Genomic DNA, 134,019 nt, shown 5'->3' on the forward strand with positions numbered 1-134,019 from the left:
CGGCTATGATCTAGAGACAGACACCCTTTACTTGACAGTTTCTAGACTGGGGGTGGGGGCCAGAGGCAATGTTTCATCTGTGGTGCTTGCCCTCTGTCCCAGCCACCAGCCCCATTAGCCAAGGGACAGAGCAGATACGCCAAAGGACAGTGGGGGTTTAGCCCTTTCCTCTCTCCCCTTACATAAAGTTGCTGGGACCCAGTGGGTCCTGAGTTCCGGTGCAGCATTCTGCTTCTCCTGCTTATTAGTTTCACATCTGACAGTCACAAGACAGCTGTGTGATGGCACCGGAGGTCTGCAAGAAACGCCCAAAGGAAGCCCTGGGCTCTGCCTTCCTGGATCAGCTGGCATTCCTGTTGGGCATCTTGTTTAGTAAATATTGGTAGGGACAGACATGAATTGCTGCAGAGTGTTCTGGCAGAAATATCTTTACCTCTGTTTGAGCCCTTTCCATACTAGGGGGAGGGGGGCTCATTTGTTAAAGTTAACAGATAACCCTAGCTTTAGCAGAAAAGAGGAATTTACTACAATGATAAAGGGATGTCTGCAAGAATGTAAATGCCACTGGGCCCTGGAAAAGTCTTAAGCTGGGAGCCGCAAAACCATCAGAATCTCTGTGACTCTCTACTCTTCCTCTCATTTTATCATTATTTTTCCATTCACTGGCTTTCTCTTCTTCTCCAGTCCATCTCACAGAATCTGGCCACCCCAACTCCTAGTTCAGTCAGTCGGTCTCAGAGACTGACCCCAGCACTTAGTACAGTCAAAATAACAAATCAGGAACTCACCATGTCTCATGATTGGTCTGACCTCTGTCCTGTGTTTACCATAGAGCCCACTGGCCACGTTGGGGGGAAGGTGACCGCCAGAGACCCACTCTCTGGGCTGGTCAGGCAATTACTAGAAAAGTAGAATTAGGCAGCTGCTGCTACGAATCCAGCAATTATTCTTTATCATAGGGGTATTTCCTTTTGGAAAATCCAGCACATAACTCACAAACAAATACAGTTCCTCATGGTACTGAAACACCATGAGCAGGTCAATGTTTCTATTGATTGCAAGGACTATTCCTCACTTGGTTTTGATCCTCTCACAATGCGTGGCCGAGATAGATGGCTTCTTCTGTATTTATTAAAGTTTGCTTTAAAAGTAACAAACTCTCCCAGTACAATGAAAATCTTTGTATGTCAACACTTATTTTAAAGGTAGATGGAGAAAGAAACAGGCATTAAGGAGGAATTGAAGAGACAGAGGAATATGGAATGCCCAAATATCAGGGTGTGTGCCAACTGGATATTAACCAGAAACTTGAATATAACGACTTAATATAAACCACTTAAATGTCCATCTTCATAGCATGGAATAAATTAGATCCATATATATCACAATAAATAAAAAGTGTAATATTGGAGTAGAAAAGCAAGTTGCAGAATAATATTGGTACAATGTAGTAAGGATTATGTAAATAAAAAGCAAGATCACACTATATATTTTTAATGGATTTTTAAAATGATCACATTCACACTTTTAATGAAAAGCATATACATAAGAACTGGAAGTAAAATGCCACGATATTATGTAGTGGGAATATGGATGATTTTTTTTTGCATTTTTTCTATATTTTAAAATATCTACATATATATCAATATGGATAGATACTAGAAAAAAATAGGTGAAAAAAGTCAGTTGCAATAAATACTCAGTTCAGTTCAGTTCAGTTCAGTCGCTCAGTCGTGTCCGATTCTTTGCGACCCCATGAATCGCAGCACGCCAGGCCTCCCTGTCCATCACCATCTCCCAGAGTTCACTCAGATCACGTCCATCGAGTCAGTGATGCCATCCAGCCATCTCATCCTCGTCCCCCCTTCTCCTCCTGCCCCCAATCCCTCCCAGCATCAGAGTCTTTTCCAATGAGTCAACTCTTCGCATGAGGTGGCGGAAGTACTGGAGTTTCAGCCTCAGCATCATTCCCTCCAAAGAAAGCCCAGGGCTGATCTCCTCCCGAATGGACTGGTTGGATCTCCTTGCAGTCCAAGGGACTCTCAAGAGTCTTCTCCAACACCACAGTTCAAAAGCAATAAATACTACTAGTATGATTAATATTTATATTTATGTAAAATCCATAACAATAAAAACAAACTACCTATTTCTATGGATATATCTATCCACGTGAATATATCCATATATATTCACATAAATTCACAATAGAAGGTCCAGAAGGAAACGCAGTGTACTAAGCTGTATAACGGTTACCTCTGAGGAAGGGACTTAGAGACCGAAGGTAAAAGAACATTAGTACCTTATCTACAAAGTTTTCATATTTTGCAATAATTCACATATTATCTGTGTAACTAAAAATTAAAACACATAATTTTAGAGAAAACTGCCTACACCAGTCCACGGGTTTGGCTTTCGGAAGCCCTGGTGCGGGTTACTGCCGAAATCCATCGTTTATTCCCGTGTGGGTTAACCTGCTTAACGTGTTAAACGTCCTACTCAGAAAACAGATTCTTAAACTGTTCTAAGATCTGTTCGGAAGAAGTGTGGGTCTAATTACTGGAGAAAATATTTTATTTTTAGTAGCCAATACTTTCTAAAATAGTTCTATAGGGATGAAGTAAAACATATAGCAAACAATCAGAAATTAAGTGTACTTGCATGTAAATGCATTAAATAGCTTTCTGGAAGGCCCCACTCACAACTGGGTAGCGTGGCCGAGCGGTCTAAGGCGCTGGATTAAGGCTCCAGTCTCTTCGGGGGCGTGGGTTCGAATCCCACCGCTGCCAGAGTGAGCTTTTTGCCCCTTGCTACCTCCTCACCAGCTGTTTTGCTACTGCGTCAGCGCCCCCTGCTGCCAGGCCAGGGCTGGCCGCCCGTATGAATGGAGCGGCGGAGGGGGCGGGTCCGCGCGCGCCGGGGCGGGGCATTGTGGGTAAAAGGAAGCGCTAGGGCCCGCCCCTCTCGCTCCCCCCACGTGTCCGCCCGAGTTTCTCCACCGGCAACATGGCCGCTGCCTGAGAGGAGAGTCTGGCCACTGCCGCTTCTGCAGCCCGCGGGTACCTGGGCCGTTGCTGCGCCCGCGTGCGGGCCCCGCGGAGAGGTGAGTGCCGTCTTGGCAGTACCCACCCGTGCTGGAGCCGGGCCGTACTCACGAGGTGGGCTTGGGCGGGGCTGCTGAGTAGGCCGGGAGGCCCGCGCCGCGCGGTGCCCAGGGGCCGGGGGCCTCTTAGGACTCCCGCGGGAAGGACGGGCAGCCTGCCCCAGGAGACCCGGGCCGGCCACAGGCTCCGACCTCGCCTCGCCGTGGCAGTCGGTGACGCCAAGGCCGAGGCTACCGGCGGTGACTCAGGGTCCCGCCGCTTTGCCCCACCCGGCTCAGGCCGGCCTCCTGTGGGAGCACCTGTCCGAAGGCAGCCGGTGTCCTGCCGGCGTGGCGGCTCGTGGCAGTGGCTGTGTGGTGGGCGTGAGAAGGGGGCCTGACCACCCGCGAGGGAGGCGAAACCCATTGGACAGTGTGGCGCGGGGCAGGCGGCCCGCCCCGATGGGCAGGGGGAGGGTGTCCGGGGCCCCCTCCTCGCCGCCGAACCGGATCAGCTCGAGTCCGGCTAGGCCTGGAATTCTCCATTCATTTATTCCAGCCACCCTTCAGTGCTAATTGGGAGCCAGCGACGTGCGGCCGATGGGGCCGGCCCTGAAGATTTGATCAGACGAGGTGTCAGTAAGCACGTCAAGTAAACCAGTAAATAAAAAAAGTCATTTTGTTGTGTTAGCTTTAGAATCATTGGAGGGCAGAAAAAGGAGAGCTTAAAGCAGTTGTCACGGTTTTCTTCATCTGTGAATTGGGGGTAAGAGGATTCCCCCGCCTCCTAGGGCTGTGATGAGAGCTAAATATAGGGTAAGACGGGAGAAGCGCCAGGTTGTAGTGTTTGTTTCGTGGCTCTGTCTCCTGCCCTTTTATATTGGAAGAAAACATTGTGCCGAGTAAGTAACAAACCTTCCCAGGGATTACGTTTCTACTTTACTTAATCTTCACAGTTTTCTGAGGTTGGTACTTTTGTTAATACCCATTTTTGGGGTGAAAATAGTGAAGATCAAACGATGCTAGACGGGGTAGAGGTACCAGAGGGCAGACCTGGGATTTGAACCTGTGCAGTTTCACTCTAGAGTCTAGGCTTTTACCCACTACACCATCCTGCCTTCCACTAAGGGAGCTCGCAGCATAGTCGTTAAGAATGAGAATAAGGCTATTTGACATCAGCTAGACCCAGGTTTGTGGCTTAGCTCTGCCTTTCTCTGGCACTGTGACCTTGGGTAAGTTACTCTCTGAACTTGAGTTTCCTCTTCTGTTAATTGGGGATGGTATCAATACATCCTTACTTAGAGAGCTATTGGACAGATTACATGAGGATGAATATATTAAGTCCTTAGAGAAGGGAGGGTCTTATGAGTTAAGAATTAATTCTTTTTGCCTCTAGGCCACCTCTCTCCTTGCATTGAGGTGGAAACTGAAGTGACTCAAAAAGGGGAGATGCCTTGTCGAAGGGGCACACAGCCAATAAGAATCCAGACTTTGAGACTGTTTACCCTGGGCCCCTTACCCCTTAATTCAGTTTTGTGTTGTCTCTCTCCTTCCAGTAGCTGGAGACTGTTTTTCCGTTGGCCTCTGTTTTTCTGATTGGCCTACAGGTTAGACTCCTGGGTGACCCAGCTGTGGCCTTCAGGCATCTTCTCTGCTCTGGACCCTCCCTTAGATTTACCTTGTCCCCTTTCCTTTGTTGAACAGTCCCCTGGTGGGGATGTTTTCTGTGCCCAGTGCTTGGAGCCGCTGCCATAGAGTATCTTTGTGGTCACAGGAAACCCTCTTGAGGTCAAGGTGGTCACTGCTGCCTTGAGGTGGTGGCCTGGAAGTGCAGACCACACCCCTGTCCTCAAGTGTCCAGGAGGCCCGAACTGTAAGGCCACCAGTCTCTGGATGGGGCTGAATTAGGATCACTGGGTAAAGGGTCTGTCACTGCCTGATCTCATGCACTGATTTACTCAGTCTTTGTACTATATTAAGTGTTTACTTCACTGTTCTAGATATTGGGAGAACAGCATGAATTTTTAAAAAGATAATAATGCCCGTATCAACTCCACAAAGTAAATTAAATCATCTCTGTTTTATGGTTGAAGCACAGAGGGTGCTCATGGAGCATACATTCTAGTGCAGAAGACAGACAACACATAAGCAAATAGACCAACTAGGTAATTCCAAGTTATAATAAGAACCATGAAAGAAATAAAACAGGGATTTGGTAGTGACTGGAACGGGTGAGGGGTGGGGGCCTTTAAGGTGACTGGTCAGGGAAACTTGTCTGTTCCTGGAGGAAGTGGGATGGGTGATATCTAGTGAAAAGGAGCCAGCCTTTTTTGAAAAGACCTGAGGAAAATAGATGATGTGCAAAGTTCCTGAGACTGGCTGGGGCTTAGCTTGTTGGAGGCCCAGCAAGATCATATGGGACCTTGGGGCCATGGAAAGGAATTTGGATTTTATCCTATGTGACAGTTGAAGAGTTTTGAATGGGGGAATGATAACTTTCCTTCCAAGGAGCAAGGGTCTTTGAATTTCATGGCTGCAGTCACCATTTGTGGTGATTTTGGAGCCCAAGAAAAGAAAATCTCACTGCTTCCACTTTTTCACCTTGTATTTGCCAGGAAGTGTTGGGACAAGATGCCGTGATCTGTTTTTGAATATTGAGTTTTAAGCCAACTTTTTCGCTCTTTCACCCTCATAAAGAAAGAAGGTCGTTAGTTCCTTTTCACTTTCTGCCATTAGAGTGGTATCATCTGCATATCTGAAGCTGAACTATTTCTGCCTGCAGTCTTGATTCCAACTTGTGATTCATCCAGCCTGGCATTTTGTATGATGTACTCTGCATAGAAGTTAAATAAACAGAGTGACAATATACAGCCTTGACGTACTCCTTTCCCAGTTTTGAACGAGTCAGTTGTTCCTTTTGAGGTTCTAACTGTTGCATCTTGTTCTGCATACAGGCTTTTCAGGAGACAGGTAAGGTGGTCTGGTATTTCCGTCACTAAGAATTTTCCACAGTTTGTTGCGATCCACACAATCAAAGGCTTTAACATAGTTAATAAACCAGTAGTAGATGTTTTTCTGGAATTCCCTTGCTTTCTCTATTATCCAATGAATGTTGGCAATTTGACCTCTCATTGCTGTCCTGGGGGTACCACAAGGGACACACTAGATGAAAATCTCTGCCTTCGACTGGTTTACCACTGAGTGGCAGTAGGGGTGGATGGTAAACACGAAGCTGTAAACTGTCGCGTCGTGATACGTGCTGTGAAGAAGGAACTGGCTGGGGGGGTATTGTGGTTTTAACTGGGTGGGTAGGGAAAGCCTCGGCCATGAGGCAGAGTCTAAGCAAAAACTTGAAAGAGGTGAAGGAGGGCACTGTGGGGTTATGGGGGCCAGGGGAGCAGTGACAGAGACCCAGAGGGGGGTTGGGGAAGAGGGGGAGGCCTGTGGAAGATGAGGTCTGAAAGGAAGAGGGTCAGGGAGGGGTTGTTTAGGGCCTCGCACGGGATGGAAACAGCGTTGGCTTTTATTTCTGGCGATATGGGGAGACTGTTAAGGGGGAGGAGTGATGTGATCGCTAGCTGTGGGTTCAAGGTGGAAGGAGGGAGGCCAGTTAGGAGGCTGCTGCTCTAAGGTGGGCAGGAGCTGGAGGTGGCAGCGGGAGTGCCCAGATGCTTGGCATACTGTGAAGGTGGAGCTTACAGGATTTGCTGGTGTGGGATGAGAGGAGGAGGAACATCGAGGATGATGCCAGTGCTTCGGCCTGAGCCTTGTTAGTGTCTGGAATGTGTATCTGGAATAAACATGACTTTGCATGGTGGCTGGGACAGGGCCTAGATGCCATTGAAACCCGTGGTGAGAGTATGTATGCTCTTTCAAATATTAAACCATTCTAGTGTTAAGTAAATTAGACAGAAATTGAGCTGGTTTGATCCCTGGGTTGGGAAGATCCTCTGGAGAAGGAAATGACAACCCACTCCAGTACTATTGCCTGGAAAAATCCCATGGACAGAGGAGCCTGGTAGGCTGCAGTCCATGGGGTCGCAAAGAGTTGGACACGACTGAGCGACTTCACTTTTACCAAAAGAAAGAGGTCTGGGAAAGGCTGAGATCAGAGGCTGCCCAGGTGCCTTATTTATTTATTTTGGTCTACCGTAGGTCTTTGTTGCTGCCTGCGGGCTTTGTCTAGTTGTGGCTACTAGAAGCTGCTTTCTGATTGCAGGGCCCAGGCGAGGCCTCTCTTGCAGAGCACCAGCTCTAGGGTATGTCGGCTTCGGTGTCGGGCTCAGTAGGTGTGGTGCGTGGGCTCAGTTGCCTCTTGGCACGTGGGACCTTAGTACCCAGAACAGGGATGGAACCCGTGTCCCCTGCCTTAGCAGGCAGTTTCCTAACCAGTGGACCACCAGGAAAGTCCGCCTAGATGCCTTTTAAAACCGAGCATATCCTTCCTTTAGGAATATGAAGGTGAATTATAGTCAGACCTCCATGTTCCTGGATTCAGCTAACCTCAGAAACTACATTTGCCTTGCCCCTGGCAACTATTTACATAATATTTGCACTGTGTTTATGACTTTTTACATAACATTTACATTGAATTAGGTATTATAAGTAACCTAGAGGTGATTTAGAGCTTCCCTGGTGGCTCAGCTGATAAAGAATGCACTGGCCAGGCAGGAGACCTGAGTTCAGTCCCTGGATTGGGAAGATCCCCTGGAGGAGGGCACGGCAACCCACTCCTATATTCCTGCCTGGAGAATCCCCATAGACAGAGGAGCCTGATGGGCTACAGTCCATGGGGTCTCAGAGTCGGACACGACTGAGAGAGTAAGCACAGAGATGATTTAAACTTAAGATATGCTTAGGTTATATCCAAGTGCTATGCCGTCTTCTGTAAGATATTCCCCTGTATTCCCCCCACCCTAGCCCCCACCCTTTCCCCAGCCGATACTGAGGGACACTGCACTCACCCTCCACCATGGAGACCTGGGTTCTCTCCTCCAGGTACTTGAAGTGCTTCCTGTTGCCTGGAGTCCCCTTTCCCCTCTGCTCTCCTGGCTTGTCCAAATCCTTCTGTCCTTCAAGACCCAGCTCAAACTCCCCTTCCCTCCCCCGAACTCCCCAAACTATAACTGAGACCTGAAGTTGGGTGGTGTTGATGTCTTCTTGGTCCTCTTGCTTCCTGTGTGGCTTTGGTAAAACACAAAATAGTGTCTGAGTTCCACTCTCTTTGTGATTAAACGGGGACAGGTGAGAGAAGAGTATGTATGTGAAGAGGGTCAATTTTAGACATACACACGCACCCACAGAAAATCACAGAAAGGAGGTCATCTCACTTGGGGTTGGGTTTAAAGTCAGCTTGAAAACCAGCTATCAGAGATGGAGTCACCCTGGGATCCAGGCCTTGGGACTGTCTGCTCTTCCTGCTGCACATCAGGCTCTCCTCTAAAGGTTTCCCACGGCACCCGATTACTTTCCAAGTGTTTTCTTGGTGGCTGTGGACCAGCCAGCCACCATCCTCCTGCCTGGTGGTGAATTCTTCTTTGTCAGTGGTCAGAAAACCCCTGAGGCTAGTCATTTACCCTTTCCTGTGGGTGTAACTCACATGTGATGTCTCGGGTCCACCTGTTTGTACTCACTGCTTCGTGGTTTCTGCCTGCTTTTTTTTTGGTTGTTGTTGTTGTTACTTTTTATTGTTTTGATTGATGGGGTATATAATCAAAAATGATGTGGGCTGTCCACTTTGGACTCCATGAGAGATATAGGAATAAGATCTGTTTCTGATTGCCTCAGGCGTCTTCCTCCCGGAGCAGGACTGGTTACAGAATGGGTGTCCAGGTGTGTTGGTTGAATGACTGACAGGCCTTTTGCTCTCCTTGCAGATCAAGTCCAAGGACCACGTGGCTGGCTCCCCCCTAGTATGGCCAATGAAGAGGATGACCCAGTCGTACAGGAGGTAACTGCCAGGGCGGGGTCCCTTGCATCCATCCTCAGGCCAGCCAAGGACCTGTTGGCTTCTTCTCTACCTGGGGCCCTCTTCCACGTACCTGCCTGGCTGACCTCCTCACTTCCTTTAGGTGTCTGATCCAGCATCACCTTGTCAGAGAGGATTCCCTGACCAGCCTGCTTCACGTGACGTTCCCGTGCACGCCCTCCCTAGCCCTTTACTTTGGCCATGCCTTGCCTTTGGGCACAGCACCTCTCAGCCCCTACACATAAGTCTTCTTCTGCTAGAGTGTAAGCCTCTTCAGGGCAGGGATTTTGTTCTGTTTACCACTGTGTCTGCAAAGCCAAGTTCAGTGCCTGGCAACTAATACTCAGCGACTGTTGAATGCATGGGCTTACCCAGATTCGGTCCTTTAGCAGATGTTTGCTGAATCCATTATGTGCTGGGGGCTATGACAGCAGTGAGCCAGGCAGTGCTCCCTCCCGTGGGAAGCTTAGGGTCTATAAGACTGGTAAGGAAGGGGTGGTTCCAGAGTCGGCCCAGACTGAGACACATCCTAGAGCCACTGGGCCTTTGCACATGCTGTTTCCTCCACATGTGCGTCCCCGTGCCTGATGAGCCTTCTCTCATCCTTAAGGCCTGGAGGTGGGAGAGGCCATGGTTCATAGGAAGAGCTAGGAAGCAGGAAGGGAAACTAGGTGCGGCAGGGGCAGTGAGGGTTGAAAAGAAAGTAGGGCTAGCCAGACCACCATAATACAGGCCCACCCAGGACAGGAGGTGGAGGGCACAGGGAGGAGGCCCTCCCCTGCCCCTTCCTCATCAGAAGAGCATTTCATTGGTCCCTCTAGCATGCATCTGATCTGGGCACCCTCAGGGAATACATTCTTATTGGGGTATAGTGACCTGGGTGGAGGACATACCCAGGTTGGAGATGTGGTTCCCTTTGTTTTTAGCATCAGTTGAGCTATTTCTTCTTCCCCCAGACTGCCTCAGGTCCACTAGCCCTGAAATCTGAGGAGCAAGCATGTGCCCGGGCAGGTTGGGCATTGAGTTCTGCCTCCCGGTTAAGTCTTCTTCTCTTGTTCCCAGATCGACGTGTACTTGGCCAAAAGTCTGGCAGAGAAGCTCTATCTGTTTCAGGTAATTATGAAACATAAAGGTAAGAGGGGAGACACAGTAAGTGACAGACAAGGAACAATGTGAAACCTCCAGTTGCTTAGAATTCTTGGCACAGAGGGTGTGCTAAGACAGTTTCTTTGGTTTCATGGATGGGCCAGCAGTAGTCTCTAATTTCAAAGATGGGAAAACCAAGACAGCCCTAGGAGAACAGTGTATTGGATGAAGCTTGGGCCCTGGGGACAGCCTGCTCGGTTGTGAGTCCTTGGGCAAGTTCCTTAAAAAAAATGTCTGTGCCTCAGTTTCTTCAATTGTATGGTGGTGATAAATAATGCCTGCCTGATAGGGTCCTCATGGGAATCAAGTGTGTCCTTATTAAAGTGCTTAGACTGCTGCCTGGTACACCATTCGCACCACGAATGATGGCTGCCGCTGTAGTTGAGACTCCAGGGCCGCATCAGCCAACCCCTCCCCTCTTTACTGGGCTGGTAGTTTTTTATTTGCTTGTGCCAGGTCTTAGTTGGGGAATGGGGATCTAGTTCCCAGACCAGGAATCGAACCCTGGGCCCCCTGTACTGGAAATGTAGAGTCTTAACCACTGGACCACCAGGGAAGTCCCTGGGCCAATAGTTTAATCCTGGTCACTCCTCCTTGTAACCCTAGACTGTCTGCAGGAATCATTCAGGGCACTTGACATATGTTAACTCATCTCATCCCACAGTAGCCTGTAGTGGTTATTATTACTGTAATTTAATAACAGCTTTCCTGAGATCTGATTCACACCCATGCAATTCCCCCATTTGAGTGTAAATGCAGTGAATTTTAGTCTGTTCACAGAGTTGTACCACCACACCAGTCTATTTTAGGAAGTGTTTGTTGTCCCATCCTCCCAGTCCTAGGCAACCATTAACCTATTTTCTGTCTATAGATTTGCCTTTTCTGGACATTTCATATAGATGGAGTCATGTAATATGTGGCCTTTGTGCCTGGCTCCTTTGTTTAGCAAGATATTTTCAAGATTCTCTCTTGTTATAATGTGTATGAGTACCTCATTTCTTTTTATGGATGAACATCCTCCATTGTATGGACATGTATACCACATTTTATCTCTCCATGCATCAGCTGATGAGTATCTGGGTTGTCGTGTTTTGGCTATCATGCATAATGCTGCTATGAACATTCCTGTCCCAGGTGTTTGTATAGAGAGGTTTTCATTTGTCTTGAAATTGCTGGGACCTGTGGAAGCTATGTTTAATATTTTGAGGAAATTTATATTCCCAGCAATAAGATTATTAAGTATTGGGTTGGTCAAAAAATTCATTTGGGTTTTCCCCATTAGGTCTATGAAAAAACCCAAACGAACTTTTTGGCCAACCCAGTATTTTCATCCGCGTGTTGCATGTAAGAAAAAGGCGCAGGGAGGCTAGGAACTCGCACAGGGGGCCTGGGACAGGGCGGCAGCTCCCCCCTGGCACGTGCCGGTGTGCTGGGAAGAGACCTGGGGTTGGGCCCATGGGGCTGGAGGCTGTTATTCGGGGCCTTCTGTTCTTGCTTCCTCGACTGAGTGCAGAGCGATGGACCCAGTGGTAACAGTTCATGGTGCGCCAGCCCCGTGCTGGGCCTTGGCTTCATTTGCCTCATTCCCTGTTCCTAGCGGTCCTGGGAGGCACGGAGCTTGCCTGAGCACACGAGGAGCAAGTGGCAGACTGAGGAGTCTGATTCCGGATCCGCTCCCTTCCCCACCACCCTTCCCAGCAGTCAGGAGGTCACAGGGCTGCCCTGGATTTTCACAGACCATGGGCCCTCCCGGGCTGTCTTGGGCGAGTCTGTCCCAGCTCCAGGCCCAGTCCAGACCAGTTGTGCTGCGGGCTGCTCCTGGACCTGAGCTCCAGCCCAGGAAGCAGGGAGGAGTCACTCTATTGCTGTTTAAGAGAGCTTTTAGGGAACAGCCATCTCCCTGGGCTAGAATATAACTAACTGATCTCAGATGGCCTCCGAAGGAGCGTTTACTTTACGCAGTGCCACGCCTCTGCCAGGCTCCTTCTGGAGGCTGTTGTGCTTCTCACAGTGTTGGCCACAGTCTTTTGAGAGTGAGTCCAAACCGTGACTCATCCATCCCCCGAGTGGTGTACGTATAGCACGGGAGGAAGAAAGGAAAGGTGGGTCTGTGAGGAAGGAGTTACCACGGCCTTCTTTGTTCAGGGCAAAAGAAGCGATTTGAGAGCAGTACACTCGTGTGATGCAAAATAACTTCCTGTGTGCTGACACGGGGGCCCAGAGAGGCCTCTCTGAGCAGGTCAGTTGGCAGACCAGCTCCCTTCCAACTTTATGGAAAAGCCCACACATCAGCCTGCAGCCTGTAAAGAATCTGCCTGCAACACAGGAGACCCGGGTTCGATTCCAGAGTTAGGAAGATCCCCTGGTGAAGGAAATGGCAACCTGCTCCAGTATTCTTGCCTGGAGATCCCATGACAGGAGCCTAGCAGGCTACTGTCCACGGGGTCGTTGGACATGAGTTAGCGACTAACTCACCACCGCCGCCGCCCATCAGCAGAAGGAGAGAGAATGGGATAGTGATTCCTGTAGATCTGTTGACTGGGAGAAAAGCACAATCTAACAGTTGAATGAGAATTATATTTGGTTCAGCAGATGTACTGAAGAGGAAAGCCCAGAGATAGCCTCTCAGCCCTGCAGGACTATTTTGAAGAGATAAGGGAGGAGAGGGTAGATAGGAGTTTTTGCAAATGAACAGCTTCTCTGTGTGGGGGAAGTGGGAACAGCCTGCGCTCTTTGAGATCGCTCCTTTGTTATGCGCCTTAACTGTCAGGTCCCCTGTTTTTTCCTTCCTGAATGCCCTTAGGGTGCCCTGTAGGTGGAGTGGCTGCAGGGGCAGAGGGTTTGAAGGCCACAGCATCCTTTGTGGCAGTTGCTTCTGCAGCGAGCAGTTTTTGTTTTCCCTTTTTGCTTCCTGTGGTCTCATTTTACTTGACCTTCTCCACCTGGGTGGCCTGTAAATGAGCAGTTAAGACTGTGGACCCTTTCTCTTGACTCCCATGGCATTATGCTGGGTTCCTAGGGGCCATAGGCCATGCGTGCTGGGGCCTGTTGGGGTTCCTAATGCCTGGGCGTGTCCCTCGGATGTGTGAAAGTGGCTCTTTGGAAGGAGGCTAGCTGGAGCCAGTGAGACGGGATTCAGGAGACCAGCGGGGGCCTCCAATCTGGGGCGGGAGTGGAGAGTAGCTATTGATTCTTGGCCAGCGCCTCTAGAGCCCAGCTCTGGGCAGGGTAGACTGACGGCTCCGTTCCCTTCCCCAGTACCCAGTGCGTCCAGCCTCGATGACGTATGATGACATTCCGCACCTCTCAGCCAAGATCAAGCCCAAGCAGCAGAAGGTGGGATTGGCCTCCTGGGCGGAGGTGGAGGGACGGGAGAGGTGATAGAGTGGGAGCTGAAAGAAGCCCAGAGGAGTGATTGGAGAGTAAAGAAGAAAACCAGCAACTTGCAGGGCCTTGAGAGCTGCAGAAGGAAACTTCCAGAAAGAAAGGAGGTGGGCAGCTCCAGAGAGGCCAGGCAGGAGGAAGGCCTGAGTTGAATTAGAACACGGGATGGGGTGGACTCAAGGTCACAGGACAGGGCCAGTGTGAAGAGGGCCCGGTATGGGGAATCTCAAGACTCTCAGCGCTGGGGTGACAGGGGCCAGGAGACCGGCCTGTCCTCAGGCAGCTACAGCTCTAAGCCTTGTTGTCATGTAAAAAGCTACACCAGCATTGCCAATTCTGCTGACATTTGAAAGGAAGTTGGAAATAAGAAAAAGAGAAAAGCTCTTGATTTTTAAATGTGGGTACCTAATGTAGACTTTGGGGAGTGGAATGTGGCGGCAAGCAAAACTACATGAACCCCTTCCAAAAAAAGCACTCAGGCCCTTCTCTTGGAATTTGGGTCTGTAGCCTTTGTGTGGACTGAAGTCCAGGGGCCTTCGAGGAGGGATGGTGTCAGTCCTGCTTCTGGCAGAGACTGAGGTTAGGAGATGGTTGTGGTGGGGTTGGGGGATCCCCTGAGCGCTGTGCCTCGGGGTCCCCATAGCTGGTGGGGGTGCTTGGTGCCTCCAGGTGGAGCTTGAGATGGCCATCGACACGCTGAATCCCAACTATTGCCGCAGCAAAGGGGAGCAGATTGCGCTGAATGTGGATGGGGCCTGCGCTGACGAGACCAACACGTATTCCTCGTGAGTGCCCTGGGCCCTAAGGGTGCCAAGCTTCGCTTTCTTCAAATATGAGCCTTCCACGGCCCTCAGCGACACCGAGGCCCTGTGCCCCACAGCTGGGCTCCCCACCAGCGGCTCATCTCTACATGACTGGGCCTGGCACGGGCTCGTCCCCAGGGAAATAGTCTTCCCTCCTGAGATGGCTCCTCTGACCAAGTTCTAACTGGGCCGAGAGGAAAGCTGGCCCCTTGATGGGAGAGGGAGCTCCCATCCACTGTGTGTCTCTTGGGCCACAGTTGAGTTTCCTCATCCCAGCGCCCCTCCTGCGGCACGTGCGGCCTTGGTCTCTGGCTGTTGGAGTTCAGGTGTCGGGGTGGAGGGGGCTGTGCCTCCAGGCCCGGGCCTGAGCTTCCTTCCGCTTGACCCTCGTTCTCCCTGTGCTTCCAGGAAGCTGATGGACAAGCAGACGTTCTGCTCTTCCCAGACCACCAGTAACACGTCCCGTTATGCTGCTGCGCTCTACAGGCAAGGTACCCACTCTGGGCTGCCGCGAGGGCTGAGAGGGTGGGAGGGAAGCAGGATGAGGGCTGGGGCCAGGAGAGGACACCCTGAAGGCTTCATCAGAAGGGTTGTTGCTGAGCCGTGAAAGACGCCGGGATTCTTGGCCTCTGGAGGAGAGGAATTCAATCCGGGGTCAGTGACAGGCTTGACTGCTCAGAGCTTTTGTGTAAAAAAATTTTATTAAAGTATAAAAGGGAGAGAAAGCTTCTGACATAGACATCAGAAGGGGGCAGAAAGAGTGTACCCCTGCTAGTCTTTGGCTGGATGGTATATAGCTGCAAAGCTGCTGCTAAGTCGCTTCAGTCATGTCCGACTCTGTGCGACCCCATAGACGGCAGCTCACCAGGCTCTCCCGTCCCTGAGATTCTCCAGGCAAGAACACTGGAGTGGGTTGCCATTGCCTTCTCTTATATAGCTACAGGCTGCTAGTTAGAGAAAGGGAATGTCTCAAAACTCAGAGACTGGCACCAAGCCCCTCACCCACAACATGCATTTTGAGATAACATGGGCACAAGGTAAGTCATCCCGGGCCATAAAACATTGACATGAATCTTGAAGAAAGATAGGTTTCCAAGTAAATACGTAGGTTCGTTAACATAGATTGGCAGAACAATGTATGAGTAACCCTTACCCGTTCTGAGCCTTAATGTGGACCATCTTGAATAAAGACAGAATCTAGGGTAAATACATAGTTCATTAACATGGCTTAAGAAAAACATTTCCTTAAGAAAAACGCGTTGGTTAGCTCAAGGTTTGAGAAGAGTTCAGGTGAAACCAGGTGTCATTATGGCAACACAGAATTTTAAGAGAAACCTCCTTTTAAATCTGTATAGAGAAGGGAAAAAACCCTTACACTTGAAGTTTATTTCCTCCTGCCGCTTAAGAGAGAGAGAAAAAACATCCGACGCTTGCAGCCTGTTTCCTCCGTCTGGAGACCCCTGGCCTTCCTGCCTATTGCCCTCTCACCCACGGAGGCCAGGCTGTCAAGGGACTGGGGTTTCCCACCTCCAAGGACTTTTACAGATACTGCCAAACCTGAAGGGGTGGGGCTCTGAGGTCATCATCCTCCTGGGACACAGACATACACACAGCATGACCTTTGAGGCGGGAGTAGAGTTTTGTCTTAAATATAAGGTATTTATGACCCAACAGTTCCATTCCTAGAAAACATCTATGCAAGAGAAATGAAACATCACCACACAAAAACTTGTACATAGGTGTTCACAGAAGCATTATCCATGATAGAGAAAAGTGGAAATGATCCACATGTCCATCAGCTGATGCATGGATTACAAAATATGGTATAGCCATACATGTGAATATTATTTAACCATAATAAGGAAAGAAGTACTGCTATGTGCGCCAACATGCGTGAGCCTTGAAAACATTAAGCTAAATGAAAGAAGCCAGGCACAAAGGACCACAGGTTACATGATTCCATGGCGTATGAAATGTTCAGGACAGGCAAACCCATGGAGACAGAAAGTGTCGGTAGATTATTGGTTCCCAGGGGCTGGGAGGAGAGTGGAATGGGAACATGGTTTCTTTTTGGGGTGATGAAATGGTCTAAAATTGATTGTGGTATTGGATGCATTGCTTTGTGAATATGTTAAAATACATTGAATTGTATGCTTGAAATGGGTGAATTATATGTTATGTGAATCATCTCAGTAAAGCTGTTAAAAAGTACAGGCTTACTATAAGTATTTAGTTTATAAAGCAATAAAGAAATTTGAACACTTAGGTGATAAAGTGGGGTAGAATAAAAGTAATATCAAATAGCTATACTCTTCTGATTTGAACTCATATCTCAAGGATATAATTCTTTAAAGCCACATTCCTTTTTTTTTTTTTTTTTAATTTATTTGGCTGTGCTGGGTCTTAGTTGTATGCAGCATGTGGGAGCTAGTTCCCCTACTAGGGATCGAACCCAGCACCTCCGCCTTGGGAACATGGAGTCTTAACCACTGGGATGCCAGGGAAGTCTTTAAAGCCACGTTCCTTCCTCTCCCTAGTCACGTGTTTACTCCTCATCTCGAGTACTCTGCTCCCTCTGGGGTTGCAGAGAACCTCCATAGAGCCTCGTGTCTGTCTGATTTCATTCAAGCCTACATTGACTTGATTGAAACTGATTATCTTTGCACTGCCTCCCAGTGCACAGGTCTGAGGCCCAAGGAAAAGTTAGGATCTGTGTCAGAGGCATGTAGGCACTCTTCTACCCGGCTCCGCCAGGCCTCTCTCCAGCCCGCTTGTAGGAGCCAGTTGTTTTTTTTCCTTTTGTTTTTTATTTGTGAGCTGCGCTGGGTCTTTGTTGCTGCTCGGGCTTTTCCCTACTTGTAGCACACGGCCTTCTCATTACAGTAGCTTCTTTAGAGCTCGGGCTCTAAAGCGCAGACTCAGTAGTCGTGTCTCATGGGCTTAGCTGCTCCGCGGCATGTGGGATCTTCCCAGACCAGGGAGCAAACCTGTTACCTCCGCATTGGCAGGTGGAACTTGATCGACTATGCCACCAGAGTCCCTGCACTAACCAGCTTCTTAATAGGATGGGTGGGACTTGACAGGGAGATAGATTGGAGGATGTGGGGTTAGGGAGGCAGTGAGGTTGCTGTGGCAGAGGCCTGGGTGGGGGCCAGGGAGAGTGGGGCGTGTTTGCTGAGTCACCACTGGGGCCAGAACAAGCAGTTTGCAGGGAGGGGAGTGGGGGCCGGGGTCGAGAGGCCCTTGAATGTTGGTGGAGGAGGGTTTGCAGGTAAGCCTTAAGAAAGCAACTTTGAGCAAGAGTCTGGGTTCATGTCTTGATCTGGTTTATGTGCTTGTTGTGTCCAGCACAGCCAGATTGGGTTGCGAATGGCTGTCAGCTTGATGATCCCAAGGCTAGACTGGGGGCTAGAGCAGAGGCGGGAGGCAGTTGGGCAGTGAGCTGAGGCCTTTCAGGGAATCTGGGGCCCCTGGTGACTCCCGTGAGCCAAGCTGGGTGGGTCAGCCTCAGCTCCTAGCGTCAGGTCCAAGCCCTTCTTCCTCTGCCAGGTGAGCTCCACCTGACACCTTTACATGGCATCCTGCAGCTGCGGCCCAGCTTCTCCTACCTGGATAAGGCAGACGCCAAGCACCGTGAGAGGGAGGCAGCCAATGAGGGTGAGCTCGGGAGCCCCAGCCCTGAATCTCTGTACATGTTGGCGGGCGAGGTCGATTGTGGGAAAAGTACTAAAGGGCTGGATTACAGGATCCTTAGCAGCATCCCCGGCCTCTACCCTCTGATGCCGGTAGCACCCGCCCCCACGATTTTGACCACCAGAAATGTCTCTGAATTTCCAAGAGTCTCCTGGGGAAATTGAAAACCACTGACTTAGGCAGCTACCTCTGTCTAGGAGGAGAATTCAGACACTACTGCTTGAGACCTGCCTGGTGGGTGGGGTGGAGAGCCTCTGCAGAAGCTGCGAGCAGGGCCTTTTCTTTTACAGCGGGAGACTCTTCCCAGGACGAGGCAGAGGAAGATGTGAAGCAGATCACGGTGAGCCCAGGCCCCGAGAACGCACCGGGAGGCCGCAGAGCCAGCTTTGTACTCAGCTGTCTGGAGGCAGCAAGGGTGGGCGGGTCTGCGTAGAGCATGGGCTCTGGGGGTGAAACAGAAAGAGTCCATGTCTTAGAACCTTCTTGCTGGACTACCTGGAGGGCTAATCTGCCGGGCGTGAGGTGTCTGGGAGTGGGAAATGCCCCAGATGCTAGGTTCTCTGGCCTCCGGGTGGGCCCTAGACGACAGCCTGGAAAGGCCCCAGGCCTGAGGTCCTGGCCCCCACCCCAGGTGCGGTTCTCCCGGCCTGAGTCGGAGCAGGCCCGCCAGCGCCGCGTGCAGTCCTACGAGTTCCTGCAGAAGAAGCATGCCGAGGAGCCCTGGGTCCACCTGCACTACTATGGCCTGAGGGTGAGCTGGGGTCCCTGGGCGGCGCGGACACTGGCCTCGGTGGGCTCCTGGGAGAGAAGCCCCAGTGCCCGGAAGTGTCACCTGTGGCCTCGTCGTCTCACATCCCCTTTCTTTCAGATTGAGTTTTAGCTACTTGGTAGTGCTACAAGGAGAGAGATTAGGTTCTGGGGGCAATTTGTCCTGTGTTCCTGCTTTCCTGCCTGTGTGCGCCCCCCCGGGGAGTGAGTTGACCGTGTCACTGGCGGCGGTGGTGGCCCCTGGGCTCTTGCTGAGTGTGAGCATCTTGTTGGGCTCAGTGAGGCTGGTGTTTGGTTACGTACTTTTATGCATCGTGGGCCCTGAATGAAGGCCAGACGCCCCATCAGGTGCTCCGTGGAGAAGCAGCCATCTGTCCCATGGCTGAGTTCGCTGTGCACCTCACCCGCCAAGGGTGATTTTTACTGTACTTGACTTAGAGCCCAGTCTTTGGAACTATATTGAGTAATGGAAGCAATCGAATATTAGCTCACAAAGACACCATAGGCTCCGTCTCCCCAACATTTTTGTAGAGGTGGAGCAACTTATGATTATTCTGGAACCTTCCTGAAAGAGATTTTTGTGTTGACAGAGCCTTAGACTTGGGGTCAGTCAGACTTCCAAAAGCTCTCCTGTTTCCTAGTGTATAACCCTCTGCAAGTTACTTAATCTCTGAGCCTCAGTTTCCTTATCTATAAAATGGGAATAATAATAACGGTACCTAACTTCACGTTATTTTGGGGATGGGATGAGTTGGGGTATGTGTGCAGCCATAGAACAGAGCCTGGCGCGTGCATAGTAGGTGCTCAGTGAACGCTAGCTGTTGTTACCATTGCTGTCTGTGTTTCTCTGTCAGCACATAGAGGCACAGATGCGCTGGGACTGTGCAGTCATAAAGGCAGGAAGGGATGTGGTTGAGGCCACATGCAGAGGCCTTGAGTGCTCTGCTCAGGAAGTTGGGGTGATCCTGTGGCCAGCCTTGGAGCTGGACAGTGGGTGACTGGAGCAGAAGGTGATACAAGGCTGAGAACCAGATTGCAGGGGGAGGCCTGGAATGTTGGCTGAGGTTCCTCTGACTTCCTGTTCCTCCCCCACAGGACAGTCGCTCTGAGCACGAACGCCAGTACCTGCTGTGCCAGGGCTTCAGCGGGGTTGAGAACACGGAGCTGGTCAAGTCCCCCAGGTGAGATGAGCCAGGCTGGGGCCGTGGAGGGCTGCTGAGCCTGACACTGGCCCTGGGAGCATCCCTCTCTCATGGGTCCTGCCTTGAGACTGTGGCCCCTTCTGTAACACGGTGGGGAGATGTGGAGGGGTCCATCATCCTCTGGAGAGGGCCAGAAGTGGGTGCTGGGCTTTGGGGCGGGGAGCGGCTTGGATACAACTGGTTGGTGGCCGGGGTGGGGCAAGGATAGAGCCCTGCAAGCTGCTGACCCATTCTCTCCCCCGACAGTGAGTACCTCATGATGCTGATGCCCCCCAGCCAGGAGGAGGAGAAGTGAGTAGAGGGGCCGAACGCCTTTCCGCACTGCCCCTTCCCACCCGCTAACCTGCCCCTGGCCTCCTAACCCTTGGTGTTGGTTTTCAATAGAGACAAACCCGTGGCCCCCAGCAATGTCCTGTCCATGGCCCAACTGCGCACCCTGCCCCTGGCTGATCAGATCAAGATCCTGATGAAAAACGGTGAGTGGGCAGCCCTGCCCTGGGGGTCCCCAGCCTTGCCACCTCCTGGGGAAGTGGAGTTGGGACAGACTTAAGGAGCGAGGCCCAAGGTCTTTGGAAAGTGCACTGAAGCTGGTGACAGGCCATGTTAGAGGGGCTGTAGGTCCCTGTGAGCCTGGGCAGGCCACTGGCCTTCCTGGGATGTGTTGTTTGTTTATGAAAAGGAACTAAGGTAGCTACGGGGCTGAGGTGAAGATTCAGAGGTGAGGCTTGTTAAAGGATTGTGCAGAGCCTCGCGTGTGAGCACGAGCGGTGTTCCTTTTCACAGTGAAGTGTGTCCCTTGCACCACTTTGTGGTCCCTCCCCAGGCTCCCCACAGTGACGACTCTGAGGCCAGAACCGTCAGAGTGGACATGAGCCTCGAACCTCAGAGCTGAGTCCCAGGCCCGAGGCTGCGGGGCTGGAGTGGAGAGGGGAGCTCCCTGGGGTCCAGAGGCTGCTGGCCTTGCTCCAGAACACATGGGCCTCCCCTGGCCCTGCCACTGCTCACCAGGGCTGGGGGCTCAGTTGGGGGTGGGGAGGTGGGGTGAGCAAAGCACAGTGACCAAGTGCATGAATTTTGGAGCCAAACAGCCTGGGTTCAAGTCCTGGCTCTGCCACTTACTAGCCAAGTGATCATGGGTGAATTTTGAAGCTTCTTGGGCTGGGTCTTCTCATGAGGCACTCCTCCAGGGCTCAGTGAGAGGCGGGGGCCTGCCCCGAGTGAGAAACAGTGACTGCAGCCGTTACGTTACTACTGTCCTGCTGGACTTGCTGCATGAGCCCAGGGCCCTCTTGGCTTGTCTGATGTCTCCTGTGTCCTCCTCAGTGAAGGTCATGCCTTTTGCCAACTTGATGAGCCTCCTGGGCCCCTCTGTCGACTCTGTGGCTGTTCTGCGTGGCATCCAGAAGGTGGCGATGTTGGTCCAAGGAAACTGGGTGGTGAAGAGGTAAGTTCTAGTCCCTTAGTTGGGAGCGATTAACCCAGTTAAATTGAATGTAAGTACTAATTGACCGACTGACAAAAACTCAGTTTAAGTTTTGGGCTTAAATCTACCTTAGTGCTTTCTGTTTGTCCTGTTGGCATGTTATATTCATTTTTCCCTTCTTTTCTTGTTACTGTTTTCACCAGTAACTGGGAAGTTACCTTTCTCGACTCTTTCAGAGATTACCCTACAGATTTCTCAGTTTAATATTAGTTGCTACTTTTTCGGAGAAGGCAGTGGCACCCCACTCCAGTACTCTTGCCTGGAAAATCCCATGGATGGAGGAGCCTGGAAGGCTGCAGTCCATGGGGTCGCTAAGAGTCGGGCACGACTGAGCGACTTCACTTTAACTTTTCACTTTCATGCATTGGAGAAGGAAATGGCAACCCACTCCAGTGTTCTTGCCTGGAGAATCCCAGGGACAGAGGAGCCTGGTGGGCTGCTGTCTGTGGGGTCGCACAGAGTCGGGCACGACTAAAGCGACTTAGCAGCAGTAGCAGCTACTTTTTACCCTCATCCATGATGATTCAACAACCTTTAGGTTTTGGTCTTCCTCTCAACTCATTTGTCATTGTATTTGTATATTTTAATTCTCTATTTTAAACCTTGTAAGATGTTATCCAGTTAATATTCTTTTTTTTAAATTAATTTATTTATTTTGCTCATCATTTCTTTCTGTATCTCTGAGTTCCTAAACATGATGATTTCCTTCTGTGAAACTGAGCATCTGCAGGTCATAAATTTGTTTCCTCTTTGTCTGGAAATGTCTATTTCACCTTTGTTCTTAAAGCTTATTTTGGTTTTTAATTTTATTCAAGTAGGGCTGATTTACAATGTTAGGGATATTTTTTATTGAGTATAGAATTTTAATTTGGTGATTTTCCTTCCACACTCTGATAGAATTTCATTGTATTCTGATCTCTATTGATTTTATTGTTAATCCACTGTATGTTCCGCTGTCTATGTTTCTTCGTTTCTCTCTGGCTGCGTTCAGATTTTTTTCTTGTTTTGGTTTTGGTTTTGCACAGCTCGTCAAGATGGGCCTCAGTGGGAATTTCTTATGTGTCCTGTCGGGCTGCGTAGGTCCTGGATTTGTGGCTTGCTGCCTTTTAGTAGTTTCTCTTCCGTGATTGCTTCTCCAGACTCTGCCTCCTCCCTAGACTGTCAGTTTCTAGGCGGCAGGGACTGTCTTGACTCCCTTTTCCCCTGGTACCGGGTATAATGCCTGGTACGTGGCCCACCCTTGGTAAACCTGACTACATTTAATGCACACTTGAATTATGTTATTTCTAAATTGTGTAAGGTAGAACACATTGAATACTCATGGTTTAGGGATGTGATACAAAGTGAGCTATCTGTCAAAGTGTAAATTGTTATAGATTTTTTTAAAAGTTGTTCATTGCGAAAAGTCCATCATTTCCCAGTTGGTTGGCCAAGAAGACTGCAAAGTATATTCATGTTAGAACCGCATGGTGACAGCCTTGCCCTGGAAAACGGACGGTGCCCGGTGTGCTTTGTGGGGCCTTGCAGCTGCTGTCTGTGTGACACAAGCGTCTAATTATGAGGGCCTCTGGGACGGCACTTCACCTGTTATTGGGACCATGTATGTGTGTGTGTGTGCCAGGGCCCTGTCCTGTAGGGCTTTCATGGGAAAGTGGGCCCAGCTCAGCCTTGAAGGAAAGTAGTAGATGGGTGCCAGGTGGGCTTGAGGGGGCAGGGAGAACAAAGGAGTGTGTGTCCCTGGGCAGCAGGGTCTGCATCTGGGTGTGGGGTCAGGGTTACGCTGTGGAAATGCTTTTAAGCTTTGGCGCCTGTCATTTGCCCTTGAAGGTCCCTGAGCCTTGAGTGCTGGTCCCATTCTCCCCAAGGGCTTCAACCTCACCCATGCTTGGGGTCTGTCCAATCCCAACCCCTGACCCCTCCTGCCTCAGCTCACACTGCCTACTCCTTCCATTTGGGCCAGGGGTAAGGCCTTGGGTGCTGCTTCATTGCTGGCCTCTCTTAGTGTTTCACCTGCTTTATGTGTGGGACTCGCTAGACTCCAGAGTCCTGGGCTCAGCTGGTCTGTCTCTGAGCCCCTGACCCTCTGACCACGCAGGGACCTTGGGGCTGGGCCCCTGTGAGGGAGACGTTGGGAACGGGGTAGGAGAGGAACTCGGGTCTGTAGGGGAGGCTGCTGCTTTCCTCCACACGGGTTCAGGGAGCCAGGCTCCCGGGGAGAACGGCGGGTGATGCGAGCCCTTGGGGCCCATGTGGGAAAGAGGCCTGGGCTTCTGCTTGGAGCTTGAGGGAGTGGGAGGCAGGAGGGCTGAGGACAGGGCCTGACCAGCCGCCCCGTCCCCTTGGCAGTGACATCCTGTACCCCAAGGATTCCTCCAGCCCTCACAGCGGCGTGCCGGCTGAGGTGCTCTGCAGGGGCCGAGACTTTGTGGTAAGTGCCCAGCTCTCTGGCCTCCTGGCGGAGCATGGGGGGTGGATGGGGGCTGCACAGAGTCCCAGACCTTCGCCCGGGCAGTGGGCAAAGGGCAGGAGCGTGGGGCCCAGTGGGGCAGTGGGGAGTAGAGGGCTCTGGACTCTGCCTTGCTCCTCCCTCCTCTCAGACCCTGGAGTCTTCAGTTTCATAACCTTTGAGTTCTTAGCCTGGAAGCCATAGGTAGATTCTGACCTGGAAGCCATTTGACCAGAGTGGTATTTTTAAAATGCTGACTCACTGTCTGTTTTTACAAAAAGCAATCAGACTCACGCTAGATTTCTACCTTGTCATAAATAATTGGACAGTCTGGTATCACTAACCCCCAAACAGCAGCCACTTTGAACGCACCTGACACTCCCCATTCACCAGTCCCTGGCATGCTGTTCCCTGCACTGTGGCTCTGGGCTTTAGCAACTCCTGAGCTGGCTCATCCCTCACCCCATCACCCTGTCCTGCTCCCCACCCCACCCCCGCATTTATCCAGAGCTGAAGTCCCAGCCAAGGCATCCCTCCTCAGGGCTTGGCCTCTGAGCTCCCGCAGCCTGCGCTGCCTCCGTTGACCTTGGCAGCGGACTTTGAGTTTGCAGCAGTGTCGCCTTGGAGCTGTCTGTGGTGACCTTGGTGAGCTCATGCACAGGTCTGATTACACCAGGCAGCCCTAATCCGTTTAGGAGAGTGTCTCCATTTTCTCTTTTCTCACCGAGGTGTCCCAGCTCCTTGGGGTACTGAGCATCTAGATGCCTGTGGTTTATTTTCATCTCGGGGATCAGGGTGTGGTGGCGTCGATTCCCACGCTCACTCATGGCACACGTGCGCTGCTCACCCTTAGCTGCCTGTCAGCTCTTCTCTGTTCATGCAGACACTGTTCACGTGGGTTGTCTGGGAGAGGGTCTTGTTGGATCTGAGGTGTTGTTGGTGACATATGGGCAAGGCATCCCCACCCCAGGAAGCTTCTGTGGCGTGGAGTGGGTCCAGCTGCCCTCCTGGAGGTGGTGGCCCTGGAGCTTCTTCACAAAGGAGGAGACAGAGGCTCAGAGTGGAAGTGACTGCCCACAGCCAGAGTCCAGACCCAGTCTGCCTGACACCCCTGCCTGGCTAGGAGCCTCTGCTCTGCGCCCTCATCCCAGGCTCCCAGGACAACAGCAGGGGCTCGGGGGACAGTCGTAGGAGTCCTGGAGACACACCTCTTTTTCTCTCTCAGATGTGGAAGTTCACACAGAGCCGCTGGGTGGTAAGGAAAGAGGTGGCAGCGGTGACTAAGGTAAGTGATGTCCTGCTTGACCTGAGGTCTGGCCCTGCTACTGCAGGGACGGGGGCTGAGTGGGGCTTTTGGGCTGGGCGTGCCTCACCTGGCTCCATCCCCGCAGCTCTGCACGGAAGACGTGAAGGACTTTCTGGAGCACATGGCCGTAGTGAGGATCAACAAGGGTTGGGAGTTCATTCTGCCTTATGACGGGGAGTTCATCAAGAAGCATCCAGACGTGGTGCAGCGGCAGAACATGCTGTGGATAGGCATCCAGGCCAAGTAAGAGCCTGTCGGGCAGGCGAGGGGAAAGGGCTATCACGTCGTCCCCAGCCACCTGCTGCCAGCGGGGAGCACAGCCTGGCTGCAGCTGGGATGATGAATGCCAGTTGGAGCTGTGCACACCCCTCCTTCACTCAGGTGGACTTCGCTGCGTGATCCCAGAACCCCCCTGGCAGAGGGCTGCCACTGCCCATTCTGCTAATCCAACCTGACCGGCCTCTATTCTGAGGGGTCGGGGAGGAAGGGGAAAGCACTCAGGAGCAACGTCCCAGGCTTATGTGGCCCAAGGCAGGCTGGCGGGAGGCTGGCTGAGGAAAGGAAGGTGGGCTGCCACTGCCCACCCCCACCATTCGGCTCCAAGCTGCAAGCAGGGACCACCACAGCTCTATACGTGTGGTGTCTTGTGGGGACGTTTCTCTTGGGAGGCAGACGACTGGGGACATGATTTAGTTACGAGGGTTTTTTCTTCTTTTCAGATTAGAAAAAGTTTATAATCTTGTGAAGGAAGCCATGCCAAAGAAGCCGGATGGACAATCAGGTGTGGAGGGCATTGGCTGGGCGGGCCCTCACCCTAATACTGGCTGCTAAGGGCTGCTTTTCTAGGGCTTGTCGGGGCTCTGCCTAGAGGGGGTGTGGGGCTTATTGGTGGCTGCCCTTCTGTGCCTCTTCCCCTTGCCCACAGATCTCAGCTGAAGGCTTGTCTAGTGGCAAAGCCTTGCCTCAGGGACTGAGGCTTCTGGACTCCAGGGCGGTGTCTGGGTTCCAGGCCTGGAGATTTCTCACCCTCGGGTTGGCAGGGTGGCTGCTGGCAGGGACTCAGCCGTAACTTACTGGGTCTCTGAATGTGGAAATCTGATTTTTCCGGTTCTGTTTTTTCCCTCATGGCTGGGGTAGCCAAATTCCTTCTGGGTAGGGTGGTGGTGAAAGGCCAGACTGGGCCACTTGCTTCTGCACCAGCTGGTTTGCATTTTTCCTGTCCCCTTCCTGTGCTCAGCAGAGTGTCCCCATCAGGATAGAAGGGAGTGTCCATGGGGCAGAGGGGCCATGGGCCTTCTCCCCAGGTCCTTCCCTGCACCGTCCCTACTGTCCTGAGCAGCCCTGTGTCTTCTCCCAGGGCCTGTGGGGCTGGTCTCTGGGGACCAGAGAGTCCAAGTCGCCAAAAGACAGGCCCAGCAGAACCACGCGCTGCTGGAGCGGGAGCTGCAGCAGAGGAAGGAGCAGCTGCAGGCGTCCGCGGTCCTGCCCGGCGTGCGGATCAAGGAGGAGCCCATGAGTGAGGAGGGGGAGGACGAAGAGGAGCCCATGGACACCTCGCCCGGTGGCGGCCTCCACGGTGGGCTGGCCAACGGGCTGCCTGCCGTGCGGGCGGCAGGCGGGGACAGCTTCAATGGGCACCCACCCTCCGGCTCTGCTGGCACCCTCGTAGCCCGGGAACTCAGGGCCTTTGTGCAGGCCACCTTTCAGAAACAGTTTGTGCTCACCCTGAGCGAACTCAAGCGCCTCTTCAACCTGCACTTGGCCAGCCTGCCCCCCGGCCACATGCTGTTCAGCGGCATCTCGGACCGCATGCTGCAGGACACGGTGCTGGCCGCCGGCTGCAAGCAGATACTGGTGCCTGTAAGTAGCACCCCCGGCGGCAGACGAGGCCCCGTGGAGGGCTCCTGGGCACGCAGGCCTGTCCAGGAGGAAGTGGCTATGGGAGAGAGGCTGGCAACCAGACTGGCCTGAGCTCTGCTGGCTTTGGGGAAACAGCTGTTGGTAGGGTGCCTGGGGCAGGGGCACTTGGGAGACCGTTGGCCTCAGTGTAAATGTAGGATCCCACGTGGTTGCTGTGTACGGTATTGGGCTGGTCAGCCTCCCAGCCCTGCACCCTCATCTGAAGTGGGCAAATGTTAGTTTTGTGTCACAGGCTTTGTTGAAGGCTGAGTGGGTGCCTATAGGCCATCACCTGTTGCCTGGCACACAGGAGGGCTTTGGCCATGCCAGCTCCCCATCCCCGGGTCTAGCCCCTTCCTGTGCCAGCACCCCACCCATTCCTGCCAGCTTTGCCATTTTTTACGATGATTTCACTTCTAGTGCCATTTGATCTTGTAACCGCAGATGAAGAAACTGAGTTTCAAAGAAATAAAACGCACTTGCCCAGGAAGTGATAGAGCCGGACATTGAACCTCAGTACAGTGGCTGCAAGTCTTAAATCCTTTCTGCTGCAGCTGAGAGGAGCTGACCTCTCACCAGAGCCCTCAGCTGCACCTGGGTCCCGGCGGGCCTCCCTGTCCTAGAGCTGGCTGGCCAGCTCTGTGGCTTTTCAGTGAGCATTTCTGGTGCAGGCCTGCAGGTGCAGGGTGGGCCACCCCCACCCCGGGCTCCTTGTCTTGTCCCGTCATTGGAAGGGGTCCTAGAGGGGTGGAAATACAGGAGCAGAGGAATCTTTGGAGACCACTTCCCTGAGCTGAGGGTACAAGGGTGCCCGGCTGGGTGCTCTCTTCATTCTCCTCCCAGACCTGTCAGCGAGTCGGGTGAAGTGGGCTGTGTATGCCTCTTAACAAGGGAGCACTGCTGTCCTCAGCGTAAGATCAGAAGCATGTGCAGCCTCGGGTGACCTGAGGCAAAGGCCCGTCCCTGTGTATGTGAGGAGCAGAAACTAGGGCAAGAGGCCCTGGGTCCCAGGCTGGCTGGCGCTTCCCAGGGGATCTGGCGCTCGTGGCACGGGGCCCTCGGTGAGGTCTCTATAGAAGGTAGCGGGCTTGGGCACCCTGCCCTATTTGGACCCTCCATTGTCCACCCAGTGATAGGTTCAGTTACCTGCAGACTCACCTTTCTCTGACGGAGCCAGGCAGGGCAGGGGCACCTGCCTGATGTTAGCCAGGCCATCTCGGGCTGTTGGAGGGGATAGACGACAAGGGGCATGAGTGGCCACCCCCAGGACCCGCTCGTCCTACACTTCTCAGTAGGGTCGGCCTCTCGACTCAGGAGACCCTGGCCTTCTCTTCCAGCTCCCTTGCTAACTCTCCTCTGTATCTTAGTCACGTCCAAGGCAGAAGATTCCTCAGACCTATCCAGCCTCATTTTTTTTGTTTTAACACAAAGGAGCTGAGGCTCAGGGAGAGCAAGTATATGCGCCAAGACTTAGCTCCTAGCGCTGCTGCTTATTAGTGGCGTGGCCGTGAACACTGAGTAAACCTCGCTGCATGGGACCTCCCTCTTGGAGAGCGGCTCCCTCTCTGGTAGCAAATGAGATTTAAAGCCCACCTGGGACTTTACGTGGTAGGAATTGTTACTGTTACTTGGGTTGTGGTACCAAGACCAGAATCCACTCTGCCAGGTGCCCTTTCCACCGTCCCCTTCTCCGGGCACCAGGAGCCTGGGCTGCCCTCTCCGTGGTCCGTCTTCAGACTCTGCTGAGCCACGTGGCATGGGCTGCTCAGGGTGGATCAGGGCCTCTAACCCATGTTGACATGGCTTTGGAGGAGGAGGGAGTGAAAGGGATCCCATGATATTCCTAAGGATTTAGGGGGGTGGGAGTGCTTAGACACATCTGAGGGTTGGTTGAGGGTGGGAGGACACAGGATGTTAAAGCAGAAGGGAGAGCTAGCGGCAGGCTGATGGGAAACACAGACGCCGCCTCCCCGCCTTCCCGAGCACGTCTGGCTTGGGCTGGGTTTGTCTGTGTCTCATGGAAGCGGTCTCCGCGTGTGGCTCAGGAGGAGGGAGAAGCCGCAGTAGGTTTGCAGCCGCCCACAGCTAGCGAGAGGCAGAGGCTAGGACTGGAACTCCGTTCCCAGAGCTGGGCGGGTGCAGGCCGACAGGACCAAGGCGGGTGGATTCATGTGTTAGAGCCAAATGGCCAACTCACGCCTGGGCCTCGGTCAGTTTCCCCCACAGACGGCTGCTTCCCCGGATGAGCAGAAGGTGTTCGCCCTCTGGGAATCTGGAGACATTAGTGACCAGGTGAGGTGACCTTCCAGTCTCCCCAGAAGGGGGAGGGCGGTGTTCTGCAGGGGGGGACCTTTGGGGAGACCCAAAGTATAGTCATATCCATTTCAAATTTTCCAGCCGCTCCCGGTTTTAAATATTCTGTCTCTCCATATATTTCAAAACATACTGGATGTGCCAGTGGTGTGAGCCAAAAGCAGTGGTTCCCAAATGTCAGGACTGGCTGCATCAGAAACACCTTTTAAAAAGTACACAGATTCTGTTTCGTTCTGTAGGAATGGGGTAGGGTCCTAGGTATTTAAGTTTCTACAAAGCCTTCTAGATGATTCTACTGCCCAGAGATTCAGTTTAGTTCTATAGGAATGCGGTAGGGTCCTAGATATTTAAGTTTCTACAAAGCCTTCTAGATGATTCTACTGCCCAGCCAGGCTTGTGAACCGGTGATGGACCACATTTCTCAGATGACTGATGGTGGCAGGAATCAAAAGGATTTCTTATCAATCTCAGGTATCAGATCAGAAGTCAGAGAAATCAGTCCTTTTGCCTCTAGTCACACCTGGACAGGAATGAACAGAATATTAATTCAACCAGCAGGATCTGAGGTCCAGAAGTTTTCCTTAAATCATGAGCTTGCCTGAATTTCAAAGATTAAGATTTAATTGCTAGACTCCAGTAGATCTGTCCTTTTCCAGGTGTTGTCCTTAGGAACTGGGAGAGGGAGTGAGCAAAAGCCCCCACTAAGATCTGTGTCCCCTTTTGCCTCTTAGAAGGAGACTGACAGGCAGGCTGAGAACACCAGAGGGGCAGGGCCTTCTGTGATGGAGAGCCATCTGGAACAGATCTCTGTGCTTTTGGCCAGAGTGGGTGGCATCTGGGTTTCCTACTCTTGAACTACTCCAGTAATTAAAAGGAAAAAAAGGTAGTAAGTGCGTATTCTTCAAAACAAATAAGACTGAAAGCTGTATGGGAAGCTGGTCTCCTGCTTTGCCTGACCTGATTCCCACTCCTCAGAGGCGATGGCTTTTTAATTACAAGGTGTCATTTTATATATATACACACACAGATATACACAGATTGTGCTGCTCCTATTTGATGTCTCACCTTGTTATTTTCAGTGGGCTTCTGGTTGCACTGGTTGAGGATTTCGTTTTCAGCTATGTTGGGAGAATGGATGTGTGGGATGTATTTTTTTAGTTACATCACATATCAATGCTAGACGAGAAATGTGTTCATTGTGGAGACATATATCAGTATTTTACCATATCCATTTTTTTGAATACTGCTTTTCTTGTTTTCACTTGCATGGTTTTCTGAACACATAGACACCATCAGGAGTACTGTTCTTGTGTCCCAGACCCCTCTCCAAGTGGGACCTGCTCCATGTCTCTTGCTGGCTTGCAATCTTGTGTCTTCCTTGTTGCTTAATCTTAGCTTCTAAGGGGACCAGAGGGGTTGTGTGCATTCTCATGTCTTAAAATGGCTTTCTTTTGTCCTCAGGTATTATTTGTCTGGGACTAGGGTTTGGACGGAGAAGGCAATGGCATCCCACTCCAGTACTCTTGCCTGGAAAATCCCATGGATGGAGGAGCCTGGTAGGCTGCAGTCCATGGGGTTGCTAAGAGTTGGACACGACTGAGCGCCTTCCCTTTCACTTTTTACTTTCATGCATTGGAAAAGGAAATGGCAACCCGCTCCAGTGTTCTTGCCTGGAGAATCCTAGGGATGGTGGAGCCTGATGGGCTGCCATCTATGGGGTCACACAGAGTTGGACATGACTGAAGCAACTTAGCAGCAGCAGCAGCAGCAGCAGCAGCAGGGTTTTGGAGGGCAAAGCATTTTCCTCCTGAATACTGTTCCATCGTATTCAGGCTTTCAGAGTTGTCGTCGAGTTCCTTGGTCCTCTCTTTCTCGGTCTTTTGTTTGATCCACATCCTTCCCTTAAGCCATAGTAAGGTTTTATTCTTACTCTGCATATAGCGCATCAGTGCGTCTCCAGAAGTGCCCTTTTGTGGGTTATTACTGTGCTGGATGGTTGAGTCATCCTTACGAAGTTCCGAAATCTCTTTACCTGTGTTTTCTCTATCCTTTTGGAATTCTTAGGTCACATGTTATACATAGTGGATCAAATCTTTTCTCTCTCATTTAACACCTTTTGTTCCGATGGGGGGATTTTGACAGTCTTCTCTCCTTCCTATTTTTCTTTGGGACATAATGCTTTTCATGGCATCCTGTCTTATTTATGCATCAGGACTTTAAGCCACTCACTCCTCATCCTGTCCACGCAGTTAAGGTGTGGCTTCCCTGCCTGCTCAGTTATCCTGTTTTTCTGTCACACAAAGTATGTCTAAAAACTACTCCTCTGCTAATGGCTTCACTGGCATTTTTGTTCTGTGTGCACATATCTTTATTTCTTCATTTTATTAAGGCTTATCTCGGGAGATGACAAACTGGCCACACGTGTTTGTTTTTAACAGAAGTCCTAAGCAAGGACTTTGATCGCAGACTACAATGTGGAGTTGGGTCCCTAGCTTTAGATTTCTTATTTATTAATGTTTCTGTTTTAGATAATTCCCGTAATAACATGTTTTTGCTACCAAAGCATCGACAGGTTTTGCTTGAAATTTTTTCCAAAAATTACCGGGTGCGCCGGAACATGATCCAGGCTCGGCTGACTCAAGAGTGTGGAGAAGATCTGAGTAAACAGGAGGTGGATAAAGTGCTAAAGGTACATCCATTTTTGGTATAATAATATGCAGAGGTTCTGAGCTTCTATTCTGACCTTGAGCCTACTAAGAACCACGACGCCCACAGCTGGCTCCTCCCTGTCTTAGGCGGAGACTGACTGTGGAAACGGATCTCGTCTGGTACCCTTCCTGTGGCTGCGCTTATTAATCAGGCTTCCTCTGCACCCTTCCCCAGCCTGCTGGGTCTTCAGCAACAGATAATTGGCATTGGTTTGGTGGGTTTATGCAAAAGGACTAAATTGAGTAAGATGTAAACTCCATTAATAGTCTAGCGGGTCATCATCCTTTACAGTGACAGGGCCTAGACTGGAATCTGTACCCTGACTCCTCCTTTGAATCGTGTACCACTTTTTTTTTACGCTGTAACCCCATACTAAGTCTTGTGCTCCTTGCTTTAGTAGAACAATTTTAAAATCAAATTTAAAAAGAAGTAAAAATACTTAATCCCTGTTAGGCCTTGGCTTCCCTGTGGCTCAGATGGTAAAGGATGTGCGTGCAGTGCGGGAGACCTGGGTGATCCCTGTGTCAGGAAGATCCCCTGGAGCAGGGAATGGCTGCCCGCTGCAGTGCTCCTGCCTGGAGAATTCCACGGACAGAGGAGCCTTGTGGGCTACCGTCCCTGGGGTTGTGAAGAGTCAGACACAACTGAGTGACTTAACACTTTTTTCATAATGTCTTTATGAGTTGACTGTGTGGCACAAATACCATACTCGCAGAAGCATTTAGTTTTATCATTTAGCATTAGTTTTACTGAAAACTGATGACAGATTCCCTATATTCTAGTATTCTTATATTCCAGGTCCATAGATGCTGATGCAATTTGTGAAGCACCTTTTTTCTGGTTAGCTTATTCATATTATCTTCTGTATCTTGTGTTTATAAAGCACATTCGTTTATAGTCCCTCACTCTTAAGACACCCCTGGGGAAAGAAGGGGTCAAGACCCACGCATGGAGGAGACTGGGCAGTGACGATCATGGTGTCAGGCAGGTCTTGATCTCCTGTTTGTGTTCTCTCCATGAATCGTAAATCAAGTTTTGATATTCTGCACAGAATGTGCTCCTTTTCCTGCTAATGTCTGCTCTCAACATGTTTCTTTATTCATAGGACTGCTGTGTAAGCTATGGTGGCATGTGGTACCTTAAAGGGACAGTACAGTCTTGACAACAGTTGCAAATCACTAACCCAGTGAATCCAAGCCCAAGGACGGACGGCAGAGCCAGCAGAGGTGGAAGTAGAGTTTCGGTTGCTTCGGAAGACTCGGAGCAAGAGGAACTGACCATCTCTCGGCCTGGGGCCTCGCACTGTCCAGTGGACAGAGGGGATCATACTCAGCCAGTGGCAGGGTCACCTTAAGGTAGATGGCTCCCAGAAGAGACCAGCTGGGACCTTCTTTGCAGTACAGTTTGAAATTCGTGATGTATTTTGCTTGTTATTTGGTTTCATTCTCATAATAAAGAGAGTGTACACTGTCACCGGCAGGATGATGAAAATCATGGTCTAATATTTTACTTTCAAACCTAATGCCAACAAGATCTGAATTATGTTTACAAGATGAAGAAAACCTCGAGGTTTTTAATATTTAAAATGCCTGGAAGCCAATATTAAGTCTTCAGTTACCTATCTGCTAAGACTTCTGCCAACTTCATTAAACAAACCAAACCAATCGTTTCACTGTTGGTTTCCTGTGGCCATTTTACCTTTTAAAACAACCTACTTTAAAAGTCACAGTCTCAACTGTTTACATGAACCATAGCAAAAAATCAGAATCAAATACATTTATTCTCAGTGTTTGCATATGGATGCAAATGAAACGAGGTAAGTATGGAACAATGTATAAGTGAGGTCATCACACTTTGATGTAAAAAATTTATATTTTGTGTATTTTTAAAATAAATGCTAACACTAACCTGGCATCATGGTGCTGCTGTCTTCAAATGGTTGCAAGAAGGCAGTGCTGTCTGCTCTCAGAGCCTTGTATGTACATCAGGGGGATGGCAGCCAGCAGCACTGCCGGGTGGAACTGTACAGTCGCATATGTAATTGTAAAATTTTCTAGTACACATATTAAAGATAGTACAAAGAAACTTGTTAAATTTTTATGTATTTTACGTAGCCTAATATAGCTAAAATATCAACATGTAATAAAAATATTAAAGTTTTTTGGTACCAAGTTTTTAGTATCTGGTATCTTATACACTGTGTAGTCCATGGGGTCGCAAAGAGTCGGACACGGCTGAGCGACTTTCACTTCTCATCTTACCACACTCGCAGTTTGGAGTAGCTACAGTTTTAGTGCTCAGTTGCCACATGTGGCTAGCCCATCGTGACTGCTGGACAGTCAGCCCTTGGAGGACTGTGAAAAATTAAAGAATTAAGCTAGATGAGGCGAGACAGGGAATTTCACTAAAATAAGACTTTTGCTGTGGTCTGTTGGGCAGTAGAGCCACTACTCTGTGAAGATTTAGATGATGGTGTCTGTGTATGTACTTCTCCCCCACACCCCCCAGAAAAAAGAGATACAATACTTGGTAATGAAAGTTTAACAGGTTGATTGTATATTATGTTCTTGGTTCTAATTGTCAACATACATGAGGCCGAAGAGTAAAAACCTTCTCAAGTGTTTCTGGAGTGTGTCCAGCTATCATATAGCTCTACTCAAGGGGAGGCCCCTTGTGTCACAGCAGAGACTGAGCAGACTGGAACTGGTGGGGCTTGGAGGAGTCAGAGCCTTAAACACCAATAAAGAGAAGTGAGTTAAACACCGAATTCAAATAGCTAGGGAAATAAGAACAGAGAAGGAAATACTTAAAAATTAACGAGGTAAAAATGTAAATTAAAATATACCAATAGCTATCAATGAAGGAAAATGGCACAAGCTTGTATAGACAATGAGATGGGAAAAGTTTAGAGGAATTAGATGATTTATAACTAAAACATAAATTACTAAAAGTGGTTGGAAAGAAATTGCAACAGAGCAATTACTAGAGAAGAAAAGGGCCAGGGATTATCACAGTTGAATTATATAAAACCTTTATGATGTAACAGCGTGTGATGGTCCCCCAGATGCTTATCAAAGCATTGATCTTACAGTCTGACAAAGACAGCATAGTAATAAAAAGGATAAGTAGTAGTACCATGTAAAGAATTAAGTCAGCCGTGCCTGTGCGAGGGCTTCCTTAATGGCCCAGTTGGTAAAGGATCTGCCTGCAACGCAGGAGACTCTGGTTTGATTCCTGGGTTGGGAAGATCCCTTGGAGAAGAGATAGGCTACTCACTCCAGTATTCTTGGGCTTCCCTTGTGGCTCAGCTGGTAAAGAATGCCCCGCAGTGCAGGAGACCTGGGTTCGATCCCTGGGTTGGGAAGATCCCCTGGAGAAGGGAAAGGCTACCCACTCCAGTATTCTGGCCTGGAGAATTCCATGGACTATATCACAAAGAGTTGGACACGACAGTGACTTTCAGCTTTTCATGTCTATGCAAGGGTGATGGCAGGGCATTTCCTCTGAGATCAGGAACAAGGTAAGGATGCCTACCATAATTACTTCTGTTTAGCATAGTGTTGGAAGTACTAGCTAGAGCAATCAGGCAAGAAAAAAACTGGAAAGGAAGTAATATGTTTGCAGATGATATGATCTTATATGTAGAAAATGAAACATTTCACAAAGTTTGGATGAGTTAAGCAAAGTAGCAGAATACAAAGTCACAAAAATCAGTTGCATTTCTACATACTAACAATAAAAAGGAAATAAAAACAATTCCATTTACTAAGGCATCAAAAAAAAAAAAATCGTAGTGATTGACCAAGGAAGTGGAAGGTTTTTATAATGAAAACCATAAAACATTGCCAGATGAAATTAAGACAAATGGAAACACATCTTTTGTTCAGGGATTGGAAGAGTCAATATTACCCAAAGTGATCTACAGATTCAATGCAATTACTATCAAAATCCCAATGATGTTTTTTGCAGAAATAGAAAAACCCATCCTAAAATTAATAAGGAATCTCAAAGGACACCAACCAAACAGTCAAAACAATCCTGAAAACAAAACACTTGGAGGACTCAAAATTGATTTCAAAACTTAACTACCAAAGATACAGTGATTTTAAAGACAAATAGACCAATGGAACAGAGCCCTGAAATAAACACTCATATATTGTCAAATAGAAAAGGACAGTCTTCAATAAATGGAGCTGGGAAAACAAGATAGTCTTATGCTAAACAACAAATTTGGACCCTAAAGTAGCACCAGAAAAAATGGAGCAAGACCTAAAAAAAAAACCCAACTTTTAGAACTAGTGTTACTTGGAGAAGGAAATGGCAACCCATTGCACTATTCTTGCCTGAAAAATTCCATGGACAGAGGAGCCTGGTAGCTTATAGTCCAAAGGGTCACAAAGAGTTGGACACAACTGTGTCTATGCATATGGTATTACTACATTGGACTTGGCAATCATTTCTTGGTACATCAGGGAAGGCACAGGTAACGGGGAAATAGACAAATTGGACTTGGTGAAAATTTAAACATTTCATGCATCATAAGACACTCAACAGAGTAAAAAGACATCCCACAGGAGAAAATACTTATCTTATCATCTAATGTGGGATTAATATCCAGATTGTATAGAGAACTAAAACTCAAAATAACCCAGTTCAAAAATGGGCAAGGAACTGGAACAGACATTTATTCAAAGCATCAAGTGCTGGAGTGGTGCAGGACAGGGGTCTCTTATGGTGGTCCCAGCAGGCAGGCCAGAGCCCCAGGTGGTCTTCAATCTGCAGCCTCCACACTGTACTGGAAGCAAGCAAGTCTGTGCCATTCAGGAGCAGAGTACTGGTTACTTACAGCCCTCTAGTAAGACGCAACCATTTTCAAATCCCCTAATGGGGCTTATCTTGGTGTTGGGCCCCAGGGCTGGGGTGTCTAATATGTGGCTTGAACCCTTTACTGCCCAGGGTGGACCCCTGGCTTGCCCTGTGACACCCCCTCTTCTGGGTCACCCACTGGGGTTGCAGGTTCAGACCGTATCACTTTTCTCTTCTCATAAGACTATATGGTTCTTTTTTACTGCCTGGTTCTGGGAGAGCCACACTGCTAGTCTTCAGATCATTCTCAGAACTATATGGAGTTGCAGGCTTGTTGTTTTAAAGAGTTTTATTTATATTTATTTATGGCTATGCTGGGTCTTTGTTGTTGCCGGGGCTTCTCTCTAGTTGTGGTGCACAGGCCTCTCTTGTCATGCAGCACAGATTTTAGGGTGCCTGGGCTTCAGTAAGGCACTTGGGCTCAGCAGTTGGCACACAGGCTTAGTTGCTCCTTGGCACATGGGATCTTCCTGGATCAGGGATCGAAACTGTGTCTCCTGCATTGGTAAGCTGATTCTTTACCACTCAGTCACCAGGGAAGCCCATGTAGTTGTAGTTGTGAGTTTGTTGGGGGAGGTGAGCCCAGGGTCCTACAGCACCATTTTGATCCTGCCTCCCAGAGTTACTGTATAATGGGTAGAGTTTCACTCTTGTTCTTTTTTTCAATGGCTGTGCTGGGTCTTTATTGCTGCACATGGGCTTTCCCTAGTTACAGCAAGCAGGGGCACTCTCTAGCTGTGGTACACGGGCTCCCTATTGTGGTGGCTTCTCCTGTTGTGGAACACGGGCTCTAGGCACACGGGCCCAGCAGTTGTGGCATGTGGGCTCGAGGGCGCAGGTTTCAGTAGCTGTGACACTGGCTTAGCTGCCCGAGGCATGTGGGATCTCCCTGGACATGGATTGAACCCATATCACCTGCAGTGGCAGATGGATTCTTAACCCCTGGACCACCGGGGAAGTCTGAGTTTCAGTTTTAAAGAGTTAAGATTATGGGGCGGAATGGCGGTTGATGGTTGCACAGCAATGTGAATGTATTTAACACGTTTGAACTGTACACTTACAAGTGGTTCAGATATTAATTATGTGTATTTTTACCACAATAAAAAACCCAGAAAACTTGAAGTTCAGATAGTTCAAACTGTCAAGCACAAAAGGAAATTAAGTGTTTAAAGATTAATGTAACTACATGAAAATCTTATTTCGCAAAATTCCAGTAACAAGGTAAAAAGATAAATAGCATGTAATATCTAATTGCAAAAGTGAATTTCCTAAATACTAGAGCTCTTTAATAGGCAAAAGGCAATGCAAAAATGGCTTTGAACAGATTATAAGCTATTCAACCTTATTAATAAATGCAAAACTAAACAATAAGGAAAATACCATTTCTCCTCTATTAGTTTGGCAAAAGGGTCATAAAGTTTATTGGTATGGCAACAAGCACATGAAAAGAGGCTCAACATGGTAATTATTAGAGAAATGCAAATCAGAACTACAATAAGCTATCACCTCACACGGGTCAGAATGGCCATCATTAAAAAGCCTACAAATAAATGCTAGAGAGGGTGTGGAGAAAAGGGAACCTTCCTATATTGTTGGTGGGAATGTAAATTGGTGCGGTCACTATGGAGGTTCCACCAAAAACTAAAAAGAGCTGCCATATGATCCAGCAATCGCACTCCTGGGCATGTATCTGGAGAAGACGCTAACTTGTAAAGATCTGTGTACCCCTAGGTTCACTGCAACACTATTCATGATAGCCAACACATAAATGCCTATCAACAGATGAGTGGGTAAAGAAGGTGTGGTGCATATATATAAACAAAAGAATACTAGTCAGCCATGAGAGGCAAAAAGCAAAGGAGAAAAGGAAAGACATAAGCATCTGAATGCAGAGTTCCAAAGAATAGCAAGAAGAGATAAGAAAGCCTTCTTCAGCGATCAATGCAAAGAAATAGAGGAAAACAACAGAATGGGAAAGACTAGAGATCTCTTCAAGACAATTAGAGATACCAAGGGAACATTTCATGCAAAGATGGACTCAATAAAGGACAGAAATGGTCTGGACCTAACAGATGCAGAAGATATTAAGAAGAGTTGGCAAGAATACACGGAAGAACTGTACAAAAAAGATCTTCATGACCCAGATAATCATGATGATGTGATCACTATTCTAGACCCAGACATCTTGGAATGTGAAGTCAAGTGGGCCTTAGAAAGCATCACTACGAACAAAGCTAGTGGAGGTGATGGAATTCCAGTTGAGCTGTTTCAAATCCTGAAAGATGATGCTGTGAAAGTGCTGCACTCAACATGCCAGCAAATTTGGAAACCTCAGCAGTGGCCACAGGACTGGAAAAGGTCAGTTTTCATTCCAATTCCAAAGAAAGGCAATGCTAAAGAATGCTTAAACTACCGCACAATTGCACTCAGCTCAGTTCAGTTCAGTTCAGTCACTCAGTCATGTTCGACTCTTTGCAACCCCATGAATCGCAGCACGCCAGGCCTCCCTGTCCATCACCATCTCCTGGAGTTCACTCAGACTCACGTCCATCGAGTCCGTGATGCCATCCAGCCATCTCATCCTCGGTCATCCCCTTCTCCTCCTGCCCCCAATCCCTCCCAGCATCAGAGTCTTCTCCAATGACGTCAAGGCTGTATATTGTCACCCTGCTTATTTAACTTATATGTAGAGTACATCATGAGAAACGCTGGGTTGGAAGAAGCACAAGCTGGAATCAAGATTGCTGGGAGAAATATCAATAACCTCAGATATGCAGATGACACCACTGTTATGGCAGAAAGTGAAGAGGAGCTAAAAAGCCTCTTGATGAAAGTGAAAGAGGAGAGTGAAAAAGTTGGCTTAAAGCTCAACATTCAGAAAATGAAGATCATGGCATCCAGTCCCATCACTTCATGGGAAATAGATGGGGAAACAGTGGAAACAGTGACAGACTTTATTTTGGGGGGGCTTCAAAATCACTGCAGATGGTGACTGCAGCCATGAAATTAACAGACGCTTACTCCTGGGAAGAAAAGTTATGACCAACCTAGATAGTATATTCAAAACCAGAGACATTACTTTGCCGACTAAAGTCCGTCTAGTCAAGGCTATGGTTTTTCCTGTGGTCATGTATGGATGTGAGTTGGACAGTGAAGAAGGCTAAGCGCCGAAGAATTGATGCCTTTGAACTGTGGTGTTGGAGAAGACTCTTGAGAGTCCCTTGGACTGCAAGGAGATCCAAACAGTCCATTCTGAAGATCAACCCTGGGATTTCTTTGGAAGGAATGATGCTAAAGGTGAAGCTCCAGTACTCTGGCCACCTCACGCGAAGAGTTGACTCATTGGAAAAGACTCTGATGCTGGGAGGGATTGGGGGCAGGAGAAGGGGACGACCAAGGATGAGATGGCTGGATGGCATCACGGACTCAATGGATGTGAGTCTGAGCGAACTCCGGGAGTTGGTGATGGACAGGGAGGCCTGGCGTGCTGCGATTCATGGGGTTGCAAAGAGTCGGACACGACTGAGGGACTGAACTGATAAAATGAATGAAATAATGCTATTTGCAGCAACCTGGATGAATCCAGACCATGCTAAATGAACTAAGTCACAAAGAGAAAGACATGATATCACCATAATCTAAATCTAAAATATGACCCAAATGAACTTTCCTACGAAAAGATCCACAGACGCAGAGAACAGACTTGTGGTCGCCAAGGAGGCGGGGGTGGGGGAGGGAGGGCTTGATTAGGAGTTTGGTAGCAGATGTAAGCTATTATCTACAGAGTGCAGAGAGAGCAGGTCCTACTGTATAGCACAGGGAACCATGTTTAATATCCTGTAATAAACCATAATGGAAAAGAATATAAAAATATGTATGTGTATAACTGAATCACTTTGCTATACATGAGAAGCTAACACAACATTGTAAATCAACTACGCTTCAATAAATTAAAAAAAATACACGCTTTAAAGATGCATGGTTCAGTAAAAATGCAAGATACACTCACTTTAAACTATGGGGTGATATAAGCACATTCATGTACAGAATAGTTTGGAATGACATACCAATAAACTGGTAACTGGACAGGACAAGGATTGGGAGGTCAGAGGGTCAGGGAAGATGAGACAACTCACTTTATAAACTCCTTATACTGTTTGAAGAAAATCCAGCTTTGCCATTATGCAAAATTAGATTCAATGCTCATTTTAATGTGAACATTCTAAACTGTCTTTCCTATAACTGAATTATCAAATGTTTTAAGAGTCAACTAGCCAAATGCTATTAATTTAGAACCAAGTCTGACAATTCTAAAATAGTGAAAATCATAAAGCATACACATTTTTAAATCATACAGTAATTTTAATGAACATCAATATGAGCAGAATTTGTGCTACTACACAATCCCAAAGAACGGGAAGAATGGAAATGGAAAAAAAATCACTATCAATTCTTCCCAGATAGATTCTGTTGGAAGAAGAAAAGTAAGCAGTTGGTAATAACAGTGAAATGGCAAGATTGAAATAACAAGCAATTGATCCATTTGTTCATTTTCATAGGTAATTTTATTTGGTTTTTAGAAAAATATATACAATAAATGGAACCTCAGTTTTCTTAAATAGTTTTAAATTAAAAGTATGCAAGTGAGAGGACAAGTGTATTTCCACAGTCAGGACATCAACACTGTTTAATACAAAGTGGCAGATAGGCATTCTGCAGCAAGTCACAAACGTGTACAGGAATGGTAGGAAGTGAGTAGGAGCAGCTTGAGACCAGTGGGCTAGCCAGCTCAGACAACACAGTGGGGGTGAAAGTTCTATCTTGCCCCTTTAGTGTGAATTTAAGAAAAGAATGATTTGCCTATCCTAGCCACTACAGCTTCTGAGTACAAACGTTTGAATGCGGGGAGAAGGCCCTCCAGGGCTCTGCTAACAAGCTAACTGGGCCAGCCAGAGCCTGCCCTTTCCATTTGGTATTCAGCTGGACTGAGATGTATTAGGATTACCCGTCAGTCACAGTGCCACTGGTAGCAGATGTAATGAACTCAAAGGCTTGGAGTATTTGTAATGCCATTTGCTTTGGATGGGACCCCTGCTTTCTCCTGAACATTCTTCACGAATTCACAGTATCCAAGTGTTTGTGAAAGACCTTTTCATGTGGCAGCCGTCTGACTTCTACATAGTTTTGAGAAGTTAAGCAAGAAGGCAGCAGGAATTGCATTAGCTTCGTTTCAGCTCTGCCATTTCCCCTATATAATATACACTAGATTATATATACTATATACTACAGTTACTCCAGGCCTACTTCTCTAGGGGCACAGATCTTCCCTCCACTGGTTCTGGGGCTTTTCAAGGAACTGCAACCTAATCATCGTGCTAGCCAGAGGCCAGTCTGTCATGGGATTTCCAGAGGAGCTTAAACGAACTGGATTATACAACTGCCACCAGGAACCACCTTCCTTCCTCACTCCATGCATTTGCTAATACATAAGCAAAGCAATGAGGCCAACATCAGGAGCAACATCAGGCTTTGGGGTCGACACACACTTGTGTAAGTGGTAGAGAGAGGTAACAGGAAACAGGCCAGTTAGCCGTGGAGCTGGTGGTTCACTTAGGAATGAGAGGAAAGAGATCGGTATTTGGTTCTCTGTTCATCTATTTCCTGTTTCGTTTTCTTGATGCAACTAAAGATCTCCTTAAAAAGCGCTTTGTATTCTGGTGGCGTCGAGGTGGTGGGGGAGCTGATGGGCTCTGGGGTGACAGAGGCTGGGTCCCAGCTGAGGGTGCTGGGCTTGGGCTGGGCGCGCAGGGCAGCCAGGTCCTTGGCCGGAGCCCGGGAGGTCTGCACAGCCTTGTGGGACAGGCTGTCCTCCTCCTGCTGGCACTTCTTCAGCAGCTCCTCGTACTTCGCCTTCAGGGCGCTGTACTGTGTGTCCACCTCGTGCAGAAGGGAGATGCCCCTCTGCTTCACCGCCTGGGCCCGGCGGATGCAGGTCTCCTCGTGGCCCCTCACGATGTCGCTGCCCGCCAGGCTGCTCAGCACCGTCTCGCTGCTGCTGCGCTTGAGGGGCTTCCTGTGCGCTTCGGGCACGGTCAGGAGCATCTCGTCCAGCAGGCTCTGGCCGGGCTCTTTGAAAGGGACAAACAGAGAGTCCGGCACCAGCTTCTCCACCCCATCCACAAAAGGGTGCTCCGCCTGCAGCATCTGCCGCATCTCGGCCACCTCTGCCTCCAGCTCCAGCGCGCGGGCCCGGTAGGCGTCCGTGGCCCCCAGCTGCTGCTCCAGCTCGCTGTTTTCCTTCAGCACCAGCCCGTATTCCTCCTCCATGGTCACCCGCTTCTGCCGCTCCAGGCTCAGCTGGGCCTGCAGCATTGTCACTGTTTTCTTCAAATGCTCATTTTCTTCCTCATCGGGGCTTTGCTGACTTGGTAAGGAAGTGATCTTCTCGGCAAACACATGATCGTACACGAAGTGCCTGGGGGAAATATTGAAAGACTCTTACACAGGCCGACTGAGAAGGCAAAGAGGGAGGCTGATGATTTTTTTCCAACTACATATTTTTGAGGAGCTGTGATATGACTGATTTTTTGCCTATTCCACCCTAGAGCAGCGGCTAAAACGAATGTGTGAGGCTGACAACACATGGAGGAACACACATCTTGTGTAATTAATTTTTTTTTAAAACATTAAAAATGCTATAGAACATCCATTCCCAAAGACCAGTAGTATGACTGAGACTGTTCAAGGAGATCAGAACAGCCAGTGGTGCTCAATCTTGGCTGCAGATTAGAATCACCTGGGCAGTCCTAAAACATACTGACGCCTGGGTCCCACCCCCACAGATGCTGACCTAGCTGGTCTGCCACATGAACTAGAGGGTGTGTATTTTTTAAAGCTCTTCCTATGATTCATAATATGCAGCTAAGACTGAGAACCATTGCTGCGGTGATTTTAAACCAAGAACAGACAGACATCAGAATCACCTGAATAGCCTTTCACTCATACCTAGAGATTCTGATTAGGCCTGATGGCGATCTGAACAGTCAAGTTGAGGCCCACCAAATGCACGAGCTGGTCTCTCTCCTGGTCAGAGTCCTGGGCAACTTGTAACTGTACTTATTTGCTACCTGCCTCTTCCTGAGACTGAAAGCTCCATGAGGGCAGAAACTGTGTCTGTTTTGCTCACCACTCCTCACATCTGGCATAGCACCTGCCTTACCACAGGTGTTCAAGAAATAGTTCTTAAATGAAGATTCAATCTCCAAAGTCTAAATTGTAAAAGGCTTTTCTTCAGGAAAAAAAAAAAAAAAAAAAAAGCCTTCTGTTTGCCTGGATTTTGTTTTACTGAAATTTCAATTGGACTAAACAACAACAACAACAACAAAAACTATCACATGTATGTTTAAGTGGTTTTGTTCAAACCACTGGTGGTCTAATAGCCAAGCGGCATTTCCTAAAAGGGTACTTTTAATCTACTGGGATCCAGAATGTGCCAATGACACGAGATGTTCTCCTGCTTGCAAATGGAAGGTGGGCTCTTACTGGCGGAGGTCATACAGCTCTTTCAAAGACGAGAAGCTGGGGGCCGATTTCTCCTGGTCATGCCTCCCCTGGCTCCTTCTCCTTTGGCTGGATGATTTCAGCTCCTCCACTTGGCTCTGGAGGTGATCAATGTTCATTTGCAGGCATTCAATCGTTTCAGTCAGACTGTGAGGAACAGACAGAAGCCAATTGCAGCTTGTCATATTAAATTAAAGGCATAAGCAGTGAGGAGAGCTTAGTTGGCAACCACTCAAACTGGGCTTTTGTAATTGGAAAAGACTTCTATTTAATCTCTATTCTCCATAGAGAATTAAATTAAAGCTTACCCCACACTGACCTGAACCCACTACAGCCATGTTCTATTCTAGTTTATACTAAATGACTTCCCCTAGGGCTTCTTCAACAGATTCTAAAGAATTTACCTCAGAATCTTTTGCTGTGAGGCCTTGCTGTCAGCAACGAGCTTTTGATTTGTTTCTTCCAGTTCCCTCGCTGTGACGTCTAATTGCTCATAAACCTTTGCATGCTGTTCATTCATCTGCCGCAGAAGCTCCACCTGCTTGGTCAGATACTGGAAGAGATAATTGTGACCAGGTTACACATTAAACATGTGGGATACCTGCAGTATTCCAGGTATAATACAGAATGCATCCTGCAATTCACTTCAATTCTGACACCACCTGGAGTGATAAGGGCTCAGTTCCACAAAACTGCCCCCAATTCAGGTACCAGAGGTAAGTCCTAGGGACCACCCGTCCTTTCAACCAAACAACTATAAATTAGGGAATTCCCATGACCTCCTCTCACATTCAATAATCTGCTAAAACAACACACAGAGCTTGGGAAAGGGATTTACTTACAGTTTTATTCTCAGATGCACCACCCTCCCTGGAAACCTCTTGGTCTCCTTTTAGAGTTTTACTGAAGCTTCATGGCACAGGCATGATTAATTAAATCATGGGCCACTGGTGAACAAACTTGATTCCAGTCCCTGACCCCTCTGCAGAGGCTGGCAACGGGGCTGAAAGTTCTAACCCTCTAATCATGTGGTCGGCTCCTCTGGTGAGCAGTCTCATTCTATCATTCAGGAAATTCCGAGGGATTCAGGACATGGGGACAAAGGTCGAATATATAGTTTTCATTATACCACAATACCACAAGTTTATTTTACGAAATGAAGAACTTCAAATCTCAGTTAAACTACTTTTCTTAAAAGGAGCTGAGTACAGGCCGTCCTTTATATGTTTAGTTCCCCTAAAGCTCACCAATACAGTTTAGGCTGGTCTACTTTTATAAAGCACAAAACACACATAAAATTAATATTTGACAGGAAAATCTAGGCAAGATATGATAATCCCACAAGAGAAAACGCTTGGAACACATCATCAAAGTTTAAGCAAAAATATATTTTACAGAAATAAGGGAAGCCTAAGAGGGAGGATTTTAGATGATTTTTGCTGGAAAAATATTTGATTTCTTTCTTCTAGGTGAGATATTCTGGACAAAGAATAGGGAAAAAAATATTGACTTAACCAGAAAAAGATACTTTAACTTAATATTATTCAACAATATTTTTAATTCTGTGAGAATGTTGTCACCATAATCCTCCTTATTTGTGAGAAATCTGCCAGATTATTTATTTTGCTAAGGGTGCTTTCCAATTGGCTGAGGATAAAGGGGAATAATCACAATTTTAAAGCCTCACTGTCACGTTACCTTGATTCCCTACCCCCGCATCTCCCCGACTCCCCCCTGCCACTCGACTCCACTTGAAGACCATGAAACACTGTATCTATTCCATATGAAACAGTCATAATATTTCTCTGGGGGCACAACCAGAAAGAGGCAAAAGGTAAGTCTGAAGCATTACCAATGGCCAAATGGTAACAGACCAAAGACACAACTTCGAGCATCTTCAGACACATCTGTTAAGTATTTGCAAAGCTAATGGACTTCTTTCAAAGAACAGGCTACATGACTTTCAACGGGCTCTTTAGATGGCAGTGTGGCAGAGCTGAAAAAAGTATATGAGGTCTTATTTCAAATCTAGTTACACAGTTCAGTAGCAATGTGTTGAGAAAACACTTCATTCTCATACCTTTTCATACCCCTGAAACTCTTGGCTGAGAATGCTTGAGAAAATTCTTTGAATTTTAGGAAGACAACACACACTTTATACCATCCTCAGTGAGGGCTGGGCAAAACCCTGTAATCAAGATTTAATACTCTCATCAGAGAGTATGAGTCAAGATTACAGAAAGCCTCATGCAAGTTCAGGTGAAGGTTTGCTGTCAAATGAATTTGCTGCACTTGGGCCAAAAAAGCCCTTGTTTTTATAGAGCTTTTTGGGTTCAGAATTTAAAATGAATTGTGGATCAGTTAGTATCTACCTTGTAGGACTGAAGGGGCTTCCCTCATAGCTCAGCTGGTAAAGAATCCACCTGCAATGCCGGAGACCCTGGTTGATCCCTGGGTTGGGAAGATCCCCTGAAGAAGGGAAAGGCTACCCACTCCAGTATTCTGGCCTAGAGAATTCCATAGACTGTATAGTCCATGGAGTCTCAAAGAATCGACACAGCTGAGCGACTTTCACTTTGTAGGACTGAAAGTGTTAAGTGAGGGAATGAGCACAAGGCATAGCACCTGTGAAAGCCTGTTTACTCCACTCCCTCAATCCCCACCAGCCTCTCCTAGAGGTGTGCCCTTAATCCTTCCCTCTGGCTGGCAATGTCCTGGTGGGTTCCTGTCACTGACGGGAATGTGTTCAATCTCTTCAGAACACTGGAGTGGAAAAAAGAATATAGAAATGTGTTTAACAGCTGCAGACATTCTGCAGGCTATTTATATCAATTATAAGGTCTCAAGTAGAGCTTCCCATGTGGCTCAGCAATAAAAAGTTTGCCTGCAATGCATGAGATGTGGGAGACTTGGGTTTGATCCCTGGGTTGGGAAGATCCCCTGCAGAAGGAAATAGCAACCCACTCCAGTATCCTTGCCAAGAAAATTCCATGGAAAGAGGAGCCTGGCAGGTTATAGTCCATGAGGTCACAAAGAGTTGGACATGACTGAGAAAGGAAACTATGACAAACCTAGATAGCATATTAAAAAGCAGAGACATCACTTTGCCAACAAAGATCTGTATAGTCAATCTATGGTTTTTGTCCAGTAGTCCTGTACAGATGAAAGAGTTGGATCATAAAGAAAGCTGAGTGCCAAAGAATTGATGCTTTTGAATTGTGCTGGAAAAGACTCTTGAGAATCCCTTGGACTGCAAGGACATCAAACCAGTCAATCCCAAAGAAAATCAACCCTGAATATTCATTGGAAGGACTGATGCTAAAGCTGAAGGATAGTTTGGCCACCTGATGCGAACAGCAGACTTATTGGAAAAGACCCTGATGCTGGGAGAGGTTGAAGGCAAAAGCAGAAGAGAGCAGCAGAGCATGAGCTCATTAGGATAGCATCACCAACTCAACAGACACGAACTTGAGCAAACTCCGCGTGACAGAGGAGGACAGAGGAGCCTGGTGTGCTGAGTCCATGGGGTCACGAAGAGTCAGACACGACTTAGTGACTCAACAACAAACGTCTCAAGTATTCTTTGGGACAATTCACAACAATCTAAAAGTCTAATACATAGCGTGTGTGTGTTTAGTCACTAAGTCATGTCTGACTCTTTTGCGACCCAATGCACTGTAGCCTGCCAGGCTCCTCCGTCCATGGGATCTCCCAGGCAAGAATACTGGAGTGGGTTGCCATTTCCTTCTCCAGGGGATCTTCCTGACCCAGGGATTGAACCTGCAACTCCTGCACTGGAGGCAGCATAGACAAGACACTAATTATTAATTCAAGAGAGATTCCTGCCCAGTAACTGGATTATTCACATCCTCCTTAGGATCTGCCCCTAAAGAGCAGATGGGAGGCCAGTGCCCGTGGGAGTCTTGGTGGACAGAGGACCAGAGGAGAGAGACGGCCTGACGGGAGGCAGCAGTAGAGTAGCTAAGAGCACAGGCTGTGGGGCTGGAACTGGGTTTGGAGTCCCACTTTGCCGTATCTAACTGGATGACTCCTATAAGCAACTCAGTTTTTCTAAGGTGCAATTTCTTCATCACCTAGGGAAGGGTTCAGCATGCTATCTTGCAAATAGTAAAACTGCTCAATAAAAGCAGCTATTTTATCTTATTTACAGTTAAGTTTTCAAACTTTTAATGTGCTAAAATTCATCTAGGGGATTCATAAAAGTATAAGAACCTGGGCCCCTTTCCCCTAAAACTGAGTCCATGAGACTGGGATTGAATCAGGATTCTGCATTTTTAGTAAAAACCCCAGATGATATTAGTATAAGTGGTCCGTGGATCACACTTATTGGAAAAATGTTGATCTCAGAAATGGAAAATCCTGGAAGCCTCCCCTCCTCCAAACCAATGTCTCTTTCTCATGGGTCTAGGAGACATAAACATTCACTTGGATCAACAATGAACAGCTTGCAGTTATTCAATAAAATTAGACTATATTTTAACTGTATCACAACAGCACTCTTTATCATGTTATACTGTGACATGTTCTTACAGTCATAATTCCCTGAAATCAACTCTTTTCGACCCCATGGACTGTTGCCTGTCAGGCTCCTCTGTCCGTGGAATTCTCCAGGCAAGAATGCTGAAGTGGGATGCCATTCCCTTCTCCAGGAGGATCTTCCCAACCCAGGGATCGAACTTGGGTCTTCTGCATTGCAGGTGGATGCTTTACCGTCTGAGCCACCAGGAAAGCCCTCATATACTAAATTGTGAGCGCTCCTTCCTAAATTTTCAGTCCACCCAAATACTCTCTACAGATGGCTTATCTACTGTATTTTAAAACACTTTAAATGGATAACTTCAAACATACATAAATGCAGAAAAAATGGTCTAACAAACCCTCATCACATCATCCAATTTCAACAACTGTCAATACACAATCTTGTTTCATCTCTTCTATTCTCCCAAGCCTCAATCAATTTAAAGCAAATCCAAGACAGCTTAAATATACATATTTATATATCTCTAAGTGATAAGACTTCATTTTAACCACAATTCAAATCATACCTTTAAAAACCCCAACAATGCCTTAATATCATCTGTTATGTTTTAGTATTAGCATTTTCCTGTCTTAATGTTTTTTCCAGTTTCATTTGTAGTCCTTATTTCCCACTCAGGGGGTAATTTTATCTTGAAATTGTGGAGCTGTCTCACGCTAAGGCAAGCTCCCTCTTCCTTTAGGGCCTTTGTTATCCTCCTCTCCCCTCTCCCAGGGCCTCACTTTTCCTGGCTGGCTCCATCTAATCCAGCAGTTCTTGACCTGAGGTCCCTGGGCAGAATTGAGAGGATCCAAGAACTTGGTTGGAAGAAAAGTTATACCTTTATTTTCACTAACTTCTAACTGAAATTTAGCATTTTCTTCAATTAGGAATGGAAGCAACAAACCACCAGTAGTATGAGGAATCCTTAGGAGTTCATCACCACCAGAAACCACAGTTATCATATGATAGTGGTTGCAGAAATCCTGATTTATTTCATCACTATTTGAAATTACAATTTTTAGATTACCATTTGATTTTGATATTTAATGTATTAATAAACACATGTTAATATATCAGAAATTTATTTTTTCAGTATTTTAATAGTCATTTCAATACAACCAATTCCCTTTGTAATTCTGTGTATTTTATGTATTTTAAGAGGGTCATCAAAGAGTCACTAGAAAGCCAAAGGGATCCATAGCATAAAGATGGCTAAAACATTCAAGATTATCCTTTAGGCCTCCATCCAAAGGATGGAGGATTCAGAAGCCTTTCTAGGCCACCCCGTTTAAAGCAGCACCACTCCCTAGGGACGCTGTTGTTGGGTTGGCCAAAAAGTTTGCTTGGGTTTTTCCATAAGACATTATGGAATAATTTCTCTCAAAACACTTTGCACTTAATAAACAACCAAATTGCTTACTTAACGTCATAGTCTTTCTAATGCTCCTTGAAGAAGGGAAGTGTCTTATATATCTAGTCCATTGAGCACAATTCTTGATCCACAATAGGGACTAAAAAAATATTGGTAACTGACAATTTCTAGACCTCTCTTCACAACAGCTTATCACGCCCAGTACCACAACTCAGACTGCTGGAATGTTGAGAGGATCATTCAGAGAGGCTGAGAAGAGCTTTGGCTATAGCCCTTTTGGGAAAAGGCCCTGTTAGTCCCTAATTCTCCCCCCCCGGCTCCATTTACAGATAATTTCTCTGTGTTTATTCCCCATGGCACAGCTATGCCCCAGCAATCTGAAACAGACTTTTTTTTAAACAAGTCTCTCTTACATGGGCCCCAAGATATGGAACCTTTTGTGGCCAGTATAAAGGAAACAAGTCAGTATGTAAATAAGTACAAAGAGGCTGTTTAGAAAACTACAGTAGGTCCCCCTTATTTGATATATAAAAACCTGTGGGGGGTGGGAAAATATAATGAAACTGATTAGGAAGAACTTGTGATATTTTGGTCTTAGATGACTTGGCTTAGGACAACCTGAAGACTGGCAGGGAGCTTGTTTTCATGTAGTAGGAGTTTAATCTTATTATTATTATTAAATCAAAGCTAATCAGAAAAGCCCTTCACTTCTCCAAGACTCTGTGATAGGTTACCTAACAAAGGAGTCTGACTAAACTGGTCAGCAACTTCTAAGAAAAATGTTGAGCCCTCTCAGCAAGCAGTGAGTGATATGAGACCAGAGAATCAGAATCCATGTAGTCAGACATTGCTTTAAGGTTGGCCTCTAAAACTTCAAATTAGTATTTAATCAAATTTTTCCAATTCTACAAGGAAATGGGTTAGCTTATTTTCTACCCTTTAAAGGCACGGCTATGCTTCCTATGTTCTGGTTTTTTCAATTCAGAATCTTTGATCACAGCCTCAAATGAATCTGCCTGGACTGCAGAGATCCTAAAATTCAAGTGTCAAAAAGAGCTTGAGTACACAAGTATTTGCCATATTAAACAGGGGAGAGTGACGAGGGGATATTTAAGCAAAACAGTGGCAGAAGGGGAACATGGGGGTAGCAAAATCATAGGCAAAAATGTCAACTTATAGCCAAGAGTATCAAAGTTTCAGTTCCGTGGGTTGTCTCCCAAATGCCTTAGAATATGTACGGAATGTCACCTCAGAGGAGCATACGCCTTTAGGAGTATAAGGTCCAGGTTATACGAAAAAAGCTATAAGTAGGCTGCCTTTACAATTGAGGCAAACCTTTGAAAAAGGCCACAAGGATTATATTAACACCTATTTGCAACTGTAGAACCCTGACCTGGAATGCTGAAAAGACAGACACAGCCAAACACTCATACGGAATGGAATGGAAATTTGGCTTTTATGTAGTGTTGGGATTATCCTTATATTAAAGATTACAGCCCAACTCCTCTGAACTTAGTATCAAAATGACCTTCTACAACACTGAAGAAATGTTTCCCACTACCTTTGAAAAACCTCTCTCCCCTGATTAAAATTTCCCTTGGAGGAAATTTAGGAAAAAGTTAAAAAGTATGAAATATGAAAATAAAAACACTTATAATCTCATTATTAAAAGCTTTGCTTGTTTTAATTTAGATCTACTTTCCAGTAATTGAAAAGGATTTATTTTTTTCAGAATTAAGATTCTTTCATTACTAAAATTCTTGAAACACGGATCAGCAGTGCAACAATTCATACTGTCCAAAATATATACACTTACATATATATAAGTGTATATATCATTTCATCGCCTCAGAACAGCCCTGCGCTAATGTCATGCAAGCATTCTTATCACCATTATACGGCAGAGCAAACAGGATCTGAGAGGTAATTCACTGGCCTAAAATCTAGCCAAAGAATGCTCAAACTACTGCACAATTGCACTCATCTCACATGCTAGCAAAGTAATATTCAAACTTCCCTAAGCCAGGCTTCAATAGTATGTGAACTGTGAACTTCCAGATGTTCAAGCTGGATTTAGAAAAGGCAGAGGAACCAGACACCAAATTGCCAACATCCATTGGAACATCAAAAAAGCAAGAGTTTCAGAAAAACATCTACTTCTGCTTTATTGACTACGCCAAAGCCTTTAACTGTGTGGATCACAACAAACTGGAAAATTCATCAAGAGATGGGAATACCAGACCACCTGACCTACCTCTTGAGAAATCTGTATGCAGGTCAAGAAGCAACAGTTAGAACTGGACATAGAGTAACAAACGAGTCTGACTGGAACCAGAACAGACTGGTTCCAAACCGGGAAAGGAGTATGTCAAGGCTGTATATTGTCACCTTGCTTATTTACTTATATGCAGAGTACATCATGAGAAACACTGGACTGGATGAAGCACAAGCTGGAATCAAGACTGCCGGGAGAAATATCAATAACCTCACATATGCAGATGACACCACCCTTATGGCAGAAAGCAAGGAAGAACTAAAGAGCCTCTTGATGAAAGTGAAAGAGGAGAGTGAAAAAATTGGCTTAAAACTTAGCATTCAGAAAACTAAGATCATGGCATCTGGTCCCATCACTTCATGGCAAATAGATGGAGAAACAGTGGAAACAGTGACAGACTTTATTTTTTAGCCTCCAAAATCACTGCAGATGGTGATTGCAGCCATGAAATTAAAAGACGCTTACTCCTTGGAAGAAAAGTTAGGACCAACCCAGACAGCTTATTAAAAAGCAGAGACATTACTTTGTCAACAAAGGTCCATCTAGTCAAAGCTATGGTTTTTTCAGTAGTCATGTATGCATGTGAAAGTTCAACTATAAAGAAACCTGAGTGCCAAAGAATTGATGCTTTTGAACTGTGGTGTTGGAGAAGACTCTTGAGAGTCCCTTGGACTGCAAGGAGATCCAACCAGTCCATTCTGAAGGAGATCAGCCCTGAATATTCACTGGAAGGACTAATGCTGAAGCTGAACGTCCAACACTTTGGCCACCTAATGCAAAGAGCTGACTCATTTGAAAAGACCCTGATGCTGGGAAAGATTGAAGGCGGGAGGAGAAGGGGACAACAAAGGATGAGATGGTTGGATGGCATCACCAACACGATGGACATGAGTTTGAGCCAGCTTTGGGAGTTGGTGATGGACAGGGAAGTCTGGCGTGCTGCAGTCCATGGGGTCACAAACAGTCGGACATGACTGAGCGACTGGACTGAACTGAACTGAACTGAAAGTCTAGCTATTTGGTATGGAATTGAGAGTTTAGGTCTGAATCTTCTAACACTGAGGTCAGAGCTTCTTCCACTTCCTTTCAAAATCTCCAGAGGTGGAAACATTTAGGAATTATTGGAAGTGCTTTGTAAACTGCTTATCTGTCCTCTGTTAAGATATTGATTTGAACAAGTACTCACTGATTATCTACTATGTTTGAAAGACCATGAATAAACACAGCAACAGCCTTCAAAGTTGCAGTGGAAAATGGGAAGGTAAGGCGGGGTGGGGAGAGAAGGAGAATAAAACAAATCAAGAAATAAGTATAATATACAGTAGAATATTGATAAATGTAGTAGGGGAAGCACAGAATGCTTTAAAATTTTCAAGGAAGACATGAGCTCTTGAAATAAGGGGCCCTAAGGCCAGACTCCTTTGACTCCTGTGGGGATAACGCAGGTTTCCAGGCAGAGAAGCAACAAAAACTCAAGGCTGTAGGCTGCTCACACAACTGTCAGAAACTTTAAGAGAATCCAATCATGTTTGATGGTGTCAGATCTCATTATTCTCCAAAGCTTCTCTCCTTCTCTTCAGCCAAGAAAAAAACACTTGCTCTGGAATCTTGAAAAATCAGATGCTGAGTAAAAGCCACACAGGCTATATAGGCATCTCTGGAGCCAATCATTACTTTCAAAGCTTATTTAATCTTTTTTTAAAAAAAAAACATAATGCCTAACAAAATACTGATCAATTTTTATGAGGACTGTTTGAAACCCACAGTTTTTGAAAGCATACTTGTAGTTCTACTGAGAAAATATCCTTTGACAGTTTCCTAGTTGTCTATTTCCATAATGAGTCACAGTTTGGGGGATTTTATCCTAGTATTTTCACCAGTTCCCCATCATTCTTCATCCACTCTTGAGTAGTTTGTTCCAGGACTATTTTCTGGCTGATTTAAAATTTCTCTGGGTTGGTAGAGAGGTTCCTTTTTGGTTTTCAATATATTTTCTAAATTTAAGAAATGATCCATGTATTACTTTTCAAATCAGGAAAATTTCCAATGGACATTCTAAAATGTTAGTTTAAAACTTGTACAAGTCACTTGTACAAGTGACTCCATTTATGTAAAGTTCAAAGATAGGCTAAACTGATATATAAGGGTATTAGAGTGCTGCTTAGTGGGGGTGGTGACTGGAAGAGCTGATAATGTTATTTCTTTTTTTTCTAATTTTTTTATTTTTAAAATTTTTGGCTGTACTGGGTCTTCATTGCCGCACAGGCTTTTCTCTAGTTGCAGAGAGCAGTAATGCATGGGTTTCTCATTGTGGTGGCTTCTCTTGCTGCAGAGCACAAGAAGCTCTAGGCGAGTGGGCTTCAGTAGTTGCGGCATCTGGGCTCTAGAGCGCAGGCTCAATAGCTGCGGCACGGGGCTTGACTACTCCACGGTATGTGGGATCTTCCCGGACTGGCACGCAGACTCTTTACCACTGAGCCACCAAGGAAGCCCACTTTCTCATTTCTCATCTGGCTGTTGGCTGCAAGGGTATTTTTATGAAAATTATCTGACCTAGCATTTGTGTTTTTTTCTGTATATATTTTTTAAAGTTTACTTAAAAGAGAAAAAAAGACATCAGGTTTGAATTAAAGGAAGGGTCCTTATAAAGTTTAGGGGGCTCTCCACGGGTATAATGATAAGAGACACTATACATACTGCATGGGTCATCATTTAGTAGAGAATTAGGTTCTTCAGCTGCCTGGTTACTTTTATGAGAGTGTTCAAGCCATCCTTGGTATAGACTATTGGACAGAGATCTTGGAAGTCTATCGTGATCTGCAAGTCTGCCTGGGCACAGGTATAAATCGAGCAGGCAGTAAGTAGGAGGAGGCAGTAGTCTGTAGGAGGCCCCTGGCTGGTAAGTGGGTTTAGACAGAATTGCCATTTCATCCCACCCCTTACTGACTTTCAGGAAGTGATTTATAAAGAGAAAGAAAAAAGTCAACCATAATGGCAGAGAAGAAGTCTAAGATTTCTAAAGAGAAGAAATCTTTGTTCTTACTCAAAAAATAGCTTTTGATAAAGAGTGAAATGGTGAACACTACAATACTTGGTCTATGAACCACTGGATTACAGAAACAAGAGATCTATGGAAATGTTTCTGGAAGTACTCCAGGCTAAAGTTACTCAATTAGCTTTATATTAATACATATAGTTGATTGTATATTTACTCAATCATTAAGGTCTGACCTGGATACTTCATTTCTATTATCCTTTTCAATATCTTATAAGAGTCAGGGGGTGGGGAGAGGTGACTGCTGGGGCCATGGTACCACCTCTGTGTGAAAGCCTGAATACAAACAATTTTTAAGGAAAAAAAATCTTACAGAAGACATTAGATAGTGGAGTGTTATTTATAGATTTGGATAATCTCAAAGATCTTTGGATTTTTTTCAGAATGTCAATGATCTCTTTTAATTGTTTAATCATTTTCAATACCACGGAAAACAAAAGTAGAAAGACAGGTAACTTAGATCATAAAGCAATTGTGTTTGTAATCCTTACAGTAACAAATAGGCATCATTCTCTAATTATACAAATACTTGGACTTTTTAAATCTGTATTTGGCAGATGTGCTAAAATAAGTATTCACTACAGTATTCAGTTATGGTGATTTGTAGGTGCTTTCATGGAAAACACCAATACAAGGTATGAAGACTATTCAAATAAACGTACCACACAGTACATGATAATCTTCAGGTATATGCCCTGGGATCACGCTATGAAACCTTCCAATCAGTTGAAAAACAAAGCCCACAAAACAAAACAGGAATGAGTTTCTTGATCATGTAAGACACTTGGATATCACAGTTTTAAAATGCCTGGTTTTCCTGCATTTTTAGGTTTCTGCCCAATTCTATGAGTGATAAACTCAACTTTAGGTATGGGAAGTTCTATGCTCTTCTGATATAGAATATACTTAAAATGATAGCTGACGACTTCAATATCATTACAAGGCACACCTTTCTAGAATTATAAAAGCATTTTTTGTCACATCACTGGCTAAATCCATAAACCCTGAGATGGGGGAGGGGAATCTACTGTATGCGTCTTAATTATGATCACTATGTAAAAGTAAGAATACAGAAATGATAAATTTGTCTTAGTTTTAATGACAGGTTTATTTGTATTCAAAAACGGAAATCTGTAATTTCGACTGAAGTCAAGGACTATGTCATCTACTCTGCCTTTCTAGCACCTGGTTCAGTGTGCAATCAGAGCCTAGTAAGTTCTGACCATGATGAATGGGTTCTGCGTTCTAAGGTCTTCTACGTTTTCCTGCACAGAGACTTATAAGAGTCCTGGTTCTACTGTATCAATTTGAGAGGAAGGAGCTACAATTTAAGTGCAAGACTTTTTTAAGGTGGGAGGGTAGTCTGGGGCATGAAATGTTCTGATGGACAATTGTTTGGTTAATATCCATAACTATCATCTTTACAGTCACCTGGCCTACACATAGTTGGGCTACATTAATGGGACCATTTACAAGACAGCACTTCCATTTTAAAGCCTTGAGCTTACATCTTTCATATCAGGTACTACAATTTTAAAATTTTTCATCAAATTTAGGATGGTGTTTGGTTAAGGGGAGGGGATGCAGCCAAGCAGGGTTTACAGAGGGAGTCTCAACAGACAGTTTTCTTTCTCAGTCTGGTTGGTGGGTACAAGGCTACCCACTATATTTTTCTCTTGTACCTCTTTGCAAATCTTAAATATTACATAATTCATTTTTAAAAGAAAAAAAAAAACTAAATGTAATATTCACAGCTTTACTTTGCTTCACATATTGGTAAATACTGGACCATTTACTTCTAAGTAGACTTCACCAAGGGGGTAGAGAGAAATGTCTTTCATCATAGCAGATTTATGTACTGAGAAAGCTTAAAGACAGTAAAAATCAACCTCTATACACTTTCCATGGTTCTTTATACTTAAAAAGTCTATGTTATAAACATTACTTTTAATTGCAAGCGTTACTTAAGTAGAATACAATTGGTATAAGAGCAGAGACAGCCAATACCGCAAAAGTAACTCTCCCGTTGAGTAAATTACCTCGATTTCCTGTAACTGCTCCTGATTGGTTGTGTACATCTGCTGAAGAGAATCCTCCAACTCTGTGTTTCGATCCAGCAATGTCTTCCCAAGCTCAGCTGCAAGTTGGAGGTCTAGCACAACAAGAAATCCTATTAGGGGAGTGCAAACGATCTCATCTCAACATTTTACATAAGCCAGGGCTTAGAGTAGGAACGGACTGAAACCCAACCCATGTACAAAGTTTACCTTAGATCCCAGTGGAAGATGGAATGGCTCAGAAGGAAACCCAGATTCTACTTAAAGTTCAGTGACAATGGGGCCTTTTACCAGGTACTGTACTCTTGAGGTACCCTTACTGACAAGATGTCAAGAATAGTGATGTACTTTATGGAGGTGTATGCATTTGTTTAGGAATGATCATTCAGCATTGTGACAGAATCTAAGTTCATAATTAGTTGTCAAAGTGCAGGCAAACCTGAAGTCCCACGAGTTTGGCTGCCATGAATACAACTGTCAAAGCAAGTGTGTTACAGACCCTGGCCTTCTCAGCGTACTAAAACTTAAGCCAAAAAAAGGAAAATGACATCAGTGATAAGAACACTACCGCAGGCCTCTCTCATTTTTTCTATTTATTTTCATGCCTTCTTCAAGATGAGCAAACCAGATAAGCAAAGCAGCAGAACAGTTTGTGTGGTAACTCACTCATAGCTCAGACTTTCATTTAACACAGAACCATATTTCCATTTTAAACCTCGCTTTTCAACACTCTCTCTTCTTAGGCGTATGTGCATATATGACAGCATTAGTTTTGTTACACACAATCCCAGAAACAAAAATTCACTGATACAAAAAAGGACAACAGTTGTAACATAGGTGCCTGAAACACTTTTCTGCATAGTAAGTTGGAGAGGTCCTTTGATAACAGTGGAAAATGCACTGAACTGAGTAGGAAAATTTGGAGTTCAGTTCTGGCTGCCGTTTACCAAGTGAACGCTTTAAACAGTGACTTTAAACATCCCTACATGTAGTATTCTTGTGTAGAGAGATGACTGTCCTGTCAATACGATCGTGAAAATCAAATGAAATAATACACAAGGAAGTACTTTACAAACTATGCAACAGTACACAGGCAAAGTTATTAGTCTTCATTGATTCACAAGTGAATGACCTTGTTGCTGACTGCCATAGCACAACGAAAGTGTGAGCTATGACTGAGTTACCACACAAACTATACTGCTGCTTTGTTGCTAGACACCATGCTAAGATTTGGCTAGAATGCTGAATAAATGGATGAAGTTCCTGCTTTCCTGACACTGCCAGGTTTACAGGGGAAGTCAGACAGCAAATAAGTAAATAAACTTGAAAACTGTGATAATCACTATTCATACATGTATGCATATATTCAATAATACCAAACATCATTCTGGGGATATACAAGTGAACTCAGCTAACGCCCTGACCTCATGGAGCTTATACTCTCATGGGAGAAACAGCATGAGAAAATAGACACTAGATAGCAAAAAAATGTTGTTTTTTTTTTTTTTAAAAAAAAGGAAGGAAGAGGGAAGGAGGAGTATGGACGTGGGAGGCTGAAATTTAAGAACAGGCAACAAGGGTGATATTAGACTCCAGATGTGAAGGACTGAATAAGTGCCTCACGTAGGTCTACTGAGGGGACCAGCATTGGAGGCCGAGGGAAAAGAAGAGCAAAGACCCTGGGAGGAAGCATGACTGGCGATAATAAGGACTGCAGCCAATGAGGCTTGAGCACATCGCGTGCGTCTGCGTGCATTTTGTGGCTGGGGCAGGAGGAGACAAAGAGGGCTTCCAGGCCAGCTTGTTAAAGCCAAACTACAGAGATCAAGATGCTGGTTTTCACTGAGTGAAAGGGAAGGCTTTTGATCAGCTCCACTCTGGCCGTTGGGTAAGTCGGCCAAAGAGACTAAGGTGGCGGCAGGATGACAGGGATACTGCAGTCACCTGGGTGAGAGATCATGGTGGCTTAGACTAGAGCGGCAGAGTTGGAGATGAGCAGAAGTGGCAAATACCGGCTGTGTTTTGAAAGTAGAGCTAAAAGGATTTGTTAATCAATTGGATGTGCTATGTGATAGAGAAGAAAAAAAAAACCTCCAGGTTTTGTGATAAGGAACAAAGGATTTTCTACTTTAGAAAAGGAGGTCATGATGGAAGTCTCTCTTAGAAGACGTTTTAGCTAAAGCTTGAGGGAGGAGGATTTTACCACATAAACGGCAGGAAGAAGCCCTAACACAGGAAAGAAACTGGCACACTGTATGGCCCAACATGGCTCATAGTTTCATGTCTGAAATGCAGTACTTGGTTGCAATCTCAAAAACGACAGAATGATCTCTGTTCATTTCCAAGGCAAGCCATTCAATACCACAGTAATCCAAGTCTATGCCCCAACCACTAATGCCAAAAAAGCTGAAGTTGAATAGTTCTATGAAGACCTACAAGACCGTCTAGAATGAACACCCAAAAAAGATGTCCTTTTCATCATAGGGGACTGGAATGCAAAAGTAGGAAGTCAGGAAATACCTGGAGTAACAGGCAAGTTTGGTCATGGAGTACAAAATGAAGCAGGGGGAAAGGCTAACAGAGCTGTGTCAAGAGAACACACTGGTCATAGCAAACACTGTCTTAAAACAATACAAGAGATGACTTTACACATGGACATCACTAGATGGTCAATACCGAAATCAGACTAATTATATTCTTTGCAGCTGAAGATGGAGAAGCTCTATGTAGTCAGCAAAAACAAGACCAAGAGCTGACAGTGGCTCAGATCATGAACAATTATTGCCAAATTCAGACTTAAATTGAAGCAGGCAAAACCACTAGGCCATGCAGGTAAGACCTAAATCAAATCCCTTACAGTTATACAATGGAAGTGACAAATAGATTCAAGGGATTAGATCTGACAGACTGAGTGCCTGAAGAACTACGGATGAAGGCTCGTAACACTGTACCGGAGGCAGTGATCAAAACCATCAAGAAAAAGAAATGCCAAAAGGCAAAACGGTTGTCTGAGGGGGCCTTACAAATAACTGAGAAAAGAAGAGAAGCAAAAGGCAAAGGAGAAAATGAAAGATAAACACATCTGAATGGAGAGTTCTAAAGAATAGCAAGGAGAGATAAGAAAGCCTTCCTTGGTGGTCAACGGAAAGAAACAGGAAAACAAGAGAATTGGAACAACAGAGTGGATAAAACGTGGTCCACCGGAGAAGGGAATGGCAAAAACACTTCAGTATTCTTGCCTTGAGAACTCCATGAACATTATGCAAAGGCAAAAAGAGAGGACACTGAAAGATGAACCCCCCAAGTCGGCAGGTGCCCAATATGCTACTGGAGAACAGTGGAGAAATAACTCCAGAAAGAATGAAGAGATGGAGCCAAAGCAAAAACAACACCTAATTGTGGATGTGACCGGTGATGGGAGTAAAGTCTGATGCTGTAAAGAGCAATATTGTATAGGAACATGGAATGTTAGGACTATGAATTAAATTGGACATGGTCAAACAGGAGATGGCAATTTAGGAATTAGACATTTTAGGAATCAGTGAAATACAATGGACTGCAATGGGTGAATTTAGCTCAGGTTACCATTATATCTACTACTGTGGGCAAGAATCCCTTACAAGAAATGGAGTAGCCCTCACAGTCAACAAGAGTCTGAAATGCAGTACTTAGATGCAGTCTCAAAAATGACAGAATGATCTCTGCTTGCTTGCACGGCAAACCATTCAATATCACAGTAATCCAAATCCATGCCCCGACCAGTAATGCTGAAGAAGCTGAAGTTGAATGGTTCTATGAAGACCTACAAGAGCTTCTAGCACTAACACCAAAAAAAGATGTCCTTTTTATTACAGGGGACTGGAATGCAAAAGTCAAGAAACACCTGGAGTAACAGGCAAATTCGGCTTTGGAGTACAGAATGAAGCAGGGCAAAGGCTAATAGAGTTTTGTCAAGAGAATGCACTGGTCATAGCAAACACCATCTTCCAACAACACAAGAGAAGATTCTACCCATGGACATCACCAGATAGTCAATACCGAAATCAGACTGATTATATTATTTGCAGCCAAAGATGGAGAAGCTCTATACAGTCAGCAAAAATAAGACCAGGAGCTGACTGTGACTCAGATCATGAACTCCTTATTGCTAGATTCAGACTTAAACTGAAGAAAGTAGAGAAAACCACTAGATCATTCAGGTATGACCTAAATCAAATCCCTTATGATTATACAGTGGAAGTGACAAATAGATCTAAGGGATTAGATCTGATAGAGTACCTGAAGAACTATGGATGGAGGTTCGTGACATGGTACAGGAGGCAGTGATCAAAACCATCCCCAAGAAAAAGAAATGCAAAAAGGCAAAATGGTGGTCTGAGGAGGCCTTACAAATACCTGAGAAAAGAAGCGAAAGGCAAAGGAGAAAAGGAAAGATATATCCATTTGAAGGCAGAGTTCTAAAGAATAGCAAGGAGAGAAGAAAGGCTTCCTCAATGATCAATGCAAAGAAATAGAGGAGAACAATAGAATGGGAAAGACTAGATATCTCTTCAAGAAAATTAGACATACCAAGGGAATATTTCATGCAAAGATGGGCATAATAAAGGATAGAAACAATATGGACCTAAAAGAAGCAGAAGATATTAAGAAGAGGTGGCCAGAATACACAGAGGACTATACAAAAAAGATCTTCATGATCCAGATAACCGTAATGGTGTGATCACTCACCTAGAGCCAGACATCTTGGAGTGCAAAGTCAAGTGGGTCTTAGGAAGCATCACTATGAACAAAGCTGGTGGAGGTGATGGAATTCCAGTGGAGCTATTTCAAATCCTAAAAGATGATGCTGTGAAAGTGCTGCACTCAATATAGCAGCAAATTTGGAAAACTCAGCAGTGGCCACAGGCCTAGAGAAGGTCAGTTTTCATTTCAATCCAAAAGGAAAGCAATGCCAAACAATATTCAAACTACCGCACGATTGAACTCATCTCACACACTAGCAAAGTAATGCTCAAAATTCTCCAAGCCAGGCTTCAACAGTACGTGAACCGTGAAATTCCGGATGTTCAAGCTGGATTTAGAAAGGCAGAGGAACCAGGATCATGTTGCCAACATATGCTGGATCATTGAAAAAGCAAGAGAGTTCCAGAAAAACATCTACTTCTGCTTTATTGACTATGCCAAAGCCTTTGACTGTGTGGATCACAACAAACTGTGGAAAATTCTTCAAGAGATGGGAATACCACCTGACCTGCCTCTTGAGAAATCTGTACACAGATCAAGAAGCAACAGTAGACTGGTTCCAAACTGGAAAAGGAGTACGTCAAGACTATATATTGCCACCCTGCTTATTTAACTTATATGCAGAGTACACCATGAGAAATGCTGGACTGGATAAAGCACAAGCTGGAATCAAGATTGCCGGGAGAAACATCAATAACCTCAGATATGCAGACACCACCCTTATGGCAGAAAGCAAGGAAGAACTAAAGAGCGTCTTGATGAAAGTGAAAGAGGAGAGTGAAAAAGTTGACTTAAAGCTCAACATTCAGAAAACTAAGATCAGGGCATCCAGTCCCATCACTTCATGGCAAATAGATGGGGAAACAGTGACAGACTATTTTTTTTTAGGTTTAAAATCACTGCAGATGGTGACTGCAGCCATGAAATTAAAAGATGCTTAGTCCTTGGAAGAAAAGTTATGACCAACCCAGACAGCTTACTAAAAAGCAGAGACATTACTTTGCCAACAAAGGTCTGTCTAGTCAAAGCTATGGTTTTTCCAGTAGTCATGTATGCATGTGAAAGTTGGACTATAAAGAAAGCTGAGTGCCAAAGAATTGATGCTTTTGAACTATGGTGTTTGAGAAGACTCTTGAGGGTCCCTTGGTCTGCAAGGAGATCCAACCAGTCCATCCTAAAGGAAATTAGTCCTGAATATTCAATAGAATGACTGATGCTGAAGCTGAAACTCCAATACTTCGGCCACCTGATGCGAAGAACTGACTCATTTGAAAAGACCCTAATGCTGGGAAAGATTGAAGGTGCAAGGAGAAGAGGACGACAGAGGATGTGATGGTTGGATGGCATCACTGACTTGATGGACATGAATTTGAGCAAGCTCGGGAGTTGGTGATGGACAGGGAAGCCTGGCGGACCGCTGTCCATGGGGTGGCAAAGAGACGGACCCGACTAAGTCACTGAACAACAGCAGCCCAACATAAAGCCAGCGCGACAGAAGCTCACTGGGGAGCGTGGAGTGGGAGCTGGAGGAGCAGGTACGGTTCACATTACACAAAGTGTTATCTGCCATGGTAAGGAAAGTTCAGATTTTATTCTAAGCACGTAGGAAAGTCATTTCACCCAGTGTCGAAAAACACACTTATTACACTTAAAGAGGGAACCTTACCACATATGATTTTAAAACAATTTTTAGAGGTTGACAAACAAGATTTAACATTTAATTCATTAAACCAATATTAGAACTTAACCAAGAATAAGTGGTAACTGGAAAGCAACTTGTGTTACCTGGTACTGGCCATTTGAAGGCATAATTAAATTGTGGTTGGTTAGTTTTCCCTCACAAGGCAAAAACAAAGCAGCAAAACCCATGAAACACCCCTCCAGCTCATTTTAAAACATTTTACACCCATTTAAAATAAAACAGTGTACTGTTGTTAGATCAGTGTTAAAATACATTTTCTGGTGATTTAAATATTAACAATGTATATTAATGTACTTAAGACTTCATATACCAAGTCTATGAAATAATATCTTGTATTCACAAGACATCGAAACCCTTTACAAACTGTTCAACATTGCAAACATCTGACATTATTTTTTAATATCTTTTCAAGGTAGTTAATCCAGATTTTCAAGTGAGAAGCACAAAGATGCTAAGAAGTGATCTGACCAATTCCACGTGGTAAGTCATAATAAGCAAAAGAGAAACCACTGTCAACAGATTCTAACTTTCACCCTCATCACGATTCTCTATTATCCACATCCACACACTTTCAAGTTTGTTGACAGGGATGTCCACATCTTTGTTTAAGGTACAGAGTACCTCAGTCTTTTTACTTGTTTTCCTAGATGACAATGAGAAACTAGAGTTGAGCTCTTTGGCTTTCACTGCCTGTGCTGCCACGGAAAGCATACACAACCCCAGGCAAGTTGCTATCTTGTTTTCACTAAATGAAAAAGGAACTACGTACAGCTGAGATTTCCAGAAATAATTATTTTACACTCATAGAGTGTGTAATGTGTATTCACAGCCCCACAAAATAACCACCATGCTGAATTATTAAGGACAAAGCAAACATTACCTAGACATTACTTAAGTCTCTCCTGGCCTGCTATAAAGTGGTGAGTAACCACTTTCCTCACTGGGAAAGACCAGAGACTCACCAAAGATATTCTTATCCGGCAACCAAAACTGAGCCAAAACCTCTTCCAGAAGCAAGACTAATTTGAGACCATCTACAGCTATTTCCTTCAGTTAGGACACTACCCATGTTACTAAATGTCAGCTGGGAGCGCCTTTCCCGTTTCTGCTACCGCAGAAGAGACGCCCAGTATAGCACTCTTGCAGTAAACATCAAACAGAGAGGAATTTGAGACTTGTCCTTATCGCAATCCTTATTTTGACTTAAACAAAACCCAAGCCTGGCTCAGTAACCTGAAGTCTCAGTCTTCTAAATATTTCATTGGATGTGTAGGATAGAATTCTGGCAAAACAAGTCTCAACTACAAGAAAGCGTCTGTGAAGTCACACTGTATAATAGGATATTACTTCATCTGTTAGTTTAAAGACAAATGTCTTTTTTGGTCTTTAAAAAAAAAGTTTATTTCCTGTTGTGTAGCATCTGGCTTCCATTACCAAAAGGAGCCAAAAGCTGGCAGTAAGCCCAAGAAGGTTTTCTAAATAATTTGGGGAGGGAATGGGAGAATATTCAATGTCCTTTATTCTTACTTAACCCACAAAAGAAAAGGAAACAATATAGTTTTGAAGCCTTATACACCTGTTCATCTCACTTTACAAAAAGGATTTTCGTTAAGAGGTTGTCTTTTCTAAATCCTATTGAACTGGCGTAGGCAACCACTAAAAATACCACAGATTTACTGCAGGCTTGAGAACTGCAACTTTCAATACCTTCATGTTTCATATTCTTCCACTAATCAGTCTTTGCAAGTGATAATAATCTATTTTAACAATATAAACTATTAGCTTTAAACAGATAGTCTACTCAGCCCTATGCCCTAGGTAAAAAATTAACTCTAGTAGTCAGGTGATTTTTAAAAAAGATCTTCCTTCCAGAATTCTGAAATCTTTAAATTTCACTGCTCTTACATTTTTCTTCAGTTTTTTTTTTCTTTAAAGAGGATGGCATATTCCCATGTTAGATGTAGTCTCTAGCATTCATTCAATAACGTTAAGGCTGAAAGTTTTTCCTACTACAAAACCAAATGCGTCATCTGGTGATGCTTCTGTGTAACTCCTGTTGCCGATGTTACTATAATTGGGAAAGCAAAAAATCTGAATATAAACATCAAGAAAAATGACGGTGTCAGTTTTAATGACCCTCCAAACAGTGATTCAGCAAATTCATTGCTCATATGAAAAAGGTACTCATCTTATAAAGTAGAAATCTTAATTTAAACTAAGATTTCATTTGCTGATCTATACAGTAGAAACCTGAATCCTTACTCTAAGCTTGCACAGCTCGCCAAACGACAATTACAACGGCAGCTGGTCTAAAAGAAAACCCAGTCTCTGAAGTCTTTCCACCTTGTTCTCAGGGGCACATTTCAAAGCAAGCACCATCATTACCTACAGAGAAGGCTCCTGCTGTCCCAGAAAGGATCTTACTCACAGAGATCACAGTCAGTATTCTTACTTTGTCAACTCAGCCCTCTGACAAAAGACACTCTCTTGAAAGTGTTTTATAAAAGCAACGGGTTTTCTTCTTCTGCCTGCACAGTTTCACGTTTCTAACAAGGTATGAATGGTAGACCACAGCCTTCTGAGGTTAGAAACTTTCAACAATTTTAATTTTTACAAAGAATGCCCCAAGCAAACTTTGGTAAAGAGATTCAATCTACTTAAGTAATGCTTCTATTGCTAAAGAAAAAAAAATTGTAGTTCTATGACTGAGCACAGGATCTCAGAAAACTGTTTTAGCAACTCTCTTCAAGTAAGGCTCTCAGTGAAATTAATAGTGAGGATGTTAAAAAATGAACAGACATGTGTCTGCACCTGATAAAATCCCACTAGATCTGCTTATCAGCCCAAGAGGACAGACTTGCTCCCAAACCTTACACAGCAGCAAAATTATCTAGGGAGGGCGAGGGCCCACCCACTGCCAAGCACTGTAGTGGGCACACCAGAAGGCAGCACCTCCAGTCAACAGATTCCTAGTAAATGAGTAGGATCCTGTCTGTCCTGTGGACAGGCACTGTAGTCCTAATGCCTCAATGAACACCTGGCACAGAATAAATACAATTTTTGAAAAATTAACAAACGATCCATTAGAAGTTTAGGAGTTAACATATAATGTAATGAGAGTGGGACAAAGAGACCCTTCTATTCACACTGAAGCCTTCATTCTTTCACAGGCCAAATTCACAGTTGTGACTGTTGGAATTTCACATCTATTCCTACCCCACACACTTGGTTATGACACACAGGGTTATGTCAAAGTCCATGGTGATAACAAATGTAAAAGTCCTCTGAAAAGAACAGACCAAATTCCAAACGGAAACTGGCACAGGAAGTTTGGACCTGTGCGCTTCAAGATTTCATTACATCTGCACACCTGATGACTGATTTCAATCAGAGGTTAGAGAGTTCCACGTCTAACCTCTATATGTTGCATTTGCTCCTCAGTAAGTTGAAATATTACAAGTGGTTGTTCCTAACAACCTCCCACAGGGGAAACTGCAGCGTAGACTAACGTGCCTGGTGGAAGAGAGACATGAAAACAATAATCCTGTGTGAGTGCCTCAGTTCAGGTCAACAAATGGTAAAATTGAGTTTCTATTATGTGCTAAGTATTGTGCTAGATAGATTAAAAAAAAAAAACTGTACAGAGCTACACTTTCTAAAAACAATAAAGAAAACTATTTAGTTATGATTATAGGGCAAACTGCTTCATTTCTTTATAGGGAAAGGTTGCAATTGCAAAATGGTTGCCTCATAAATTCTGGAGAAAGTATCAAACTAGGCCATCAATCCCTCTGAGGCATTCTGAAAACAGGTTAAAACATAAGACAAATTTGCCTTGTGTATGCTGTGAATATGATGGCAAATACTGCAGTACAGCCACTGAATAGGTTAGACTATGTAAGCATAAACTTTGACTTATATAAAGGCTATATAAACTTTGATTTAAGCTACCAGCCACAATATATTGATTTAAGAAATCACCTTCCCCCAAAAGAGTTCCTTATGTTTCTTTTCTGAGTCTTTCGAGCCTACATTCTTCCCCTCCGGCTAAGTTCAATGGTTAGCATGAACAAACACCATGGTCATTTAATGTTCAACTAAATGAGATGGTAACTTTTTATGCCAGTTGAGAGATGAAAAAGTTGATTTACGCAGAATTGCTGGAACAGAAGATGCCTGAAAAACATTTCTCAGGAGACAAGAAATCCAGGACAGGCCAAGATAGGAATGCCTCTTGTGAAAAAGCTAGGGAGCAAAGTGAAGGAAGCAGGTGAGGCACAAGTGCCCTCAAGTCATTCACTTACTTGGCATCTGGTAAACTACGCCTATGTAGCCCCCCTCTCAGCCCGTCTGACACCAACTGTAAGAGCTGTAAGCCAGGTGGCGAAGAAGAGATAGGGGTTTGAGCAGCGACTAGGACGACTCCTCATTCTGAGTGTGCGGATTCAAAAATACTTTGCCCTATGGCAGAAACTAACACAGTATTGTAAATCAACTAAATTCCAACAAAATCAGTCAAAAAAAAAAAAAAAAAAAAAGACTTGCTTCCACATTTGAGGGAAGTCACTTGGCCGCTTTAGCATCCGCGTTACCCATTTGGAAAAGGGGAATAATATGAGTTACTCTCTCAACGGAGTTACTGTGCGGATCAAATATGTGCGCGATTCCTGCCACACGGCACTGCCACCCCGGGTCCACCACCTGCAGCAGCTCACTCGCCGGCTATGAGCACCGGCTGTGGTTCCTCCCCGACGCGGACAGCCCGGTAAGGGGCCACCCCTCTCCGCTCCGAGGAACACCTTGGGGATTAAATGAGTTAATCCCCAGAGAGAGCTCCAAACGCTGCCTGGCGCCCGGTCAGCTCCTGACACGCAGTAGTGGCGGGGACGATGGGGGATGCTGATTACCGTGCAGGAGCCCGGGCCCGCGCAGCGGAGTCCTCCCGCGCAGGACCAGCAGACGCGACAGTCCCAACGCCAGGTGAGCGCCAGATCTTCCCCGATCCTGGCGTCGGTGGGCCCCGAGCAAAATAAACTTTTTAACAGTTTCGCGGCCAGGAGGTGAAGCCTCGAGCCGGCAGCCGCCCTGCCCTGGCCAGGCCCCGCCTGGCGACCGCACCCTCACCTTGCTGGAGGTCCTGGTGGTCGTACCACGGCTCGTCCTCCTTCATCTCAAACTCCTCCACCAGGTTTTCCGCCAGCATCTCGGCCGGCTCTTCTGGGGGCAGCGGCCCCCGCCGCCGCCGGCCCGCCTCAGCCGCTGCCCCGGGCTCTCCCCCGGCCCCTCCGCCCTCAGCCAGAGCCGCCCTCGGGCGGGACGCGCCGCCGCCCAGGCTCCACCGCGACGCCTGACCACAGCCGCCCACAGCCGCCGCCGGCGCCGCCGCGGGGCGGCCCGCAGCGCACGCCGCGGACTGGCTTCCCTCGCGCCGCCCAACCGCCCCAACGGCCGGCACCCCGGCGCGAGCTCCTGAGTCGGCTCTCCGAGCCGGCTCCTCACGCCGCAGCCGGGCCCAACGTGGCACTTTGGCAGAACCCTCCCCGACCGGGGCTGCGATTCAAACCCCCGGCGGCCCCTCGGCCAATCGCGAGCAGGCCGCCGGCCGAGCGGCGGCGACTTCGTCCAATCGCGTCTCGCCGCAGGCCCGCGGTTCGCCCGGTATCAGAGGCAGGCAGCCAATGGTGACTCCTAAGGAAACAAAGAAGGCGGGAAAAGGACAAGGGGTGCGGCCGAGGGTCCCGCCCTCTTCTCCCTTCGAAACGCTTCTGGCCGTGCATTCGGCGCGCTGGGGTGAGGAGGTAGTGGCCTTCGCTTCCCCTGTGGTGGGTGGCCGGCTGCATGGCCGGTGGACGGGCTAAGTGGGCGTGAGAATCAGAAGTACGGTCTACGAGCAGCGGACGGTTGCGGGAGGGCGGGAGGCGCGAGGCGTGCCGGGACCCTGAGGTCCGCTGCCCCGCCGACCCCTGCTGGTCTTCTGACTCCCAGATTTGCTCTGCTTGATGCCGGGAAATCGAGGATCGATCGGAAGTTCAGGGCAGTTAACTGTTTTCTTCTTGATATCTGAGCCCTCACCTCCAAATCGCTGAGAATTTGTACTGCCCCTGAAACGGTGGGCCTCAGACCCACCTGAAGGTGCAGTTGAAGCGACTTCTGAGAAAAAATTTGCAAGCGTTTTTGCATACTTTTTTAAAAAAGAGAGATCACCTGTTAAGCATCTGGAGTCATGATGTTCCACCTGGAGAGAGGAGATTGCAGCCCTAGCCCTTGATGGCCAGTAGGATAGTGAAAGCTGTTCTCTGCATACAACAAAATAAATACTGCTCGTAGGTTGTGGCTTTTACCATCCTCGTGCAGACAAAACATAAAAATTCTAAAATAAGGTGACAGATCAGAAAGTCAGTGTTCTTAGCCTTGATGTAATGGTGAAGGTACAGCTGACAGAAGACAGCTATTGTGGAATTCCAGCCAGTAATCTTAGAAGGAACAGTCGTTTCAGAGGTGATAAAAGAGGAATGGTAAACTCACATTTCTTCTAAATCCAGGGACACTAAAAAGTAAAATGTTACTGATCTATTTTTATTGTTAGGTTAAGAAAGAAACTAGGTTGACTATTCTGCCCTAACTGCCCTTATTCTGGTAGAGGTATTATTAGTCCACAGCCAAAAGAAAATAACTAAAACTATCTTAATTTACAAGTCACTACAGATAGAGCTCTTTGGAAAGAGAGATGATTGGATTTAGGATTTGCTGATGATGATTTGTTGAAGCTGAAGAGCCAGAATCATGCCTCTGACCTTCAAGAAACTCATCTTTCATAGTCACTAGTAACTGAAAGTGCTAACACTTTCCCCATGGCAAAAGCTTATTTTGACTCCAAATCAAACGGGAAACTGTATTGAAATGTTCTTTAGCATTCTTCAAAAAACAACAACAAAAAAGAACGATCTGAAGAATCAAAGTTATTGATGATTTTTAAGTCCACACAAAACCCAACACACCAGACTTTATGCCTTTTGGTATTAGTGCGTTCTTTTTAAGAACACTGGGGGAACTTCTCCACCCTCCGCCCCTGCCCCAGAAAAGCTTGAACAAAAATTGCACTGAGAAAGACAAGTTAGCTTTCAGTGCTAAACTCCCTGCTTTCAAGGGGTCTCCATCATTATTTAGAGTCCATGTAGTCATAGCTGAGAAGCAATCATAAGCAGCCTCTTCAGCAACATTATTATTTGGTTTAGCAATAGGTTAACAATAACAACCCAAGTTGATTCTGAAAGAAGGGTTTTGGGTTTTCATTTAATAATTCACCAGTATTTAGTGCATGTTCCCAGCCTAATCATTACACCATTTTGCTACTTTTAAACTCTTCTATATAAAGCATTTTGTATTAAAGAAGAACCAGGTTCAGAAATCCTTTGTTCCTGCTTATAAAGATACACTTACTATTCATGTTCTTTGGTGTTTTGTTGCTATAGTAAAGTCAAGTCAGAGTTTTAAGTAGTGTTGACTTTAAAGCCATTGTAAGTGGTGGTTTTCAGTTTGATACCTACTGAAATAAGTGTTTATTATAATGAAAATAATCTAAAGCAAAATATCAATAGTTCTTTCTGCAGATGGAAATAAGAAAGATTTTTACTTTTTTTTGTCATAAACAGAAGTTCAGGCTATGGAATTTTTTATAATGTTATCAAAACTTTGTATCTACCATGCTGCTGCTGCTGTTAAGTCACTTCAGTCGTGTCCGACTCTGTGCAACCCTATAGACGGCAGCCCACGAGGGTCCCCCATCCCTGGGATTCTCCAGGCAAGAATACTGGAGTGGGTTGCCATTTCCTTCTCCAATGCATGAAAGTGAAAAGTGAAAGTGAAGTCGCTCAGTCATGTCCGACTCTTAGCGACCCCATGGACTGCAGCCCACCAGGCTCCTCCATCCATGGGATTTTTCAGGCAAGAGTACTGGAGTGGGGTGCCATTGCCTTCTCCTGTATCCACCATATATATACATATATATGTGTATATATATATGACATTAACTTTATGTTTCAGACAAGATGGGTGCTTAACTCAAAATCTTTAAAAAAAATTTGAACTCAGCTAAGCAAGCTTATGATTCCTTGCAAAATTCTGAGTTTATAAATACCTGCCTTCTGACTTAATGATAGATCAGTTCAGAAGGTGTGGCACGCTTCTTGTTTTAGCATGCCTGAAATAAAACTAAGAAAAAGAAGAGTGCCTAGATATTGGTGGGCTAAATTTGTGTCTTAGGGCTTCTCTGGTGCTCAATGGTAAAGAGTTTGCCTGACACTTCAGGAGAGGCAGGTTCAGCCCCTGGGTTGAGAAGATCTCCTGGAGAAGGCAATGGAAACCCACTCCCCTATTCTTCCCTGGGAAATCCCATGGTCAGAGGAACCTGGCAGGCAACAGTCCATGGGATCACAAAAGAGTTGGACACAACAACAAATTTGTATCTTGACTTTTGGTTCTCCTGATCTTGTTTTTGGCTCTCTTAGTAACCAGTGGCCTCGGCTTCAGTCTTCATTCTCACTTATGCCAAAAGTAAGTCTCTAGAGTGAGGTCTTCAGCAGTAGTTCCCAGCTTTTTCAAACTGGAGAATTACCTTCATAGCCAAAAATGTTGGTTCATCTCCACATTTTAGTACTTGTATTTTTCAAAGGTTTGAGCATGCATAGTAACAAAAAAGTTCATATATATGTTTTTTTATCATTACAGCAGAATCTATAGACATTTTAAGAAAGCTAGTACACAAGTGAGTAAAAGAGACATGAGTTTGAGCAGGCTCTGGGAGTTGGTGATGGACAGGGAAGCCTGGCATGCTGCAGTCCGTGGGGTTGCAAAGAGTCAGACATGACTGGGCAACTGCACTGAACTGAGTACACAAATGGGCAGATAGTCTATATTTTATTTATAGACAATGCTTGATCTACAAATGGAATTATTAACCCTTTTGATGATTCTCTACTTCTATAGAATTAAAATCATTTTTGTATCTACATGATGCAAAATGAAGCTCAGGGACTTAGGTCATTTGATCATTTGAGCCAAATGTCCACTTCCCCCTTATAACTTGCTCTCTGGATCCCCAAGTAATTGGGTAGTATAGACTGAGGTGCCTGCTTAATTCCCAGGGATTATTTAAGCAAGTAGCGTCTCTCGAATTATCTGGATATTTGTATTTTCTGCTTGAGTAAGATTTTGGAGAAGTGCGTATTAAAGAACCCGCCTGCCAATGCAGGTAGATGTAAGAGACATGGGTTCAGTCTCTGGATTGGGAAGATCCCCCGGAGAAGGGATCCCATTCCAGTATTCTTGCCTGGAGAATCCCACAGACGGAGGAGCCTGGCAGGTTGCAGTCCATAGGGTCGCACAGAGTCGGACATGACTGAAGTGACTTAGCACGCACACACCATTATAAAACAGGAAAATTCTGTTGTTATCTTAAAACTATAGTCAAGATTAAAAAAGCAATACGAGTCTATACCTACCTCTTGCTTGGTTAACCTTTTTCTGCTTTGCAGTTGGAGAAATCAAGTCCGTGGATGGGTAAAACAAATAGGCCGGATTTAAGAGGAAGGTTTACATGAGAGCAAGGACCAAATGGGTTCTTTCTATACCCATGTTAGTGTGTCCTTTGGGCCAAAGTTACATAGGCTGTAAGATCAAAAGAGAATCAAAAGATCAACAAAAGAAGATAAAAAATGAATCTCTCAATGCAAGTCTGTACTACTGAATGGACAACTTTATACAAAGATGAAAGGCTTGCTTCTATTCTTTCTCTCAGACACTACTTAAGGATGTCACCTCATTGTTTCAATTCTGTTGTGCCCTCCCAAGTAGGGAGGATCAATTCAGTTCAGTTGCTCAGTCGTGTCCGACTCTTTGCGACCCCATGAATCTCAGCACGCCAGGCCTCCCTGTCCATCACCAACTCCCGGAGTTCACTCAGACTCACGTCCATTAAGTCCGTGATGCCATCCAGCCATCTCATCCTCGGTCGTCCCCTTCTCCTCCTGCCCCTAATCCCTCCCAGCATCACAGTCTTTTGAGTCAACTCTTCACATGAGGTGGCCAAAGTACTGGAGTTTCAGCTTTAGCATCATTCCTTCCAAAGAAATCCCAGGGCTGATCTCCTTCAGAATGGATTGGTTGGATCTCCTTGCAGTCCAAGGGACTCTCAAGAGTCTTCTCCAACACCACAGTTCAAAAGCATCAATTCTTCGGCGCTCAGCCTTCTTCACAGTCCAACTCTCACATCCATACATGACCGCTGGGAAAACCGTAGCCTTGACTAGACAGACCTTAGTCGGCAAACTAATGTCTCTGCTTTTGAATATGCTATCTAGGTTGGTCATAACTTTTCTTCCCAGGAGTAAGCGTCTTTTAATTTCATGGCTGCAGTCACCATCTGCAGTGATTTTGGAGCCCAAAAAATTAAAGTCTGACACTGTTTCCACTGTTTCCCCATCTATGTCTCATGAAGTGATGGAACTGGACGCCATGATCTTCATTTCTGAATGTTGAGCTTGAAGCCAACTTTTTCGCTCTCCTCTTTCACTTTCATCAAGAGGCTTTTTAGTTCCTCTTCACTTTCTGCCATAAGGGTGGTGTCATCTGCATATCTGAGGTTACTGATATTTCTCCCAGCAGTCTTGATTCCAGCTTGTGTTTCTTCCAGTCCTGCGTTTCTCATGATGTACTCTGCATATAAGTAAGGAGGATAAAAATGCCATAAACACATCTCCCTGGTCACTAGTTAAACGTGTCTAAACTCTTTGATATGTTTCACTTTTATAAGTTGGAGGAGATATTAAAATATATATTCAAGTAAAGCCACACGCTATGCAAAATAGTGTTCCTGGCAACGTCTCAAAAATTGTTGAGTAAGTGGATTAAGAAAGTAAAATGTTAAATCTGGTTGCATATTCACAGCTAGTGCTTTTGGACTTTTATTTAACTAAAGTTAACTAGTATCTGGTGGAATTTGGTCACCCATCAGCTGAATCAGCTCTTGTACACAAGTAGTGAATGTTAACCGTTTCTTTTTTTTCTTAAACTAAAGGAAGAAGAATTCCTCTGCATGGAAAATGACATTTTTAAATATCAAATCCATTGCTTGGGCATTCTCTCTAATAACATTAGGGACTGAAATGCTCAACTCTGTCTTCAGTTTCTACTATGTAAAGCTTTTTTTACATCTGTACAAGGTTTCAGAAGTGGCTTTTTACCAAGCCCAGGTGAGATGGAGCCCTGTGGTCCTTTTACTTTAGGAAAGTTTCTCCTTCTAGTTGTGCCTCGTGATTTCCAAAAAGCTGGCTCTTCACAAGTTGAAAGAGTTATCAAGAAAAGGTTATCCATGTCCAAGATCCTCTGTTTAAGGGCAAAGAGACTTCTAAAAGATGGTCACTTATAACAGCTTTAATGCATATATATACATATATATATATATGCATATATATATCTAGAAAAATAATACAAATGAACCTTTTTGGAGGCAGGAATAGAGATACAGATGTAGAGAACAGACATGTAGACACGATGGGTGTGGGGTGGGCATTGGGATGAATCGGAAGATTTAGATTGACGTATGTGTGTCTAGTCAAGGCTATGGTTTTTCCAGTGGTCATGTATGGATGTGAGAGTTGCACTGTGAAGAAAGCTGAGCGCTGAAGAATTGATGCTTTTGAACTGTGCCGTTGGAGAAGACTCTTGAGAGTCCTTTGGACTGCAAGGAGGTCCAACCAGTCCATCCTAAAGGAGATCAGTCCTGGGTGTTCATTGGAAGGACTGATGCTGAAGCTGAAACTGCAATACTTTGGCCACCTCATGCGAAGAGCTGACTCATTGGAAAATAGCCTGATGCTGGGAGGGATTGGGGGCAGGAGGAGAAGGGGACAACAGAGGATTAGATGGCTGGATGGCATCACTGACTCAATGGACATGAGTTTGGGTAAACTCTGGGAGTTGGTGATGGACAGGGAGGCCTGGTGTGCTGCGGTTCATTGGGTCGCAAAGAGTTGGACACAACTGAGCGACTGAACTGAACTGATGCGCACTGCCATGTGTAAACAGAAAACCAATGGGAACCTGCTGTATAGCACAGGGAGCTCCGCTTAGTGCTCTCTGGTGACTTAGATGGGGGGGATAGAGGTGGATAAGAGGGAGGGGATATATGTATCCGTATAGCTGATTCATTTCCTTGTACAGCAGAAACTAACACAACACTGTAAAGCAACTGTATCCCAATTATAACAAATAATGACAGCTTAAAGTTTAATGGATACATTTTTGGTTATCTGGAAAAATTCCTTATGTGGAAAAATTAGAATTATTATTAAGATATTCTGTGCTTTGAAATGACCTATATATTTACAAATTGTATTGTAACTCATTACCAATTAGGTGGTCAGAATGGATAGAGTTCAAGGTCTTAAAAACCCATATGGTTTATAATGTTACTTGTTTATTACTAACAACAACATCCTTGATTTAATAAGTGTTTTTTTCCATTTTGAGATAGCAAGTGCTAATATTTTAACCTTTCCTGATGAAATTATGTAAAACTGTGCCATGGTCTGTAAACAGGCCATCATTCTTTGCAAAGGTATGGCCATATGCCTTGTGGGGAGACAGCGGAGCATAATGATTGAAAGCACGGACTCCAGGGTCATCTGCCTTGGCTCAGGCCCTTGGTTCAGTCATTTATTAGCCGAGAAAGTTGCTTAACTTCTCTGACCCCCAGTTTCCTCATAAAGAAGGGATAAGAATAGTGCCTACTTCATAGGGTTGTTTTAAGGATTTAGTGAAATAATTCATATAAAAACTTGTTCAGTGCGTAAACACATTCTGGTTTTGGGGTAGAATTAGCTGTCATTATTATTTCAGTATGTATACTTCCTGCTGATTCTGGAAGCAGTGACTTTTTTTCCCACCTGATCAACTTTGGTCATTTCATATTAGTTAAAAATGCAAGTTACTTTCATTGGTATAAACTACACTAAAATAATCCTGTGTTTGTTTGTTTTTTTCCTAGATGATTTTAATGATCTGGAATGCTCTTAACGACCTGACGGGGTACTTTCACAACAACTCTAAGGCTGACTGCTGTTCCAGTCATCACAGTTCTGTTTTGTATGGTGCCCCTTTATATGCAGCAGCCTTCCTGCTTCCTTGGTTCCCATGGAAATACTATCATGAAGGTGACTGGCTTAGTGGGCTTCAACTGGTGGTATCATTGTGTGCTTTTGATAGCACACTTACCTTTGTTCAGCAAGCCCAGTGTGTACTGTTTGCAGAAATTTTCACTAGATACGAAAGTCGGCTTCAGCTTATTCCAGTCAACCAAGTGGCATCACTGGTAGGATCTACCAGTATCCTTTTCTGTGGCCTCATCTCTGATAACCTGGAAATTTTGCTCAGTTTTCAGGTCATCGCTGTTATTGTTGCCATTTTGGCTACTGCCAGCCTTTATACTGGCATGTGCCACGTAAGTCACTTAGAACCTAAAAGAAGCCCCGAGGAAAACCATCTCTCAGAAATTGTACAGGATCTCCCCTGGACCTCCGTCGTCTCATTGGTGAGACAAATCTTGACGCAGAAAAACTTTCGCCTTTTTCTGATAGTGAATTTCTTCCAAGTCTTCCATTTAACCTTCTTCAGTAACTTCATGATGATATTCGTTGATAACCTCATTCCCATGGATGTTCTTCCTTCTTCCATAAGGAGCATCATGTATGGGGCAGGCTTTATCTGCCCACAGGTAAGTGATGGTTCTTCATGTATCTTCCTACAAGGATTAAAGATATAACTCTTAACTAGGCTAGGGCCTTCCCTGGTGGCTCAGTGGTAAAGAATCCGCCTGCCATTTCAGGAGATGCAGATTGAATGCTTGGGTCAGGAAGATCCCCTGGAGGAGGAAATGGCAATTTTCAAGTCCAGTACTTTTGCCCAGGAAATCCCATGGACAGAGGAGCCTGGCGGGCTACAGTCCATGGGATCACAAAAGAGTCGGACATGACCTAGCAACTAAACAAGAACTTACCTGGCTGAGAATTAAAAACCTGATTGTATCAGTAATGAAAAAATGATTCAGAATTATTAAGAGGCCCAAAGATTCAGATTCCCTACATTAGACAAGATTCAGTAGGAATATGATGGAAACAAGAGATGAAAAGAAGAAAAGGAGGAGAACCCAATAAAAGCTGAGTTCTAGGATATTTTTACTATTTTAGTTTTTGAATTTTGTCCTCTTGAGCTTCCTCATTTAAACCTCTGCAGAGCTATGGAAGAAAATGCATGGCTTCCTGTGAGCATGTCATTTTGCTTTATCCTGATATTTAAGATTCCTGTGACTGTTAGAAGGAAGAAGAGTTATTTGATCATGGATTCCTGAAGCCAGGTTTCAAAAGCACTTGGCTAAAAAACTAAGTCCTAGAATTCCAGAGTGTTAGTAAAATTCCATGGCCATGACCATTATTGTGGAGGGTGTGTCCTCCTTCAAAAAATTTACCAGCCTGTTGTTTTTCACACGATTTGGAGAACTCATGAATAAAATTGCTTCCCTTAACCTAAATCTATCCTCCAAAAATATGACTTGACCTAGCCTATGATATGGATTTTTCCTGTTTTCTCAATTAAAATATGTAATCTATACTCTTCAGGGAGTAAGTTGAGTAACTTAGATGAGATTTTGCTGCTGCTGCTGCTGCTAAGTCGCTTCAGTCGTGTCCGACTCTGTGCGACCCCAGATGGCAGCTCACCAGGCTCCCCCATCCCTGGGATTCTCCAGGCAAGAACACTGGAGTGGGTTGCCATTTCCTTCTCCAATGCATGAAAGTGAAAAGTGAAAGTGAAGTCGCTCAGTCGTGTCCGACTCCTAGCGACCCCATGGACTGCAGCCCACCAGGCTCCTCCATCCATGGGATTTTCCAGGCAAGAGTACTAGAGTAGGGTGCCATTGCCTTTACTATTTACTAACTTTTACAAAGATTTAAGCCCTGTGGAATAGAAATGGTTCTGAAATGTTCTAAGTGTTGCCACACTTTCTTAAGCAAAGAATATGGGATAGAATTTGCCTTTCTGCCATTAGCTCAAGGCCTTTATCATAGTTTGGTTACTGTATATACCATAATATTGAGAACTCACATTTTTTGCGTGTTTACTGTGTGCCATGGACTATGCCAAGTACATCATATATATCATCTCGTGTAATCCTAACTACCATTATCTTGTGTAAGCTTGACAACTACCTTCGAGAGAAAGACCTTCCAAATGAAAAAAGAGAGGCTCAGAGGCCTTTAAAGGTGTGCACTTGAAGATTCTGTCATGGTCTGTTTAGCAGAGGTTACCAAATAGAGTATCAGTTTTGGTTTATCGATATAGTCCCAGGTACTGTGTGTACATGATAAAATGATACTCTCCCTTAATGGCAGTTTGAGAGTTTTCAAGCTGTTTGTTGCTGTGTTCAATGACCCAGAATGGGGAGCTGCTTGAATTCTTGTCTCTATGTGTTATTGTCAGATTCTAGGTTATATATACATTCTCACTTTTAATCATGTACTTGCCTATAGTATCTCCTCTTCTCCAGGCAAAAACAAGTTTGTTAAACTCTTACCCAAGTTTTTTTTTTTTTTTTTTTTAAGAGTAGATAGGTATTTGGAGGCTTCCCAGGTATCACAGTGGTAAAGAATCTGCCTGCCAATTCAGGAGACACAAGAGACATGGGTTAGATCCCTGAGAAGAAGATCCCCTGGATAAGGAAATGGCACCCCACTCCACTATTCTTGCCTGGAGAATCCCATGGACAGAGGAGCCTGTCGAGCTACAGCCATAGGGTCACAAAAATCAGGACTGAGCGACTGAGCACACACACATGGGTATTTTTAAGCAGCTTTGTTGAGACGTAACTCACATACCATACTTATTAATTCACCCATTTAAAGTATACAATTCAGTGGGTTTTAGTATATTCACAGACATGTACAGCCATTACCACAGTCAGTTTTACCTTTTAAAAAATATTTAAACTTTTTGGTTGTGCTGTGCAACCTGCAGGGATTTCAGTTCCCTAACCAGAGACTGGACCCAGATCACAGCAGTGAAAGCCTGAAATCCTAACCACTAGGGCACCACGGAAACCCCATGACAGTCAATTTTAGCACATTTCATTTCTTAGAAAATAAATATGTATGAGTTGAAATAAGGTAGTGTTTTTGGTTATTGTTTTCCTGAGGTATGATCGACTCTCAGTAAATTACATGTATTTAAACTGTATGACGTGGTACATTTTGATCTATGTCTGCACCATGAAGCTATCACCACAATCAAAGTAGTAGACATACCCATTGCTCTCCAAATTGTCTTTGTGCCTCTTTGTAATCCGTCCCTGTAATTCTACCTATTTTCTAGATTTTTATATACATGGAATAATACGTACTGTTTTTTGGTCTGGATTCTTCTGTCACATTGTTGTAGTATCAGCATTTCACTCCTTTTTATTGCTGAATAATATTCCATTGTATGGATATACAACCGTTTGTTTACCTATTCACTTTTTGATGGGCATTTGGGTTGTTTCCAGTTTTTGGCTATTATAAACAAAGCTGCTATGAACATTCATGTCTTTGTATGGACGTATTCTTTTCTCTCTCTTGGGTAAACCCCTTGAAGTAGAATGGTTGGACTGCATGGTAGGTATATGTTTACTGAAGGCACTGATAACCTGTTTTCCAAAGTGGTTGTACTATTTTACATTCCTCCCAATAATGTAAAGTTTTCCAATTGTTCTACATTCTCATCAGTACTATATCAGGCTATTTAGTTTTAGCCATGTTAGTAGGTGTGAAGCAGCAGTATGTTACTGTGGTTTTGATTTGCATTTTCTGATGACTGCTAATGATGTTGAGTATCTTTTAGTGTGCTTACTTGCCATGCATATATCTTTTTGATAGATTATTTGTTCAAATTTTTAAAAATTGAATTGTATAATGTTGTAATTGTAAGACTACTTTATATATTCGATATATTATGTAGTCTCAGTAAAAGCGCTTTTTTAGATGTATGTTCAGCAATATTTTCTTCCAGTCTCTCTTGGCTACTAAATTTCAAGAGAAGTATAGCCAAAAGATTTCAATGATTCTTTTTCTCAAACCTTCATACTAACATATGTGTTTCTGTTGATCTCAATAAAAAATCATTATAAAATGGAAATCCAAAATTCCTTCAAATTTTATTCTTGATTTCTCAAAAAGTGACACCTATAAATTATTGGGGGCAAAAAAGACAGCTCTTTGGAATTTGCTGTTATTTTTTTGACTAGGTCACTTTAACACACTGCCTGTTGGTTCTGGTAATGAAGGCTAGGCGCTGCATTTTCATTTTCTCACAGTGTCTTCCCCATAGCTTTCTTTTAAGGAGTTGAATACATGAAAGGAAAGAAGAATGAGCAAGTGTTCTTTCTCTGCAATAACTGTTTTAATAGGCTTGTGACTCTTCCACATCCCACTCACCTCCAAGAGGCAGAATAGTAAATGGGTTAGGAGCATGGAGACTGCCAGGGAGAAGTCTGCCTCCCCTCTTATTAGCTGTGTGACCCTGGCTGAGTTATTGAGGCTTTCTGTGTTTCAGTTTCCTTCTCTGTAAAAATGGAAATAAAAATGGTGCCTAAAGATTACAATGAGAATTAAATGAATTGACTTTGTAAGGAATGCAAAGTTCTTGAAACAGTTCCTGGCACAAAATAAACACTCTAGAAATGTTAACTTTTATTATTAAGTCTCAGTACAGCAAATATTTATTAAATGTTCACTGTAAACACAGCACTGCCTTTATCTTTGTTTTGACTTAAGCTTCTTTGGCATCTGTTTGCCAACACTTCTGCTGGGACATGTTATTCATGAGCTTCTACTTAATAAACACATGAATGGAGAGCCAAAATCCTCAGTCTGTGGAAGGCTGTATTTTAGTACAAGCAAAAGTAGTCTCTTTTTTTGTTGCTATATTACCCATCATTGGCTCATATATTTTTACACTGGACAGAATTATAACAGCTACCAATTATTAAGTACTTTGTATGATGAGAGGGACAGAGACAGAGAGGGTGTGCTAGATGGAGGAAATGCTTCCTAGGTAAAGTAAGCTGGTAAAATTGCAGAGCTGGAATTTCAACCCAGTGTCGACTTTAAGAAAAATGCACAATATGAGAGTTGCAAGTTAAGTTTTATTTGGGGCAATATGAGGACTGCTGCCCGGGAGACAACAACTCAGGTAGCTCTCTGAGAAACTGTTCCAAAGAGGTAGTTCAGTTCAGTTCAGTTCACTCGCTCAGTCGTGTCCGACTCTTTGCGACCCCATGAATCGCAGCACGCCAGGCCTCCCTGTCCATCACCAACTCCCAGAGTTCACTCAGACTCACGTCCATTAAGTCCATGATGCCATCCAGCCATCTTATCCTGGGTCATCCCCTTCTCCTCCTGCCCCCAATCCCTCCCAGCATCAGAGTCTTTTCCAATGAGTCAACTCTTCGCATCAGGTGGCCAAAGTACTGGAGCTTCAGCTTCAGCATCATTCCTTCCAAAGAAATCGCAGGGCTGATCTCCTTCAGAATGGACTGGTGGGATCTCCTTGCAGTCCAAGGGACTCTCAAGAGCCTTCTCCAACACCACAGTTCAAAAGCATCAATTCTTCGGCGCTCAGCCTTCTTCACAGTCCAACTCTCACATCCATACATGACTGCTGGAAAACCATAGCCTTGACTAGACAGACCTTAGTCGGCAAAGTAATGTCTCTGCTTTTGAATATGCTATCTAGGTTGGTCGTAACTTTTTTTCCAAGGAGTAAGCGTCTTTTAGTTTCATGGCTGCAGTCACCATCTGCAGTGATTTTGGGGCCCAAAAATTAAAGTCTGACACTGTTTCTAGTGTTTCCCCATCTATGTCCCATGAAGTGATGGGACCGGATGCCATGATCTTCGTTTTCTGAATGTTGAGCTTGAAGCCAACTTTTTCGCTCTCCTCTTTCACTTTCATCAAGAGGCTTTTAGCTCCTCTTCACTTTCTGCCATGAGGGCGGTGTCATCTGCATATCTGAGGTTATTGATATTTCTCCCAGCAATCTTGATTCCAGCTTGTGTTTCTTCCAGTCCAGGGTTTCTAATGATGTACTCTGCATATAAGTTAAATAAGCAGGGTGACAGAACCAGTCTGTTGTTCCATGTCCAGTTCTAACTGTTGCTTCCTGACCTGCATACAGATTTCTCAAGAGGCAGGTTAGGTGGTCTGGTATTCCCATCTCTTTCAGAATTTTCCACAGTTTATTGTGATCCACACAGCCAAAGGCTTTGGCATAGTCAATAAAGCAGAAATAGATGTTTTTCTGGAACTCTCTTGCTTTTTCCATGATCCAGCGGATGTTGGCAATTTGATCTCTGGTTCCTCTGCCTTTTCTAAAACAAGCTTGAACATTAGGGAGTTCATGGTTCACGTATTGCTGAAGCCTGGCTTGGAGAATTTTGAGCATTACTTTACTAGCATGTGAGTAGAGGACAGTATATATGTGATTTTGGTAAAGGGGGAATACATGCAATCAAGCATGCTTATTTTTTAGAAAGTTTCTGCTGGTCACGAAAAACAGTCGTTACCATGAAGGATTTTAGTGCTTTTCTAGGTATGAGGAGATATAAGAATTTGACTCATAAAATCAGCTCCTGAGAATGTTTGAGTACTGAAGACTTGTCCTGCCAGTTTCCTGGGAGCACAGAGTACCTCATTTCTGCTCTCCACTCTAAACTTTTGGGGGGCGGTGGGTGTGGTGTTGGAGGTCAGCAGCTTCAGAGAACCTGATTTAATCCTTTTAGAGGCAGATGGCAGCACCCATGGCAAGGGCCCGTTTGTGGTTGACACTAGGGAATCTGGTTTCAAAATCTTGCACTTTCCACTTTGTCGCATGTTTCCTAGAGTATTACTCTGATATCTTGTGTAGTATTTTATGGGTTGGAGATTGAGAACAAGAAGCTTCATTTCAAAATGTGGAACTGTGTAAATTTACGGTATTATTATTATACATAGGAATATAAGGGGACTTGGTCTGTTTTACATACTTTATCTTATAGAAGTCTGAGAATTGGCATGGATCCTCTCAATCACCGTTTTACTATCCAGAAAAAAAGCGCTCTTGTTTCTTGAAAGTAGAGAAGTAAAACCAAAAAATCAGTCAGAGCGGAAAACCCTTATGTTTGTTAAAGAATATTGTTATTATACTTACATCATTAAAAATTCTCTTCTAATTGTATGTACATTTAGTTAGTGAAAATGATTCAGGGCTAAATAATGTGCTTTTTTATTGAAAACAATGCGTATCTTCTAATCTTTGTAAATGTACATATGTATATTTAGCACTAACTTTTTGGTCTAGAACAATGAACTTTTTCATTGCTAGCAAGAAATGCAGGAAAAAATGTGATTGAACTCTCAACATGAATCTATTAGAAAGATGAAAATATATGAGATTAGACAGGAAACACAAACAAAAGAAATCAATACAATCGTAAACTATTATTAATTTCTGGTGCTTGATTTTAGGATTAAAAAAAGTACATTTCAGATATATCTGGAATTCTTACTAAGAAGAATATAGTAAAATGTTTATTTTACTATTCGCTACTGTGTACAAGATGAATTCTGGGCTTTAATCCCAAATTTTAAAATCTGAATATATTTTAGATTTGAGTTGGCCTTTTCACATTACAATAAAGCAAGGGTCATTGTTTCATTGATAGTTCTTTTATATTTGGTTTTAGTTAAACCTCCTCTTGTTAGTATGAAAATAAAAATGTATGAAACTACTTCCCACTTTGTCCATTTTATAGGAAATAATAGCTGCTTTTTTGCAGTATATTAGTCAACTTTTATGGGTATAAATGGATAATAACACTTCTAACCATGATAGGTAGTATTAGTTGTGTGTTTCAACTGATATTATGATTCAGAAGCAAATTTATTTTTTGCTGAGAATGTTTGTTTTGTTGTCAGGAAGAGTAAACCTATTTCACTGGATTCCATCTTAATGTTATGCCCATCTGTTTCCATTTCAGTGCCTTGTGCTTTTCAGCCAGTCCTGGCTGAGGAAGTTTGGTTACTATAAAATTATCTTATTTTCATTCTACCTAGAAGGAACAGCCTCCATTGTCATGTTGCTTCTTGGACAGCAGTACTATTACTTTTTGGCTCTGTATCTCACTGTTATCATGTAAGTAAATGCCAGTGTCAATCCCCAAATTACCATAGATCTTGCCATTTCCTTTTAAGCAGTGAAACATCTTTGATCTCAAATGTATTTAGTATTCATTTCTAGGCGGTCATTATACTTTTCTGTCTTCTTATTTTGGGGGTGATTTTTTTTTTAATGTGGAGTCTTTTTTTTTTTTTCTTTTTTAACCAAATATAGTCTTTGTTGAATTTGTTACAATATTGCTTCTGTTTTATGTTTTGGGTTTTTTGGCCAGGAAGTATATGGGAATCTTAGCTCCCTGATCAGGGATTGAACCCACGCTGCCTGCACTGGAAGGTGAAGACTTAACCACTGCACCACCAGGGAAGCCCACCATTCTGGTCTTCATTTTTGCAGAGATTTCTAATGCCAAGTTTTGTAGTAAAGTTAAATTCCTCTTTCTGACCTATAAAGTGCATCGTTTAGTAAATCCTGCTGCCAAATAAAGATCTTATCCCCAAAAGATGTTCCTTGCCATCTTGGGAAATGGCTCTGCCATCTATCTAGTTGCCCAGGTTGGAGATGAGAAGTTGTCTTTGCCATCCCTTTCTTGTCTCCTACATCTAATAAGCTACCAGTTATTAGTAGTTTTAGCTCCTTAATATGTCCTGAACCCATCCCTTCTCTGTGCCCATTGTCATTCTTTTAGCTCAGGTGTTCGTCATCTCGTACCTGGATTTCCATATAACCTCCTACATGGTCCCCTTGCCCCTAGTCCCCAGTTGCTTCTAGAAGAGCGTGTCATTCCTTTGCTCAGCAATCTTTTAAGTGGCTTCTCTCTGCTTTTCGGATATAGTGCAAAATGATGATATATGAGGTCCTTTGTTATACTGGCCCTGTTTACCTCACTATCTTCATTTCTTGTTACTCCTCCACTTACAACGAACTCCTGCCCTAGAGAAACACTTTGCAGTGCCAGGTTCAAACACCTCCATGCCTAACATGCAGCATTCTATGCCTGAAAAGCTTTCACCATTCTTACCTGGCTCTCTCCTACTGTTCCTTTAGGCTGCAGCTCAAGGATGTGGTTTCTGGAAAGCCTTCCGCAATTTCCTCACCTGGATTAGGTGTCCCTCTTGCTGCTGCTGCTGCTGCTGCTAAGTCACCTCAGTTGTGTCCGACTCTGTGTGACCCCATAGACAGCAGCCCACCAGGCTCCCCCTCCCTGGGATTCTCCAGGCAAGAACACTGGAGTGGGTTGCCATTTCCTTCTCCAATACATGAAAGTGAAAAGTGAGAGTGAAGTCACTCAGTCATGTCCGACCCTCAGTGACCCCATGGACTGCAGCCTTCCAGGCTCCTCCATCCCTGGGATTTTCCAGGCAGGAGTACTGGAGTGGGGAGGTGTCCCTCCCACATGACCCCAATGCCCCATGCTTATCTCTGCTGTAGCATTGATCCTTCTGTCTGTGGCTGTCTTTGGCCCCCACTGGACTGAGCTGTATTATGAATAAAGTCTAGTTTCTTATTACTGTGGTCCCATCATCTACTACAGTTCCTACAAATAGTTGGCCCTTAGAAAATGTGTTTTGGGTGAACAAATGAATAAATCTAAGTCCAGGTCCCTGTTGGAATAATTTGAAAAATTTTCCATGAAGACTTAACTGCATTTTGAGTAAATCAGAAGCAGCAAATATAGTAATTAACTCAAAGTATTGATCTCTGTTGGAGAAGGAAATGGCAACCCACTCCAGTGTTCTTGCCTGGAGAATCCCAGGGAGGGGGAGCCTGGTGGGCTGCTGTCTATGGGGTCACACAGAGTCGGACACGACTGAAGCGACTTAGCAGCAGCAGCAGCAGCAGCAGCATTGATCTCTGTAAAACCTGAAGGTTTAGAACCCCATATAGATAACTATTCTGTAAATCTACAGTGGTAGCTTTGGTTATGTCATATTTAAAAGACATTTTTATAGTGATTTTTAGAATGAAAATTTTTGTTTGCTTTTTCTTTTTTTTAAAACTTAAACCATTCCCCCATTTTCTTTCTTCTATCATAATTAAAATGTTTTATGTCCCTTAGTAGTTCTTAATTTTCCTCTTGGTACCAAAGGATTTCTGTATTGGGTGTGATGTTGAACTAGAAGACTTTCTAAATGTTTTTCCAGTTAAAATACATTGGAACTTATGTACATATATATTTACATTTATTCATTTTTTCTGGGGTTGTGCTGAGTCTTCATTGCTTCGCAGGCTTTTCTCTAGTTCCGGCAGGCGGGGGCTACTCTTACCTCCCGTACGTGGGCTTCTCCTTGCGGTGGTTTCTCTTGTTGCAGGGCACAGGCTCTAGGGAGCTCAGGCTTCAGTAGTTGCAGTATGAGGACTCATTCGTTGTGGCTCCCGGGCTCTAGAGCACAGGTTCAATAGCTGTGGTGCACAGGTTTGGCCGCTCTGTGTGGCATGTGGGATCTTCCCAGACCAGGGATTGAACCCGAGTCTCCTCAATTGGCAGGAGGATTCTTTACCACTGAGCCACCAGGGAAGCCCTGGATTTATGTTGTTAAACACTGCCGCTGCTGCTGCTGCTGCTAAGTCACTTCAGTCATGTCCGACTCTGTGCAACCCCATAGACGGCAGAGCACCGGGCTCCCCCATCCCTGGGATTCTCCAGGCAAGAATACTGGAGTGGGTTTCCATTTCCTTCTCCAATGCATGAAAGTGAAAAGTGAAAGGGAAGTCGCTCGGTCGTATATACAATATTTTAGTTAGCTCATTCTTTTTTTGCATGGGACAAGGATTGCGCAAAATAAATAAAAGAGGATAATATACCTTTCCTTGAAGGTGAAGGTGAAGTCGCTTAGTCGTGTCTGACTCTTTGCGACCCCGTGGCTGTAGCCTACCAGGCTTCTCCATCCATGGGATTCTCCAGGCAAGAATACTGGAGTGGGTTACCATTTTCTTCTCCAGGGGATCTTCCCGACCCAGGGATCGAACCCGGGTCTCCCGCATTGAAGGCAGACGCTTTAACCTCTGAGCCACCAGGGAAACCCAAAGCGTATGATAAACGATTAGCAAACCTAAGCAGTAGATTTTAAAGTTAAACTGAGAAAAAGTCTAAAATATCTCCTGTACTTGACTTCTGTTACCAAAGATAATTTTTTAAATTATATATTAATGTGAATGTGAGAAAGTGGATTCTCACTTTTTGTTTTATTGTACAGTTTACAAAATATTTATTCTGTTTAAAATATAAACCAAAACTCCACGTCAGTATTACCATGCTCATGAAGCTAAAGTTCATATTTATTAAGGCAGTGATCAACTATAGGGAAAAAAAGGGGGGAAAGGAGGGGAAAAAGGAAAAATAAGGAGAAAAGAAATGAATTTCCATGGCATGTTTTGTTCTTTAGAACCTATCCATAATTTAAGCAGATTTAATGAATGGGTAGTCAACTGAGAATGAGTAAAAAGCATAGTAAAATTTTCAAAGTATATTTATTTTATTTTTAAAAGAGAATTATATAGTCATAGATACATTCTGGGAGGATAGAAGTGTGTGCCTAATATATTTTTATTTTTATAGCATATTATTTCATTTTTCCTTTTCTGCAAGCCAAATGTCAACTTTGTCGTCTGATTTTTAAACAAATTTGTGTCTCCTAGTTATAGAATTTTCATATGTGTATTTTAAAATTGTTTCTAGGGTGATTGTGCAAGCTTCTTTTTGCTTATTTAACTTGCCACTGGCTGACATGGTCGATGCAGACTTACTGAAGTTCAATCGGCAGTAAGTATATTTTTCAAATATTAGCTATACAGATATCACATGGAGGGAGAACATATTAGTATCTCCGTATCTCAGTTATATTGCCACTACAAATGACGTAACTGAGAGATGGTCATAAGAAGCAGCACTGGAAATCAGAGAGCAGAACATAATAAGACATTCATAATTGTTCACCCTGGGCAACTTTTCCCTGCTTTTGAAAAGACATGATAATTTTTCATCCCAAAGCTTCATACAGCTGGTGCTACAACAAAGTTAAATCTCGGAAACCAAAGTGAAATCTCAAAGAGCTTTACTTTATAATATAGTAAGTCCCCTGCGTACAAACCTTCAAGTTGTGAACTTTCAAACATGTGCAAGTATTCCATCAACTTCAGGCTAAGTGAAATTTCAGCTTGCCCTCCTATTGCTGACAATCCTTCAGCTCTGTCTTGTCTCATCTCTTCTCCCTCCTCCAGTTAGTAACTCTTCTTGCCTATTCACCCAATGCCAGCTATTGTACTGTAAGGTAATGTACTGTAAGATTAAAAATGCTTTATGTTTTGTGTTTGTTTTTTGTGTATTATTTGTGTGAAAGGTATTATAAACTATTATAGTACAGTATTATATAACCAACTCTGTTAGTTGGGTACCTAGGCTAACTTTGTTGGACTTATGAATGCATTCTTGGAACACAGTTCATTCATATGTAGGGGACTTACTGTACTGCACTGGATGATCAGGCAAAGTGACCTTTACTCTGTAGCATCACAAGAATTGAAATTGAAAATCAAGGTCTATCTTACCTTTTTTTCACTTGAAAATGTGTAAGCTGATGATGAGAGGTTTTGTTCTTCGGTATGGTTATTATAAACACTTTAGATCAGCCATAAAATTCACTTGATTGACACATATTTTCTGATATGTGCTCCATTTTATGGATTAGAGAGGAATGTATTAAGACCAGCACAGTCTTTATTAGCTTTGTAGAAACTGCATGGCCTTTTTTTTCTGTTCAGTTCAGTTCAGTTGCCCACTCGTGTCTGACTCTCTGCGACCCCATGAACTGCAGCACGCCAGGCCTCCTTGTCCATCACCAGCTCCCAGAGTTTACCCAAACTCATGTCCATCAAGTCGGTGATGCCATCCAACCATCTCATCCTCTGTTGTCCCCTTCTCCTCCTGCCTTCAATCTTTCCCAACATCAGGGTCTTTTCAAATGAGTCAGCTCTTCGCATCAGGTGGCCCAAATATTGGAGTTTCAGCTTCAACATCAGTCCTTCCAATGAACACCCAGGACTGATTTCCTTAGGATGGACTGGTTGGATCTCTTTGCAGCCCAAGGGACTCTCAAGAGTCTTCTCCAACACCACAGTTCAAAAGCATCAATTCTTCAGTGCTCAGCTTTCTTTATAGTCCAACTCTCACATCCATACATGACTGCTGGAAAACCATAGCCTTGACTAGATGGACCTTTGTTGACAAAGTAATGTCTCTTAATGTAACTTAAATTGAAGGAAGCTTTGCCAACCCAACTTGGTGATTTCTTCCATGTTTCAGAGTTTGTTGCTAAGTCATATATGGAGTGATGAGCAAGAAGGTGAGCTCCTTATGTTTCAGAACTATGTCCCTGATGCCTAGAAAGCTGACAGACTTAAATCAGTTTTTTAAAAAAATAATTTAATAGGAAGAAATGTCAGTAAACATCTTTTAACACTCAAATTCTTTTTGAATGAAACTGGGTACTAATGAATACAATGCCTCAAACAGTTGGAAAGGGAAGGGCACCAATATTTACCAAATGCCAGTGTGTACAAGCACTGTATGGCTTTTGCTCATTCAAGTCTCATATCAGCTGTATGTGGTGGATGTTATTGACTCCAAAAATACTTACTGATTGCCTCCTGTATGTCAGGCCCTGTGGTCAATGCTAGGGATACAATACAGCAGGTTTTGTAGTAGCAAATCCCTTCTAAAAATATACTCTCCTATGCATATGCTGGATGCTTCTGACTTAATGGCTGTTCTTGAAGGGACATACGCTTTTCTGCTCCCATAAGTTGTTTCCTTACCAAAAGTCAGTACTTTTTGTTTCAAATTGGTCAATGTCAGATGCAATTGTTATTATAATTCCATTTGTGCTGTGCTAAGTCGCTTCAGTCGTGTCCAAATCTTTGCGACTCTAGGGACTGTAGCCCGCCAGGCTTCTCTGTCCATGGAATGTTCCAGGTAAGAATACTGGAGTGGGTTGCCATTTCCTCCTCCAGGGGACCTTCCCAACCCAGGGATTGAACCCGGGTCTCTTGTGTCTCCTGCACTGGCAGTCAGGTTCTTTATTACTAGCTCCACCTGGAAAGCCCCATAATTACATGTAGTTACCAGAGATCAAATTGGAAACGTCTGCTGGATTATCGAAAAAGCAAGAGAGTTCCAGAAAAACATCTATTTCTGCTTTATTGACTATGCCAAAGCCTTTGACTGTGTGGATCACAATAAACTGGAAAATTCTGAAAGAGATGGGAATACCAGACCACCTGACCTGCCTCTTGAGAAATCTATATGCAAGTCAGGAAGCAACAGTTAGAACTGGACATGGAACAACAGACTGGTTCCAAATAGAAAAAGGACTATGTCAAGGCTGTATATTGTCACCCTGCTTATTTAACTTCTATGCAGAGTACATCATGAGAAACGCTGGGCTGGAAGAAGCATAAGCTGGAATCAAGATTGCTGGGAGAAATACCAATAACTTCAGATATGCAGATGACACCACCCTTTTGGCAGAAAGTGAAGAGGAACTCAAAAGCCTCTTGATGAAAGTGAAAGTGGAGAGTGAAAAAGTTGGCTTCAAGCTCAACATTCAGAAAACGAAGATCATGGCATATGGTCCCATCACTTCATGGCAAATAGATAGGGAAACAGTGGAAACAGTGTCAGACTTTATTTTTTTGGGCTCCAAAATCACTGCAGATGGTGACTGCAGCCATGAAATTAAAAGATGCTTACTCCTTGGAAGAAAAGTTATGACAAACCTAGAGAGCATATTGAAAAACAGAGACATTACTTTGCCAACAAAAGTCTGTCTAGTCAAGGCTATGGTTTTCCCAGTGGTCATGTATGGATGTGAGAGTTGGACTGTGAAGAAAGCTGAGCGCCAAAGAATTGATGCTTTTGAACTGTGGTGTTGGAGAAGACTCTTGAGAGTCCCTTGGACTGCAAGGAGATCCAACCAGTCCATTCTAAAGGAGATCAGTGCTTGGTGTTCTTTGGAAGGAATGATGCTAAAGCTGAAACTCCAGTACTTTGGCCACCTCACGTGAAGAGTTGACTCACTGGAAAAGACTCTGATGCTGGGAGGGATTGGGGGCAGAAGGAGAAGGGGACGACCCAGGATGAGACGGCTGGATGGCATCACGGACTTGATGGATGTGAGTTTGAGTGAACTCTGGGAGATGGTGATGGACAGGGAGGCCTGGCGTGCTGCGATTCATGGGGTCGCAAAGAGTCGGACACAAATGAGCAATTGAACTGAACTGAACACTTATATTTTATAAACTTAGGAAATATATGTATGAAATTAGACATTTCTATGAAAACTAAGTTGAATGCTTTAGAAAGACTTAATAAAGTTAAAAAAAATTACAATCGAACCTGATGTCTTGAGACCTTTAAATGTTTAAGGAAATAGAAAAATCTAAAACTATTCTGTATTCAGAATGCCTTGTAAACAACTTTAGGTTCTCTATAATTGATGGTAGAAACCATAGATCCTGTTGTATGAATAGTGTATGTGCCAGAAAGATAGCACAGCACTTTCATCAGTGGACCTGTATTCAAAAAAAAAAAAAAGATAAGTGAATGAATATAGTTAAGTTGAAATAGAATGGTCAATGTCTCGTCTTCTGAAAATGACTTTTTTTTGCTTTAGTCAACTGTTGTCCTGATCATGTCAGATAAGAACTTAATCAGAGAGCCGAAGCAGATATAACCCTTGCCCTTGTGACTTTGATGGTCTAGTGGAGGATACTGATAGCAAGTTATCTTCTTATATTATCATGAAATCATAATTATCCTCATTTTTACAAAACTAAAACTCTTGAGGAGTTAACTTTCCCAGGGTAATGTAAGCACGATTGAAGAACTAGGGATGAAACTCAAGGTCTTACAGTCAGATCCATCTTCTTCCAATTCTCTGGCCTCATCTTTTCTCTTTCTTTTTCTCTTTTTCTTCCCCTTCTTCGCCTCCCCATTTTCTTCTCTTCTTCCTTAGTTGCAAGTTTTCCATCATTGGTTGAAATATGGACAAAATTTCAGTTTATTCAGGCAATGCCCTTGATTTATTTTATATGATGTAACTTAATTATCAAAAAATGATATGGCAGGATTCTCACTGAGAATGTGTTAAAGTAATCCTTTATAAAATTTGAGGAGGAAGACTTAGGTGTGAATCCCAGTTCTATTAGTTGCTAGCTGCATATCTGTGGAGAAGCTAGTCTGTCCTCCAGCCCTACAACAGAAGTGATGATACCTTCCTTACAAGATTGTTGTGGGGCTTATGTGAAATAATACATGTTGTTGCTGGAGGTATTGTGGGTTCAGTTGCAGACCAGTGCAATAAAGCAAATATGGCACTAAGGCAAGTGAGAAATTTCTTTTTTTTTTTTTTGCCGAGCAAAGGTTTAATGAGTCCCGCCCAGAGCCATCAGTGGGAAGCCTTCTTCTTCCCTTCCTCCTCCTTCTTCTCCTTTTTCACCTTGGGCTTCTTGACCTGGCCTGAGGCGCTCCTGTGTGGCTCCGAGCCAGGCTTCGCCTCATCTTCCGAATCACTGGAGCTGCTGCTGGAATCTGAGGCGCTCCCTTGGCCGTGACCATGGCCGTGGTGATGCTTAAGGTTATCAGCTGACCCGCTCTGAACTTTGGTGGGGCTGTGCTTGGGGTCTCCCACCTTGCCTGCCCCTTGGGGCTTCTTGGAGGTGGACTCCACGGCTGCTGACAGGTCGAACTCCATGGTAGTGAGAGGTGACAAATTTCTTGTTTTTCCAATGCATATAAAGGTTATGTTTATACTATACGGTAGTTTTTTAAATATGCAATAGCATTGTGTCTAAAAATGTACATACCTTAATTTAAAAATTGTTTCTTGCTAAAAAATGAAATGTCCAAACTACAATAGTAACATCAGAGATCATTGATTACAGATCACTGTAACACACAGAATAATAATGATAACGTTCGATATATGGCAAGAATTACCAAAATGTGACTCAGAGGCAGAAAGTGAGAAAATTCTGTTGGAAAAACAGACTTGTTCAATGCAGGTTTATGACAACTGTGCATTATCAGATGATGGTCAGCATTTTACAGATTGTTTCTATTATTGTCTATTTAGGCTCAAGGAGGACTTAATAGTCAGGTCCTTGATACTTGGATACATATACATAGTGTATACACACTCACATATATACATACGTGTAGTTTGTGTGTGATGTAGACTTCTGCTACTTTTTTCTGTTCCAGGTCACCCCTTTCCTCCATGGTCTTTGGCATCAATGCTTTATTTACCAAACCTGCTCAGTCTTTAGCTCCCATGGTGATACTCTCAAGGCTAAACCAGTTTGGATATGGAAACCCAAACAAAAGGTAGAGTTAAAAAACACTTTGGAAGAATGTGATAGAAATATGAATGCAAACTCAACCTTTTACATTGATGACTGGGTGATATCTCAGACTTTGGACAGTATAAGTCATTAACTTACAGGTTGTGAGTAAATTATAATAGAAAATATTAATGTCAAACAAACTTCAGTAGGGATACCTTTGAAGTGAAGTAAAGTGAAAGCTGCTCTCCAGGCCAGAATACTGGAGTGGGTAGCCTTTCCCTTCTCCAGGGGATCTTCCCAACCCAGGGATTGAACCCAGGTTTCCCGCACTGCGGGCAGATTCTTTACCAGCTGAGCCACAAGGGAAGCCCAGAATACTGGAGTGGGTAGCCTATCCCTTCTCCAGTGGATTTTCCTGACCCAGGAATCAAAACAGGGTCTCCTGTACTGCAGGCAGATTCTTTACCAACTGAACTATCAGGGACGCCTTTAAGGGTATTCTTTAAATTATGTATGCTACAAATGTCTACATAATTCACCCTAAACTACATATGGATTGCTTTTCTATGTCATTCACTCATTTATCATTTCATTCCACAAATGTTTCTGAGGGCCTGCTGTTATCTGCCAGGTTCAAAGGTGCTGGGGATACAAGATAAATAAGGAGTCTCCATGGAGCCCCACAGCTTGCAAAACACTAAGGCCCCACCAGTCTTTGGTGATAATGGGACACTGTGGCAATGCAGGGAAGAGGTTCCTACCTACTCCTGTCTGCCTAAAGTCAGGGAGCCCTTTGCAAAAGAGAGGTTTCTTGAGCTGAATTTTGGAGGTTGGGTGTATTTTCTCTTCTGAACCCAGAGGAATGTCATTCCAGGCAGAGAAAACAGCGTGGCAAGTGTCTGGAAGGATGAGAGAACGCTCATGAAGGCCTTCATGTATTCAGTTGACAAACATGGTCCAGAGCCTGCCACATCCTAGGCTCCGTGATAAGGCAGTGAACAGCAGGGAACAAAACAACAGAAGCCTCTGCCCTCCCAGAGCTTATGTTCTAGCGTGAGGAAGGCAGACAAGAAATTAGCTAAGTAAAATACATAGTGTGTTAGTTGGTGAGAAGTCCTCTGGCGAAAAATAAAACAAGAAGAACAGGAAGGCTTGGGAAAAGCTGCATTTTTACATAAGGTGATGGAGAAGTCTCATTGCCAAGTAGGTGGCATTTGAATAAAGACCTGAAAGAAGGTGGGAGGGGAGCAGGGTGCTCTCCGGTAGGAGTGTTCCTGGCAGAAAGAACAGTCAGTGCAGAAGCACTGAAGTGCAGCAGGCCTGGTACTCAGTCTGATGAGGAGGCTCCCTGTGTGGCTGGAGCAGAGGGAGCAGGTAGAGACCAAATCCGCTGGTCCTTGCAGCCCTTCTTTATTGCTCTGGTTTCACTACGAGGTAAATGGTGATGGTGAGGTAGTGGAGGATATATTCATTTGTTTATCTGACATTTTTTAGAGCAGTTTTTTAAAAAGGATTCTTTATTATCATTGGGCTTCCCTGATGGCTCAGAGAGTAAAGCGTCTGCCCACAATGCGGGAGACCCGGATTCGATCCCTGGGTCGGGAAAATCCCCTGGAGAAGGAAATGCCAACCCACTCCAGTATTCTTGTCTGGAGAATCCCATGGATGGAGGAGCCTGAAAGGCTACAGTCCATGGGGTCATAAAGAGTCAGTCATGACTGAGCGACCTCACTTTTCACTTTAATTATTATTATTGGCTGCGCTGGGTCTTCTTTGCTTTTGTTTGGTGTTTCTCTAGTTGCAGTGAGCATGGGCTACTATTCCTTGTAGTACACTTGTAGGCTTCTTATTGTGGTGGCTTCTCCGGTTGTGGAGCACAGGCTCTAGGCTGCTCCGGCTTCCGCTATTGCCACATGCGGGTTCTAGGGCTCATCAGCTCCAGTCGTTATGGCTCACAGGCTCTAGAGCATTGGTTTAGCAGTTGTGGAGCACAGGCTTAGTTGCTCTTTGGCATGTGGAATCTTCCCAGACCAGGAATCGAATCCGAGTCCCTTGCATTGGCAGGCAGATTCTTATCCTCTGCACCACCACGGAAGTCCTAGAGCAGTTTTAGGGTCACAACAACATTAGGCAGAAAGTACACAGAGCTCCTATAAATTCTCTGCCCTCCCACACAAACAGCTTCCTCCACTATCAGCATCCCCAGCCGGAGTGGTACATAATCCACGAGCCTACATCCTTATCACCAAGGTCCATAGTTTACATTCAAGTTTGTGCTTGGTGTTACATACTCTACGGATTTTGACAAATAACTCATAGAATAATGACCTATGGACAATGACATGTATCCACCATTACACTATGATACAGAATAGTTTTACTGCCCTAAAAATCCTGTGTTCTGTATATCCATCCCTCCTTCCCCTCAACACTGACAGCTACTGATCTTTTTTACTGTCTCCATAGTTTTGCCTTTTCCAGAATGTCATACAGTTGGGATCATACTTTTCATATTGGCTTCTTTCACTTAGTAGTACACATTTAAGATCCCTCCATTTCTTTTCATGGTTTGATAGCTGATCGAACCTGGGTCTCCTGTATTGCAGGCAGATTTTTTACTACCCAAGCCACCAGGGAAGCCCTAATTTCTATTTAGCACTGAATAAATATCCCACTGTGTAGATGTACCCTGCTGCTGCTGCTGCTAAGTCACTTTAGTTGTGTCCGACTCTGTGTGACCCCATAGACGGCAGCCCACCAGGCTCCCCCTCCCTGGGATTCTCCAGGCAAGAACACTGGAGTGGGTTGCCATTTCCTTCTCCAATGCAGGAAATGCCATTTCCTTCTCCTAGCTTGTTTATTCATTCACCTACTGAAAGACATCTTGGTTGTTCCCAGATTTGGGCAATTATGAAGCAAGCGGCTATAAACATCGTGTGCAGGCTTTTGTGTGGACATAAGTTTTCAACTCCTTTGGGTAAAGACCAAGGAACACAATTGCTAGATAATATTATAAACATATGTTTCATTTTCTAAGAAACTGCCCACCTGTTTTCCAAAGTGACTGTACCATTTTAATTTCTCACTGGCAAAGAAATGGGAGTTCTTGTTTCTCCACATCCTTATCAACATATGGTATTGACAGTGTTCTGCATTTTGGTCATCCCAATAGGTGCAATTCACTAATGACATATTATTTAGAATGTCTTTTCACATAGTTATTTGCCAACTGTATGTCTTTGGTGAGGTATCTATTCAGATCTCTTGCCCATATTTAAATCCGGTAGTTAGTTTTCTTATTGCTGAGTTTTAAGATCTCTTTGTACGGTTTGGATATCAATCCTTTGTTTTATATGTCTTTTGCAAATATTTTCTCCCATGTATGACTTGTCTTCCCATTCTCTTGACAGTGTCTTTGGCAGAACAGAAGTTTTTAATTTTAATGAAATCCACCCTATCCATGACTCTTTCATGTACTGTGCCTTTCATGATGTATCTAAAAAGTCATTGCCACCTAGATTTTCTATTCTTCTAGGAATTTATAGTTTTGCATTTTACGTTTAGCCCTGCGATCCATTCTGAGATAATTTTTGTAAAAGGTAAAAGATCTATATCTAGGTTAATTTTTGGCATGTGTATGTCTAATATCATTTGTTGAACCTGTTCCTCATTTTATTTGCTCCTTTGTCAAAGATCAGTTGATTGTATTTATGTGGGACTATTTCTGGGCTCTCCATTCTCCTCCACTGATCTGACTGTCTACTCTTCTGTCAATATCACAGTGTATATTTTCTCTTCCAGTTTTACTGAAATATAATTGACCTACAGCACTGAATAAGTTTAAGGTATAAAGCCTGATTTGTCTTGCATACAACAGGAAATGACTGTCACAAGTTTCATGAATATCCATCATCTCATATATTGATAGATATAACACAGTATCTTATTACTGTAGATTTATAGTAAGTCATGATGTCAAATAATACCAATCCATTGACTTTATTCCTTTTCAGTATTGCATTGGCTATTTTTCACCTTTCTCATATAAAACTTATGATCAGTTTGTTGATATCCACAAAATAACCTTCTGGAATTTTGTTACAGCTTGTGTTGAACCTATAGATCAAGTTAGGAAGAACTAACATTTTGACAGTACTGAGTTTTCCTATCCATGAACATGGAATATCTCTGTTTATTTAGTTTATCTTTGATTTCTTTCATATTTTGTTAGGCTTATATCTAAGTATTTTATTTTGGGGGGTGCTAATGTAAATGGTATAATACTTTTAGTTTTAAGTTCCATTGCTGATATGAAAGTGAAAAGTGAAAATGTTAGCCACTCAGTAGAATCTGACTCTTTGTGACCCCATGAACTGCAGTCCACCAGGATCCTCTGTCCATGGAATTCTCCAGGCAAGAATACTGGAGTGGGTTGCCATTTTCTTCTCCAGGGAATCTTCCCAACTGAGGGTTTGAACCCAGGTCTCCTGCATTGCAGGCACATTCTTTACCCTCTGAACCACCAGGGAAGCAGGAAAGCAATTGATTTTTGTATGTTAACCTTTTAACCTGCAACCTTGCTATAAATGCTTGTTAGTTTCAGAGGTTGCTTTTTTGTTTTTAGTTGTTGGTTCTTTTGGATTTTCTGCAGACAGGAATTGATTTTTTAAAGTTTTCCTTATACCCCTCGTATCTTTATTATAAACACTTTAAAATATACAAAAAGGTTGAAAAAGTTGTACAGTGAAAACATATACTCACCACCTAAATTCAACTGTATCTTACTATATCGATTTTGGCATATATAGATAAAAGTATCCATCCTTCTACCTATATATATCAGGTCATTTTGTCTTTCTTCAGAACTTTTAAAAATTTTATTTATTTTTTAATTGAAGGATAATTGCTTCACAGAATTTTGTTTTCTGTCAAACCTAAACATGAATCAGCCATAGGTATACATATATCCCCTCCCTTTTGAACTTACTCCCTATCTCCCTCCACTGTTGTTTTTCTTCATAACTTTTTATTATGAAAAATTTAAAACACAAATTGAAAGAAAAATATTGAGAAAACCCAGGCACCCACTCCTTAGATTCAATAGTTTTGAACTGTGCCCTATCGGCTTTATCTGTGTTTATGTGCATATAATATGTATTTCTGGAGAAAGGCATGGCAACCCACTCCAGTATTCTTGCCTGGGGAATCCAATAGACAGAGAAGGCTGGCAGGGTATAGTCCATAGGGTTGCATAGAGTCAGACACAACTAAAGCGATATAGCATGTATATATGCATAACATGTATTTGGTTAAGTTGCAAATGGAGTAGCATGTCATATATCTTATAGCTTATGTACATCTTACAGTTTAGCTTACATGTCCTAAAAATAAAAGCATCTTGCTTGAAGAGTTTTGAGCACCATAATGACCTGATTGAACTTATCTTTTAGTAGCATCCTTCTGGCTGCTGTGAGAAATAGGATGAATAAGAGGAGTAAGACATGGGAAACCTGCAGTTTAATAACACATGATATATTATTTTGCTTGATAGCAGCTGGAGGGAGATGAGACTGGAAAGGTCAGGGGCTGATGCTGCAGTTAAATTTTCTCAGTCATATTCATCAGCGTGTCCCAAATGTGATGACTTTTAAACTTTTGTTATGTGTACTATGTACTATTATTTATTTAACATCTTTCTTTAAATTTATTTTAAATCATAAACTTAAAAATCATAAGCAAAAGTATATATGATATACATGTAAAACTGAATCATTTTGCTATATACCTGAAACTAACACAACATTGTAAGTCAACTATACTTGAATAAAAATTAAATTACTTAAAAAATATACATGGAATCATTTATTTGGTGGGTTTCACTTTCCTAACACATTTAGGTACTTAAAATAAAAAGAACTATTGTGTATCATCTGAAAATTATCACATGTACTACCAGGAGTACAGATACTGTACTTTGGGAAAGACTACTGTAGGTAAAGGAAGTCACTGAAGATTTTTAAACCCGGGCAAGACATAATCTGAATTTTGTTTTAAAGTATTCTATAAAGGACTGGAGGGGGGAAGGAATTAAACCTCAGTTACTGGTCACCTACTATAGAAAAAGTGCTCAGGATACAAAGATAAATAGGTTGCTGCCACTAAGGAGCCTGCAGTCTGGTAAAGGTGATAGATTAGGAGGACAGGCAGTTTCAGAACGGAGTGGTAGGTGCCATAATTAGAAGTATATGCAACATATAACAGTGGCTAAAATGTGGGTGTGATAGACGCTGCTTCAGAAACCAAGTCCGGGAAGGCTGTACACAGGAAAAGACGCTTCAGTCATTTCAGAGGAGACAGTGATACTATGATGAAGACGTTAATACTATAAATGAAGACTGGAAGTAACCAGGGAAGAGAATGAATATTGCAAAGCATGGAAATGTGAAATGATGGGGCATTCATTCAACAAATATTTACTGAACTTACCTGGATACCAGCTCCTGTGCTGAGCCCGAAGAATAAAGAGATGAGATGCTGACCCTTCTCTGAGTAAGCTCACAGTTAATGATAGTGAAAATCATAATGCTATGTGTTAGGTGTTATCAGTATAAGTAAGTGTGCGATGCTGTGGAAGAACACACTATCTGAGCACATAGTTCAGACTGGGTAGCAAGGAAACGATCTCAGATGAACTGTGAAAATGTAGCAGGAGTCTGTGCAAGTACAGAGAGACCATGTGACATGCTAGGAGGAACTGCACATGGTTCAGCAGTTTGAGAAGTGTGGATTTGCTCCTTAGAGGAATGAACTATTATTGTTGTTAAACCAAGGGGTAATAATGTTATACTTGCCTTTGAATACATCACCCTGGAGATGTGGAGAATGGTTTGAAGTGAGGTTAGCCAAATCCTAGAGAAAGAATAATTTGAAGGCCAGAGTTGGTTTTATATGAGAATTGCTGATGAAGGCCTGAGCTAAAGCACTGTCATGTGGAAGGTGAGGAGAAGCCCGAACCAAGAGAGGTTAGGGCATCAGAATTAACAGAATTTAGTGATCCTTGGATTTGGAGGCATGACTGATAATTGGGTAACTGTGTGTTAAGCAATGAGTGGCGTATATGAAAGAATTGTATGTGGACTGTTCTGGAACACATTTTTTGGTAGAACTTGATGAAACTCTCAGTCTTAGCTTTTCCATCTAGCAAGTGAATGTTTTCTACCTCCAATAGGGAAGCTGCTTGAAATCCCAGTAGCCTTAAAATCCTCAAACCATGTTGCCGAAGAAAACCATGGGGACTATTAATAAAAGGGGAGAGGAACAGATTCTGGGGTAGAAAGGACTCAAAGCTCATTTGCTGGTGAATGTGAGAGCAATGGAGAGAAAAAGAGTGCACTTACTTTGTGCTCCTCCAAATGTCCTTTGAGAAACACAAGCTCTAAAGCAATGGTTCTCAACCATGTTGCACACTGGAATCACTTGGAGCTTGAATAAGTCCTGATACCCAGGTCACACCTTTGACCAGTGAAATTGGACTCTCTGGGGGTGAGATCTGGGCATCAGTACTTCTAAAAGCTCCCTCGCTTGTTCTAGTGTGCACCCGATGTGGAGGGCCTGCAGACTGACTTCCTTGAAAACAGAGGCCCCGGAGACTAATTCTTGTTGACTCAGGCGTAGATATGTGACAATCAGACACGTTGGCAGTCTAGTCTTGTGATATCATAAGCATTTTTTAGAGTTATAAACTTGTTCAGGGTACTCAAGTATCATTTATCTTTGATAATTTGACGTTTGGCATCTCGTGGCCTCACATAGTTATTGCCGATCTGAAAGTGTCCGACTGAAGTCCAGAGGCAACTGTATACTTAGCAGGATATGGGTTGATGATCAGAGAGTGCTATGAGAGCCACCAGTGTGACGAAGTTAGCAAAAATGTCTATGTGAAGTAAATGTCCTCCTTGGAAGGACTTTCCTGATTAATATTTTACTATTGGAAGTGAGTTTCCTGATTAATATTTTACTATTACAATATACAGAGCTGTTTGGTTCAGGGATATTATTCTCTCCAACTGTGATTTTTGAAAGATGGTCTGTGACTCTTTGTTATAGTTAGAGAAATGTTTGTTCTGCAGGGGGTAGATTGTTTTCCTAAGTTTAGTAAATCTATGCAGTAGCCTGTAAATGTAATGGTTCAACTTGTTATTATTGGAGATTCATAAGAGAGGTACTTAGGCAAGAAAAGCAACATGTATTCTCTTCTAATTATAGGGGGTAAGGTATTTCATGTAGTAATGTTAGAAATTGATTGCCTGATTAGTTTATACATGCAGTTTCTATTAAAAAATTGCAAGAAAGTCCACACTTTTCATACAAAATAAACAACAGTGAAATTCTAGTGTATTATAGAAAAAGGACTACTCTGTCCATTTGGTCAATTAATTATGCTTGCATGCTTTTATCAGCAAACATTTGCAGGTACCTACTGGATGTTAGCACTGAGCTGGAAGCCGAGATAAAGGAGTCGTACGACATGCTGCCTTTTCGCCTTTTAGTAGTTCACGTGGTGTTAGTGGCTGGAGGCATACCGGAAGGTCCAGGGCAATGAGCCAAGTCCAAGGTTAAGAGGCGCACATAGTGAAGGAAGAGCACAGACTTGGCCCTGGGGGGCTTAGCACTGGGCTGACTCCATATGGTAGCACTGTCTTTTAGCCCTGGCCAAATTCCTGCCTCTTGCTGCATATTCTGCAATAGAAACATACATTTTCCCAATGGTCAAAGTCTGTCAATTTCCTTGCTGTATTACAGTGTCATCCGTAAAGACTTTACAGGAAATGTAAATCAGATCCTTCACACACCCAAATAGAGTCTTCTAGATCAATCTGCCATACATACAAATGTGTTTTTAAATATTATATATGCAGCCTTCCTTTTTCTTGTCTTTTGTTCTGGAAGCCTCACAATAGATACTTCCCAAATTATACTTGCAACAAAAGTTCAGGAAATGACTTTTCTCTTAATAACAGAGTAAACAATACTGTCTTCAACTCTAGCAAAGAAGCAGAACCAAGATGAGTTGCTTCGGGGTGAATATCTGACACAGAAAAAATAACCTCAACTCTTGCTTTTTTTAAAAAACAAATTTTAATTGCTGGAAAATTGCTTTACAATGTCGTGACGGTTTCTGCCATACAACAGTGCAAATCAGCCATAATTATACATATGACACCTCCCTCCCCTCCCACCAACCCACCCTTAGATCATCAGAAAGCATCTGGCTGGGCTCCCTGTGTTATACAGCAGCTTCTCACAAGCTATCCGTTTAACACATGCTAGTATATATATGTCTATGCTGCTTTCTCCACTTGTCTCACTCTCTCCTTCCTCCACTATGGCCACAAGTCTATTCTCTGTATCTGCGTCTCAACCCTACATTTTTTTAAATAACGAAAGCATTCTTGGTATTTAACTCTATGTAGTTAATCATTAGAATCAATTTAAAAACTGGTTTTTGAAAACAAGGGCTTGCCATAGAGATTTACCACAGTGATAGCCTGGAGATCCTTAGGCACGGATCTCTCCTGACTTCTGTTTCCTATTAGGATGAAAGCAGCAGTCTTCTTTAGTGTTAAAGATTAAGTTACCTAGGGCAGAAATGAAATAGTCTTATGCGTTATACTTGGTTCTGGTGGATTTTGTTCTCTCAAAGTATCAAAACTATGTTATACTGTTGATTCTGTTGTAGTTATGACATGCTTATTGTGAATTTCTTTATTAAAGTTTTACATATTCTCGCTTTATGAGGCTATTGATGAAGGATAGAGGACTAAAAAGGAAAAAAAAAATGGCCTTTCTCTGAGGAGTTCATGCATCCTGCTATAGGATCACTAGGAGAGCTAGAAATACTCAGCAATTTAGAACTCTCCCATGTATTCAGAGCCTCAAATTTTGTACTTTGGTGAGACATGACTTTCACCTTCCCTATCACTGTCTGTTTGGGAACAAAAGATTAAAATATATACAAAATATCTTACAGTTGTGGATATGAACTGTGTACATGATAAGGATATGGACTTCCCAGGTGGCTCAGTGGTAAAGAATCCACCTGGCAATGTAGGAGCCATGGGTTCGATCCCTCGGTTGGGAAGATCCCCTGGAAAAGGAAATGGCAACCCACTCCGGTATTCTTGCCAGGAAAATCCCATGGACAGAGGAGGCTGGTGGGCTACAGTCCGTGGGGTCGCAGAGTCAGACATGACTGAGCAAGCACGCACATGTAAGCATGTACGTTCGTTGGGGTTGCTGGAATGAATATTGGGATAATCAGTCTTTTTTTTTTTTTTAGAATTCAAGAAATGTTTATTTATTTATTTGGCTGCACCAGGTATTACCTGCTACATATGGGATCTTTGAAGCACCATATAGGAACACTTCTTACTTGCGGCATGTGAACTCTTAGTTGTGGCATGTGGAATTTAGTTCCCTTACCAGGGATCACACCTGGGTCCCCTACGTTGAGAAGAGTCTTAGCCACTGGACCACCAGGGAAGTCCTGGGATAATCAGTTTTTAACAAGATTCTTATAGTAAGTCCCTATTCCAATTGTGATGAACATGTATAGCATTCTAAATTATTAGTAATATTTTGCCCAAAAGATTCTAACTGAAGCTGAAAAACTTTATTAATAGTGGCAGAAATGAGGCTGTGATGTGAAAATTTTGGTGTAGGAAATTTCTATCTGGAATTTCATAGGACCATAATAATATATATCCTCTGTTTTGCCACGGAATTATCAATGTTGTGTTGATTTCTTCCCTATGGCTCACTTCTCTTCTTCTGTAAAGAAGGGTCATAATGTTTCATTGCAAAGGGACCGCCTGAGGACAAGATTATGTCCTAAGGAGGATATAACCAACACTGAAGATTTTTCTTTGGAGAAATATTATGACCTTTAGTCTTTATAGCTGGAAACGTTAACAGTAGCCTCCAACCTCTGGCAAAGAAAAACAGGTGTATCAGAAGTTAAATCCTTACATTTCCGTGTCAGCAGTGTGATCTACCAAGTTACTCGTTTATTTTTAAACTGTTTGGCTGTGATGGGTCTTTGTTGTGCACAGGCTTTCCCTAGTTGGGGCGTGCGGGCTTCTGCGGTTGGGACTCAAGGGCTGCGTGTTCCAGCGTTCGAGCTTCTCTTGTATGTCCCTGTCTCCTCTTGCTGTGGAGCCTGGGCTCTAGAGCACACAGGCTCAGCGGTTTCAGCAGTTCCAGCACACTGGCTTCTCTAGTTGCAGTGCATGGGCTTAGTTGCCCCATGGCATGTGGGATCGTAGTTCCCCAACCAGGGATTGAACCTGCGTCCCTTGCTTTGGAAGGCAGACTCTTAACCACTGGACCACCAGGGAAGTCCTTCCCAAGCTATTCTTTCTTGCTCTTGATATTTGTTGTAGACAGTTGCCTCTTCACGAGAGTTTCTGAATTCATTTCTGCAGAGAGTATATAACTTTCTCCTTCAAAAATGAGGGTTTTTCCCCTTCTAGTAAATTTATATTATAAATATCTTTTTTTTTTCCCCCTGGAGAGATTTTTAGTTTAAATCTAGATAAAAATCTCAGCTCCAAACAGCTGTGGAATGTTGGGTGATGTAATAAACCTGGCTAAGCCTTAGAGTCTTCTTCAGGGTTATTGTGAAAATCAGTAACAACAGAGGAAAATGTCAAACAGGGCCTGGCACACAGAAAGTCTGCCCTACGTGTCATGCCCTCACTTTTCTTACAAGGGGCTCATCAGGCTGACCCTGTGTGTCCGCTAAGTCGCTTCAGTTGTGTCTGACTCTTTGAGACCCTATGAATCATCCTAGAAAGGAGAAATTTCTTCTTAAGGAAGTAATAGCTCACATGGACTCAAGTATTCTGGACCCTAATTCAAAGGAGACTGTATGGCCACAGAAACCATAGTTTCTTTGGGCTTTTCCATCCTGGGCTCCTACTTCTCTGCAGGAGCATTTACAACATTGCTTTTGACATCAACTTCTTTGACAAGAGATGTCTATTTCTATACTACTAACCATCAACATATTTCATTGATCCAATTAGGAAGCAACATTTCTAATTTTATACATTTTTGAGCTTATATTGATAGCAGAAAAGGAGAGTGGAAAGGAGGCCAACTTTGCTTTAGTTTTCAGATGTGGAAAAGCCCCAATGTGATAGGTCTGGAGGTGACAGATGACTTTTGTAGACCCCTTTACGTATAGAGCTGAATTTACAAATTGTTTAGCAAGGAAAGCTAAGCTAAGAAAATAAGCCAGGAGAATGAAGAAAAAGATAAAAAAGACACCAGAGTAATATTTTAGAATGTAATAAGCTCTAGGTAGGTATTTTTCTTTTAAAGGTAGGCCATTGTGAGATAAAATTGGGTGCAAACATTTTTCCATAAGCAAAGGTTTTTATTATAAGATAAAATTAAATATATTTATCATCTCTTTGCCTCCACTGGAACGTAAACTTTGTTGAAAGTAAGAATCACTGTTGATTTATTTACTCTACATTGTAAGAACCTAAATCAATAAGTGAGCAATAAATATTTGAGTGAATGAAATTATAAGCAGAGCTTCGGTATTATTTTTCTATCAGAGATTCATTTAAAAATGTTGTTAAGGCTGGAATTGACATTCTGAAAGCCTAACAAGGCCAACTGGTCACTCTGTTGCTATTTAGTCCCTAAGTTATGTCTGACTCTTTGCAACCCCATAAACTGCAGCATGCCAGGCTTCTCTGTACATCACTATCTCCCAGGGTTTGCTCAAACTCATGTCCATCGAGTCAGTGATGCCATCCAACCATCTCATCTTCTGTCGTCCCCTTCTCCTCCTGCCCTCAATCTTTCCCAGCAGCAGAGTCTTTTCCACTGAGTCAGCTCTTTGCATCAGGGAGCCAAAGTACTGGAGCTTCAGCTTCAGCATCAGTCCTAATGAATATTCAGGGTTGATATCCTTTAGAATTTACTGGTTTGATTTCCTTCTCAAGAGTCTTCTCCAGCACTACAATTTGAAAGCATCAGTCCTTCGGCACTCAGCCTTCTTTATGGTCCAACGCTCACATCCATACGTGACTAGTGGAAAAACCATAGCTTTGACTATATAGACTGCTGTCGGCAAAGTGATGTCTCTGTTTTTAATACACTGTCTAGGTTTCCCTAGTAGCTCAGTTGGTAAAGAATCTGCCTTCAATGCAGGAGATCCGGGTTTGATCCCTGGGTCGGGAAGATCCTCTGGAGAAGGAAATGGCAACCCACTCCAGTATTCTTGCCTGGAGAATTCCATGGACAGAGAGGAGCCTGGTGGGCTATAGTCCATGGGGTGGCAAAGAGTCGGACATGACTGTGTGAATAATTTTCACTTTCAGGTTTGTCATAGCTTTCCTTCCAAGAAGAGTGTCTTTTAATTTCATGGCTGCAGTCACTGTCTGCAGTCGCTGTCAGCCTTCTTTGGAGTCCAGGAAAATAAAATTTGTCTGTTTCAACTTTTTCCCCTTCTATTTGCCATGAAGTGATGGGACCGGATGTCATGATCTTAGTTTTTTGAATGCTGAGTTTTAAGCCAGCTTTTTCCCTCTCTTCTTTCATTTTCATCAAGAGGCTCTCTCCTCCTTACTTTCTGCCATTAAAGTCCTATCATCTGCATATCTGAGGTTGTTGATATTTCTTCCAGCAACCTTGATTCCAGCTTGTGATTCATCCAGCCTGGTATTTCAAATGATGAACTCTGCATATATGTTAAACAAGCAGGGTGACAATATAGTCTTGACGTGCTCCTTTCCCAATTTGGACCAGTCCATTGTTCCAAATCTGGTTCTAACTGTTGCTTCTTGTCCTGCATACAGGTTTCTCAGGAGACAGGTAAGGTGGTTTGATATTCCCATCTCTTTAAGAATTTTCCAGTTTGTTGTGATCCACACAGTCAAAGGTTTTAGCATAGTCAATGAAGAAAGAGTAGATATTTTTCTGGAATTCCCTTGCTTTCGCTTAACAATTTGATCTCTGGTTCCTCTGCCTTTTCTAAATCCAGCCTGAACATCTGAAGTTCTCGGCTCACATTCTGTTGAAGCCTAGCTTGAAGGATTTTGAGCATTACCTTGCTGGCATGTGAAATGAGCCCAGTTGTATGGTAGTTTGAACATCCTTTGGAATTGCCCTTCCTTGGGGTTGGAATGAAAACTAATCTTTCCCAGTCTTGTGGCCACTGCTGAGTTTTCCAAATTTGCTGGCATATTAAGGGCAGCAGTTTAAAAGCATCATGATTTAGGATTTGAAATAGTTCAGCTAGAATTCCATAATGTCCACCGGCTTTGTTCATGGTAATGCTTCCTAAAGGCCCACTTGATTTCACATTCGAGGATATCTGGACTCTAGATGAATGACCACACCATTGTGGTTACCCAGGTCATTAAAACCTTTTTTGTATAGTTCTGTGTATTCTTGCCACCTCTTCTTAATCTCTTCCTCGTCTATTAGGTCCTTACTGTTTCCATCCTTTATGCTGCTATCCTTGCATGAAATATTCCCTTGATATCTCCAATTTTCTTGAAGAGATCTCTTTTTTCCCCCAACCTATTGTTTCCCTCTATTTCTTTGTATTGGCTTAAGAAGCCCTTCTTATCTCTCCTTGCTATTCTCTAAGTTCATCCATATCCCAGTAGAGGGTATGCAATGTGAAAGAGGAAAAGAAATTCTCTAAATCATGGGCATCTCTCCCAGATTAGAATAACATCTTAAAAGAAAGAGGAAATCTTAAGAAAAGAGCAGGAAGATCAAGGAAATTTTTGAAGCGCATCAAGTGATTCAGTGAAGTAATATGGAAATGAAAATGGTTGCAGCTTTAGTAATAATGGTGTCAGCCTTGAAAGCATTGGGGGTTAGACCACAACATGGTATTTATCAAACTACCTTAGTCATTTAAATGTTCATTCTGCTGCCTTCCCTTGAACTTCCAGCCTAAAACTCTCTCCCTGTAATGTTGTCAGCACACTCGCTGGAAGCTTTGCATCTACAGATTATCACAGATGTTCTCTACGCCTCCTCTCACCCTGGAAATAAAGAGAAAAAGACAATTCTGTCTTTGAGATCAGAAATCTCCCAGAGAGAACCCGTATCAGCTGGAATCTAATTTCTTGATATTTCTGAAACTGGAATCTGCTATAACTAGAGAGTGCAGAAGGACAATGGGCTCCTATTGTTAAGCACTCAGATGAAAAGCAACACAGGTGCCTCAGCCAAGCAGAAACCAGTCTTTTCATGAAACACTGGGCTTTCAGCACATACTGTATAATTCCTTGACTAGCAGTTCACGGTCATGGTTCTGTGGCTTTTTTGTTCATTAAAGGTCTTGATTAGGCCACTTCCTTTCTTTTTCTGTGTGTTTAAGAAGTGTGTGATTTAGGCTGTGACAAGGTGGAACTTGGTCTTCCCTGGCAGCTTCAGTGGTAAAGAATCTGCCCAGGCAGAAGATGCAGGTTCAATTCCTGGTTCTGGAAGATTCCCCTGGTGAAGCAAATGGCAACCCACTCCAATATTCTTGCTTGGGAAATCTTACGGATAGAGGAGCCTGGCTGGCTATAGTCCATGGACGACTTAGTAACTGAACACCACCACCACTGACAACGTGGAGCTTGACTTTCCCTTACCTTTTGGCATCTTGCACCCGTTGTTGCCCCAGTCCCCCGATCTGGCCTGTCTTGTGGGTCCAGTCAGTGAGTAGTCAAAGGCGGGAAGCATCATGTTTCTACATTGCTATATCAAGTTCAAAAGTATAGTCATGACCTTGTCTTCTCATTCTCGAAATCTGTGATCAGCTCTTTCAAACCTCCTGTGGCTTAGTAATGACCAATAGAAATCACTGAATTCCATCCCTATAGTGGTCGGAGGCCAAATTATTGTAATTTGGACATAAGTGTCAATGGTAAAGATACAATTTTCAGGCCAGTTTAGCTGCAAGTGACAGAAACTCAATGGAAGTAAGCTCAAATGAAAAAGGGACTTACCAGCTCATATAACTGAAAAGTCAGACAGAGCTGGGCTCTGTGTAGGTAGTACTCAAATGATGTTAGGAATCTGTTTCTCTGCCCATGACTTTCCCTCTGTGTTGAGTGCAAACTTTTACCACGTGGCAGCAAGGTAACCCCAGCTTTACATGGGCCTACAGACTCAGATCCTAGAGGAAACATTTGTCCCAGTAGCACAGCAGAAGCTCCGAGCTGGACCCTGAAAGGCTCTGCGTGAGTCACATGTCCATTCCTGAGATAGCAGCTATAGTCCAACTCTGACCAGGTCTTGGTGTATGCCTGACATTGGGGTGGGAGCAGGGTAGTCGACATCCACTGAATCTTCAGGACTGAAACAGGCTTACTGTGGAAGAGGGCAGAAGATTTTTCTTAAAGGAAGAAATGCTAGGAAGACAAAACACCATGTGCACCTAGAAATAAAGTCTTCCATCGATAGTCCGGGTGGAGCAGAAATGTAACTGCATCCTGACAGCATAATGGGGCTCCTTTGTTACTTCTAGAGGCTACAGTCAGCATGTGTTGGGAAGTCCAGCTGATGGCCCACACCTTTGTGACTGTCTCAGAGCCCAGAAAGTAGCAGCAGAGGAGCAAAGAATGGGAAAGTCATAGTCATCAATTCTTGGATTGAGTAGGACTCAAGGTGAAGCGTGGTTTTGTGAAGCAGTAATTGGAAGCAAACACAGTCCAGTCCAGAGAACCCAAGACCTTTCTGCCTGTGGCCTTTAGAGGCGGAGGTAGTAATGCTTAGATGTTTTCCCGTGATTCTAGTCAGAGGTCTTCTAGTTAATATCTACTTATCCTTTAGGACTCAGCTGAAATCCCACTTCCCTGGGAGAACCTTCTTCAGACTCTACCTGCAAACGCTCTGACTATGAGCTCCTATCTAATACTTTGCTTTTTTCCATCTCAGCATTTTTTCTTCATTTGTAATCATGGGTAAGTCAATCTTATTTATGATAACTTGATTAAGGTCTATCTCCAGAACTGGGAGGTGAGCTCCATGAAGTAGGAACTCAGTTTTGTCACCATTGGATAACCAGTCCTGAACCCAGTGCCTAGCACATTAATAATCACACAATACCTATTTTTTAAATGAGTGAATGACACATAGGTTCTGGTAATATCAACTGATTCTGGTATAAAAATATAACAAGCCACCTCCTTTTCTTGTACCATATAGTTTGACCTTGCCACTTACCTCCTCAATTGGCTGAATTAATGAGGTGCTATTTTAGATAGCCCAAGTAACCAAAGAGAAGCTGCAAACCAGATAATCAGCCCCCAAACAACCAGGAGGCCTCTTTTGCTGTATATGATTTAAATGAAAAAGTATGATCTACTAAATATAATGGAGAACCATAGGCATCTTGGGCTTAATGAAGTTCTTGGCAGAAAAAGTTGTATCATTTCTTAATATTATTATTAAGCCTGGTTTCCTCTCATAATCTCAAATTGTATAGAATGGAAGTCAATTTAGTAATAAAAATGAATGCCCAGCTCCTGCCTCTTTGAAACTCTCTGGATGGTGATTTCAAGACTACAGTGTCATGAGTATGTAGATACATATTTGTATGCATTATACCCACCTCCGCCTCTGTCCTCCTGCGCCCAGTGTGGGGTCCTTAGCTGTGGCCACAGCACTTCTCCCCAGGCATTGAGATCAAAGGAGTACGTATCAGCCTCCCCTGGTATAACCAACTAGAAGGTAGGGATTATTTACTTATTCAGTTATTTGAAAGAATCAAAATTATTTGATAAAATTACATTTAGTTTTTAAATGGGCTCAATAGATATCAAAACTTTTCTGAAACTTCTTGTTGTATAGCTTTGAGTTAATAAGAAAAGAAGCCGCTGAAGAAACTAACTGTGTTTCAATATTTTTTTCCCTCTCAGTACAATCTTAGATCTTCATGACGCCATGTTTAATCTGATTTGCCTGGTCCCGCTAGGGCATCGCAGCAATTCAGATCCTGGTTTGGAGCCCATTCTCCATCAGGAAGAAGACAGACTACACAGGGGCCTTCTGAGGGTGACACCAGCCATTACAGGAGCCAAATGAACTTCAGTTGTTTGTTCTCATAGAGTTTACATTATGCCAGAAGGCAAAGCTGTTCTTTATAACCTCTGATTTGTTTAGAAAAAAAAATGAATAAAACAAACAAACAAAAAAAGTCCATCAAATGTATAAGTTTTTGACTCCATAATAAGAATGTTAAATATGGGGACTTCCCTGGTGGTCCACTGGGTAGGACTCTGTGCTCCCAATGCAGGGGCCCTGGGTTCGACACTTGGTGAGGGAAGTAGATTCTACATCCTGCAACTAAAGATTCCACGTGCCACAACTAAAAAATTTTGCGTGCCACAACTAAGACCCAGCATAGACAAATAAATAAATAAATATTTTTCAAAAGAACGTTAAATATGAATTAAATTGGCTGTTTCCAAGTGGTCTCACTACCTGAACACAACCTTTCACTCCTTACCCCTGAATTGCTATGTGAGTTGCTTTGGGTTTCCCAGAACTCACCTGACTATGTGTGCCACTTTATTTTTTTTTTAAGCCCCATATTGCCTATTTGACTGATTTTATTAGTGATACCACCCCCCCCCCCGCCAGTTTTCATTAAGTAATACTTTATCACAATTGTCTGTAGATTCCCTGTGATTAATAGTCAACAGATTTGGGAAATTCAGAGACCAGGATAAGAGGACTCATATAGTCCAGATTTCTGTGGTTCGCTGAGCTTTTGGTTGTGAAGAAGGAATTCAGCTGAACTCAACCTCTTAAAGAGAGGTTTCCGGGAAGGATGCAGTAGGTAAATTCATGGGCATCTGTGACAGGAAATGAAACAGGACTGGAGGCAAGAGTCAGGGTGCCTTTGTTTGTTCCTGTCACCTTCAGTCTTTTCTCTCTCATCGTCTCTCTCTCTTCTCTTCTCTCTCTCAACTGGCTGAGAACCAGTTCAGTCACCCACCTTCATCTAACTGACTTGAACTCTATGTGCCTGTCTAGATTCTCTTATCCAGGAGTGATAATTGGCCCAGCATGAGACACTGAGACATACTGATGTGACAGAAATGCTTAATGATTGGCTCTATGGGAAAAAAGTAAGCACATATACATATGTAATTTTATTATAAATTTTACTGATAAAAATCTGTACAGTATATGACTTACAAATCATAATAAAACATGGCTCCTTTTTTGGAAGTTCCATATACCTATAATTTCCGCATGACTTGCTATTTCTTTTTCCTTATTTTTTGGCCACAGGGTGAGTCATGCAGGATCTCAGTTCCCTCACCAGGGATTGAACCTGTATTCCCTGCAATGGAAGAACTGAGGCTTAACCGCTGCACTGTTAGGGAAGTCCCATAACTTGCTATTTCTTACAAATTCCATATTCCATTAGAAGTTTCTATAATTGGCAACAATAGTCGTGAAATCAAAACTATGAATAAATGCTTGATTATCATTCAATTCCAAAAAAAGTCACCCATGTCATTAACCAAGGAGTGTAGTTCCAACCTAAATATTGTTTTATATTTTGTTTCTGTTAATGAGTAAGACAAAACAAATAATGAAGACACAACTTCAGAACTGCACTCAGTCAGCCACGACATGAGCAACCTCTTTGATTAATTGAATGGTAGGTTTTGAGTACGGGAAAGAATACGTTCTGAATTTCTTACATTTTTCACAGTGTACCAGCTACAGACATGAGAGTTTGGGGTTTAATCTGCATTATTTTGAATTATTCTGCGTTATTAACATTTTATTGCTTCCTTAAATCTAGTCCAGGGGTCGGAAAACTATCACTCCTGGGCCAAATCCAACCTTTGGCCTATTTTTGTATAGTAACAGGCTTCCCAAGTGGTGCAGTGGTAAAAAATCTTCCTGCTAATGCAGGAGATCGACCCCTGGATCAGGAAGATTCCCTGGTGAAGGAAAGTGGAATCCCACTCCAGTATTCTTGCCTGGAAAAATTCCATGGGCAGAGGAGCCTGGTAGGCTGTAGTCCATGGGGTCACAAAGAGCTGGACATGACTGAGCTCACACGCATGCATGAGATCCAAGCATAAGTTTATATTTTAAAGGCTGATAATTAAAACTATGCAACAGAAACTGCATGTGGGTGCAAAGCTTAAAATACTATTTGGCTCTTCACCGAAAAAGTTTGCTGACCCCTGGATTAGACAATCAACAAAACAAAGCAGAAGTTTACACTAATTTTCATGGTGTTAATACATCTAACATGGCTAATTTCAAGCTACAAATGTAGTATCAGTGAACACAGATATGAGAAGTGCTAAGTAGTATACCACTACAAAATCAGAAAGCAAAACAAAAATCATAATTGCATATACACATGTCATATCACATATACACATTCTATCACATCTAGAATAGACATTAATAACGTTACAGAGAGACTTCCTTGGTGGTCCAGTGGTTAAGACTCCATGCTTCCACTGCAGGGAGTGTGGGTTCAGTCCCTAGTTGGGGAACTAAGATCTCACATGCTGCAAGTTATGGCGAAAAAAACAAAGAATAAAAATAAAAAATGAGCAGTGTTTTGAGTTATCACCTCTGTTTTTAATATAATGTGTGTATATATATACACATGTGTATACATTTAATATAGTATATATATATGATTATATATATATATAAAGTCACTGTGGATGGTGACTGCAGCCATAAAATTAAAAGATGCTTGCTCCTTGGAAGGAAAGCTATGACAAACCTAGACATCTTATTAAAAAGCAGAGACAACACTTTGCCAACCAACGTCCATATAGTCAAAGCTATGGTTTTTCCAGTAGTCATGTATGGATGTGAAGGTTGGACCATAAAGAAGGCTGAGTGCTGAAGAATTGATGTTTTCTAATTGTGGTGCTAGAGAAGACTCTTGAGAGTCCCTTGGACTGCAAGGAGATCAATCAATCTTAAAGGAAATCAACCCTGAATATTCATTGGAAGGACTGATGCTGAAGCTGAAGCTCCAGTACTTTGGTCACCTGATGCCAAGAGCTGACTCATTGGAATAGACCCTGCTGCTGGGAAAGATTGAGGGCAGGAGGTGAAGGTGGCAACAGAAGATAAGATGGTTGGATGGCATCATCTACTCAATGGACATGGGTCTGAGCAAGCTCTGGGAGGTAGTGAAGGACAGGGAAACCTGGCATGCTGCAGTCCATGGGGTCACAAAGAGATGGACACAGTTGAGCTATTGAACATCAATATGTATATACAGACTTCCCTGTTGGCTCAGACAGTAAAGAATCTGTCTGCAATGAAGGAGACCAGAGTTTGATCCCTGGGTTGACAAGATCCTCTGGAGAAGGATATGTCTACCCATTTTATTATTCTCGCCTGGAGAATTCCATGGACAGAGGAGCCTGGGAGGCTACAGTCCATGGGGTTGCAAAGAGTTGGACATGTCTGAATGACTAAGCATGTATCCATGCGTAAGTTTATATATAATTTTAAAATAATGGCCACTTTAAAATCCAGCTTGAGAATTCCTGAAAAGTTAGCAATGGCTCTCACCAGCTAGCTTACCACTGGGTGTACTTCACGAAAGTGCTGTCTGTGTTGCTGCTACTTGGTCTGTGGGTGGGCATGTTCAATAAGAAGTGTAAGAGGTGTAGGTGAAATAGACCTGATTCATATTCTGAGTTCTCTGATTCAAGCCAGGCCTTTGCAGTAAGAGAGCGCAAAATTTTGTACAGTTCCTGAATTTGTTTTATTTTTGCTTTCCCTGAAATCAGCAAAGTTCTTTCAGGGCCTGGAGATGGGGAAGGCCAGAGATGGTGATGTTGATGGCATTATCTTCCAGCAAGGTCTGTTAATCATAAATTCACACACTTAATCTTAAAAGGGAAGCTAAAGATTGTGAAGAAATTTGTATTTGTGTAAACTGTAATGTGCAGCATATCATGTGAGGAGAGAATCAGTGGACTTGAAGATACATCAATGGAAATTACAGGCATGCCTCAGTCTATTGTGCTTTACTTTACTGCACTCCACAGACACTGCTCTTTTTATAAACTGAAGTTTTGTGGCAACCCTGAGACAAGCAAGTCTATCAGCATCATTTTCCCAGAAGCATTTTCTCACTTTTTGGTAATTCTTATACAATATTTCTAAATTTTTCATTGTTATATTTGTTATAGTGATCTGTGATCAGTGATCTCCGATGTTACTATGCAAAAAGATTACAATTCTCTGAAGCCTCAGATAGCATTTTTAAAGCAATAAAGTGTTTTAAAATTATGTACATAGGGTTTTAAAAAATTTTGTATTGGAGTATAGTTGACTTACAGAGGAGGGCATGGCAACCTAGTCCAGTACTCTTGTCTGGAGAATCCCATAGACAGAGGATCCAGGGGGGCTATAGTAGATATGGCCGCAAATAGTCAGACACAACTGAAGTGACTTAGCATGCATGCATTTAGTTGATTTACAATGTTGTGTTAGTTTCAGGTGTACAGTGAGTGAAGTGAATCAGTTATATATATCCACTCTTTTTTAGATTCTTTTCCCATATAGGTCATTACAGAGTATTGAGTAGAGTTCTCTCTGTAATACAGTAGGTTCTTATTAGTTATCTATTTTATATATAGTAGTGTGTACATTGAGTTTTTGATATAATGTTGTTGTACATTTAATAGACTACAGTATAGTATGCTTCCCTAGTAGCTCAACAGTAAAGAATCTGCCTGCAATGCAGGAGACCTCAGTTCAATTCCTGGGTTGGGAAGATGCCCTGAAGAAAGAAATGGCAACCACTCCAGTATTCTTGTTTACAGAATTCCATGGACAGAGGAGCCTGGAAGGCTTCAGTCCACGAGGTCACCAAGAGTTGGACATGACTGAGTGATTAACACTTTCACTTTCACATAGTGTAGACATAACTTCTAGATTCACTGGGGAACCAAAAAATTCATGTGATATTCACATTATTATGGTGATCTGGAACTAAATCCACAAGATTGCCAAGATATACCTGTATTCAAGCTGAAACACACACACGGAAAGAGGAGACAGAGAAAGTAGAATACCCAAGATATTTGGGACAATATGGAGCAAACATACATTTGAATGAAATGCCAAAGAAAAGAAGAAAAAGAGACCAGTTCACAAGAAATATTTAAAGAAACAATAATCAAGAGCTTGTTATTTGTTTGTTGTTTTTATATAATGAAAGACAGCAAACCAAGAAACTCAAGATCCAAGTAGCTCAGAGAACCAGGATAAATAAAATACCAGGATAAATATACAAATAAACTTATAAGGCAAAACCATATTATGTGATGGACACATCAATATGAGGGACACATAATATTGAAACTGATAAAAACCAAAGATAAGGATGAATTATTGAAGGCAGCTAGAGAAATAAGACACATTACATACAGAGGAATAAAAATCAGAATTAATAACAGCAGACTGTAAGTCAGAAACTATGTAAGACTTAAGACAATGGAATGACATCTTAAAAATTTTGAAAGAAAAATATCTGTTAACCCAGAATTTTATACACAGTGTAAATGTCTTTAAAAGTTAAGGTGAAATAAAGACTTTTCAGACAAACAAAATCTGAGAGAATTCAGTACCAACAGACCTGCATTATATGAAATGCTCAAGAAAGTTACCAGGTAGAAACTTGGATCTTTACTAAGAAATGAAAATCTCTGAAAGTGATTAAAATGAAGATAAGTATAAAAGACATTTTTTTCTTATTTTCAACCAATTTAAAAGGTAAATGAGGATCCCTCATACATTATGTAGGACTGTAAAATGGTAATGCCAGTGGAATACAGTTTTGCAGTTTCTTATTAAAACTAAGCATGCATTGTCATGCAAACCAGCAATTGCACTCTTGCGCATTTATCCCAGAGAAACAAAAACCTTATGTTTAGACAATAACCTGTGAATGACTATTCATAGCAGCTCTATTCACAATAGCCCAAAACTGAACAGCTCTGATGTCCTCCAACAGGAAAATAGTTAAATAAACTGTGATACACATAACCCATCAAATACTGTTCTACAGTAAAAATGGTACAACTTGGATGACTCTCCAGGGAATTATACTGAGCGAAAAAAGCCAGTCACAAAATGTTGCACGCTGTATGACTAGTTTATGTATCAGTTTTTAAAATAAGAGAATCTTAGAAATAGAGGACAGATTTATGGTCTTTGGGGGTTTGGGACAGGGTGAGGAGGTAGAGAAATTGGTGTGGTTACGAAAGGACAACATGAGCAATCTTCGTGGTGATGAAACTGCTCTGAATCTTGACCATGGTGGTGAATACATAAACCTACATGTCGCAAAACTGTATGGAACTAACCATCAGTTCATGGGAAATAGATGGGAAACAGCGGAAACAGTGACAGACTTTATTTTTTGGGATCCAAAATCACTGCAGATGGTGACTGCAGCCATGAAATTAAAAGACGCTTACTCCTTGGAAGAAAAGTTATAAGCAACCTAGATAGTATATTCAAAACCAGAGACATTACTTTGCTGACTAAGGTCCGTCTAGTCAAGGCTATGGTTTTTCCTGTGATCATGTATGGATGTGAGAGTTGGATTGTGAAGAAGGCTGAGCGCCAAAGAATTGATGCCTTTGAACTGTGGTGTTGGAGAAGACTCTTGAGAGTCCCTTGGACTGCAAGGAGATCCAACAAATCCATTCTGAAGGACATCAGCCCTGGGATTTCTTTGGAAGGAATGATGCTAAAGATGAAGCTCCAGTACTTTGGCCACCTCATGCGAAGAGTTGACTCATTGGAAAAGACTCTGATGCTGGGAGGGATTGGGGGCAGGAGGAGAAGGGGACGACCCAGGATGAGATGGCTGGATGGCATCACTGACTCGATGGACGTGAGTCTGAGTGAACTCCGGGAGATGGTGATGGACAGGGAGGCCTGGCGTGCTGCGATTCATGGGGTCGCAAAGAGTCGGACACGACTGAGCGACTGAACTGAACTGAACTGAACTGAAACACACACACAGACATACAAGTAAGACTGGAAATCAGAATAAGACCAGTAGATTGTATTAATATCAGTGTTGATTCTGGTTGTGATATTATACTACAGCTTGAAAGATGTTACCATTAGAGTAAACACGGTTAAGGTACATGAATCTCTCTGTATCATTTCTTACCACAGCATGTGAACCTATAATTACTTCGATAAAATTTTCAATAAAAGATGATTGACCATCTGAAGTAAAAGAGCAGTAATGTATATAATGTATTATAGAATTACAGAATATGCAAAAATAAAATGTAGGACAAAAATACCCTAGAATATGGGAGGAATTGGGTGTCATAAGATTCTTATGCTAGGTGGGAAGAGATAGAATATTTTAAGGTAGAATCTAAATAATTAAAGATTTTAATCCTAAACTCTAGGGCAATTATTAAATACATATTTTTAAAGTGAGGCACAAATAAAAACCAATAGTGGAGATACAATAATAAGAATTACTCAAGAGCATGCAGAAAAAGAGGAAGATGCACACAAACAGTTGAAAGATAAACCACGTCCATAGCTTAGAAGAATAAATATTGTTAAAATGACCAAACCAAAGTTATCAAGATTCATTGCAATCCCTATCAAAATACCAATGGTATTTTCCACAGAGTTAGAACAAATAATTCTAAAATTTGTAGAAAACACACAAGACCCTGAACAGTCAAAACAATCTATGGGTGGTTGCCAGAGTGGGGAGATGGAGGAGAAGAGAAATAGGCGGAGATTGAAACGTATAAACTTATAAACTTTTGATTACGAAATAAATTAGTGTTGGATATGAAGTGTACAGTGTGGGGAACATAGTCAATAATTATGTAATATCTTTGCATGGTGACAGGTGGTAATTAGATTTATCATGGTGATCATTTTGAAGTGTATAGAAATATAGAATCACTATGCTGTATACCAGGAACTGACATAGTGTTGCATATCAAGTATAATTCAAAAGCAACAACCAACCTCATGGAAAAAGAGATCAGATTTGTGGTTATCAGAGATAGTGGAGGGGAAGGGGAAGTGGGGATTGGATGAAGGTGGTCAAAAGGTACAAACCTCCAGCTGCATGCATGCATGCTAAGTCGCTTCAGTTGTGTCCGACTCTTTGTGATCCTATGGACTGTGACCTGCCAGGCTCCTCTGTTTATGGAACTTGCCAGGCAAGAATACTGAAGTGTGTTGCCATGCCTTTCTCCAGGGCATCTTCCCTCTCCAGGGACGGAACCCACATCTCCTGCACTGGTGGGCAGATTCTTCATCACTGAGCCACCTGAGAGGCCCCATTGAAAGATACTGTTAAGAAACAGAAACGGTAAGCCATAGACTGGGAAAAAATATTTTCAAAGTTCATCTTTTTTAAAGGACTTGCAGGTAGAATAATAACTCTCACAACTAATGAACAGGTAATAAACAACCTAATTTTAAAAATGGACAAATACTTGAACAGACATTCCACCAAAGAAGACACACAGATGGAAAATGAGTATAAGAAAAGATGTTTAACATTATTGGTCATTAGGAAAATCCAAATTAAATGAGATATCACTATGTAACTATTAGAATGGCTAAAATAAAAGCTAATAATATGAGAATTCCCTGGCAGTCCAGTGGTTAGGACTCTGTACTTGCACTACTGTGGGCCTGGGTTTGATTCCTGGTCAGGGAATAGGATCCTGCAAGCTAAGTGGCATGGAAAAAAAAAAAAAAATCCACATTTCAGTGAACAGAATTTTAAAAAACAAGCCAATAATACTGCATGTTGACAAGATGGTGGAGCACTCAGAACGCTCATGCTTCCTGGTAGAATTAAAATGGTCCAGCTGCTCTGGAAAACAGTTTTGGCAGCTTCTGATAAATTTAGATATACACTTGACATGTACTGCAGAATTCCCACTGCCAGCTATTTGCCCAGAAGAAAGAAAAACTATGTTCACTCCAAATATGTACACATTTGTTTATGGCTTTATAATTACTCCCCCTCCGAACTAGAAACAAGTGTCCTCCAGTTGGTCAACTGGTACACAAGGCGTGGTACATGTACTCAGTGGAATACTAAACGTCAATGGAAAAGCGATACTGCTGATACTAACGACAGCATAAATGGATGTCAAATGCATTATGCTAAGTGAAAGAAGTTAGACTTAAAGATTATCTACTGTATGATTCCATTTCCATGACATTCTGGAAAAGGCAAAACTACCAGGGCAGCAAACACATGAGTGGTTGCCAGGGCCTGAAGGCGGGGAGACAGGCTGGCTACAAAGGGCCACAGGGATTTTAGGCAATGGAAGTACTCTGCATTTTGATTGTCGTGGCAGCGTTCAAATCTTACTGAACATCAGGGAATTCACAGTAAAGAAAAACTCTGTGAATGTAAACTATGTGCAAAAGCCTTCACTGAGTATGCCGGACTTAACCAACTCCGGAGAGTCCACGCTGGAGAGAAACTTTTTGAATGATGACCTGTATGCGGGTGAACTTTTAGTCAGAGCTCAGAACCTGTAATAAATCACAGAATTCACTCAGGGGAAAAACTTTGCGAATGTGGTGAGTATGGAAAAACTTTTTGATTGAACTCAACCCTGATCATTCCTCAGAGAAGTCACACTGGGGAGAAGCCCTATAAATGTGATGAGTGTGGTGAAGCCCTCAGTCAGCGCTCAGGCTTAACAAACACAAGTTAGGAGGGAAGCATGGAAACCCTCCTAAACCAAGAAAACATGTATGATGAGTGTGGGGAGACTGTCACACAATTAACTAGCTTGAGAAATCACAAAAGAATCCACATGGGGGATAAGACCTACCAATGTCCTGAATGTGGCAGGGCCTTCACAAGGCCTGATATATTTGGGACCCCATGGACTATAGCCCACCAGGCTCCTCTGTCCATGGGATTCTCCAGGCAAGAATACTAGAGTGGGTTGCCATGCCCTCCTCCAGGGGATCTTCACAACCCAGGGATCGAACCCAGGTCTCCTGCATTGCAGGAAGATTCTTTACCTACTGAGCCACACGGGAAGCCCCTTCACAAGCGGAGACCATCTTTCTGAACATCAGCGAATGCTTCTCCTTGTTGTGAATTCCCTGATGTTCAGAAAGATCTTTTCCACTTGTGAAGGGGCTTCCCCAGTGGCTCAGTAGGTAAAGAATCTTCCTGCAATGCAGGAGACCTGGGTTCGATCCCTGGGTTGTGAAGATCCCCTGGAGGAGGGCATGGCAACCCACTCTAGTATTCTTGCCTGGAGAATCGAGAGTGTGGCAAAGCCTTCAGTCAGAAGTCAGGTCTTATTTATTCATCATCTCAAAATCCACACACTAGAGAAACCTTTCAAATGTTCTGCCTGTGGGCAAGCCTTCAGCTTTAAATCTCAATAAACACAAGAGAGTCCACTCTGAGGAAAAATCCTATACAGATAAATATTCCGGGAAGGCTACAGGCAGACAGCAACACTGATCCAGCATCAGACAGGCCACATCCTGCTAAGTGTGAGTGAAGTGACGCTTGCAGTAAAAGCTCAGTTCTGATTAGGCCCCAGAGAATACACTGAAATGACTCCTTGCCGAGGTATTTGGAGACAACTTCAAGAAGAGTTCAGAATACTTTTTAATTGAGATAAAATGTTTCTTGAACTTCATTATTTACAGAACATCAGTGATACCAAGCTGAAAACTTGTTTAAAGGTTATAAATGCTGGTTGTTGCTCAGTTGTGTCAGACTCTTGGCCACCCCATGGACTGCAGCACACCAGGCTTCCCTGTCCTTCACCATCTCCTGGACTTTGCTCAAACTCATGTTCATTGAGTCGGTGATGCCATCCAACCATGTCATCCTCTGTCGTCTCTTCTCCTCCTGGCTTGAATCTTTCCCAGCATCAGGGTCTTTTCCAATGAGTCGGCTCTTCGCGTCAGGTGGCCAAAGTACTGGAACTTCAGTTTCAGCATCAGTGCTTCCAGTGAACATTCAGGGTTGATTTCCTTTAAGACTGGCTGATTTGATCTGCTTGCAGTCCAGGGGACACTCGAGGGTCTTCACCAACTACAGTTCAAAAGCATCAGTTCTTCAGTGCTCAGCCTTTTTTCCCCACCCCCAACCCCTCTCAGCCTTCTTTATGGTCCAACTCACATCCATACATGACTACTGGAAAAACCATAACTTCCTATTACAAACCTTTGTAGGCAAAGTAATGTCTCTGCTTTTTAATATGCTATCTAGGTTGGTCATTGCTTTTCCTCCATGGAGCAAGCGTCTTTTAATTTCATGGCTGCAGTCATCATCTGCAGTGATTTTGGAGCTCAAGAAAATAAAGTCTATCACTGTTTCCATTGTTTCCCCATCTATTTGCCATGAAGTGAATGGGCCAGATGCCATGATCTTAGTTTTTTGAATGCTGAGCTTTAAGCCAGCTTTTTCATTCTCCTCTTTCACCTTCACCAAGAGGCTCTTTAGTTCCCCTTTGCTTTCTGCCATAAGGGTGGTATCATCTGCCTATCTGAGGTTATTGATATTTCTCCCGGCAATCTTAATTCCACCTTGTGCTTCATCCAGCCCTGCATTTCACATGATGTACTCTGCATATAAGTTAAATAAGCAGGGTGACAATGTACAGCCTTGATGTACTCCTTTCCCAATTTGGATCCACTCTGTTGTTCCATGTCTGGTTCTAAGTGTTGCTTCTTGACCTGAATACAGGTTTGTCAGGAAGCGGTCTGGTATTCCCATGTCTTTAAGAATTTTCCAGTTTGTTGTGATCCACACAGTCAAAGGCTTTAGTGTAGTCCATGAAGCAGAAATAGATGTTTTTCTGGAATTCTCTTGCTTTTTCTACAAATGCTAGAAAAGTTGAGAATTTGGAAAAATAAGCATCAACAAGAAATTTACCTGGGACTACCTTTGTTAAATGAAATGAAGTGTCAGTTAATACAATGAAAAGGTACACAAGGGCAATTGTAAAAAAAAAAAAAAAATTATATACTGAATTCATTAGCTTTTATGTTTTGCTTTTTCAGTCATTGATTTCTAATGAGCCTTACCCTAGCCGAATGTTGAAATTGCTTCTCTTAGTACAGTTGAGGTCACTGGACTATTCTAGAGCTTGGAATATGCAAGATGATCTGTTTCCCTTCTACCTTGGCTACCTAACCAAGCCTCTGACCAGAACTGGTGGCCTGCAGACCCTCCCTGATGCCCACACCCAGAACTAGCATGTCCTGGTGAAAAAGGATGTGTTATATTCTAGGTGATGCTTCTGGGGGGCTCAGAGGTAAAAAATCCGCCTGTGAAGCAGGAGACTTGGGTTCGATTTCTGGGTCGGGAAGATCCCCTAGAGAAGGAAATAGCTACCCACTCCTGCATTCTTGCCTGGGAAATCCTGTGGACGGAGGAACCTGGTGGGCTATAGTCCACAGGGTTGCAAAGAGCTGGACACGACTTAGTAACTAAAGAACAACAGCAGGTGGTCTTTCCTGATGGCTCAGACGGAAGATGGTAAAGAATCTGACTGCAATGCAGGAGACTCAGGTTCGATCCCTGGGTTGGGAATATCCCCTGGAGAAGGGGATAGCTACCCACTCCAGTATTCTTGCCTGGAGAATTCCATGGACAGAGGAGCCTGGTGGGCTACAGTCCATGGGATCGCAGAGTCGGACACAACTGAGCGACTAACACACACACACAGAGTTGTATGCATTTGTCAAGACTCATAAATTGTATACTACATAGGGTGACTGGAAAAAATTTACAGACCATAACATTTATTTTCATTTTATTTTGGGAAGATTGTCCTAAAGCAATTACACAAATACCATTTAACTTGCTATTTAGAAATGCTATTTTCCTCTTTTGGGTTATCTGCACACTTAAAAAAATAACTGGTTCATTAAAGGATAATCTCATGGACTTCCCTGGTGGCCTAGTGGTCAAGAATCTGCCTGTCAATGCAGGGGACATGGGTTCGATCCCTGGTTAGGGAAGATCTCACATGTTGTGGAGCAACTAAGCCTGTGTGCCATAACTACTGAGCCAACACTCCATGACTAGAGAGTGGTCCCTGCTTGCCACAAACAAAGAAGGCCAACGTGCAGCAATGAAGACCCAATGCAATCAAAAATTAAATAATATCATGACTTCTGAATACTTTTAATTAAAGTGCATATTGCTTCTGCTAAGGATCTCATCTCTGACTTCTCCCTGGTGAAGCATGTTGAAAACTCTATTTATGGCAGGATTCTGAATCAACACACCTGGAATGGCCCAAGAAACTGCATTTAATAAGCATCACCAGGGAGTCTGAAGCTCGTGGTCAAAGGATGGCTAATTACCACTAGGAGGCAGTAGAGCTTTGTGTGAAGAAAGTGGGTTCTGCGATCAGACTGCCTGCTTTCAAGCCATGATTCAGTTGCTCATTTGCTGTGCAATGGAAGCTGTCTGTGCCTTAGATTCTTTTCTGTTAAAAAAAAAAGATAACAATAGTATCAACCTTATTAAATTGTAGTGAGGATTGAAAGTGTTAGCACAAAGCCTGGTGTCTGGTACACGCTGTCCTTGTTAGCAGGATGTGTGATACTCTGGCAGCGCTGTTGTAGGAGGCTCCGTTTCTGGAACAGTGAGGCTGTAGTTCAGACGGAGAATTTCATGTGGTTCTACCACAGCTCCAGAGTGCTTTTCCTCCAGGTACTTTCTAGGCGACTAGGCAAGTCTCACACAGTGAAACAGAAGGTGGAGCTAAAGGAGAGGGTGATGGATACGGGCTGGGGGGAGTCAGAAATGCAAGGATTTTGGTTTCAGGTCATAAGGAGCTGACAATTAGTCAAGCACATCACTCTCAAAACAAAAAATATCTCCATTTCTAAACTTTGTCCCAGTCATGTACTCTGCAGGAAATTGTTTCCCATTTATCTTATAGAGTGTTATGCAACTCTGAATTTATGAGATCTGTTTTTAAAGTGTCAGGGGAAACACAGAAAATCATACCACTTCTCTTGTATACTATGTAAGTACAGGTATGTTTATATTAGCCTTTGGGAAAAAGCCACAGAATTTATAATTCACAAAAGAAAGTAAGCAGATGAAGTAGCAGATCCTGTAACTGGCAGAGACTTTAAGAGTCTCTGATCCAAGTCCCATGACCTTACCTACGGGTAGTCTTTATTAATCTCCAATTTTACAGACAAAATGATTAAGGTTATACGATTTTCCAAGGTCACACAGAAAGTATCAGGATTGTAACTAGAATTTTAACTTCCTGCCTCCTGCAGTAAATATTCATCCTGTTTTTGACGGTAAAGATGAGGGCTGAACAAACTGATACAGGGACAAGGGACTGGGAGGGAGTCTGCGGTGGGACAGAAAAGGCTTTGAAAAAGAACCACAGGTATCTGAGAAAGCCTCATTCCCATACATTGTGTGTTTCAGGCAAGTGAAGGCTGATACTTGTCGGGTGAGGGAAGGCTCGCCAGTCATCATCATTCCCATAAGGAGTGTGCTGTTGTGCGGTCACTCAGTCGTGTCCGACTCTGTGACCTCATGGACTGCAGCACGCCAGGCTTCCCTGTCCATCACCAACTCCTGAAGCTTGCTCAAACTCACGTCCATCGTGTCGGTGATGCCATCCAATCGTCTCATCCTGTCGTCCCCTTCTTCTCCCGCCTTCAATCTTTCCCAGCATCAGGGTCTTTTCAAATGAGTCAGCTCTTCGCATCAGGTGGCCAAAATATTGGAGCTTCGGCTTTAGCATCAGTCTTTCCAATGAATATTCAGGGTTGATTTCCTTTAGGGCTGACTGACTTGATCTCCTTGAAGTTCAAGGGACTTCTCCAGCACCACAGTTTGAAGGCATCAGTTCTCTGGCTCTCAGCCTTTTTTATTGTCCAGCTCTCACATCCATACGTGACTACTGGAAAAATCATAGCTTTGACTATACAGACCTCTGTAGGCAAAGTAATATCTCTGATTTTTAATATGTTGTCTAGGTTTGTCATTGCTTTTCTTCCAAGAACAAGCATCTGCTAATTTCATGGCTGCAGTCATCATCTGCTGTGATTTTGGAGCCCAAGAAAATAAAGTCTATCACTGTTTCCATTGTTTCCCCATCTATATGCCACGAGGTGATGGGGCTGGATGCCAAGATCTTCGTTTTTTGAATGTTGAGTTTCAAGCCAGCTTTTCATTCTCTTCTTTCACCTTCCTCAAGAGGCTCTTTAGGTCCTCTTTGCTTTCTGCCATAAGAGTGGTGTCATCTGCATATCTGAGGTTATTGTTATTTCTCCCAGCAATCTTAATTCCTCCTTATGCTTCATCCGGCCCAGCATTTCTCATGATATGTTAAATAAGCAGGGTGACAATATACAGCCTTGACGTACTCCTTTCCCAATTAGGAACCAGTCCATTGTTCCATGTCCAATTCTAACTGTTGCTTCTTGACCTGCATACAGGTTTCATAGGAGGCAGGTAAGCAGTATGATGTAGGTAAATTCACCACTGTCTGAGGTTTCATTGTTATAGAAACTTAATACATTGGTACATTGAGAATGGAATCATCTCTAACAGGAAGTTAGCATGAATAAAACTCACAGACCAATGCAGAAAAAAAAAGCCCCAAACCTATTTATTAATTTATACTCTGATACAAAACTATCCATGGGATAGGTGGGTATGTTCCCCCATCAGCACATTTTCATGCTATATAAGGAATACAACATGTGGGAACGAGGGACATGGCAACTTCAGGATGATGTTGATGGACGAAGTCATGGTGCTTGATACAATGAATGCGCCCATCTCCAGCTACACAGAGTGGCACCTGCTGCTTGGAGCAAAGCAGGCCTGACTTTGGTCTCCTGGGCTTATGGTGGAGAGCCTCTGCGAAACCAACCTGCCTTTCCACTTCCTAAGGCTGACCCAATCCTCTCCATCTTCCACTCACAATGAGCTGTTAATTCTTAGTACGTTATTACCCTCCTTCAGTCAACGTGCAGTCAAGTCTTGGCTTGGGGACCTGCCTTTTTAAACGTGACTTTGTATCGCTTTGCTCTAACCCGTAGTGTGCATTGCGTTAGAGCATATAGCCCAATGTGTGATTCTCAGCAATTTTATTTTCCAGTTTCCAGAATTTTTGAATGCAATTTTATGATTGACTCCATGTACCACCAACCATGTAAAAAAAAAAAAATCCGACAGTTTTTTTTCTTGAAACATCCTTAAACATGTCAAAAAATAACTTATTCCTGATGCTTGTGTCCAAACAGACATACAAGTTCCAAATTAAAAAAGCTAACAAATGTTAGATGTCCTCAAATATGACATGAGTTACCAAGTGTCAAGATGAAAATACACTCATGTATTTACAGACATGGGCTGCTATTTATAGACAACAGTGGAGAAATTCCAGTCCATGAATCAAACAAGGGGCTGGAGATTCTAAAAATGAATCCATCGTACTATCAAACCCTACAGGAATAACCTAGATTTATTTTGCTGATTTATTTCAGATTTACTCCACTGAATAATCATGATGAGCATTGTAGATATGGTGAAAATAATCTATAAATGTCTCCTAATGAAAGCAAAAAAGATGCATTTCACAAACCCAAGGCAATTTGTTTAAACTGTAAGATGTCTGAAAAGTAACAAATTTGGCTCCAGTTATCATTTATAGTTTTGGTTATGAAACAGACCATTCCTGGAGGAAGAAGTCTGTTCTATATTCACAAATACCAAACTTCACTCTAGTGAGCTTCCTGAGCAAAACTGGCTTCTCCCCAGCGCCCCCCGCCCCACCCCACTTCCTCTCGGGCCTGGTGTGGAAGGCAAGAGGGGAAGGTGGGATCTAGATTCTGTTGGCTCAGAACAAGTCTCTGTGGTGGAGGAAAGGCTGCTGTCATATCTAAAGCTTTTTTTTTTTTTTAAAGACTTGAGCATAGAAAGCTAATGAACATGGAAATAAAGTTTCTTCCCTGATGGCTCAGATGATAAAGAATCTGAGTGCAACGCGGGAGACCCGGTTCAATCCCTGGGTCCGGAAGATCCCCTGGAGAAGGGAATGGCAACCCACTCCCCTATCCTTGCCTGGGAAATCCCATGGACAAAGGAGTCTGGCAGGCTACATTTCACGGGATCACAAAGAGTCAGACACGACTGATCATCTAACACAACAATCGTAGAAGAGCTTAATAGCTGCTCTCAGTATCTACTTTGTCAATTTTAGGGAAGTATATGGAACAACTGCAGGGCAATTCTGAGGTATTGGTTATCTAATAACTGAATACCTTTTGCCTGGATTTAATGATTTGTGCACACAATAAGTTTAAGGAAGATCCCAGGCTAATTCATAAGACAGACTCACATTAGTTATGGCTATTAACAAATCAATCACAGTTTTCACAGAGAAGAGAGATGGTTCTGTCTGATTTTCAGGTTGATTGATTGCTCAAGTATTATCTTTCATAAACGTATTCTTTCTCATTTTTAGACCAGTTTGTGGTTGTGGTTATGCAGGATAAAATAGTGGTCTTCTCTCATGCCAGCAGAGATGTGGTTCTGTGGAAGGCATCTAGTCAAGGCTATGGTTTTTCCAGTAGTCATGTATGGATGTGAGAGTTGGACTGTGAAGAAAGCTGAGTGCCAGAGAATTGATGCTTTTGAACTGTGATGTTGGAGAAGACTCTTGAGAGTCCCTTGGACTGCAAGGAGATCCAACCAGTCCATTCTGAAGGAGATCAGCCCTGGGATTTCTTTGGAAGGAATGATGCTAAAGCTGAAGCTCCAGTACTTTGGCCACTTCATGAGAAGAGTTGACTCATTGGAAAAGACTGATTCTGGGAGGGATTGGGGGCAGGAGGAGAAGGGGACGACAGAGGATAAGATGGCTGGATGGCATTACCGACTCGATGGATGTGAGTCTGAGTGAACTCCGGGAGATGGTGATGGACAGGGAGGCCTGACGTGCTGCAATTCATGGGGTCTCAAAGAGTCGGACACGACTGAGCGACTGAACTGAACTGAACTGATACAAACTATTTAAGATACTTAGGTTTATGCACAGGCTTCCCAGGTGGCGCTAGTGGGAAAGAACCCATCTGCCAATCCAGGAGACATAAGAGACATGGGTTCCATCCCTGGGTCAGGAAGATCCTCTGGAGGAGGGCAGGACAAACCACTTCAGTATTCTTGCCTGGAGAATCCCACAGACAGCGGAGCCTGGTGGGCTACAGTCCATGGGGCCGCATATAGTTGGACATGACTGAAGTGACTTAGCACATGTTTATGTACATACATATATACATGCCTTGTCTACTATAAAATATTTAAAGTTTTAAAAGCTTTCTTAACATACCATGCAATTTTTTCATGTATTTCATATAGACCATATGTTTGAATATTTTAGTCACAAAATAAGAAGGCTTTATATTTTTGAAATCAGACTATGAAAACACAGTGGCATGAAGTTACAGGGTGAGTTGGGTGAAGAAGCAGCAGCCTTTCAGAGGATCAAACCCACATACATGCAGAAGACTGCAATTAAGAGGCCAAGGATAGGGATGTTTTGAAAATATATGTAAAACAAGATGAAAGAGTTCTGGACCTTTGAAAATGCCCCAGAAAGTGAAGGAAAACAAGTCCTCTCTTTTATCAGAGCTCTGACTCTGACCTGCTGCTAAAAGACCTTGCTAGGTTGAAATATATATTTAAAGAAATAACATATTTTTCCTTTAAGTGGATCAAACTATTACATGGGCAAATTTCTTTTAGGGATCCTAGAAGAAGTAGTATACATTTACAACCTAAGTACATAGGTGGCTTGCTGTGATGTTCGCAGCCCAGAGGACTCTTACAGGTACCCCACGTTTTTATTCCACAATTACTGGGTGCACCTGTAGTCCAGAGGAACTTGGGCAACTCGGAAGCTCTCAGGCTTAGCAAGGAGATGTCAAAACGAGGGCTGCAAAGCCACACTTCCTCTGGACAGCTTTCATTTTCCTAACAATGTACACTTCTTTTGTAGCACGCAGCAGACTGTAGTGAACTATTCATTTTGTGATTACTGGGACCCACAAAGTAATCTTCCCTCTTAAATAGTAAGCTCTGAGGATGTCATTGTGTTTATTTTGCTCTCCTCTCCATTTAGTCCAGTGCCTCATGTCTGGCATGTACTCAATAAATCTTTGCCAATGTGAAAGTGGCAGTTCTTGGTCTTTCCAACTTTATCCCTGACATAAATTGAAACAGGCATGAGATTGCCATGGGAGGGAGGCTGTGGGGTCCAGAAGGTTCTAAGTAGGTGAAGTGCTGTGGCTGGCACAGAGGTGATGCAAACGAGCCAGGTGGGAAGAGGGGCAAAGGTTTTCCTACTAAGAAGATAGGCACGCCTGACAAGTACATAAACTTGAATTTGCTGCCTGATTTGGTGATTCTTAGGCTTGAATGTTAAGCAGTTTTGTGTTTCATATTCCTTTCAGCCACTTTCATCCTCACTCTCTTAGTTCAAATTCTTAGGAAGAGGTCTGGGAATAGACACAGGAGGAGGAGCTGACATCCTGGGCTCTAAGGGAATGTATTATGGAGGGTAGCTTTGCAGAGACCAGTCACATTGGGAATAAGCATCATTATTGTGATAACCTTGGTTGAGTTTTACAGTTTACAAGGCATTCAGATCATCTGATTCTCACAGACGTGTTGTGAACTAAGTGTGTGTGTATGTGTGTGTGCTCAGTCGTGTCTGACTCTTTGCGACCCCGTGGACCACAGACCACCAGGCTCCTCTGTCCATGGGATTTCCCAGGGAAGAATACTGGAGTGGGTTCCCCTTTCCTCCTCCAGGGGATCTTCTCAAGCCAGAGATCAAACCCGCATTTTCTGCACCTCATGCATTGGCAGGTGGATTCTTTACCACTGAGCCACCAGGGAAGCTCTCAAAACCATGCCCCAGATTACAGATGAGGAAAGGGAGGTTCAGGAGAGGGTGAATTATCCAAGTCATAGTGAAAGCAAGAGAAAATTAACATTTTTTTGGAGAACTTACTATGTCCTGAGGCACTATACTAAATACTCTATATATTTTTTTTCTTTTAATTGGAGGATAATTGCTTTACAAAATTATGTTGGTTTCTGCAGTACAACAACGTGATTCAGTCATATGTCCCCTCTCTCTTGAACCTCCCTCCCACCTCTACCCCATCCCACCCCTCTAGGTGGTCACAGAGCCCCAGGTGGAACTTACTGTGTTACATAGCAACTCCCCACTAGCTATCCGCTTTACACATGGTAATGTGTAGGTTTCATTGCTATTCTCTCAATTTGTCCCATCCTCTCCTTTTCCCAGTATCCACAAGTCTGTTCTCAATGCCTGTGTCTCTAGTCTTGCCCTGCAGATATGTTCAGCAGTACCATTTTTTTCAGAATCTGTATGTGTTAATATATAGTATTTGTTTTTCTCTTTCTGTTTGCACTTTCGCCTTAAACACTTTATCAGAGACCATAGTGATGTCACTGCATATGTCTGAGATCATATCAACAAAGTTCAGATAATAATCTGTTACATTTACTAATATAAAACAAATTTATTGAATACATTTACTAATTTTATTTTTTTAGAGGTGCTCATTGCTTAATAACCATAAGGAACATCTACTGGATACACTGGGGAAAACTTGCATCTTTCTTATACTCCGAAAAATATTAAGAAGCATAAAAACAATCTAAGTCCATGAAAACATGTGATTATACTCTTTTTAGATCATTATCTCTTCAACAAGATGACAACGAACAACAGTGGCGGCACATTTTGTGTTCCTCTACAGATCCAGCTCTCTATAGGTTCTCTTCCTAATTGAAAAGAGAACACGCAAATGTCGTAAATTGCAGCTGATAAGAAGAATTACAACAAAAAGCGCCCTGCCTAGAGTTCTAGATAGGAAAGTGATCCAGTCAAGATTTAGGACCTATGCACAGAGCTGTGACCCAAGCCAGACAT

General features: G+C 43.6%; 4 protein-coding genes and 1 non-coding gene across 9 annotated transcripts; 3 read left to right on the top strand and 2 right to left on the bottom strand.

Annotated features, from left to right (window-relative positions):
- Nucleotides 1-2,704: 2,704 nt before the first annotated feature.
- On the top strand, nt 2,705-2,786 carry TRNAL-AAG (transfer RNA leucine (anticodon AAG)). The gene has a single exon. It is a non-coding gene; the product is annotated as a tRNA-Leu (tRNA).
- A 188-nt stretch (nt 2,787-2,974) lies between these two features.
- POLR3E (RNA polymerase III subunit E) lies at nt 2,975-34,370 on the top strand. Of its 3 annotated transcripts, XM_004020834.5 has the most exons (21): nt 2,975-3,100; nt 8,956-9,029; nt 10,110-10,160; nt 13,452-13,529; nt 14,247-14,362; nt 14,789-14,871; nt 17,930-18,037; nt 18,364-18,413; nt 18,705-18,824; nt 19,937-20,022; nt 20,290-20,334; nt 20,428-20,519; nt 21,367-21,487; nt 23,873-23,954; nt 25,198-25,257; nt 25,364-25,521; nt 25,998-26,059; nt 26,636-27,138; nt 29,392-29,469; nt 32,054-32,179; nt 33,305-34,370. In XM_004020834.5, the coding sequence occupies exons 2-21, from the start codon at nt 8,994-8,996 to the stop codon at nt 33,359-33,361; spliced, it is 2,112 nt and encodes a 703-aa protein (XP_004020883.3). In that variant the 5' UTR covers nt 2,975-3,100; nt 8,956-8,993; the 3' UTR covers nt 33,362-34,370. The 3 variants fall into 3 exon arrangements, with proteins under 3 accessions (XP_004020883.3, XP_042096584.1, XP_027816987.1); XM_042240650.2 differs by lacking the exon at nt 33,305-34,370 and having other exon boundaries at nt 30,952-32,179; XM_027961186.2 differs by lacking the exons at nt 2,975-3,100; nt 8,956-9,029; nt 10,110-10,160; nt 13,452-13,529 and having other exon boundaries at nt 14,304-14,362; nt 17,968-18,037.
- A 7,237-nt stretch (nt 34,371-41,607) lies between these two features.
- Nucleotides 41,608-69,899, bottom strand: CDR2 (cerebellar degeneration related protein 2). The gene is made up of 5 exons (XM_027961452.3): nt 69,494-69,899; nt 57,907-58,019; nt 45,030-45,178; nt 44,608-44,772; nt 41,608-43,540 (listed from the first exon to the last, which is right to left on the bottom strand). The coding sequence occupies exons 1-5, from the start codon at nt 69,570-69,572 to the stop codon at nt 42,676-42,678; spliced, it is 1,371 nt and encodes a 456-aa protein (XP_027817253.1). The 5' UTR covers nt 69,573-69,899; the 3' UTR covers nt 41,608-42,675.
- LOC105604705 (transmembrane protein 180) lies at nt 60,106-113,248 on the top strand. 3 transcript variants are annotated; one of them, XM_060406190.1, is made up of 7 exons: nt 70,119-70,167; nt 75,444-75,618; nt 77,415-78,140; nt 85,470-85,624; nt 89,286-89,369; nt 94,866-94,988; nt 98,359-100,795. In XM_060406190.1, exons 2-7 carry the CDS (start codon nt 75,469-75,471, stop codon nt 98,510-98,512), a joined length of 1,392 nt encoding a protein of 463 aa, XP_060262173.1. In that variant the 5' UTR covers nt 70,119-70,167; nt 75,444-75,468; the 3' UTR covers nt 98,513-100,795. The 3 variants fall into 3 exon arrangements, with proteins under 3 accessions (XP_060262174.1, XP_060262175.1, XP_060262173.1); XM_060406191.1 differs by lacking the exons at nt 70,119-70,167; nt 75,444-75,618; nt 98,359-100,795 and adding exons at nt 60,106-69,349; nt 112,894-113,248; XM_060406192.1 differs by lacking the exons at nt 70,119-70,167; nt 75,444-75,618 and adding an exon at nt 60,106-69,349.
- LOC114110626 (immortalization up-regulated protein-like) lies at nt 92,993-94,369 on the bottom strand. Its single transcript, XM_042240401.2, has one exon. The coding sequence runs from the start codon at nt 94,354-94,356 to the stop codon at nt 94,051-94,053; it is 306 nt and encodes a 101-aa protein (XP_042096335.1). The 5' UTR covers nt 94,357-94,369; the 3' UTR covers nt 92,993-94,050.
- Nucleotides 113,249-134,019: the final 20,771 nt, after the last annotated feature.

This window comes from Ovis aries, chromosome 24, assembly GCF_016772045.2.
Source record: "Ovis aries strain OAR_USU_Benz2616 breed Rambouillet chromosome 24, ARS-UI_Ramb_v3.0, whole genome shotgun sequence".
NCBI lineage: Eukaryota > Metazoa > Chordata > Mammalia > Artiodactyla > Bovidae > Ovis > Ovis aries.

Bases quoted from the DNA above. Each gene is read 5' to 3' on its own strand.
- CDR2 (XM_027961452.3), bottom strand. From the start codon at position 69,572: ATGCTGGCGGAAAACCTGGTGGAGGAGTTTGAGATGAAGGAGGACGAG. The intron at 58,020-69,493 runs GTGAGGGTGCGG...TTGTTGTGCTAG, and splicing joins CCACCAGGACCTCCAGCAAG to ACCTCCAACTTGCAGCTGAG. The intron at 43,541-44,607 runs GTAAGAGCCCAC...TATTTCCCCCAG, and splicing joins GAGCTGTATGACCTCCGCCA to GCACTTCGTGTACGATCATG.
- LOC105604705 (XM_060406190.1), top strand. From the start codon at position 75,469: ATGACATTTTTAAATATCAAATCCATTGCTTGGGCATTCTCTCTAATA. The intron at 75,619-77,414 runs GTGAGATGGAGC...TTTTTTTCCTAG, and splicing joins TGGCTTTTTACCAAGCCCAG to ATGATTTTAATGATCTGGAA. The intron at 94,989-98,358 runs GTAGAGTTAAAA...TTCTCTTGACAG, and splicing joins TATGGAAACCCAAACAAAAG to TGTCTTTGGCAGAACAGAAG.
- LOC114110626 (XM_042240401.2), bottom strand. From the start codon at position 94,356: ATGGAGTTCGACCTGTCAGCAGCCGTGGAGTCCACCTCCAAGAAGCCC.
- POLR3E (XM_004020834.5), top strand. From the start codon at position 8,994: ATGGCCAATGAAGAGGATGACCCAGTCGTACAGGAG. The intron at 20,023-20,289 runs GTGAGATGAGCC...CTCCCCCGACAG, and splicing joins GAGCTGGTCAAGTCCCCCAG to TGAGTACCTCATGATGCTGA. The intron at 25,522-25,997 runs GTAAGAGCCTGT...TCTTCTTTTCAG, and splicing joins TGGATAGGCATCCAGGCCAA to ATTAGAAAAAGTTTATAATC.